This window comes from Haliotis cracherodii, unplaced genomic scaffold, assembly GCF_022045235.1.
Source record: "Haliotis cracherodii isolate W230 unplaced genomic scaffold, xgHalCrac1.p SCAF_14, whole genome shotgun sequence".
Classification (NCBI taxonomy): Eukaryota; Metazoa; Mollusca; class Gastropoda; order Lepetellida; family Haliotidae; genus Haliotis; species Haliotis cracherodii.
In genome coordinates, this window is record NW_027266269.1 from 21,888,559 (window position 1) to 22,017,620 (window position 129,062).

Below are 129,062 nucleotides of genomic sequence, written 5' to 3' on the forward strand. Positions count from 1 at the left end.
CAGTGTAAATGAACAAGAAACATGATATGTGTTGGGGCACCAATCGTTATCCTCTGGTGTACGGTATATCTGCAGTTTATAAATAGCATTTCTCACAATATATACAGATATCAGTGATTTCAACAATGTTTTTCTTCGTTGTGTTCGTCTTGCCTCATCTGGAATCTGGATGACACCGATTGTGTAAAATACCCTGGTAATGGTCAAAAATATTATAAAGTAGTTTCTTGTCGTTTTTTCATTGCCCAGTAGCAATGTATTTTGTCAAAGTCTCACTTGTCCGATGAAGCTCCTCGTGCCGAAGTAACTTGATCCGTGAAACTTGGCGGGTCCCAGTGACCCAGATCCCTGTTGATTGGCATGCCAAGTGTCATTTGCATAAGGCCAGCCATATTTTTTGTATGTGTTTCTCCCCTCAAACGGACAGAGAGCTGGCGGACGAAATAAAATATATGACTTATCAAAAAATGTCTTTCAATAATTGTGTAAGTTATTTTATGACATTTTAAAAAAGGTTCAACACTTGGTACTAGAATCTAGTCTATGAATTAATTTATGATGTAGATCGATTCGCTTTTTTTCGGAAACGATTTTTTTATAAACATGGGAATAAAGATAAAGTTGACCTGGTTCTTTTATGACGGTGCAATTGTAGATCTAGTAGTATTTCTTTTACTAGATCGGTGCGGAATTGTCCACAGCGGCAGCAAAATTGAGACACGAAGACATTATATTATTTCACGTCGGAATGGAGATAAAAATATTCAAATACGGACAGCCTCACAGACTTCGAAACAATGTTCAGATAAATATTTGTTCAAAAATGGGTTTCAACATTACTTTCATCAAGGTTACATTCAGGTCGCTGGCTACTTCGGCAGTAGTGTTTTGTCTCGAAGCTCAAAGCAACAATATTTCTCTCAGATACATTTTTCTCTCCATCCATGACGAACATCTGTCATAATGTCAATGCCTCAACAAATCTTCCTGGACAGTCGAATTCAACAATGTAATACACACGGACTCATTCACGGCGTCATCGCAAAGATTCCTTCCAAATACCCACCACGTGATGAGGGTTACGACCTTGGGATGAATTAATAAGTTATTTTGCATTTTTAGAAAATATTTTTTTCGTGAATATTATTATTAAAAAATATCATGTACATGGTACTTTTTCATTGCACTGGGTATTTCTTTTATTACTTTTTAAACCTTTTTATTTTCGCCTTCTGAACACGCGATCTCCTAGCAACCACGCCCCATGAGCGCATCGAGTTGCTGCTTACAACTGTCAAGAACTTTGCAATTTCGCTTGTCTTCAATATGAGCAACAGAACATTTTCATGTGAGCCTAATTTGACGAAGAATTGTTCGAGATAATCAGGGCGCCTTAGGTCATTTCGATTGTGACATTGGTGACTTTATCGTGGAGAAAGTTCCAGTTCAAGATGACATCATTCCGATTCACAACTCGAATCGACAAGATGGCGCCTCTCTTCCCGCCCTTGCAAGTGCAACAGAAACTTTGATAAATTCAGAGCCGATTCTTGGGATTAGTGAATCAGTGTCACAGCTAGATTTCATTGTGGAACCAGATGAAGCCGAATATGTATGTTCACACTTCTTTTGTGAAACATGCGTGAAACGGCACAGGCAATCGCAGTTAGGGAATGATGCGGCCACCATGTTGCAGAAATTCGTCGATTCGAACACATTGCTTCTGGACTGAGCTAAATAAACGAAGTGTTTGGAGAGATCGTAGATACTTGGACTTGAAGAAACGGAATTAAACGTTGCAGCAAATGAAGGATTGGTGTGGACATTACGGGAAAGTGATCCCAGATTGTATTTTAAAACTTGTGCGCGAAGTGTATCCAAATATCCCGAACAAAAAATACATGGGACAAGCGTGGATCTAATGATCAAACTCAGTTTTGTGTGTGAAAATTCTGTGAAAGAAAAGGAAATTCATAATTAAAGTTGTCTTTATAGCGCAAACGTAAATAAGCTCCGCCCACTGTGATCGATGCAGACGCAAAACACGATCGATTCGATTTTTTAGGATAAAACTACAGAAATATTATTGACTTATATTTTGATATTTGTTGTATCCATGGTTTGTCATTCAAGTTGATACGAAGTTTGACGGTCAATGGTGATCTCGTTCCCGTATGGTTTTCTAAAAACGTCTCCCGATACTCGGTTGTGTTTACATTGTCAGTCATTGTTCGAAACTGAAACACCGCCACGTTGCGGGCTATTTATAGTCAGGGTGGGGCTTTAAGTTAACTTAATTAGCCTACCAGATTGGCCCATGAGCCACCGCTTTCTGGGCGTACGACTCTGGGCATGTGAATGATTTGTCAATCAAAAATTCAGATTTGTTACATGAACAAATGGTCAAGACCTAAAGTATAAAGTAACTTTGAATACAAATTTTGTGCAAATTGAGCAGCCGATTGATAAGACAGGGCCCATCCTACCACCAGTCTAGATGAAGTCAGGGTCGAAGTGGTGTGGCAAAGGAACACTATTCCAGGAACCAGTGCCCTCAACCACCAAACTCCCGCCCTCCGCCGACACAGGGACGCAACCCACGGCAAACGGGCTGCCCAATTGTGTCACCTTGTACCACAAGCATTGGGGTGCTGAGGACACATTCTACCCCGGGTCCACACGGGGGAAGAGCTGTTAGCATTACCCAGCAGTCACCACGGGGAGGTTGCTCTTCACTAGTGCCCGTGAAAGAAAAAGTACAGTGCGTACAACCAAAAACAAAGGCATATGTGAGATTTATGATGATTAATTTATAAACAGAAATCATGTTCCATGAAGTAGAATGAAAATGCATTGTAATGCCAATATTGCATTCTCCGCAATACACAAAGAAAGAGTCAAGGGGTCCAAATTAAAAATTACACAAATCAGAGTTCAATGAAAAAGTGCATGAAGATTCCATTAATGACACAGTAGTCATGTAACACGTCATCAATAGCTAGTGTGACCACCCTGGCCATCAATGCACGCCACACACGCCTCCGTCAGCGTCAGGCGGCGGATAACGTCAACAGGAATCCCGTTCCACAAGTTCAATAGAACGTTAAAGTTCCTGTCGGTTCGCTGGAGGCGGTACATGTTGTCTCAGCTGACGATCAAGATGATCCCAGAGATGTTCAATGCGGTTCATGTCTGGAGAACAAGGTGGCCAGGGCAATACGTTGACGTTAACGTTGTTCAGGTAGTCTTGAACAATCCGGGCAGTGTGAGGCCTTGCGTTGTCTTGTTGCAAAATTAATCCTCTTGGCTGATGTTGAATAAAGGACACCACAACAGGTCTCAACACTTCACACCTGTATCGCTGAGCATTCAGGTTTCCTCGGGTGATAACCAGTCGTGTTGTAATCTGGCCACAAATGCCTTCTCATACCATGACGGCTCCACCTCCAAACGGGTGAACTTCTCTAATGCAGTTTGGCGCCAGTTGCTCTCCCCTTTGTCGTAAAACTCGAACTCTGACATCGTTCATGAACAGACAGAACCGACTTTCATCTGTAAAGAGCACTCTCGCCCAGTCATGTACCTGCCGTACAAAGTCGTCGAAGGACTATTCGTCTGCTGATGGCATGCCCTAGTGCTGTTGCCGACGTTAACGTCGCCGTCACACATCTGTTTCGGAGGTGAATCTGCCGGATGTAGCTGTCTTCGGCCGGTGTTGTCACTCTCGGTCTTCCCGATCTTGGCTGGTCTTGAGTCTATCCTGTCTGTTGGTAGCGGATTGTCAACTTGCTGATGGTGGTCTGGGAGAAGTTGAAGGTTCTGGCTATCTGATGTTGAGTAGCCCCCATATTGGCCATACTGATCGCTCTGTCTCGTTGCGCTTGTGTAAGTCTGGGCATATTCTTGATGTTTTTTTTCTATTACTGAATGCCTGCTCTGTCCAACGTCGGTATTTATGTCACAATCACGCACGTGCACTTGGACCAATGTCTCAAAATCACGTTTTGCACGTTTTCAACAATGCATGATTTGGAAAGCTGCGTTCGAAAATCTGCGTTGTGGTTGTGGTCATGTTGCATTTGGGCGAATGTTTTCTGTTGGGGTTCAAACCTGTACCAGCTTTTTTGCTTTTTATACAACTATTTTTAAAGTGAAAACATTCTTTTGCCCGGTAGTTTATTATGTATATACTTGTTGCCTGTGTTTAAATTGATGTTGCTTAGCTAATCATCATTAAGGCAAAGAAAACATTTGTATGCAATGTTACTAATCTCTTTAAGAGAAAATGACATCGATTATTCATGATCTTTTGTATCTTTTTGTATGAATGCTGTTCTCTTGTTTAACTTGCAAAAGATGTGATCATGATAACTTTGACTTCCTAAATACTTGTAGCATATTTCAGTAAGAGTATATTTTTACAGGTATACATATTGACTGGCCGCTTGAGAATGAGTTTCAGATGTTTTGGTGATGGCAGAAGCGCTTGAAGGTATGTTGTCTTTCCAAAAATAATCGATAAAAATTATTTCTACATACAAACATGTTGAGGAAACGTAATATGTTCGCATAATGCAGATACTGATATTACAATAACAATTTGTTGACGTTTATAATCTCATTTTATCATCACATCAGTTGGTTGAACTACAAAATAAAGATGAATCGCCATTATAAAATAAAATAAAAGCGAGAAAATCCATTCTATCATTATAAAAAAAATAATCTGAAAACAGTTCTATGTTAATGAACTAAATCTTTGAATTAATCATGTATTTTTCAAATAAGGAATGAATATGTCAATAAATGTCACAATAAATGATCATTATGACCTCATCAACCATATGAAGTAAAGAGAATTAATAGATCAACAAGTCATGGAGTGGCTGTAGTCCTAGGAGAAAATACTAACTACAATGTTGTGTGTGTGTTGCCATGACAGTAATTAAAACGACAAAACCCTTTCCAAAATCAGAAAGCATCCAATGTACGATTTCAACTATTTCTTGTTTTTATAGAATCTATAATTTAAGACATATGGTACCGTATTTAGCACACAGGCAATTGTATGCATGTGTACGTCAAAATTGTTAGCTGTATGATATTCCGACAATTCAAGTCAAGCTTAAAGTATCTTCGATATTATATTTTGTCGTATTGGTTGTGCAAGTGACATATTATACGTTTATTATCCCACTTAATATCTTAAAAAGAACATCCAACAATAACTTCATGGATCGGGTTTGCCGTTATATTTACAGAATTTAGTGTCTTTTGTTAAGTGTATATGTGTCGCTTTACCTTTCAGTGTGTCAAACATGTTCAGAAATAAAAAACAAACAGCAAAGAATCTTCTCATGTGAAAGTACATTCCTGTTCCTTCATACAAATTCATCATTTATCAACCTTCCAAATGCAGAGGAAGACAAGAATTCAGTGACGGAAGGGCGTAAGGATTTCGTTTGGAAGTTCAAGAAGTGCATATCAGCTTTACGAAACTCTGTTGGAGGTGCTGTAATTGTACATATTCATGACCTTGACTCTAATGATAATTACCTTGACCACTTCCACGAACTAGTTGATGTTCAACTCAATTCACTTATAGAAGATGGAAGTCTATTTGTTCAAGTGTATCGGAAGAACTGGTTACACACTCTCGCTGACAATACCACTGATGAAGAAGAGTTTGAAAAAGATCCTGATGATGAACCGGAAAAAGCTGGAATTGATTATGACGCTCTCTTCAGGAGTGTAGTTGGAGTAACAGTAACGCCTTCATTTACAGTTGTGACAGTTGACTTCAACACAAAGGTCCCTCTTGATAACAGTGTTGAGGATCCTAAAAACACAGAACTTCAGACGTTTCTAACCAGGAAGATTCTGTTTCGCAACATCAGTACAAGAATTCGTGGTTTGGATTGCCTACAAGAGCATCGAGGCATCCAAGTGAAGCGCTTCAAGGTCACAGACAAAGATCGGGAAAAGGAGCTTCTAAATGACCCACACAAACTTGCAAATTACATTTGGAAACAACTTAAATTAAGATATTATATCAGTGCATTCTCCAAGGTTGAAGGGGGTGGATCATTCTATCTTGGAGTTCTTGAGGAGGAAATTACGTATAGCTCATACACGTCTCACCGATATCAAAAGGAGGGATTCGCCATTTCACTTGTCAACCGTGATTTGCTTAAATCACAAATAAAAGAAAAAATAAGGAACGAAACACTTGTGCTTCCTTATGACAATAACGCTGTTGTCAGCAACCTATCTCCAGATTTAATTGAGATAGAGTTTCATCCATTTGGGAAGTTGTTTATATTAGAAGTTGCAGCACCTGCTGTAAATGGACTTGTATTCTATGACAGAAATGGACCTGAAGCATATGAACTAGATAACCACAATTCGGAGAGGAGGCTGCCAGTTGTAGAGTGGCGTGATCGACTGCTAAGATGTAATATTAACAGTTCTTTCTACCATAGCAACTCATTGTCTACACTGACACTTTGTTATAAAGCTCAAGTCACTTCTCGTCTTCTAATCTATACTGTGTAATATAAAGGCATATTTCGACATGCTTTAGATGATCTGCCACTAGAAACATTATATAATATACTAAACACTTGTCATTTCAGAAAGCAAACATGACTTCTTCAAAACAAAGACATCTTGAGATTGAGGGTAAGTTTGTAATGTAACTTTTCAACAAGACATTTCAACATCTTTAACTACATTGGGTAGTGGATTTATGCGGTGGGGTAACCTAGTGGTAAAAACATTTTCTCATCACAACAAATGCCCGAGTTCGATTTCCCATATCAGTGCAATGTATGAAGCTCATTATTGAGTCTCACTGACCCTAAGTAATTAACTGATTGATCTATCCTGTCACTGGAGTATACAGTATTGTTTTCATATCATCAACATAACTTCCAAATTGGAACTGTTGCTGTAAACTACTACAATGTATTAATATCTAAACTAGGGTTGTATATTGAGATATGCTGCGTCATATGCATATAGCATATAAAAGCGTATGTAGGACTGTGATAAGGTACAATACGTCATGAGCGTTTTGATTAAAGATCAATGATGGTCATTTCTATCATTATTTGAATATTTTGATCCGTTTTAGAAATAGTCAATGCATGCTACAGGGCCTTAAATCACATGCATAAATTTCAGAGCCTGTTCCGAAAGAGCCAATTCATGAAGTGGAGATCACGTCCTTCGATCGTCACCCTCCTCATGTAAGGCAGATAAGGCAATCTATTGATGACATAGAACACCGAGTATTTAATGCAGGTATGTATCTTTAACTATGACCCCTATAACTACAGGCGCTATAGAACTAGAGTTAATGTTTCATTAAAAATGGAGGCAAAAACTAAATAACTACATTATCATCTTTACGCTTCAAAATGTATAAAGCTCTTATAAAGCATAATGTGAAAGGTGAATGCCAGACAATAACCAGTCTATTTGTTATATGGAACATTATTATAAACTATCTATTTGCTTTTTCAGGTGATATGTGTGTATACCCAACGCATCGCGACCCAAATGACGATACTGGGATCTGTAGATTAGTTCACGAAAGAGTTAAAAGCGGTTTATTCCAGTCTGGTGTGGCTTACACAGCAAAACGAATGAATGTGTCTGCAAATATAGATGCAGAACCAAGGCCCACTGAAGCACTCTATGACGCGATACTCTTTGTCCCAGATGAACCACCAACTGTATTTACAGTTATCAGTGACAAAATAACCAGAAGGAAACACTCTGAAGCGCTGCAGTACAACCAATCTATCGCTAAAGGCATAGTAGCAGCGGTTCGAAAGTACACAGATGAACAGTTCAGTGTCGTCTTTGGTCTGTTGCGAGAAGCCGAACTATCAGATGATGACAGGTTCAAAAAGGCCATCGATAGAATACATGCAAAAACGTCTAACTTAGCTGTTCCCTTGGCACTTAGCATGTCTGAAAAGAAATTCAGAAAGGTCCTTCGAGCATTTCTGCTATCGCTTGCTGTTACTGACTGTGTCGGCAGGACGGGCGCAGAGAATTCGTTGTGGGTTCTTACCTTGGAACAGTTCCGTGTGCTAACAGAACATATTGATCATAAACAAGTGACAGTGAATACAAGGCCATCCTGTGGAGGAACTGTTGTGCTACTTGAAGTCGCTAAAAGATTACAAAGGTCTGGTCCCACAATGATTGTGACACAGTCAGATGTCATAGCAGAACAAGCCAGGTATTCATTCTTTATATATTATGTGACAATGCTTTTCTAGAGCTATCAGATATCCGTAGATAACTGTTCATTCCTTCTGCTTCCCCACTGTATGTCCTTCAGTGTGTAAGAATAACAACATGTTTCAATGTGAAGTTGAACCATTTAAAGATGAACATGTATAACTTGACATATCTTTCAAACACAATCGATTTCCTTCAATCCAGGACACTATCAGTTTGTGAATATGTTTTCAATGCTGATCAATTCCAAACGGAAGCTACCCATCGAAAGCCAGACATAGTCAATGTGGTGGCAGACTGCGAAGTGACCAGCTGTTTTGAAGACCAGAGTCGAAAAGGAATGACCTGGCACTTCATCAAAAAAGCTCTGACAGGTAGGACAATATACGCGTAGTGGCAATAAAGAGGATGTCACTTTGTCCACTATTGCTGCTTATGTTATTCGAAAATTTAGAATCTAATCAGGATGTGGTATCATTACGTTATTTTCTGACTAGCTTTTGAAAAGACTGCCAAAATAGAGCTGGAATATTGTGCGGGGTTAAACAGAAAACACATACGCTTTTCATGCAAAAACAGAAGTAGTCCCAATATCACCTGTTTCCTCAATGCCCCCAAAATCATCACACCATGAACCATTTGGATATTACCAAACAAGGTGACGGAGGACCCCAAATACAAGTTATGAGCACTTCTAGTTTAGTGTCATCACTTCCGGTTTGGAAAAAAACCCTTTATATTAGAAAGAACTTTGCATCTACATTAATTTTCAATTTATAAACACTTCCACATACCACATAAAAGGTATCAATTCTGGTTTTGGAGAATATATGCTTGATGCAGAACAAATTTGAAAGAGAAAATTCTATCCCTCTGCTAAATTAAAAAAGCACCTATGAGTACTTCCGGGAGCATGACACTTCCGATATGGGGAAAATATGTCCATTGCAGTACGTAAGTGCCATCTAATAGCTACCTTAATTGGCACTTCCCACGTATTGGAAATTATGCCCACGTGCAGTACAACTTTGAAGCTGTGAGTCCCATGCCTCTAAATTCCGACATAAAACTATTTTAAGCACGCAATCTTAGCTTAGACCATGATATTTGCGTATATATTGTCAATGTCGGTGAAAAATGTTGGATATTATCATACAGTTTCCTGAGAGTTTGATCTCCATTGGCGGGAATTGAGAATCTTCAGTTCATGTTAAAATATAAATAAGTACATTTTACCGGTCTATTCCTTATAAATGTGTTTGTTAAAAAACGGTGTTAACTGTATTTTCATTTTTCATGAATTAATTCAAAATGTGATAGACTTTAAGCCGTATTTCATACTTTGACCTCTAATTATCTTGACATTATAGAGAGGTAACCGTTTCGAGATACAATCGAGACCTGGACCAAGCGATCATATGTATCAAATTCCAATCGTAAATACTCGATGTGTTGCGTACACAAGCTTCAATGATGCGGTGCTTATACCAAATGACCTTGACCTTCAATCATATGTCCTACAATTTACCATGAGCCATATGGAAAGTATATTCCGCAGTACGTTTCACACATCTATCCTAAGGACGTTGTTGAGAAAACAAATTGTCGTGGAGATGGGGCTCAAATTTGAGGAAACACATTATTAGCGGCCGTACACACAAGAATTGGGTTATTGCTATAAAACATATCACTCCTGATGAAGCTGGCAATCATGAACGAATAATGATGGATAACTGAAATCATTGTGACACGTTTTCATACCTTTTGATATACCATTAAATAAATTTCTATTTCAGTTGCAAAAGAAGAAAGAAGTTATGAACAAAATCCGAAATATGCAGAGGACGAAGTGTACCTGAATTCACCCGGTGAATTTGATAACGAAACTTCATATAATTATTTAATATTAGATCGTCGATGTCAAACAAGATCAAACTAGACACAGGTTAAATGTGAATTATTATTTTTTAAAAGGTGCATTTGCGCAGTATAATCACAACGTCTTGATTTTAAAAGTCAGCCATATTTATCAACATCTCGAGGCTAATGAACACAAGCTTAACCACCACCACCCCCCCCCCCCCCCCCCCCCCCCCCCCTCCCCCTCTCTCTCCAATGTGAAGCATCAAAAGACAATAGATTGATGATTGGCTGAAACTATGTGCAAAATAATAAAAGGCAATGTGGTGCAGTTGATATTGTCTTTTTTCACAGATCACCGTTTCAATGTGGCGCAGGAAAATGACACCGTCAATGCCCAGCAATCCAATCTTCAGCGTGAACATCTGTTGAATCCAGTCAGGCGTGTCAGGGGTAAAAACATCAACACCCTAAAGCCTGGTAACAACTACTCTTGGATCTTAAAGTTTTCAAAATTGACTAATTATTAGTGCAATATTCTGATAGGGTACGAGATTGTTATTGGATACGTGTTCCCATGTATACTGTCGATATCGCCTTTTGCTTCAATCATGAAATAACACTGAAATGGCTGATTTTAGCTACATGTCACTCCATGGTATTTGTTATAATTGAATGGACATACATGCACGGATGCTTGTCCTGTGTATCACTAATATGGACAGGTCTAAGGAAAGTATCTATTGAGCAGACTTTAATACTACGTATATTGAGCTCGAAAGAAAAAAGAATGTGTAGTTCAGGATACCTAAAGAATTGAAACAAAAGATAAGGCGATAATGAGATAACAAAATAGCTATTTAAATACTATTTTAGAGATAAAACAATAATCAAAATACAGTTCATCACAAAAATAGCAATGCCATTTTCTGACTATCATTGAGCTAAAAACTATGTTCTGTGAGCAGGAGGGGGCACTGACTGATGGCTAACTGATAAGTGGAACAATATGTGTCATTGCTTGACTCTTCAGAGTGAGTAAGTAGGGTTTAACGCCGCTTTTGACATTATTGCAGTTATATCCCGGCGTGTCAGCTTAATGTGGGAGGAAAGCCCGAAGAGATTGAGGTCTCCCACGAGCACGGGTATTGTGTTTTGTGAAACATAATCGGGGCGAACCACAATCATAGGTTTCTGGCGTGCCCAATGGACGCAACACTGTACAGCCAATTGCGTGTCCTTCTCATCAGAAGCATGCCGACCCGTGAAGATCTGGTGTAGCATAGGTCTTCACCAACCCATGCTTGTTGTAAAAGGTGACTGTGCTTGTCGTAAGAAGCGACTCATGGGATCGGGTGGCCAGGGACTTGGTTGCTGCATGTTTGTTTGTTTGTTGTTTAACTCCGCACTCAGCAATATTCCAGCTTTTTGAGGGCTGATGCGTGGATCGATGCTCATCATGTCAATTACTGGATTGTCTGGTCTAGATTTACAGATCGCCGTCATATAGCTGGAATATTGCGGAAGGCTGCGTTAAAGAACAAACAAAACAAACACAAGCATGTCTCGAAGAATTTGTGCATGCCTGACCTGCAGAGGTCACGTTTGGAGGCCAGATGCAAATTTCGAATTTGACCGCCGACCTCTTTAACGACCTAGTGCGCCACCATCGCATCTTGCATGTACTTATTGCCTACTAATGGCGTCAGATCTTAGTAATGTATGTTGCATTCGATATCCTGCAAAACATGTGTAGTGATCACACTCAACACCCGTGTTATACAATAGCAACAACATCTATATTATTTAAACATTTGGGTTTTGTTGAATTGCTCACAAGTTTAGGAATTAATTGTTTGCAGAAATGGAACAAGATGTGTTTCGTACATCGAGGGAACGAGGAGATGAGCGTGACGAACAACAAAACATTCCTTTTGCCCCAACTTTGGGTGAATCTGCAAGCATATATTGTGCGTTTGTTTGTGGTCTTATACTGTCTCGATTTACTCCAGGGGCGTCTACTGCGGGCGCCATAGGTGGTGCCGTTGTCGTTGTTATCTGTTATCTGTTTACACATATCCTGAGAGCTGTCCAGGAGCTGTCCAGGAAGCAACAAGAAGGCTCAAGGACTCACTTTCCACTGGGACGGACACGGAAGAGGTTACGTGAGGCTGCTATTGGTGTTCCTTACAAGTTTGGGGAAGTGTCTCATGTTGGCTGTGACATATTGAAAAACTAAATTCAGTTCCCTTGCGTTCCTTGTCTCACATCATGAGACTTCATATAAAAGCATTATCACAACTTACTTAATGATTCATGTGAATTGATGTTCACATGGTGCTTCGCCAATGCTCATTGCATAAAAGACTATTTTTTTCTCTGGACATTCCTTGCAGCTCGTCGGATATTATCCAAATGTGTAATATTTTTTTCTGTTATGCGAAGAGAGAAGTGGATCGGTAAGGTGTACAAAGTGTGTAACCATTGAAGTTACCCTTCTCTTGTCCAGATGTTTTGGCCTAATGTTTAACATGTCATATTCCGTAGATTTATGACATTATGTCATGACAAGTTTGTTTAGCCAGTCAACCATCCAAGGCCTGTATGCTGCTATGACATGTCAATCTTTACTTCAAAGGAAGATTTACCGATGTACTTCAAGGTTGTTTTATTGTTTTGTTTTTCTGTATGCAGTTATTACATGTTTACTTTCAACATAACACCTGTATTCAAAGTTTAGATTGATGATTTAACCAGTTTATTTGTAGCGAAAAAGTAGTATTAGTCAATAACACATACCTGACGCACCTTGCACAATAATTGAAAACACAGAAGTCTAAATATCAATTAAAGGCAGTCATCGAACTCTCATTGCAGGCGCTGTTTATGTCCTAAACAAGTACATTATCATGCTGTTTAGGGCGCACATAAGTCCTTAATGTTAGGGTTTTTCCAGCTGATGTCCAGTGCAGCTAGACAAGGAATTCCGATGAGACTTATTTAGGGCAAGTGTTACTTTATACGGTTTCTTTCAGCCTATTGCCAGCTACCAAATCTTGGTGGGAGATGGAATTATGTTTAACGTGTTTTATCCGTTTATTTTAACAACGTGATATATATTGATATTTTCTATGGTTCGAGATAGAGTAGACGCAATTTATGCATAACAACGTCTTTATTTTACTGTAACGGCGACGTTTAGGTATAGGCATAACGTCCAAATCCTCTCCAACAACCTCCATGACTTTACTAAAAGAATTGTGTTTACTTTGTCATTCGTCAACTTCTAAGGAATGCCTATCAAACACATATATTTTTTCAAAAACACTAAGTTCATTCATACTTTCATTTTTCACGTTTTTTAACTGCTGACTATTTATCTGCGTATGATGGACAACTGCACTGTATGGGAAAAATGTTCGTTTTTTATAAATAATGCTTTGCCCAGAAAATTGACCTGACTAAACCTTTGACTTCGACAAACCTCGAAAAGGTTCGAAGTGGTTGGACGAACTATTGGATACTGTTTCACTTCATTGATTAGTCAATTATGTGCTTTCATTGACAGCTGATCGCTGTCACCCGTGATTGTTTGAATGCCATACATGTAATGTTATTCTGATAGCAGCTTTATTGATTCTTGATGCCATTTTTGTGACATTACTTGATTTTTTCTTTTTTGTTTAAAGTGACACACACACAAAACCGCAAATTTAACCTTAAATCAAAATGAATGCCAAGAAAACGTTTTTAGCAGTAAATATTTACTCGCATAACAAACAATGAAGACTAAGTGACAAAGATACTGGTGGTGTGCAGTTTCATGAGCAGCATTGGGCTGAGAGCCAAGCCCCAAGATCGAGAAGTCAGTATTCACCATGAGGAGGCATCGAGTCACAAAGGCTTATTTATGCTTGAAGCTGGGATGTTCCTCACACGTTGTGCCGAATCGAACCCGGGTCTTTGGCGACACGAGCAAACGCTTTAACCACAAGGCTATCCCATCGTCCCTATCGTGCCCCTATCGTGTCAAGAGTCTGCCAATGGCCCAGTTTCCACCCTTGCCGAACTAGGTTGGTATTATGGTGTTGCATTTTGGCTGGACTAACGAGTCTATGCTTAGTCCAATCAAAATCGCGCACCGAAATCGAAATCCGATTAGTAAACTGTCGTGCAGATTTCGGACGATTGCATAATTTGCAAAGCATGTGCACCGCCAACTCGTTGTTGACATATATTTTCCAAATCTTTTCATGTTTTTAATCAAGGTGTTCACGTGATTTGATGCACTTCGCGATCTAAAACCCGTTTTATCACAATATAAATATTGATTATCGGTCAGATAATCTTAACTATCTTATCAATTATCTTAACTCGAATGAGATTCGAACCCAAACGATGACATTGTTCGTCGATGACGATTTTCTTATACCTAATTACACAGAACAAATTATTTTGATTTTATGACCATTTTGCCAATTATTACCAAAAAGTATGCGTTTTTAAAGTGTGTCATTATATCATATGAATGTTGTGACAGTAGTCTTTCTGATTCATCTCGTTTTTAGACTGTTTTTTTATAACTTTTTGTTTCTGTTGCATTTTTACACATGGGCTATACAATGTAATACATAGGCAGTAAACAGAACATGAAAACAGAATTATTTTGTGGGAAACAAAAGATGAAAAGATGACCAAAATTTGTAGACTTTATCGATACTATTACTTATGAGAGCTGTGTATTTTGTGACCATGTAATATTTTTAAATCTCTTTTTTAAAAAACTGGAAGTTCGGTACCTTTTTTGAATATCTATATTAAAAAATTACGAATTTGCAAAGTAAGATTATTACATTTATAAGATCGTTGTGTCGCTGATCAAATCCAAGCAGAATGTTTTTTCTTGTTAATGTGAGCTTAACTTGAATCTCATCTGATAGCCACTCTTCCGGTTTTTGCCATATGGATTTCACTTTGCTACAGTCTGCGAGTGCATGGGAAACAGATTCTATACTATTTGAACAAAAACTACATGTCTCCGAATCAAGTAGTCGCATTTTAAAAAGTCTTCTGTTTGTTGGTAGTATATGATGTAATACTTTATACTGGAACCATTGTTGTTCAGTATCTTTTGTGCTTCGGAATGGTATATGGTTATAAGTATGCCACACGCTTAAAGAGCGTTTTCTAAAATATGGTTCCATTTTGCACAATGTTGGTTATTGACTTCTTTTTTTTCATCAAGGTTCTATGGTATGACTGGCTATTGCCATTCAGTAGTTCAGACAGATATGTAGGTATGAATGGCTTTTGAAAGGTCTGTATGTCCTTAAAGTCGACAAAGTGTATTGAGCAATGCTGTTTTAGTTCGCTTATTATTCCTCTGTATCTAAAAAAAAGTTGGTGTTCACATTGCATTTGTCTTTAAACTGTGTCATCAGCAAACTGATTCAACAGGTATTCAATATTATCTACCTTAACTCATTTACATTTGCATTGTTTCTTACCATAATTGCTAATATTTCCGCACAAAGGATAAACAGATAAGGTGATAAAGGGTCCCCCTGACGACAACCTCTAGAAATGTTAAAGGTAGCTGAGCCAAAACCATTTACGAGAACACTAGATTTAATATCGCTATAAAATACCTTTACCCATTTTTGTATAGATTGTCCAAAGTTAAAAAAAGTTAAAACCTTATGTAGGTAGGGCCATTCAACCGGCTTTCTCAAAGTCTACTGACAAAAGAAGGCCAGGAATTTGGTAGGTATCAGTATATTCTATTAAGTCATATGTTTGTCTTGTAATATCCCCTATGTATCTACCCGACATAAATCCTCTCTGGTCTTCATTTATTAAATGGTCAAGAACCGTTTTAATTCGACGTGATATTGCTAAAGGAGCTATTTTGTAAAATACAGATAGAAACGAAATTGGGCGCCAATTCTTTAAATACTGTTTTGGCTTATTTCCCTTAGGAATACAGGTTATAAGTCCTAATTTTTGAGAAATGGAAAGTTCGCCTTTTTCAAAACCACAGTTAAGTGATCCTACAAGAAATTTTACCAATGTCTTTCCAAAAGAATTTTATAAATTCCGCCGTAAATACGTCAGGGACAGGACTCTTTTCATTCTTAAGATATTTTAGAGCTTTTAGTACTTCAGTTTCTGTTAATTTGCCTTCGAGACAGTTGGAAGTGCTTTCGTCTAGTTTTCGAACGTCATATTCACTAAGAATCTGCCCAAGATTAATTTCAGAGACGTCATGTTTACAGAAAAGTTTGACTTCGCTTTGAATATCAGTAGGATTATCGAGCAAACGCCCATTTGAATCTTCTATTTTAGTCTGATTAATTCAGAAAGTTTCGCGACTCTAGACTCAGAAAATAGGAGGTTTGTTTTTCACCCTTTTCCATACAGGTTGCTTTTGCTCTCATCATTTGCCCTTGAGTTTTTAACCCTTATAATATCTTCTAGTTCTAGTTACAATTTCTTGATTTCCTTCAATAAAGTTTGTTTCATATCTTCCTTTTCACATTCGTCCAATATAATTTCTTTACAATGTAATGTTTCCAATAATTCTTGTTCTTTTTTATTTCTCTTTTTTTTCTTGTATGAAGAGTACTTTATGGTTTCTCCTCTTATCATTAATAACAGAGTTTCAAAGAAAAGTTGGTCATCGATCGAAAATTCATTTGCAGAATCACTATTATTTTTTGTATTGTCGTATAGTTTCAGATATGACATTTCTTATTTTTTTCACATAATCTGGATCTTTCAAAAGCGAATTGTTGAATTTCCAGTACCCTCTCCCCCTTTGCATATCTGACAAAGTGAATGTTATCGATACAGGGGAGTGATCTGACTTGAAACTGGGTTCAATAGATGTATTAGTTATAGATGATAACATCTTGTGGGAAACGAAGAAATAGTCGAGTCAAGCCTGTTTTAGTGGAGTAGGTTGTCGCCAGGTGTACTTTCTGTCTGCATGGTGACTGTATCGCCAAGGGTCAATTAGGCCGAGTTCATCTTTGAACTGCTCAAAACGATCATGCGCATTTGTATTATTCATCTGCTTGTAATTATATGTATCCATAAAGAAATATTGGACTTCATTCCAATCGCCACAAATTACAATGTGATCGCTGCTTTAAGATTTTGTCAACAGGTTCAGTTCTTCATAAAACTTCGGATCATCAGTATTTGGTCCATACAAATTTATCAATCCAAGTTTATATTTATCTATCGTGATTTCAATTATAATCATATTGCCCTTATCACCAGAAAAGATAAGTATTTAGACAAGTTTTTAGACTGTTAATTAGATGTATTTGTATGCAAGTGCTTACTTACACTATTAGCGTTTTTTCACAATAAACATTTTTTCTCGCTCTTCAGGGCGTCTTCATTGCTTGGTTGCAGATGTAGCAGCGCCATGATTAAATGAGGTCACCATCGTCAATACCTCGCGGATTTTTATACACCATACGAGGGCTGGTCAAAACGTTCCAAGCCAAACAAACAAAACAAGCAATTGTTTAATTTTAGTTTTCAACATAATCTCCCTGCTTTTCAGTGCACTATAGATAGTGAAGCTTTTCAGTTCCAGTCAGGAAGAAGTTGTTGTTTTTTGAAGCCAGCCTGAAATACCAATTCACGGTACCTTTGAGGTCATCGTTGCTGTCATAGCACTTTCCACGAAGGTGTTCTTTCAGTTTAGGAAACAGGTGGATATCACTTGGTGCCAGGTCTGGCAAGTATGGAGGGTGAGGAAGCTCTTCCAACCGACATTGTCGCACAGCAGCCTTTGCAAGTCGAGAGGTGTGAGAAGAGGCATTGTCATGAAATAATACAGCTCCAGCGAATTCATATAGTTTGCACGTCGGTTTTTCGATTCATACCTCAATGAACCGAAAAAAATACACAGTCAATCCTTAATTGATTTTCACAAGCAATTCATAAAATCCGCGATCAGGTCCTATGAAATTGAAGAGTGTCATGTACCATCCATTGAAAAAAACAACTTGCGACGAAGCACGGCACACAAAAGCACCAGGGAACAAATTACATCACACATAGGCAACCCACATGGTATAAATACAGACAACAATGTGAGTGAGTGAGTGAGTGAGTGAGTATGGTTTTACGCCGCTTTTAGCAATATCCAAGCAATATCACGGCGGGTGACACAAGAAATGGGCTTCACACATTGTACCAATGTCGGGAATCGAACCCGGGTCTTCGGCGTGACGATCGAACGCTTTAACCAGTAGGCTACCCGACCGCCCCACAGACAACAAAGAGTTATGTCTATCTTTTCAAATATTTTCCACAAAAGTCTAAATATGTTATACTTCGGAGAAAACCCATGCCGCCTCTCCATTATATGTCAGGAATGAACAGATACAGAGACTTTGTCCAAAACATTGATACGACTGATGTTTTCAGTACCCAATATAGTTCCCCATCAACATCGATTATTCACAGGCCACCGTCACATATAGTCCGGCAACCATCATCGCCGTAAGAGGCGACTACCAGGATCGGGTGGTCAGGCTCGCTGGCTTGATTTTACGCATGTCATCGTATCATAATTACGTGGATCGATGCTCGTGATGTCAATCACTGGATTATCTGATCCGGCCTCAATTATTTACAGGCCACCTTCACATAGCCGGAATATTATAGTATTATAATATATTATAGTGCGGTGTTTAACAACAATCAACCGTCGATGCATTCTGCAAGTACACATCATTTGAGATTCAGACTGTATATTTCACAGACGACTGTCAATATCCTATGTTCGTGTTTATATTTACATTTCATTATTTAAACCCACAATAGAGCGTATTCATAAGAGAGACGTTAAATGACGTTAACACATAATCTCACGGTAGACCTGAACTTTAACACAACTCGAGTATCGCTGAAGATTAACAGATGTCATTCCCGGGACTGATCAAGAACTGAGCAAAAAAACTTGATGACAACCTCGCTGTTGTTCAGAGCAATAGGTGACCTCTACTTCATTTCTGCAACGTCACATCCTCTACTTCATTTCTGCAACGTTACATCCTGTAAATCATATTTGTAACGTCACATCCTGTACTTTATTTCTGCAACGTTACATTCTGTACATCATATTTGTAACGTCACATCCAGTACTTCATTTCTGCAAAGTTACATCCTGTACATCACATTTGAAACGTCACATCCTGTACTCCATTTCTGCAAAATACATCCTGTACATCACATTTGAAACGTCACATCCTGTACTCCATTTCTGCAAAATACATCTTGTACATCATATTTGTAACGTCACATCCTGTACTTTATTTCTGCAACGTTACATCCTGTACTTTATTTCTGTAACGTCACATCCTGTACTTTATTTCTGTAACGTCACATCCTGTACTTTATTTCTGCAACGTTACATCTTGTACTTTATTTCTGCAACGTTACATCCTGTAAATCATATTTGTAACGTCACATCCTGTACTTTATTTCTGCAACGTTACATCCTGTACTTCATTTCTGCAACGTTACATCCTGTACTTTATTTCTGTAACGTCACATCCTGTACTTTATTTCTGTAACGTCACATCCTGTACTTTATTTCTATAACGTTACATCCTGTACATCATATTTGTACGTTACATCCTGTACCTTATTTCTGTAACGTCACATCCTGTACTTTATTTCTGTAACGTTACATCCTGTACTTCATTTCTGCAACGTTACATTCTGTACATCATATTTGTAAAGTTACATCCTGTACATCATATTTGTAACGTTACACCCTGTACTTCATTTCTGCAACGTTACATTCTGTACATCATATTTGTAACGTTACACCCTGTACTTCATTTCAGCAACGTTACATTCTGTACATCATATTTGTAACGTCACATCCTGTACTCTATTTGTGCAACGTTACATCTTGTACATCATATTTGTCACGTCACATCATGTACTTCATTTCTGCAACGTTACATCCTGGTCATCATATTTCTAACGTCACATCCTTGGCTTCATTTCTGCAACGTTACACTGATAACTTCTTGATTACATTGTTAACTGCTGTGTATACTTATAGTTTACTTATCTGTGATCAATAGTATGTCATTTTCTTCATACATCTGCAAATAACGTTATTTTATTAACGTTATTGTATCCGCTGCATATTATTATCTACTGCATAGCTTCAATAATGACATAATGGTATAGAAGTATGAACACTACATCGACGGAGCATGCAACAGTTTCTTGGTCATGGTCCTCTTGTGACACGTAATATTCACCCGTGATCCGGGGTAGAATAGGTCTTCAAAACCCGTGCTTGCCGTAAAAGGCGACTTTGCTTGTCATAAAGAGGCGACTAACGGGGTCGTGTGGTCAGGCTCGCTGACTTGGTTAATGCATATCATCGAATCCCGATTGTGTGGATCGATGTTAATGATGACAATCACTGGATTGTCTGGTCAAGACTCGATTATTTACAGAGTGCGGCGTTAAACAACAAACAAAACAAAACAAAGACCATGCAATATTCCAGCAGCTCCACCCTTTTGTGTCTATATTTCTCAACGTTTGAGGTACATTTAGAGATTTCAAAGAACGTCATGAGGCTCTTCCCTGTAAGTTGTGCGACAAGGGGAACAGCACAGCCAGAATACAGAGGCTCGAATGCTGTTTTTCTGGTTAAAGAACTTTCAGTGAAGGGTCCGGTGTGTTTGCAACAGTAACTGTTACTAACATTTTGGTAAGGACAAGTTCTAGTTAGGATTATGTCACTTCCCTGTTTCAGAGAAGACTTACTGTTCTGGAACGTTCAGATCTGCAAGTCCCAAACTGATAATTTCGTTTTAAATAAATCATTGTTAGTTTAAGACCTTAGAGAAATGTTTACCCATTGCCCGAACTGACCAAGTTACAATGTTCATGGTACACGAAGAGAAAATATATATGCAACACCTTCATCAGACCAATGACTCAACCCCCCAAAAAATCAAAAAGCGATAGGCACTAGACAACCCGTTTATGGTATACTATATTTTTCTCGTTTTGAATATCTATATATCCACTGCAGAAGACCTTCACGGCAAGACTTGCCAATGTGAAGACAGTGAATGTTCTTTCCTGAATCCGTGTCGCAGCTTTCAGTGTCTCAAGTGCTGGTAATATGATAATATTACTCGCTCTGTACTCTGAACAATAGTCATCCTTGGTCAAGACATTTATGTAATTACAAACACGGATGGTGTTCAGCCATAAGTTTATTGGATGTTACCTGTTACCTTGGAGAAAGTGAGCTGAATAAGTCAAGGAGGAATGCAATTTCTTGTTTGTTGTTTAACTCCGCACTCAGCAATAGTCCAGCTACATGACGGTAGCCTGTAAATACTCGAGTCTGAACCAGACAATCCCGCGATCCGCAACGTCCGATTAGGGTAAGATAACACAAGTACCCGAGCATAGCGACTCGACCCATCTAGTCGGGTCTTGGAACAACACAATTCCAGCTAATTATCATTGTGACATGTAGCCCGGCCTGTGAGAGTCAAACTCATGTTATAGTTATGATGTATATTTTGAAGAAAAACATTCAGATAACACTCACTATAATCCAACTACATGTGCATATCACGTCGGTCTATAACTAATAAAGTCTGGACCACACAAAGCAGTGGAAGATAGTATGAGCAACAATCCAAGTAATCGATGCACGATCATTCGCAATCATCCACGTCATTTAAGTCGCCTCTTGCGACATGTAATAGCTGGAGGGCTTGGGGTCTTATTTAAACCCGGCTCCCAACTCCTCTCCCCAGACACCGAAGGCCGGTAAATCGGTCAAGCTGTAGTCACGTCAAAATAGTATATAATGTTATAAACCTACCTGTCCTTTCATTCATTTATTAAATCTATCATATTTCACAATGTCTGAATGCGTATTCCATTTCAATTTATTATTTTTGATCGATAGATTACAAAATTATTCACTATTTCCCGCAATGTCATTGAAAATAAAATTCTCGGACACACACTTCGACAACGGGTCACATCGAACGTGTCAAAGAGCAAAAGAGAGACGTTTCAAGCAAATCTTCAAATATAGTATACACAGTAATAAATAAAAGTAAGAAAAATATATCTTAAAGTTGTCAAAATTACAGCTGTTATTATTTCCATCTTTTCGTGCTGTCGCTTGTGATGTTAGTCAAATGACATCCCGGATTTCGTCCCCTCCAATTCTTTACTCGGACACGATGTTTAATGCCAAAATATATGCATGAAAAATCTTTGTCACATGTACAGCTCGTAACCTACAACGATACATCCACGAAGCTCCACATTTTTAATATAGATCGCGATTCCCTGCTTGAAACGGTCAGAATAACACGTAGTAACAAAAATCATACGCGAGGACGGTACCATAGCTGTAATTTGATTGGCTGACTGAGGTCACTTGCACAAGTTTGACCAATCACGAGCCTTGTAGCAGATTACGGCAAGAAAGCGTCAGTCGTTGTTATAGAAAAATGGGTGAAAACAGATACTATTTATACTTCTTTTTTAAATAAGTTTCCATTTACGTAAGCAATGAAAATAAAAAAAAGAAATAGGTAAGTGGATTTTATGAAATTATCTTATATTTGCCGAAAATCGTATAATTCTCGCTTCCTTGGTCCATGTTGGCTTCATATATCACACAAGATAACTGGAAAACTGTTAAAAGCGGCGTTAAACACAACTCACTCACTCAGTCACTCACTCACTCTATCGCTCTAGGAACTCGGTGTCACAGCAGTAAACGCTTCTAGTTGTCTGGTCTTGAAAGAGTTAAAGCAGCGTTAAACCGAACCAACTAACCGTAAATTGTGCACCAATGTAGCAGTTTAAGACAGGGAGGCAACTCGTACCACCTAAGTTTTATAAGCGCACCCGGCGCTACATGTTGTCACTTAACTATTTTAAGCACAATACCTCTCTCTCACACGCTGCACTTTTCTAGGCCAGCATGTACCAGCTATCGCCTCCTTTTTGCTTCACAATACGAAAGACAATTGGTCAGGGTTACTTATGTCGCGGGTCCTTGCCGACGATGAAATTGAGTGGACTGATGCGGTGAAGATGGTTTAAAAGGATTTATTATCTGTTAAAAGTGGCATTTGAAAGTGTCCACGTCACTCCCCAGGTATGTGCACGAGACACTGCTGGTAAGACAACCAGTAGTAAGAGTGGGAGATGAAGCGTACGTACAATACAATAGAGATAACTCTTGGCAACTAACCCTAAATATGTCCGGCGATAAATGTATCAAACGTTGAGGTGAAACTTTATTTAAATATTTGTCTGTCTGTCTGTCTGTCTGTCTGCAGGACAAGTCTCTGTTTCATAAGGTTTAGATGAGCATAAAACAAATCTTAATCAAGTAAAGTCAATTTATTCATGTTCATTCAAATGAAAGTGGATCATATTCATTGCATAGATTGCCAAATGAAAACCTGGCGAGAGCGAATGGTTATCGTACTCCTGTTGATGTAGTTAGTATCATGTATGTAAACAGCGTGCCGACCTGAGTTAATTGTTAGTTAAGTAGAGGGGAATGTCCGAGTAACTCTCCATTCCTTAAAAATAATGGAGCAGAGGCCCCGCAGGGGCCGAGGCCCATTATTTTTAAGGAATGGAGACTTATGAGGATATTCCCCTACTTAAAACTCATCCCAACTTTTACACTTTGACAAAATATTCTGTAGTTGAAAATATTTGAAAAATTCAAATGCTGCTTCAAGATAATGTACAGTTGACAAGCAACCTCCATTCCTGAAAAATAATGGAGCGTTCAAACAATAGAATGACGTCACAGATGTGTTTTAATTGAAGCGTACGCGCGAAGTTTGTGAATTTGGGAACATAGTGACAATGCTATGATGAGAAGTGGCAGTGGGGAGCCTTGCAGTTAAAGAATTCGATAGCAGCGCCTAGAGCAATGTTTGAATCACCACATGGTCCACTGTTTGAAGCCAACGTGATGTTCCTGGAATATTGCTCACTCACTCACTCACTCACTCACTCACCTCAGTAGGTTTGAGCTCAGCACAGAGCTTCAATGAATGTCATTTCATTGGCGTTGATACCTGTGTTGAAACTCGATCATGTCAGCACCATGTTCTTGCTCGTGGGTTTCATCGGTTGGGTAGGATACACTCACCTTTTCGCGTGCACGTGCTCATGATACAGTCGGAATTGAACAATGGTATTGTATTGTCGCTTGTATTGAACGACCCGCGAAACCTTTGGTCTCCTCCAAGATTGAGCTGGCGTGCCTTGGTGTAACTGAAATACTCATTCACTCACTCACTCAATCACTTATCTCAACCATGTTTGTTTACTGCAACTATAGAATCCCTGTCAAGCATCTCTTTCGTATTATATTTTTAATGATTAAAAAGGCAATTTTCCTTTGAATTAACATTTCCATTTCACATCTAATGCTCTTCGTAAAAGGCGACTCATGTGCTCAGGCTCGCTAATACACAACTATCTCTAAATAATCTTATGAGGATTAATTATGCACCACCCGATTCAAATTACGAAAAATACAACCCTGATCTGAACCCAACTGAACGCCTTTGGGATTACCTTGGCCACCAAGTGAAAGCTAGCTGGAAATCCTCCAGTTCCAAACCTGTATCATACCCTGGCACGGCACCATGAATGGCAGAGGATACCAATGTTTAAAGTCAGACCTCTGGCCAGGAGGAGACGCCTCATCCGTGAGGGGGGTGGATACTGCAGATATTGATTGAGTCAGTGATGATTACTGGTGTGGATGGGTGCTGATACTTTTCAGCGTTGTTATAATGAGGGTTTTTAAGACTTGTTCGCATAACACCGATTGCTTGTGTCAGCTTTATTATTTGTGTCATGGTAGTGCCAGGCGTTCTATTTGTCAGTTCATTACCCTTTCTCGTGTTTGAAACAATGAATCACACCAGCCATATTTCAATGTAAACCATAACCGTAAAAAGTGGGTGGTGCTCAATTAATGCTCATGTGTATGATAGAACACTTGCTACACACGCGACGGTACGGTCATTTTGTATGTAAAGGTAAATTGTCATATTCATCACTTACGAAAGCCTAATGTTGCCAAAATGATAGCATAATTTGAACTTTTTAAAATCGAAATTTCTTTTTCAATGACTTGATTATCTTTTCGAAATTTCTAATTTAGTCTCTATTTTTCGATTATGTTTTCGTAATTTCGATTATTTTCTCGAAATTTCGATTTTTCTCTCGTTGTTTTAAATTCATTTCAATTTTTTTTTTAATCGAAAAAAATAAACAAATAATTGAAAACGAGAGATTTCAATTCAGAGAAAATAAAAGTATGTTACAAAAGTTTCAACATTTGGCTTTCGTATTCTCCGTCGCATGTGCAGTAGCATATCTTAATAGTGAGTGAGTTGGGCTTAACGCCGCTTTTAACAGTACTCCAGTCAAATCACGGCGTGTCAGCTTAATGTGGGAGGAAAGCCCGAAGTGATGCAGGTCTCAGACGTTTACCACTTCGGTGAAACCAACGACCACGGGTATGGTGCTGACAAACCTAGAAATATAATCGGGGCGATCATAGGTTTCTGGCGCGCCAAAGGGACGCAACTCTGCACAGCGAATCGCGGCGCCTTAGACGGCCACCCGTGCCACCTTTATGTGGTTGAGAAATAATGAAGGCAGGTGACAAAACATATATGTATGTATAAAAAATTAATAAACAAACACATTTTCATGGTTGTAAGTAACTCAAACAAAAAGTTTTGGGCATATATTTACTTACACTAAACTGGACATCCTAGATATGAAATATACCCATGCTCATAATTATAACCAGTCTATACGTTCGACCTGTTGAACAAAGTTATTCAAAAGAAGCCCCAGTGCGGTACCCATCTTGTGAGCGATATTAGTGGTTATGTTATTCATATTAATTAGCGTCAAATTGCTATATAGACCGTCTGGATTCCTAATGTGCTTACATCAAAACTGGTACTACTTCAATAATTAAACTACTACTACTACTACTATTATTACTAGGACTACGACTACTGCGACGGCTACGGCTACTACGACTACTACTACTATTGTCTCTACGACAACATACTTATACTTTATAACAACATCGCCTAAAAAAGAGTGAGTGAACGAGTTGGGTTTAACGCCCCTTTTAACAGTAGTCCAGTTATATTGCGGCGTTTCAGCTTAATGTGGGAGGAAAACCCGAATTGATGCAGGTCTCAGACGTTTACCACTTCGGTGAAACCCACGAGCACGGTATGACAAACTTAGAAACAAATCGGGGCGAACCGGGATTCGAACCCAAAATCATAGGTTTCTGGCGTGCCCAAGGAACGCAACTCTGCACAGCGCCTTAGACGTCACCCGTGCCCTCCTACTACAAAAGAAACTAATGATCAACAACCATGACAATCAACTACTACTTCTTCAAAAAAGGGTCTACCAGTTAATGTCTACAACTACGACTGCCAATTCTACGACTTCTTCTGTATGTTGAGAGTCAACTTGTCACATCAGTATGGTGTCACGTTTTACGGAAAAAATCTTTTGTCAGCACAAATAATGGTGGTGTTATCACAGGGTGTTGGACACGAATCGACTGAAACGCAACACCTTCCGATTTCATAAAGTAGGCTCTGAATGACTGAAATACAATTTATATCTGAGAGAGAGTCTTTTCAATTACATTTGAAATGGTTCGTCCTTTTGAGGCACCCAGTTTGCTTGCCTAAACAAACTCTCCACAAGACTGTATGACAAGAGGGACGACTTCAGCATTCCAATAGTCAACTTTCATGTTATGTTTCAACAGCTCCAGTCTTTGGCGTTTACATATCACAGCTTTTGAGGTACAATCGAGAATACTCTTTCTACTTCTTTGATAGGCATTTAGAAGTTGGAGTACTAAGTAAGTATAAGAATTTATGGATGAACAACTTCTTTATTACAATTAAGAGCGACGTTTCGGTGTAGGTTCTAACACCGTTATCAAGCAAGTTATTACAGAGTCTGACTGACTGATATAAAAGATTTAACGTGCGCTTTCCGACTACAGCGTATTTCGCACACGGGCCTGGTCGGACCATTTAGTGTATTCCGAGAAGGGTGAAAGTGGTGTGTGCAACCCAAGAGGGGGCTTTTAGGGGTTGCTTATATTGATTTTTTGAAATTTTTAAATTTGGAATAAATGCCGAGGTGGGTGGAGGAGGGAACTAAGGGAGCCGGGTGAGGTGGGTGTTTGTATGTTTATTGGATTTTGGATTGGTAGATTAATTAATTTTTAGATGCGCTTAATTAGGTCTGTTTTGATTAGGAATACGTCTAGGGCCTTGAAGTTTTCTAGTTTATTTTGAGGGTTTAGTATTTCATCTAGAGTAGGAATCTTATTTAGATTGAGGGTGGTTTGTAGTGTGGTTCTGTGTGTTTGATAGTGGGTGCAGTGAATGAGTGCGTGTTCTGTGGTTTCGGGGTTGTTTGCAGTGGGGGCAGTTGCCTGTGGTGTGTCTTTTAAGTTGTTTTAGGTGGTTATTTAGGTTAGTGTGTCCTGTTTGGAGTTTTGTAATTAATCTGTCAATTTTTTTAGAGGGGTGTAGGATTTTAGGTTTGGCTAGTGGTTTTCTGAGCACTTTTTTGATTTGGCTATTTGAGTTTTGATATTGATTATGCCATTTTTTGGTTATTTTTTGTTTGTTTACACTTTTAATTTCTGATTTTGAGATGGGTAGGTTTAGGCTTATTTCTGGTATTTTGAGAGATAATTTAGCTGCTTTATCGGCGCTTTCATTGCCGTAAATTCCTACGTGGGCGGGGATCCACAAGAAGGTTATTTGTTTGCCTGCTTTTGTTAGGTCGTTGGAGCTTTTAAGTATTTGGTTTATTAATTTAGGTCGTTTTTTGGTATTTTTGTTTTGGAGGGCTTGTAGTCCACTAAGGGAGTCAGTGAGAATTAGGATTTTTTTGTTTGTTTTTAGATTGTTGGTTATGCAGGGCTGAGGCCATGCCCATAAGTTCGGCCGTGAATATAGATTGGTTGTTAGGGAGTCGGTAAGATTGTGTGGATATAACTGGTTGTGTGGTATGGACTTCGAAGCCTGTGTGGTTGGAGATCGGGTCTGAAGATCCGTCAGTGTATATGTGACACCAATTTGGCCAATTTTCGTGTATGTATGCAAGTGTGGTGGTTTTAGCTATGTTTGGGTCGGTTTAATTGTTTATTTATTTGGTTAGCTAGCGTTGTGTCTATTTGGGGTATTTTGAGTTTAGGGGTGAAGATATTTGATTTTTTGCAGTTTTGTTTAAGATTTTGAGTTTGGTGTTCATTGAGGTAGTTAGTTATTCTTTGGGATATTGGGGTGAGTAAGGGGTGTTTGCGAGCTAGAGCTTGGTTTCTTGGGCTAATGTTTTGGTTAATTAGGTTTTGGATGAGAGGGTTTGTTTGGGACGCGGCCCAGAAATTAAGGCTTAGATGTTCCCTGCGTAGATTTAGTGGCATTTCTCCTGTAAGGGCCTGAAGTGAGGTGTAGGAGGTGCCATGTTGGGTGCGTGTAATTAGTTTGAGAGCCTGATATTGTACTGAGTCAAGTTTTTTAGAAAGAGAGTTGTTTAGGGTATTGTATATGGCACAGCCGTAGTCTAGTTTTGATCTAATTAGTGTTGTATATAGTGAGAGGAGGGTATCTTTGGAGGCTCCCCAGTTAGAGCCGGTGAGACATCTTAATGTGTTAAGGTCTTTGCTGCATCTAGTTTTTAGGTTTTGGACGTGAGCCTCCCAGGTGAGGTGTTGATCGAAAATGAGTCCTAAGAATTTTGTTTGTTTTTGGAATTTGATTGTTTGGTTGTTTAGCTGGAGGATTGGGTAGGCAGGTTTCATGTTTTTATGTTTGAATACTACTCCTGTTGTTTTATCTGAGTTAAGGGAGAAGCCCCATTTGTCTGCCCATTGTTGTATTTTATTTAGAGATTTTTGGATTAAGTTTTCTGCCATTTTAATGCTTTTAGTGCGGATCCATAGGGCTCCGTCATCCGCGAATTTTGAAGTGTTTAGTTTAGGGGATAATCCCTCGAATAGATCATTTATCATTATATTGAAGAGGGTTGGGCTGAGGATGCTGCCCTGGGGAGTGCCATTTTCTAGGGGACACTGGTCCGATAGTGTATGGTCTATATCCACGGTAACTTTGCGATTGTTTAGGAAATCTTGGATGAAGTTTATTATTTGACCTTTTAGTCCTATTTTTTTTAGTTTTTGTATTAGCCCGTGATGCCATACCATATCGAAAGCTTTAGAGAAGTCGAGGAATATGCCTATGGTGTATTGCTTGTTTAGCTGTCCTGTTTTTATATCCTGTTCTAGTCGGGCAAGGTTATCGAGAGTTGATCGGCCAGGAGTGAAGCCGCTTTGGTCAGGATTTATGATGTTGTTTTGGTCTAGGTAGTGCTGTAGCCTATTTTTAGTCATAAGTTCCATTATTTTGCAGAGATTTGAGGTTAAGGAGATGGGCCTATAGGAGTTAGCCTGATCTGCTGGTTTATTTGGTTTAGGTATTGGGATTACTAGAGCTTCCTTCCATGAGGATGGGACCTGTCCGTTTAGGTAGACTAGGTTGTATAGTTTAAGTAAAGTTTGGAGTAGTTTGGTAGGTAAGTGTTTGATTATTTGGTAAGAGGTGAGGTCTAGACCAGGGGCTGTTCCTTTTTTTCTATTGTTTAGTACGTGATTTAGTTCTTCTATGGTGTAAGGTTGATTTATTTCTAGGTTGTCTTGTCTGTTTTCTTTGGAGAATTTGGTTTTTTTATTTAGTTTATCTTGGAATTTCTTACTGAAGTTACTGTTGCTGCTAACTTTAGAGAAGTGTTCGGCTAGGTTGTTGGCCTTTTGGGTGGGGTTAGTTGAGTTGTTTATATTGGGGCTTTTTTTGTGCCGTTTGATGCCTCTGATGGCGTGAATTTTGCGCCACACCTTCCTAGCGTCGGTGTGGTGATTTAGCTCCTCACAGAATTTTTTCCAGTTTTTGGTTTTAGCAGTTTTAACTAGGTTTTGCACTTGGTGGTTAAGTTCATGAGCTGTTTTGAGATGAGAGGGGTCTCGTTTAGCTCTGTTGAAAGCTGATTTGCGTTTTAGTCTAGTTAGCTCTATTTCCTCATTCCACCAAGGAACAGTGGGTTTTCCTGGGTTGGATGATTTGAAGGGGATTGCGGATTTGGCTGCGTTGATTATGAAGTTAGTTAGGTTTTGACAGAATGTTTCGGGGTCTGTTGTTTCTAAATCGTTTAGATTAGCTTCGTTGCATAATTCTTGGAATTGGTCCCAGTTGGCGTTTTTGTACTGAAATTTAGGTTCCTGTTTAGGGGTTTGATTTGGTATTTTTATATTTCCTAGGGTTATATTTATGGGAAAGTGGTCGCTGCCTAGAGGTACTGGGTGGACGTCCCACATCAGACTTTGTGCTAAGTCTGGCGTACATATTGTTAAGTCGATAGCCGACATGGTGTGGTGGGTTTTGTCGTATCTAGTTGGTTGGTTATTGTTTAATAGTATTAGGTCATTTTTTTCGATCCACTCTGATATTAGTTGTCCATGGTTGTCTAGTTTATCTGCAATGCCCCAGGTAGGATGATGGGCATTGAAGTCTCCTAGGAAGATGGTTGATTTATTTCCTAATTGGTAAAGGACATCTAGGTCTGTATCTTTAATTGGTTTTAGTGTTGAGTGATAGATGTTAATGATTTTTATTTTTTGGTTATTGATGGTGACTTGGATTCCATTAGCTTCTAGATTAGGAGTGTTTACTTTAACTTCCTCGTAGTTAATATCCTCTCTAACGTAGATGATTAGACCTCCTCCTGTTCTGCCTGGCATGGTTTTGGACCTGTCGGTTCTCACTGCGTTATAATTTGGTAGGTTGAATTTAGTTTTATGTGAGAATTTGGTTTCTTGAATACAAGCTACATGGGGACCTTTATCTATTTTGAATTTAGCTTTGAGTTCAGAACCATGGCCGGCGAGGCCATTGGCATTCCATTGAAAAATGTTTAGGCCTTCCATTGGGAAACTGGGTGGATTTATGTTTGGTTTAGGCTTGGTTTAGGTATTTACTTTAGTAGGTTATTAAGGTTGCTGCTGAAACGGTCGAAAGAGGTGGTGACGAGTTTTAGTTTATGTGCTACACCAAAGAAGGCTTTGGAGCTGGCTTCTGGATTAGACTGCTTTAACACGTAAGCTAGTAGGAGGACTAAGTTGTTTAGATTTTTGCTTGCTACGTTTTGGGTGAGTTTTTTTCTATAGCTTTTGGTTTTTGGGGCTGACAAGGTAAGCTCGTTTATTTCCTCTGAGGATGTGTACTCGTCCTCTTCGGTTAAGTTGTCTTTAGTTTGGTCAATCTGTTCGGTGGTGGGTTGCATGCTGGGTTTGGGTGCGAGTGTCTGAGTGGTTTCTGTAGTTTCCCTGTTGACTGGGTGTTCGGGGGTTCCCTGTAGGTTTGGGAGTGTTGTTGCCCTTGTGGCTGTGATGGCTTGTGTTGGTGCTGGTTGTGTGGTGGTCGTTGTGCGTTGGGTTTTGCTTGCGGGTGTAGATGTGGTAATTGTAGGGTGAGAGGCGGGGAGGGTGAGAGTGTGAGTTTGTGGGATGTGTGGGGTGTTTGTTTCATTTGCGATGTATGCGTCTCGCTGATTTTGGTCCCATACGGAGACTGGGTATACTGTTTTGCGTGCGTGAGTGTTGTTGTTTGAGGGTGGTGTTGGTAGTAGTGGTTTGTATGCTTGCGGTGTGGGTTTTTTGGTTTGGATTTTGGCCGTGTTTATGTCTATATGTTTGTTGGCCTGTTGGGTGAGTGATAGTCTGTGGGGGCATTGGTTCGAGAGTGATGAGTGTTTTATGGATTTGCAGTGGATGCACCAGGCTGTGCATATGCCTGGGCAGTCCGTTTGAGCACAGTTTTGGCATTTAGTTTTTTTGAAAGTACATTGGTTAGAGGTGTGATTATATTGTAGGCAATTTGAACATTGCTTTACTTGCTTGATGTATGGTTTGACCTCTAAGTTATGGTTAGCGCCGAAAGTGATATGTTTGGGGGCTTCAGGGTGTTTAGCTGTTTTTTTGAAGTTTATTATTACAATAGGTGTGGGGGTGGTTTTCCCGTTTCTGTTTGATTTAATCCTGCGGAGGCTAGTTATTTGTGGTTGGGTTTGGATAGTGTTAGCTTCTTTGGCGTATATGTCGAGGTCCTCGTCGGTTTCCCTTGGGTGCACTCGAATAACTCCCCTAGTGTATATTTGCCAGTTAGGTTTAGAGCTATTTACGGTGAATTGGAATATTTGTTTAATTTTAGTTGCTGCTATGTAGGATTCTTGATTTGGGAAGATTATCTGATATCCTTTGAAACTACGTTTGATGTTTAGGTAATTGATTTTTTGTTGCCTTAGCCACATGCCTATTTTATTTATGGTCAGTGTTGGAGCTAGTTGTACTGAGGGGGTGGCCGAAAAAAAGTAGAGGGCCCATGTGGTGATGAGGGCTGCGGGTGAGAGGGTGTGTGAGGTAGGTGATGCCGATGCGTCTAGTTTGCGTTTTTTTGAGTTGCATGCTTGGGGAGGTGGGGTGCTGGGTTGAGTTTCCATGTAGGAGGCTTGAGGGTCTTCATCGCCGTAGCCTGCGGGAATGAGTGAGGGTGTTGCCCTGTCGGAGGTGTTGTGCGCCTCCGCAGGTGTAGGGGATGTAATGCCAGATATTTCGCATATCTCGATTTGTCTTTGGTCTGTCATGCTGGGATTGGGTGTATAGGATGTGTGTGTGAGTTTGGGTGTTTGAGGTGAGGGGTTGTGGATGGAGTGTTTTGGAAGGGGTGAGTAGTGTTTGCGGTGTTTTGGTTGTTTTGGGTTTGTGAGTTGTTTAAAGCTTTAAGAGATTAATTGGAGGGCTTGTGTTTTAATTTGAAGTGTTTGAGTTTGTTTAGGTGGGCTTTGTGAGTGTAGTTTTAGGTTTGGGCTTGGGTGTGAGCGTTGATTAGGAGGTGTAGGTTGTTGTGAATGGATGGGTGAGTGGTTATATAATTACCTTTGAAGTTCTCCCTGTGTTTGCTATCAGCGGTGCTGTGCGTGGGCTTGAGGAGGCTCTGGAGGCTTGGAGAGGTGTTGCTCGCTTGGAGTACAAACTGCAACTGTACAAAGTGACTGACTGACTGATATAAAAGATTTAACGTGCGCTTTCCGACTACAGCGTATTTCGCACACGGGCCTGGTCGGACCATTTAGTGTATTCCGAGAAGGGTGAAAGTGGTGTGTGCAACCCAAGAGGGGGCTTTTAGGGGTTGCTTATATTGATTTTTTGAAATTTTTAAATTTGGAATAAATGCCGAGGTGGGTGGAGGAGGGAACTAAGGGAGCCGGGTGTTTGTATGTTTATTGGATTTTGAATTGGTAGATTAATTAATTTTTAGATGCGCTTAATTAGGTCTGTTTTGATTAGGAATACGCCTAGGGCCTTGAAGTTTTCTAGTTTATTTTGAGGGTTTAGTATTTCATCTAGAGTAGGAACTTTATTTAGATTGAGGGCGGTTTGTAGTGTGGTTCTGTGTGTTTGATAGTGGGTGCAGTGAATGAGTGCGTGTTCTGTGGTTTCGGGTTGTTTGCAGTGGGGGCAGTTGCCTGTGGTGTGCAGTACAAAGTGCAGTAAGCAAGTATATATACACGTAGGAGGCAATGTTTATACATTAAAATCAGATCTTAGTTCTCGCTATCGCCAAACAAAGACCTGAGGACATACCATTACGGGTCACGTCAGAACGACCTTTCGCGAACTTTGAGCGACCACTGAAATGACTAAGAAGAAGTCGACATCAGGCAATTAGAAAGCAGCTTTCTCGAGCTTTACGACACTTGTTTCCACCTGGCGACTTCCATGACAGACTACGCTTGAAAAATATGTTGACACAGTTCTCGATTAAAATTTTGAAAACTGAACAAACGAACATTCCGGGATGTCTAATATGTGGTTGAGATTGTATGGCAGTGCTTCCCACGTACTGTGCAACGCCTCCTCCGTTCAAATTTTTATCCCACGGAAGCGAGAGATATACCATAATTTTGAAGGAATCAGTGGCACGGGCCGTAACTGTCTTTCGGAATACCCCGTGTTAACGTTTTCGAGGTTGCATGATGAGAAATTCCGACTGTCACTTTCATGATCTGGTAAGCGACGCATTGATTGGTTTGATGAAAGGTCATTCTGACGTGACCCGTAATGGGATGTCCTCATATCTTTGTTAAGCGGCACCGAGAACTCAGATCTGATTTTAATGAGATTGATGATATAGTAGGAATCGTACAATGGACTCTGCTTTTAACAGATATTTCTTTTTATGAATATGGAAAGGGTTTTTTCGCTTTTATTTCTATACTCCACCTAACAGTAAAAACACACATCAGGATTCCTCAACACTGCGCGCATACAGAAAGACATGTGTATTGAAATTTAAATAGACTTATTTTAAGCAAAACATCAGAAAAATCAGAAAAAACACGTCCTGCGAATGAACACTTAATAAATGTAATTTGTAAACGCACTGATTTCATCAGGCCGAACAGCTCTAATTTCGGAATAAGGGGAAATTCAGAAATTAAGTTTGGGCGGTGGTGTAAAATCATCACTGTACTGTGTGTGAGTTGGGCTTTAACAGTATTCCAGTTATATAGCGGCGTGTCAGTTTAAGTGGGAGGAAAGCCCGAAGTGATGCAGGTCTCAGACGTTTACCACCTCGGTGAACCCCATGAAAACGGGTATAGTGCTAACAAATTTAAACCTAGAAACATAGTTGGGTTTTCACAGTATTCCAGTTATATCGAGGCGTGTCAGCTTAATGTGGGAGGAAAGCCCGAAGTGATGCAGGTCTCAGACGTTTACCACTTCGGTGAAACTCACGAGCACGGGTATGGTGCTGACAAACCTGGAAACATTATCGGGGCGAACCGGGATTCGAACCCACAATCATAGGTTTCTGGCGTGCTCAAGGGACGCAACTCCGCACAGCGAATCGCTGCGCCTTAGGCGACTGCTCCCCCCCCCCCCCCCCCCCCCCCCCCCCCCCCTCACCCACCCCCCATCACTGCACCGGAATGGGTATTGAGAAGGAGATGTCTGCTGAAAGCGCCAGGAGTACTACCCCTTTGTCAGTTGAGACTTACAGCCTTGTGAACCCCATTTCGTTTTGGTTAACGTTGTGTTGTACAACTATTTTACACTACTATATCGATATATTCTTATATAGTTTAGCTTTCCACGGATAATGGCACGTGTGTATAATCACTGATAAATGAATATAAATGTACCCATTGAAACAAAATTATATTTATTTTAAAGTCAGAATATGAACACGTCTTATTTTCAAGCACACCTTATAAAATGTATAAACGAAAACAATCATTTAATTCATGAACATTTATTAAGGCCACAGAGAGGTTATTCATATCATTTTAAACCGTACACAATTCCCATCCCAGTGTCCGCCCTTATAACAAACACGCCGGACGAGGGTAAATACTATGAATGCTCTTATCTTTTAACGTGTTTTTATGCACCAGGACACATAATTGTCAAGGATTGAGTACTATCTTAAAATAAATAGATATGTATGTCAAATGCGTTGTGACAGGCTCTTATGTCCAGTGCATAGAGGGTCTCCTCAGAGAGTGGCAGGTGTATTGGTCGATTCCTGCCGCATCATACAATAACACGTTAAACAATGGTAGTTGTGGCCGTCCTGCTTGACCATCGGTATTTGGGGTAAAACAAATACTGCTTGCCTCGTCGTCAGTATAATGTGTCCGAGTAGGGTGTGCTTGTTGATCTGCGGAACGGTACTTCGGTTGGATAACCCTAAATGAAGCGGCATTAGTCCGGACTAACACATACACACACACGGTATATATAAATGCAATAATCTTGAACGCAACGTTAATGTTTTGGTGTTTTGGTGTTAACGTGTGTAATATGTTCTTGTTTATGACATGTTCGGTTCTGCATAACAATCGATCGCGTCCGTTAGTGAGAAATTATCCTCGTGTTATGATTATGAGGAAAGGTTCAAGTATTTCAAAACCGGGTTAGGAGTACTTCCTCGTTCTCAATACAACCCAGACATAAGGTAATAGAAACATTTCGAAAGCAATTGTTGCTGCTGTTTACTTCTCGGGTAAATGCTGTTAATCAAACGTTATCATAGTATTGTACTGAAAAGCTGAAATATGTTATTGACGGGGATCCTTTTGTTATAGTGCAAACCATTTCAATACTTTTATGTTACATTTCATTTATCTAAATACCTAACTGGTTCAATATGTTTCCAAGTGCACCGAATTCTATGCCCTTTATCTGTTTAATATATTCAGCAAACATTCGACGTATCCCCTCTTATCATAAGCCCCTCCGGGCAGGACCCTTAATCTCCAGGGCTGTCTATAAATTTCAATTAACACCTCCTAACGTCGCCGGATCTTACGTCTATACATACACGTGGGACAATGACCTTGCCACACGTTATGTAATACCTCGCTCTACAAAACCCGACTGACATGGTCAGTCAGGGAGACAGCCTAGAGAACAGCCAGAAGGTAAGTGACAGAACGGTTCTCCCACCCGGGAAGATTGGCCACTCGGTCCAGGTGTGCGTTCTGTCACGTTATTATCAACATGTACCTTTTCGACTCATTTCAACCATCAACAATAAATATGGCTGCTGTCGTCTAAACTTCACCCCTGAGTTTTGTATTCCGTCATCACCCTGAGCTACCACCCGAGGGCCGCAACGTACGCCCTTGGACACTTTTATAAATATTGCACATGTTGACTGACGTTATCAGTGTTAAGGTGCGGGATGTATCGCTACGTTTTCATATATATGTAGAAAGGCAACTGTTAACATTTTGCCGATAAACTATAGGAAAAACTCACTTCACCTCACCTCGTCTCACCTCACCTCGACTCACCTCACCTCACCTCACCTCTACTCGCCTCGACTCGCCTCGCCTCGCCTCGCCTCGCCTCGCCTCGCCTCGCCTCGCCTTGCGTCTAATATGTTGTCAAAAAGCTGAGCTTCATTTGAACATACCAAAAAAGTAACAAAAGGCTCTCTTGTTGAAACCCCTCGTTTTTGTATCAGCCAGACACTGCACACACGCCGGTACTACGATTCCACATGTCACACTGACACTGTCACGTATATATTACAGCAACATTACGGTCGCACTTGACTCGTTTTATTTGCAGAAACGTTTTGCAAAGTATTGAGTTTAAGCAGCACAATGACAATATAGAATTTCTGTGAATTATCGATTCAAATACTTTCAGTGTAAAAACGGTTAGGTGTGATAGAAAGAATCTGATGGTGTGTTCTAGTATATATTTTTATCAGCCTGCCTGTCAGTCTGCCTGTCTATTTAAGATCATGAGGCTTCATTAAAAGACGCGAGGTTTATTATTCACTTACTACACAAAATGTGAATAGGTGCATCACAGAACAACATATATTCACATGCACCTTGTTTGTCTGACTGAAACCTTTGTGACCTAGTTCATCTACATGTACGAAATCTTCAGAACATTACTGCTATTGTTGTTTGAATGTGGCCATTATGTCAAAACAGGACAAAAATTAGTTTGTTTCTAAAAAGAATTCGTTAAGGGTTCCACTTGCTTAAAATACCGTCCTTGTATCAGAGAGGTGACACCTGTATACATATATGTGCGCATGCATATTAATTTACGAATAATTGCGTGCGTGCGTGCGTGCGTGCGTGCGTGCGTGCGTGCGTGCGTGTGTGTGGCTGCTTGTACCAGTCCGGACTGATGCCGATTTATAGTGCTAGCCCACTGAGATACCATGCCGCAGTTTAACATGGATACCCCACTCAGATACGGTATATTGGCCCCGAGCCGACCAGTCCTTGTTTTAACCCATTAATGCAGAGCACCATCTTTTAACGTCTTTTGGTATGACGCGACTGGGGATCCAACTCCGGACCTTTCGCTCTCCGGGCGGACGCTCTACCATTAGACCACGGAGGCCGTACAGTAAATATCGGCACCATTCGACTTGGCCATGCATGCTTGCTTTAGCATAATGACTAAATATAACGGAGATAGACAGGTCACAGTGATTGTTGATTTCCTAGAATAGCCACACCACTGATCGTGTTTTACTCGGTATTGTACCCACCTTTCCAGGAAGGAGTGACAGTAATGTTGTTATGACGTCTCGACAGTGGTCACCAAAGGGATTGTGAATTACTTACACAGTATGTATCATTTATTTGTTTTCAATATCTCAGTTGACAGTTGGGTTTAATATCTAAGCAGAAAATGTATTTCTGTTATTTGGTTTAGAGGTTTATGTTTAAACTGACATTGGCAAAGGGGCATTTGTCACTAAACATGGTGACCATAGATAGAGTTACAAAGAAGTAGGTAATGTTGTGACATGTCTCGACAATGGTTATCGATAGAATTTAGAATTACTGACACAATATGTATCATTTATTTGTTTTAATATTTCATTTGGCAGTTGTTTTGTTGATATCTACGCAGAAAATGTATCATTTGTTTGTTTCCATTTTCTTTTCCCATTCACAACAGTTATACACATGTTAAAAAATGACAATTATTTTTATCACAGTATCTATATGTACAAAAAAGAGTACTTAAAAACGACGTAACATCTCTTTATAATTGGAACTCTCCAATATACACATCTTTCTTCAGAGATTCAGGATACTTTGTCAAAATGAAAGCAAATAACAGCTGAAATTTACTGAGAAAAAACTATGTGAAATGCTGGACTTAGAATAGAATATATCTATGTGAAAGTAAGGCAAGAAGTGGGCACCCCAATGGGCGCCAATTGTGCTTTCCTCCTTGCGAATCTGTCTCGTTATGCATTTGAATCGAAATTTCTGCTCTGACTAGCAAACTCAAACAAAAAACATTTGGCCAAGAAGTTAAACCTAAGCTTCAGGATATCGATGGTTTGATGAGAACCTTAAGAGCCTTAGGACAATCATACATATACACAGGGCAACAAAATGAGTAGGCACGTTATATTAAGGACCCCTCTGCGCAGCTTTCAAATGTTATTGACAATGCCATTCAAATGCATATACATGTTTGCAGTTGGGTAATGGGAATCAATGCTGAAGTAATAAATTAAGGTAACTTAATCCCTCCAAAAAATATCACAATAACGGACGGTAGAATACACACACTAATCCATTCTCATAAGTAATAGACAAGATATTGATAGTAGAAACACAATGCGCAATAGATTATTTGAATGTTGTCGTTTTGGGAGAGAGATAACATCAGCTGACTTGTGCAATTGCGTTCAACTTGACTGTCGTGCGTTATCAGTTACACCCGTGATCGAAACCAGGCCACTAACAATCTTGTGTTGGGTCGATAAACACGCCTTACTACGATAATATTTCATGTCACGCTGACCCAGTAGTACAATGTATACCATCGTAATTTAAGTAAAAGACACGAAGTGTTGCATTTGAAGAGTTTGCATACAAGTAAGATAGGTATTGTTGTCCATATCTATCGAACACCAAGAGTTTGTATGCATAGTGTTATGGGCTTCACAATTGTAACCATGTCGGGTGTGACGAGCGAAAGCTTTCACCTCCAGGCTACCCCACCTCCCCGCTGTGCCGTGTGACGTTGTTTGATATGCAGACAATCGTTGGGAAGGGCTACCGCATTGGGTCAGTTGTTATATGACGACAATGCAGGACTGTTGCTAAAACTATAAAGAGTCATTCTTTAATTGCATAGTGAAAAGCCTACGCAATATATTACTATTGTCTTTTTTGTCTGTCTGTTTGTTTGTTGTTTAACGCCACACTCAGGCAACATTCCAGCTATATGACGGCGGTCTGTAAATAATTGAATCTGGACCATACAATCCAGTGATTGACATGACCATCGATCCACGCAATTGGGATACGATGACATGCATCAACCAAGTCAGTGAGTCTGACCACCCGATCCCGTTAGTCACCTCTTACGCCTAGCATAGTCGCCTTTTACGGCATGCATGGGTTGACATTTTCTAACCCGGATCTTCTTGTATTTAAATGATGTAGTAATGTTTTGTTTATTGTTTTGTTTATTGTCTAGAGCTAGGAATATTCACTTACCATTAGAGTGCATGATGATTGCTTTTGATCACATGGTAACCCCCATTATGAAGTCTTGGGATTTTGTGATTCCACCTGTTTTGAAAAAGTACATAACTTATTCCTCAAATTAGCTTTGCAGCTTAGGAAATAAGGACATTAGGATACCCATATAAAATTATAAACACAATGAATTAAGTCCACATGTTCACTTGAATGTACAAGGCAGTTCAATGGGTAGCTCGGCACGATACTGTTCACACATTCCGATCAAACCCCCAGATACATAGCCTGAGAACACATTGTCAGTTCCTTTGAGATGGGGTTTAACGTCGCGTCCAAGATTATTGCACTTATATAGCGACGTTAATGCACGCGTATGTGTGTGTGGCTGCTTGTACTAGTCCGGACTGATGCCGATTGATAGTGCTAGCACACTGAGATACCATGCCGCAGTTTAACATGAATACCCCACTCAGATACAGTATACTGACTCCGAGCCGTCAGTCCTTGTTTTAGCCCCTTAATGCCGAACGCCAGACAGGGTAACAACAAGTACCATCTTTTAACGTCTTTTGGTATGATGCATCTGGGGATCGAACCCCGGACCTTCCGCTCTCCGGGCGGACACTCTACCATTAGACCACGGAGGCGGTCTACATAAATAAAGAGGAGAATAAACATGTCAATATCACATAGCTCTAAAGTACTGTCGCTTCTCCAGCCGCAATCGATGTGTATTATTGATTCTCCTGAATATATAACAACGCTCATACATCCAGAAAGATATCAACAACTGTGAAAATTCCCAATCGAGACACTGACCAGACACAATAGATTTGTAATGATGACGCTGTCATTACTTATACATTGTACTTATTGACGTTATGGAATTACAGTACACAATGCACATACAAACATCGCTTGTCACGTTTCATGGTTAGCCTATCACATTAAACTACTTATGTATTTCTTTCTGTGTTGACATGAGCGAATTCGAGTCACGTGGTCTCATTTCCTAGAAAAGCCACGCCTCACAGCCACTGCGCCGATTGAATGACAGCGACTGTATGATTAAGACATACTCGACGTTGTATCAACTGTACCTGGGATCGGTTGCTGCAACGTTGTTGTGGCATGTATCGACAGTGGTCATCGATAGAATTGTGAATTTCTGACACAGTATTTACGATTTGTTTTTTTTCGAATTTACAGTTTTACATTTATGTTACCCAGAGATTTAAGTGGTGTCTACGCCGAAGACCCGGGTTCGATTCCTCACATGGGTACAATATGTGAAGTCCATTTCTGTTGTCCCCCGCCGAGATATTGCTTGAATATTGCAGTAATAGAACTGCTAAACGCGGCGTAAAACACTACTCAATCACTCAAATGGTGTGAGACAGATGATAATATTTGTTATCACATTTTGTACATGTACAACAAATGGTACTTAAAAACGACGTTTGATCTATTTTCGTTACTCAAACAAAACCAGAATTATTTTTGACAATTGTTTTGGGTTTTTTATCGACGCAGCAATTTTATTAATATCTTTCTTTTATTCCATTTAGGGGTTTACGTTTAAACACAATTTGTATCTAAACGTGGTAACTGTAGATATATATTCATATATTATCTTCACAGATTCAGGACACATCTGACATTTACTGAGAAAACAATATGTGAAATCAGGTCTTTGAAAGGCATTTAAAAGTTATTCACATAAGGAAGAGAATATATGGATGTCTACTGGGGAAGTTGACATCAGTATATTCTGTTCCCAAATATGGGAAATGCGTGACTTCCACGTCAATAGCACCTGTGGGAAATGTAGGAATCTTAGGATTTTAGAAATGTGATAGGGACTTCATGGCCAAAAGGTAGCCATCTCCATACAGAAATGAAATCCTTTCCTTATATCCAAGGTAACTAAATCATCATGACTTAACAAATGTTTATGTTGTCATTCTGAAATGTTTTAATGTCACAGTATGTATTGATTTCATGCAGGTCCACAGTTTGTCTAAGTTTTGTAATCTTTTTAGGGACCGCTGCAAAGCCGAAACACAAATTGTGGCATCGTCTAGCGTGTACAATTCTTGAGAACACCTCTTTGAACTAATTCCTTAATTTCTGATTTTATTAAATCCTGTTCAGAATAGGATCGATTTTCAAAGCGAAATGTTGGCGAATCCTATGTAAATTGCATCTTCAACCCTGGTTGTATTCAGTAATGTATATAAACATTATGGAGGTTAACGATGTGCCATGAAGTAATGTTATTGAAACACCTGTGGCCATAAAACATCTTGACCCCCTGGAACGTCCCGAAAACCAAATTCCCGCCCTCGTGAACTTCCTAAATGCTTTCTAGCCCCCGCTAGTTCTGCATCATTTCTCAGTGTTGCAGGTGCATTTAAGTTTTGCCCAGAAGTTATTTTCTGAAAACATCGAAGCAATCAATAGGCCAGTTATCCTGTATCCTTGTACAATTAATGCAGCATAGTCATTCTGTATAAATCCCAAGTGTGCTACTGAACCGTACACAGCGTTGCTAGTTGTTCACGAGACACATATTTCTCATGTAGACTTTCTGGTAACATTCTGCTTCCTATCTAATTTATCTCCCAGGTTCAACTCCGGGGATCTTTAGGGCCATGGGATAACATCAACGTTGTTGTTGTGTAGACAGGTTCGTGTGATCTGTGCTGTATGCGGTCGAGCGTTGTCTTGCTGGAATACACCGTTGCCGTTGGCTGCAATTGGGAGGACGTGTGGTTGGAGAATTTCATTGTTTATCGTTGAGCCGTAAGATTGCCCTGGATATGGACCAAACTTGTCCTGCCATGATGAGAGTAAGTCGCTCACCCCCACCAAACCTGTCCACTTCCTGTACGCAGTGTCCGGCATGACATTCTTCCTGACGTCTGTAGATCCGTCCTCTTCCATTCCCTCGACGTGGGAGAAAGACTGCTCTCCATCGCAGTTGAGGCCATACCCTATGTTGGTGACACGATTGCAGTCATTGTTGACGACTCAGTGCACGTGTGGCGCGTCAAACAGGACGTCTTGCTCGTAGGCCTGCTGCTCTTAATCGGTTTGAAACGCTCTGGTTGGAGAGTCTGCGCAGTTGGGGTATTTTGGATGCGGTTGGGGTGGTTGTGGTCGTCCATTCACGTAGTGGGCACAGTCGGATGTAGCGATCTTGGGAGGGTGTGGTTACTCTTGGTCGTCCCGTCCTTGGTCGATCCCTGTTGACCCATGCTGTTAAAACCGATCACATAGCCTTGTGATGGTGGGCTACATTGAAAACCCTTGCTACAGCTGATTGGGATTCACCTGCCTGCAAGCGGCCAATGACGTTGTTTCTCGTGCACTTCTGTTAATTTTGGCATGTTGTTGAACTGTCACAGTTCGATTGACGCAGATGCCAGGCAATAAAAAAACCTGCACTTTAATAACGTTTATAGTGCTGCTGCACGTGCAGTACGTGCAGCTCCAGGGCCCTTTTGTTAATGCACTGGGTGCGTTTTTCCGAATCGTACGTGTTTCCCGACTAATGGTTTGCATGTCCTTGTTGTGATAATGTTGATCCAGGACACTATAACACATTAAACCTTTTCATTTTGCACCTCTTGGTCCGCTAATTTTGCTTTTATGGCCAAAATTATCCGTTTTGCGTTTCTTTTTTGAAGAGTATACGTGTTTAAAGCCGAAGTCAGAAATAGTCAATTTCAGCTTATTCGCAAATCTACAACCGTAGATATATAATGTATAATGTCACTGTATAATCGCGTACTTTAATTTGCCATGCTGCAGTCTTCCTCACTGCACTCCACCATTCCATCGCGATTATCTAGACTTACCGCAGAATAGTATCAGTATCATACAACCTCTAATCTCGGTACTTATGGGCGGCCATTCGGTCAGAAAATTCAATGTTGAAATAAAGGACAAAAGTACACAATAATAGTTCAAAGTTATGAATAGAGTATTAAATGTTACGAAAAGTCGTCACATGAAAAGAAAGAACAATGTGTACTAAAGAACACCAGGGCGCACAAAAGGTGAGCAATTGACTTCCCTTATGTGTTTGTGACGGGTGCCACCGGTTGGGCAGGATACGCTCATCTTTTCGCGAACACCTGGTAGCAGGATTATTTGATAGTGATTCCTAAACACTTGCTCATGATATGGTCAGAATCTTGCACATTTTCGGTTCTACTGAGCTTCGTTCTAAGTCACTTGCAGTTGACCACGGCGTCTCAGCTACACTGAAGATGAGCTAGTGAGTTTGGGTTTACCACTGCTTCGAACAGTATTGCAGTTTCGCGAAAAGCCCACATGAATGCAGTTTATAGACGTTTACCTCTTCAGTGAAGCCCACAAGCACATATATGGTACTCAAAGATGAATTGGAGGATCATACGATTGTGTATATGCGATTGCGACCACATATTGTGCGAATCTTGGACCAGCGGATCCAGGACACGGCCAAAAGATGCTGCTCTGCTGAGGAAATCCCGGCGCATGAGACCACTGTGCCACTGGTACCCTTCCTTATCGACGATTCGATAACGTCGTTTGTGTAGTTACACAAGCCTTTTGTGCTCTATTATCTCACACCCCTCCTACAATAAGAACCATTAAGCGCTTACCCTTTCAGGTTACAGAAAGATGATTCATGTAATTTTAAACAGCACACAATTCCTATCCCAGTGTTCGCCCTTTTATCAAACACCTGAATACCCTTCTGTTTTCAAGTGTTTGTTGTATGAATGGTTATCACGGTGAGTGTTGTATTCAGGGTTTACAGGTCAGAGTGACCGGAAAAAGTGGTCGATTTAAAAGATTATTGCGGAAGTAAACATTTTCACAATCAGGGTATTCGCCTCTGACGGGTTTTCCACCTGGTTTTATCAATATTTATAGAAATCTTTATTTATTTGTTCAATAAACAACCCGCACGTTTTTATGTTTTCCTTTTCCGCTTTTACACCCGTTGGACGAGTTTAAGCATCTGCTTCGTCAGAACAGTTTTTCAGGGATAGAGTACCAATTTAAAATTTAAATAAATATATTTATCCAACGCGTTACAACAGCCTTCTTGGTCCACTGCATAGAGCGTTTCCCAGAGAACATCCACAAGACTTTAGCATGTGGCGGGGGATCTGTCATGATATGGGGTTGTGTTTCCTTCGGCTGCAATCTTCCGCTGGTGACAATTCGTGGAAACCTGAATGGCCAACAATACCAAGATGCCGTTCTTCGTCCATTGTTAGTCCCTCATTTTGACAACCATCCTCTTCAGACAAGACCTGTTTACATGGACGACAATGCTAGACCAAACAGATCTCGGGCAGTTTTGGCTTATTTGTGTCAAGAAGCTATTGCCACTCTTCCTTGGCCGGCCTGTAGTCCGGATCTTAATCCGACTAAGCATCTCTGGGACATTCTTGGCCGAAAAATCAGACATCGTGATCCCCCAGTTCACAATCTTGCTGGACTTGAAGCCGCACTTCATGAAGAATGGATCCGTTTGCCTCAGAGAAGCATTCAACGTCTTGTAATGAGTATGAGGCGTAGGGTTGAAGCTGTGGTCAATGTCCGTGGATCATACACATGTTACTGACGTTTCTGTCTTGCAATAGACTCTGCACTCCCTAGGGTGTCTATGTGACACCTGATATGGTCTGCTGATATCATGACAGTTACATGACAAAAAAGGTTTTTCAGTGTTTTCTAATCCTTCAATTTCTGGTCTTCGGTTAAAATTCCTTTCTGCTCATATTCTTTTGGAACACAAGATAAACTTACGTTGAGACAACTTTTGCATCCCATGAGGTTTATATATACGGCTTATAACAATCGTACATCTCGTTATGATAGTCATCATTAAGTGCCAAAAGTAACAGCTCACAAATATGGTGGGTGGCGCTAAACTTTTTTTCATCTTTATATTATGTAAGCTGTAGATGTGCGATATGGACGCCATGTTTTCTTTCTTTGTTAGGCGATTTTTAAGCGCTCACACGGCTCAGTCAAACTGAAATTATTATTGTTAACCTTACCACCAAAAAGAAGCTTCTGAAACAGTTTTAATAAACGCGACAAGACCTGTTCCATATTCATATGAAATATCTTCCAAAAGTAGAGCTGACAGTACGATTCCGACAATATAAAGAGCATGTGTTTGTGAATCACTATCAAATAGTGTTCATGGTGATACCAGGTGTTCACTAAAAGGTGAGCGTATCCTGGCACCAATCACAACAACATGCAAAGGCAAGGCAATTGTTCACTGACAAAAACACAGGAATATATGCCAAAAGCCAAAATAGTAAATTGCATCGGACAATGCGTATAAGTCGGAAATGCCCTCGACCTATCTACCATAAAACTTGAAACTTTACCGATTGTATTCTACTGGTTGTGAAGTTTAGAAACCAAAGGCTCGGGATGCTCGACATGAAGGGAAAGATGACTATTGGAGAGTCATCATTCTTGTCTTGTGGGGAGCGTTGTGTCACGCCGAACCTTTATGCATAGATATAAATAAGAAACGCATGGGGCGGTCTGTCTTGTCTCCTTTCTTTCTAGTTCGGGTGGGTGAGTCAGTGGAAGGGAGTTTGCTATTTGATGGTTATTGAACCACACCAGATGATCGATATATCTGGATCTTTAGATAAACCTGTTGACCAAATTTCCTTGTTTTGCCTTTGCCAATCCGAGCAGAAGTTACGATTCATATGCATTTATTTTCTAGAATCGGAATATGTGCATCACGGTACAAGATATATTCACATGCACCTTTTTTATCAGACTGAAACATTTGTGACACACTAACTCATTTCGCGAAACCTGGTGTCATTACTAATTTTTAGTGATCCATTTATTTAGATTTTACCGCTATTTTGTCTTTTAAGCTGCATGAAATCTATTTCTGTGGATAATAGAGATTAGTAATTCTCTGGTGTTGACTTTATATATTTACATGTATAGATCAACTTATATATTTCACAAGTTGTTGGTGTTAACCATCACTTGTTTAGGCGACTGAAGATAATGCCTTTCTCCCTTTTCTAGTTCTCTTTTGCTCGAAACTGTTTTTTACATTATCTATATTATGACAATATTTTTGCATTCGTGATTGAAATCATCCCTAAATATGGTCACATCCATCGAAATAGAGCAAATGAAATAAGAAAAATGATGTTATAGAATTTAAATCTAGTGAATAAGGTTTGTTCAAAGCCGCCTTGAACAGTATTTCTGTAACATCAACTTAATGTAAGTAAAAAACACAAAAGTAATGCAGCTCTTAGACGTTTGCCAATTAGAGAACGGATATGGTGCTCACAAACCAAGAATCATAATCAGGGAGAATATGACATGAAGTCACACCAGTGAGGAGTCATACATCCAGAAGTATATCAACAACTGTGAAAATTCCCCATTGAGTCAAAGTACGTTTGTAAGGATGAGGTCGTCATTTAATATACATTGTACTTGTAAAAAATATTATCAAACAAAATACCTTATTGACGTTATGAAATTACAATACACAATACAAATACAAACATCGCTTGTCAAGTTTCATGGTTAGCCTATCACATTAAGCTATTTATGTATTTCTTTTTTTGTTGACATGTGCGAATTCGAGTCACGTTGTCTCATTTCCTAGAAAAGCCACGCATCACGGCCATTGCGCCGATTGAATGACAGCGACTGTATGATTAAGACGTACTCGACGTTGTATCAACTTGCGTTACTGCAATGTTGTGACATGTATCACAATAGACAAATTGTGAATTTCTGACAGTATGTACGATTTGCTTGTTTAGAATTTACACTTTAACATTTATGCAACCAAGAGTTTTAAATGGTGTGTAGGGCGGTGGGGTAGCCGAGTGGTTAAAGTGTTCATTCGTTACGCCGAAGACCCAGGTTCGATTCCTCACAGGGGTACAATGTGTGAAGTCCATTTCTGTTGTCCCCCCACGAGATATTGCTTGAATATTGCAGTAATAGAACTGCTAAACGCGGCGTAAAAACAATACTCACTAACCAAAATGGTGTGCGAGACAGATGCTAATATATGATAATATCTATTATCACATTTTGTAAATGTACAACATATGGTTCATTGACAATTGTTTTGTTTTTTATCGCGCAGCAATTTTATGAATGTCTTTCTGTTATTCCATTTGGGGGTTTACGGTTAAACGGAATTTGTCTCTAAACGGGGTGACTGTAGATATATTTACATGTCTTATCTTCACAGATTCAGGACACTCTGTCAAAATGAAAGCAAATGTCATCTGAAATTTAAATTTACTGAGAAAACAACATTTGAAATGCATGACTTCCTCATAAATAACACCTGTGGGAAATTTAGGAATTTTATGATTTTAGCAATGTGACAGGGTCACAAGGTAGCAAACTCCTTACAGCAATCCTTTCCTTATATCGAAGGTACCCAAATCATCATAGCTCATGGCTTAACAAATGTATATGTTGTCATGCTGTAATGATTTAATGTCAGAGTATGCATTGATTTCATGCAGGTCCACAGTTTGTCTAAGTTATGTAATCTTTTTAGGGACTGCTCCAAAAGCCGAAACACAAATTGTGGCATTGTCTAGCTTGTACAGTTCTTGAGAACACCTCTTTGAACTAATTCCTTAATTTCTGATTTTATTAAATCCTGTTCAGAATAGGATCGATTTTCAAAGCGAAATGTGGGCGAGTCCTATGTAAATTGCATCTTCATCCCTGGTTGTATCCAGTTATGTAAATATACATTATGTAGGTTAATGATGTGCCATGAAGTAATGTTATTGAAACACTTATGGACATAAAACATCTTGACTCCCTGGAACGTCCCGAAAACTAAATCCTCACCCACGTGAACTTCCTGTATGCTTTCTAGTCCCCGCCACTTCTTCATCATTTCTCAGTGTTGCAGTTACATTTAGGTTTTGTCCAGAAGTTATTTTCAGGAAACAACGAAGCAATCAATCGCCCAGGTTTCCTTATTAAACGCACCTTGTACAATTAATGCTGCATAGTCATTCTGTATAAATCTCAAGTGTGCTACTGAACCGTACACAGCGTGGCTGGTTGTTCAAGAGACACATATTTCTCATGTAGACTTTCTGGTAACTTTGACGTAGTTTCCACATAGCATGCAGATTTAGTAGGGGTATTGAATGTTGTATTATTACCCAATTAAATGACAGTTCCAGATCTCAAGTCTGAGGGTAATCACATACTCTTTCATTGATTGGAATTGGCTGTGGCTGTTTTCCTCCTCAACTTGTGCAACCATCGTGTTGCTAGGGATAAAGGCCTCAGCACCGAGGATTATCCTCAAATTGTGGGCTTCTGCAGCCGGCGTGTCATGTCAATCATATCGCACCAGCTTTGCTCTCCCACACGCACCCGGTACGCATTAATAACTGCACAAGTCACTGATGTTATTTCCAACCGAATCAACGAGGCTTTGCCTTCAGTCTCCAAATTGTCAAGGACAACACCTCAGGGCAGGATTTAGAAGAGGCCATATGGTTCCCACCGCAGTTTGCTCACTTCACATTCGTCCTGCAGTCAGTGCTCTCGTGCTTGTCACAGCAGCGGTAACACACACCGGAGGCATGGACTTGGATCTATGTCCAAACGCTTGGCAAGTGTTGCTCCGGAGTGGACTGGGGATGTACACCTTCACTTCGATGAAACAAAAATCAGCTTTGATGGATTGAGGGATAGACGTTCAGGCGAAAGTGAACAGATAGGCGTTGGTCAGTTCGACCACAACATCCTTCTTTACTGAAAATCGTTTGACAGCTGTGGGTCAAGTTCCTTGGTTATCTCATCTTCAGTCATGCCAGACATATAGCGACCTCTGTCACTAACAATGCCCTTACATGAGCTCAGTGTCTTGTGCACGGAGACAGCAATCTTGATATTGACAAGCTCTTTTAATTTGAGCAGATTGACAGAATGACAGATTGTTTTTTCTCCCTGCACATTCTACAAGGAGAGAGACTGATCGAAGCTTTGTGACATTTGTAACCTCTCCGCAGATACCAATGATACCATTTGAGATTGCAGATGGATTCAATTTGTTGGGTTCTTTGTCAAAAGCTTCAATTACCAAGAAACGTGGCCAATAGTCTGATCGAGTGGGTGTAGTAGTCTCATCAGATTCTACATATCGTCTTTTTTTACTCCAGCAAATTTGACACGAAAAGCTATAGCTGTCTACCAAATTCAAGGTCAGGCTGGTTCGGCCCATGACAATTAATTGGAGACGTACAGAATTCGGAGGTCAGCATCACCAGATTGATCCATGAGCCACCGCCTTCTCTACATAGGACTCTTAGCTAGTTTATGGAAAGATACAAATGAACATTTAGACATTTAGACAATAGACATTTAGAAATGTGCGAAAAAGTGCATGCACAGGTCATGACATGACCAGCCGATTGATAGAATCGGGCCCATTCTACAGCCACTTCAAGGTAAAGTTAGGGGGGTCAAAGTGGTGTGTTTGACTATATTGGACACACTATTCCCGGCTCTGGCGCCCTCAACCACCAGACTCCCTTCCTCTGCCGACACAGGGAGTCTGTCCAATTCGGTCGCCTCTTACGACCAGCAATGCTGGGAACACATTCTACCCCGGGTTCCCGCGAGGGGAAGTTCTGGAAGCTCTTTGGACTATATAAGTGGGACAAGAACGTGCCCGTCTCATCTCTCACATTTCATTACATCAAGAACAGCTTTCGTGTGAAGATCACTTATCACCCCGGATTCCAAGCCTTGGAAGCTTGATCACCTACTAATGCTATCACAACTGTTTTTGGTATTTGATTCTGACCAATTCCTTCTCAATTTTACACATGTTTTCTGGCAGGCTGTCATCGTATTTTCCAAATACATTGGTGTATAAAGGCTTCAATGTTTGATATCATCTGCGATCGTTGATGTTTATGTATGTTGATGTCTGCCAACTGTCAGATTTGCTTTCAGTTCTCGACGTTATGCTTCTTTCAACAAACTCGTGCCATGGTTCAACGATTTCCAGTGGGAATTTTTAACACCAAACTGTTAATCTGAGGTTCCTTGTCCTGGTCAATATCTTCCACCTCTCATCAGAAAACATGTCAACAATACAGGGTCGGTTCGGTTTTCGCTGACCCTTTTTATGAACCTGAACGAGCTAAATATCAGTCACATATTTGAGTTCTCGCTTGACAAAATCTTTAAGCTTCAGCTCTTCACCAGGCATTTCAGGTGGCGATTTAACGAAAGATTGCCCTTCATAGATCTCCCTTTGAGATCTATCACAGCCTCCTTTGGCTCACTTTGCTGATGAAATAATGAATCAACGCTATAAAACGTATCCTCAATGTCTTGGCAAAAATGAGCTGACGTCTTCATGTTTTGAAAACCGTGTTTGCTCTTGATTACCCAAAGATTGCGAAGTTCCTTATGCTAGCTACCTGGTTACCATTACGATTGATAACCGCTATTTTCAAGTAGTAACCAGATCTATTTTGGATGATGTTTTCAAAAGTAAGGTTTCTACTTGTTATCCCCCGCCCAACAAAGTTGGCGGGGGATATAGAAACGGGCTCCGTCCGTCCGTCACGTTTTGTTTCCGGAGCATAACTCAGAAACCGTTCACTATTTTTTCATGAAATTTTGCAGGTCTGTTAAGTACATGCTGAATTGTTTTTTTTACAATCCCCATTACAAAGTCCACCTTTGTTAAAAAAGGTTAGGGTTTGTTTAGACATTCAGTTGAAAATAGCTTAAGGCTATGCTTACACAGTACTCACCTGCTCATGAATTCTGACAAAATAATCTAACATGTTATGAATAGTTCAAACATAAAATATGCCTAGGGTCCTTTGTCAGAAGGCGGTGACTCATGGGTCAATCTGGCTTCATGAACCTCAAGGCTCTGTTTGTCATCAGTTTATAGTCGAGAGGCAAACCAGGGTGACTTTACATAAATAGCTGCCTGTGTTTATCTTGCTTGAGTAACATATCGCACCCATGTGGCCCTGGTGCATCAGACTTGCTTCCTCTGCTCACTGTCCTTGTTGACACTCAGGATGCTGAATCATAAAGTAACACTATGCCGCAAAACAAATCATCTTCTTTCAAAACAAATAAACGTCATCATGCGTCGTCATGCGTCGACATGCGACGTCATGGTCGAAGCATCACCTCAGATTTCGGACTCTTGGCCACGATTCATTGTCACCACATCTGCTGATGGTAACCCTCTTAAATTAAATCCTATTCCTGTATCGAGAGGCACTCATATTGTCTTTTGAGACAACAATGTGTCAATATGCTAGGTCTACACCCAGGTTTTTTGGATTCGGTGAACAGGTCACTGAATTCTATCAGAGGCATTGTCAGAGATCGCGCTCGCTGTCTGTCTGACATGACAGCAGAAGAGATTGCAGCTGAATTGAAACATCAAGGGGTCACTGCTGTAAAGCGATTTATTAAAAAAATCAGAAGATTGAGACATTATCCAAACCAATACCTATCTTTTCACTCTTTTTCCTGCCAATATTCCAAAGTCTATCAAAGATGGTCACTTAGACATTGGAGTGGAGGTTTATGTTCCAAATCCACTCCGGTATCAAAAGTGCCAAACGTTACAAAGTGCTTCCATTGCAGTGGAACTCATGAGAGTGCACAAATGAGATCAACTTGAATCCTATATCGACCCAAATGGGGTATCTTACTTCATAGCGAATGAAATACATGACTTGCTATGATTCGAACGTGTCTGAACCAAAATAGATGACCTTTCCACCTGAGATACCCGACTGACCCAAACTAAAGTACCCTTACCATTCCTGGGTAAGTAAATATACTGCCTGAAATTACACTTGTGAGGACCGAGTAACCATCATATTTCAGTAATGCTGCAAAAAATAACCTAAGCAATTAAAATTAGATCTGAAACGGTGGACATTGTTTCTGACGCTGGTGGCTAGCTGCAGCGCATGCTACCTTCGACAGAGGTAAGTATCAGTAAAGATGGCACTGAGAGGAGTTTGCAATACTAACCATGAATATTCGGCGCATCGTGAAGTTTCTTCGATCAAGGAGAACTCAAAATCTTGGAATGGTGACTGGGATATGCATGATTAAAAAGTATATAGAGCAGTTCAAATAGATATTATCACAGTTAACAAGTAAAAATATGAGCAATATCCCATCAATAACATCAGCGAGGTGTAATTCCTAATTGACGAAGCCCCTTGTTAATTACTAAGGACGTGTGTTTTTTGTAAACACAGAAAATCTATGTTTGCATTCCACAGTAGAGTTAAATTTGTTATAACTGCTATCGCTCTTGTTTTAACAGGTGCTTATATTATAACAGATGAAAGTATTTGGAACAAGTACCGGATCTTTTCTGCAGTTATCGAAAACTAACATTCAAATTTGATTCGACACCAGTCAGTTGTGGAACATACAATAACACACATTTTGAGTTTTTTAAATCATACATCATTAATGAAGTGAACGATCTCCTTTGCTTGGAAAGCACTATGAACACAAACGCTGTTGAGAACTATGACGTCCCATTATGGCGCCATTGTATCGTCCCATAGCATCTCTTCATTCCATCGCTTCATCACTCCATCGTACCTCACCATTGTATCACCCAATTGTTTAATTCATCGCTCCATACGTTAAATATGTATATGTATATTGTTTGTACTCACCTAATAATGAGGACATGTCGAGTTCCAAAGTGAAACAATAACTTATCTCAGAAATCTGTACGCAAAAGAATTTAGTGTGAAACCAACAAATGGTATACAATTAACAAATGTATCATAATATAATTCGGTTGGTCTGGATGTAATGTGAGATGTAATGTGGATTACTAAATGGACGGTCAAATACCATCATATAACTATCGCAGGTGCAGGCCAGTTGACAAACAGGATGCCTTGTATGTGTTGGAATGATGGCAGAGGGAGGAGCAGGCTCTGAACAGATCGAATATAGCGTACATGTATATCAAGGTACAATATACATATGTACATATATGTTGAACAAGGATCGTATTTAAAGTCACTCCAGTCTCCTCACTGCTCAAACTATTTATTACACATGTATCTGAATTAATTAATACAATTTGTATCCAAAGCAGCGTATTCGTTAAAAAGTTGTTGATAACTTATTAAGTACATTGTTGCAAATATAAGATAAAATAGAATTGTAACAAAATAAGTATGCATGTAGTCTAGATATACAACTTCCTCTGTTTCAGGTTTAGACTGTCAGCAGTGCTCAAGTGTAAGACAAATTGATCCTCTAGCTTTTCCTTTACTGGAAAGTAGATATCTACCACTCCATGTGAGCATCTCTCTTATCAACCCACCAATTAAACAACGTGCGAATGACGAACGAAAATCGGAGAGATCAGCATTTTTAAATGAACTTGTGACAAAAACGTCGGCACTTCGGAATAGTAGAGGAGGAGCAATATTAATACATTTGGATGGTATTGCAGAGAATGATAGATGTCTTGAATACTTAAATGAACTTGTTGATGTCAAACTTAATTCACTGATAGAAGATGGAAAGCTGTTTGATAGAGTTTACAAAAAATGTTGGTTAGCTGAAAAAGAGACAAGCTATAAAGGTTGTGTTGCAGTCATTGTTCTGCCATCTCCCACAGTTGTTACTGCAGACTTTAATACAAAAATACCCTTGGACAACAGCATTGTAGATCCTTCAAACACTACAATTGTAAGGTTTCTCAAAGATAAATACAAATTTCAAGATACAGAAGCCAAAGTAAGAGGAATATCAGCTGAAAATCTACAAGAGAGTCGTTGTGTCCAAGTTAAGGGGTTTACACATCAAAACCCATCTCTCAAAAAAAGGTTATTGGCAGACAATAATCAATTATGTGACTATATCTGGAATGATTTAAAGTTAGGAGAGTACATAAGTGCTTTTTCAAAAATAGATGGGGGAGGTTCGTATTTCTTTGGTATTGCAGAAGAGATCACTGAGCAAGGTTTGTATGTGAGCAAAATTTTGAGCAAAGATGGCATTCAACTTCCAAGTGAAAAACATGTAGCTGTGAAGAATACCCTCCTGACATTAATAGCCAAGGGACTATTGATACTGTCATACGACAATCAAGTAATTCCCTTGACACTGACGTCAGTGACAGAACTGATACAAATTGCCTTTCATAAAACTGAACGTGACGGTTATTTTGTTTTAGAAATTGCTATTGCAGCAGTGAATGGACTCGTTTTTTATGACAATCAAGGACCAATATCATATGAAATGTGCAATTCCAGTACCTTGACACCATTACATGTTAATGAGTGGTATTTGCGCCTCATGAGAGAAGCCTAGATCTCCCGAGAATCAGGTCAGTATGATGTTGTTTCTTCCAAGTATAATATTTTCTTGACTTCTGAATTGATAGGAAAACGTATGTAAATGAAAGTATGTTTGACATAAGCAGTGGTTTGTGACATATGAATCATACCATTTAAATAATAAACATCCAAACCGCCGACATTACGTCCTTGTTTGTGAATCATAATATTTCTTGAATTCAGATGACTATTTGGTGATGGAACCTTCAAGCTATGGTATGACATACACTGGGGATCAGTTTTTTCATAAACGTTTAAGCAACAATACGGAAATAATCTTATCAAAAGCAAAAATATGTATATGCGTTACTTTTGAAAAGGACCCTTAATACGTATGCTGAGTTCCGTGAATTATGAAGTGATATCAAAACGTTTGTAAATGCAAAGTGTGTTTGACATTGACAGTGGTTTGTGGCATATGAATCATACATCCATATCACTGACATAACGCCCTTGTTTGGTGGTCATAATATGTCTTTATGTCACAATTTTTTAAGACAATAATGGTTATTGAGGCTATTACATTGTATGTACATGTATTACAGTTACTGTGAGAAAGGACAAAGCCTCAGTGCTTCATATAAAGTCTTTTGACCATCGACTGCCTCCTGTAAAAGTGGTTGATGACAGTTTTGACAGAATGCAAAGTCATGTCTTCAAAGAAGGTTTGTTTAAATCCTACAGTTCTGTATTCATATAAGTCAGAGAAATGAAACAGGAATAATAATTACCAAGTAAACTAAGCGGGAAAAGAAAGTATAGGTTGGAAATTTGTAATTTTCCTAAAAACAGCGATAACTAGTGGAAAGTGGGTATTGGGAATATGACTGCCCAGGAACAGGTACCAAAAAAACACCTCACCCGAACGCGCCACCTTTGACGGCGCTCGTGCGGTGACCAAAAAATGGTGAAACAGGTTTCCCGCCTATGGCATAAACTGCACGTGCATGTTAGCTGTATAAATGAGTTCGTCTGCAGGGTATAACCACACGTGATGAAAGCACACAAAAGAAATGCCACGACTGTCACAGGAGCAGAGAGAGAGAGCCATCGGTATGGCCGAAATGGGGGCAACACAGGTCCAAATTGTCAGAAGGTTTGGTTGTACACCATTGACAGTAGCCAGGCTGATTAAACGGTACAGGCAGACAGGTAGGACACAGGGCAGGCCTAGAACCGGACGACCCCGAGTGACAACACCACTGGAAGACGGTCAGATACGGCGCATTCACTTGCGAAACAGATTCGTAACGGCGACAGCGATGGCGACGGCGACGGCGACGGCGATGGCGACGGCGACAGCAGCAACAGCTTTGGGACACCCCATCAGCCAACGTACAGTACTATGACGACTTCGTACTGCTGGAATCCGAGCGTATCGTCCTTTCCGAGGAATGGTACTGACTGCTCATCATCGACGCCTGAGACTGTGATGGGCGTGGCAGGTTCGACGCTGGAAAGTGAGAAATTGGCGTCGAGTGCTGTTCTTGTTTCGAAATGATGGCAGAGAACGAGTTTATCGACGCAGAGGGGAACGTTTCGCTCCGGCGTGTATTCGAGAGGTCCATCCATTCGGCGAAGGAGGGGACATTGTGTGAGGCAGTATTTGTGGTGATCAGAAGACTGATTTGGTGATTATACAGGGAAAACTGAACACTGTGCAGTACAGAGAACAAGTGTTGCAGCCAGTTGTGCTTCCGTTCTTACAAAACCAACAGCAGGGGACATTGTTTCAACACGACAATGCCAGGCCCCCATACAGCAAGACCGGCTCGGAACTTACTAAACCAGCATAACGTTGACGTTTTGCCCTGGCCTGTCCACTCACCCGATATGAATCCTATTGAACATCTGTGGGACCATCTTGCCAGACAGATTAGAGCACGCCATCAGCCTCCCGACAACAGACAAGAATTGCAGCAGGCCCTGAGAGACGAGTGACAACGGATTCCAGTCCACGTCATCAGAAGACTGACGTCGTCGATGAGGCGGCGTATCACAGCATGCATTGAGGCAGCTAGAGGTCATACACGCTATTGAAGGCAACTGTGTCGACAATGAACTTGTCGTGTGTCTGACAATTTTTGGTGACATTTCAGACTTTTGAAAATGAAATTTCTTACCCCACCATTGTTTACCTTGAGCTTACATTACATGTGATTGCATAATTTCATTCAAACTGTGGTTGATCAATCATTAATTTTGTTACCCCTCCCTAGATTATACTATAATTCACAACAAAACCTCTTCTTGTTATTTTTTTATCAATCTTGGAACTCGACCTATACTTTCTTTTGCCGCCCAGTTCATTAACATCATAACGCCATATCTGTTTCAGACACGCTTGCTCTCTACCCGACAGTGGCAGAGATACATGACCTAACATGTCTTCTCAAACTTCGCCTAGCTGCCACTCATACTGCTGGCCTGGCATATATTGCGAAAAATCTTGCCATATCCACCAACCTGGTTGCAAAGCCCAAACCTGATAATGTACTATTCGACATATGTTTGATTACTCAAACAAAACCAACTGTTATTCTTAGTGTTGTGAAAGATCCTAATGCAGATTTAACAGCATCAAGACGATATAACCTATCACTTGCTAAAGCAGTGACTGATACCATAAGAAGGTTTACTGATGAACAATTCTGTTCTATGTATGGGTTAATCAATGAATCAACACTGGCAGATCAACGTTCCTTTGATGAAGCTCTACTGAAGATAAAGGACGAAGTATCAAGAATATGTGTACCTGATTCATTGTCCATGTCGATACAGAAATATGAAAAGGTTAGGCAAGCTTTCCTTATGTCGATGGCTGTTACAAGGTTTGTTACAGATGAAACCGGTGAAATATCCAAAGCCTTGTGGCTTCTTACTTTTGACCAGTTCTGTTTCCTTACGGAAAACATTGACAGAAACGAGGTGCATGTGCCCGCAAAGTATCATTCTGGTATCCATGTACTGATGAGAGAAGTCGCATCTCGACTAGAAAAAGGCGCGTCAACGCTTTTGTTGCATTCGAGTAACGAGAATGTTGAATTGGCGAGGTAAATTGGTTTATTTGTATTTATCATTTTGCTATCTGCGTTGGTTTGGTAATCTAAGTTGACATTGATTAGATCTGTTTACTTCGGGACATTCTTTATATTTTGTTTACTTATTTGCATTTAGTAACAAATATTATGTTTGAGATAACACTTTCTTCGTAAAGTACAGATTCTCGTATTTTGGGGGGTTGAGCCCCATCCGAGTTTCAAACCCACACTGCCAGAATGAGGCACCTAATCAGCAGCACACAAAGTCAGCGATCTAACCCACTCAGCCACCGAGACTTCCACAAAAAATGAAAGCCCGACAACTGGTAGTCTGGATCACATACATTGTACCCCTCTGACATGTGTAAACTGGCACGGCTCCCATGGCCGAAAGCTATGAACACACAAATGCCATTTAGAAAGTGGTCAAATGTAACAAATGTTATAGTTATAGTAAAGTACGAGAAACTGTACTTTACTAAGAAAGTGTTATCCCAAATTCAACATTTGTTACATCTGACTTTCTAAATGACATTTGTGTTCATATTTTCATTATATTGTTGTTGTTTTCCAGACGAATGTCCGTTTGCTCTTACACGTGTGACCTTGATGAATTCCAACAAGATCGCAACAAACAAATTCATGTTCCTCTGAATGTGGACAACATCGTGACGGATTGCACACAAAGGGACATTGCACCGCTGATGACACATAATCCAAATATATGGTATTTTGAGGATGAAGGTGAACAACTAACAGATTAGTATACATTCTAATATTTTGCATAGTATTGAACCAGTATGCATTGAACATTGTCTGTTTGAACAAACTTCTTAAATACTCACATAAAGTATCGGGTATAACTATAACTTTCTTATATTTCTTCTTAACTTATTTTTCTCCTGACATTTTTTGACACCTTAAAGAATACTTCATCTATTATTCTAATACGTCTAGAGGTTGTGATGTTGTAATAGGTACTGAGTAATCTGAGCTTGCGACAAAATGGATTAGGCTAGGTGATCTGGGTGATTGTATGCCATCGTGCCTATTATTTATAATGTAAGAGCTCTACTTGAGTATACCCTACATTTATCCTGTAATGGTAACACTATTTAAGGGAAGACCTATCATTTGTAGGTCACTGTTGATATGACCAATAATCCATATGTAACCTTCCTGGTATAACCGTCTCTGTATCGCCATCGTGTTAGCGGTGAAACAGTAGCCTCAACACACAATAACTCCGCATGACATTACGTTAATATGACAAAATAGCACGAAACAAATCTGGTAAATCGAAAAGTGTAATTTTGCGAAAAGGGGGTCGTTACTATTAAACTGATGACGTCCCTTTGACCCCTGACACATTGAGAACTTAGCACTCACACATCGTTTTCAGCTGCAGAACTGAAGAATGATGTCAGAATAAGACTTTCAACGTCTGTCAAAAACCCTGATGTTATTACAGGCGATATTGACGTAATACATTGTTTCCTAGTTAATTGAGATTCTGCTTGCAATTCATGTATAGCAGGTAATGTGTTTCGCATAGACGTAGTGATACCTACAATGACAACACTACCCAGGAATTGCGAGCATATTTGGAGCAACGTTATGCTTTACAAGAGGAATAGGGTGGCACTCACAGGGAGATAATTCAATGTTTAATCTCCAGCATGCCCCGTGGGTGGCGTGCTTAAAGTGCTCTTCACATGAGAGCGTATAGTGAAAGTTAAATTATATAAACAGAATTGAACCAGTTAACTAAACTACTTAACTTGAACAACATATTCTAATGAACCTATGGTTAACCTCATATTAAATAAAGGCGATTCCACTCTAATGGCAACGTGTGTATGTGTGTGTGTTTGAGTGTGAGGGTGTTATTATTATCTGTCGACATTCGTCATCACACTCAATAAGTGTTTTGTACAATAGCAACACTGTCTATATACTCTTTCAACATGCAGTTTTAGTGTTTTTGCTCACATGCAATAAAGTGGTTTAATTGTTTGCAGAAACGGACAGCCTGAAACAAGAGGAGCTGGACGTACATAAAATGCGTATCCTCACAAACGGCGTTTTATATGTTGTGGCCATTATTGGTGGGCTAATATTGGATACAGTTACTGAAAAAGCGTCTCTCACTTACGCTCTGGTTCGTGGAGTTGTCAGTAAATTTTTAGGTGTGAAAGATACAGTAAAAGATACAGATCTCAACGGTAAGAAACAGAAAGTTGAGCAGGAAGCAGTAAGAACGATCAACGCCTCATATTCCTCATGTACAAAGAAGACTAGTCTTGATGGGAAATCGGACGGGTTCTCTGCTGCCGCTAATGGCGTAACGAAAAAGTAGGATCTGCTTGCGCCTGTCCTCACTTACCTTAGCATTACAGAAAGTGTATACTACAGCATTAGGATTGACAAGAAACCCTCTTGACAAGTTGCTGCACAGATGAGGGCAGTGAGACCAAAAGTACGCAGTCAAAAAAAAAGTTTTAGTTATGGTTTTGACCCCAAAAGGCTTTCGTACAAAAGGGATTTGTCAGTTTAAAAGTGAGAGAAATAAATGTGGGTAAATGATATTTCACATTGCAGCATGCTGATTAGCGCGTTTGCCAAATTGTTCCATTGCTTGCCTTGTTTGCGAAGCGGACCATAGCTACGGAACGTCATGTAAAAGCATTCTCGCATATAATTCAATTATTCATGTGAATTAATGTTAAAAGTGCCTCGCCATTGCACAGAACATCCAAATTTAATTCACTCGGGCAGATGAACCGTAATTCGTCATAGCTCGCAGGTTGTTCTGTAACAATGTAATATTTGTTCTGATACAAAGTTCATGCACAGAGAGAAAGTGGTCGTCAAGAATGTATAACCATTGCGGTAAACTTTCTCTTGTCCAAAAAAATTTGGCCTCTCGTTTTACTTGTTAAATTCCATAGATTTGTGACATTATGTCATGACAGGTTTAGACCTACCAACATGTATGCAGCTATGACATGTCCATTTTTACTATAAAGGTAGATTTACTGCTGTTTATTCCTTCAGTAAATATTTAATGTTGATGCTATAAATGATATGAAAATGGTAAATCCCCTGGTTATAGTGGAATACCGATAGAATAATTTTAAAATGCCCCTTCCATATGTATTGAAATGTTACTTTCACTTTTTAATCTCATTTTAAATACTGGTGTTTATCCTAAAGCCTGGTCATTAGGTGTAATTATGCCTATATTCAAAAAGGCAGTAGAAACAACCCTTCTGATTATAGACCCATCTTTTTACTTGAGTGTTCAGGAAAAATATTTGCTAAGATAATGTGTAAACTTTTAAACGATTAGGCAGATCAAGATTGTTTTTTAGTACCTGAGCAGGCTGGGTTTAGAAAAGGATTTAGTAAATCTGATAATGTGACTGTTATCAATGCTTTGATTGAAAAATATCTATTGTTACATAAAAGTAGATTCTATTGTGCGTTCATAGATCTTAAGTCAGCGTTCGATTCAGTGTGTAGCACAAGTTTATTTTACAAACTCTGGAAAGGTAATGTTAATAGTAAAATATTTAGAATACTTAAACATATGTATGAAAACGTTAAGTCTTGTATATTTGTTAATGGTGGCTACACAGACTTTTTCCATTGCCAGTCAGGTGTACGAAAGGGGTGTGAGTTATCTCCCTTTCTGGTTTAAGTTTTTGTTAATGATATTGTTGATTTTCTTAATTCAGACGGGCAACGTAATATTCAATTTGAAATGATTGAACTTTTTATTCTAATGTTTGCAGATGATATGGACTTATTCGATAGTAGTGGGGTGGCAAAGACGCCTCGACAAAATGAAGATTTATTGTCATAAATGGAAACTGTCTATCAATATAAGCAAAAGTAAAATTATTGTATTTAGACGTAGTGGTCGTCTTAGAAGATATGAAAAGTTTTGTTTTGGCACTGACATTATAGAAATTTCCTACTTATAAATATTTAAGTGTTCATCTTTCATCATCTGGTCGTTGGTACTTTACACAGAAGACACTAGCTCTACAAGCGACGAAATATCTTCTCGCTTTAAAATCAGGCTCAAGGGATTTTATGAAACTTCCTCATAACGTACTTTTACAGATATTTGATGTAAAAATACTACCTGTTCTTCTCTACTGCTCAGAGATACGGGGCTTTCATCCGTCTCAGGATGTCATCAATGTACATGATAGATTCTGTGAGAATATTTTACAATATGGGAGATTTGTCCCCAATATAGTTGCTCGTGGTGAGCTTGGACGTTATTCACTTAAAGTCAATCAACATGTTCGTATTGTCAAATATTGGCTCCGACTTGTTTCTCAAAAAACTAATATAATCCTTAGCCATGCTTATTCATATCAGTACAAAGGAATACATTGCTGGGCACTAAAAGTAAAACAACTTCTTTATTCATATGGTTTTGGCCATGTTGAGAAAAGTCAAGGAGTAAATCATATTGGTTTTATTGATAACTTTAAAACAAGATGTATTGATATAGATAACCAACAATAGTCTAGGAATTTAAGAACTTACTCAAAACTTTCTTTTTATTCTTGTATTAAGCAATATAATGTATTTGAAAATTATTTAGATTGCATTCCAGTAAGTGCCTATCGTATTGCTTTGAGTAAATTTAGATATTCTGGTCATACTTTGCTAACTGAAAATGGACGGAAGTACAATATGCCTAGAGCTGAGAGACTATGTCCATTTTGCGTAACATCTGAAGTGGAATCTGAATATATCATTTTTGTTTACAATGTCCATACTATGACAGTTTGAGACGTAAGATTCTACCTTATTATTTTTACACAAATAGAACTTTTGATAAATTTGTAACACTCTGTACAGCAAAAACCCCATGCATAGTTAATGCTTTAGCTAAATTTATATTTCTTGCTTTTAAAAAGCGTAATAACTTTCTCATTGGCGCTGAAATTGTCTAACTCTGATATCATGTATTGTATAATGGGCCGGTGGCCCCTTTACTGAAATAAATCTCTCTCTCTCACTCCACCTCTTCTATTGGTATAGAAAATGTTCCCTAAAGAATCCATGCAGTAGTTTTCAGACACAAGGTCGCACAAAAAAAGGAAGGACAGAATTCCTTCCTACAACTACATACACCAGTGCCTTTAGGTCGGGGGTATAATAACAGTCTGAACCAGATTATCCAGTGATTGATATCAGGAGCATCGATCCACGCAATTGGGATTCAAATTTAGTGTTATAATTCAAAGACAACTGTCAATATTATTCAGAGCTCCAGATAAGCTGCGTATCTGCGTGAAATACGCATCAGAAATGCAGAAATACGCAGTAAAATATAATCCAAGCGTATCAAATACGCAACAAACATTACAGATACGCTACAAAAATAAAACTTGTGCGTATCATCAAAATATTGCGAAGTAACCCTGCGTATTCGATTAACAAATGAGCAACTTATTTTGAAATTATAAGTTGGCATTCCGTCAACCTTGCCAAACTCCACGATGACAGTCAGATCATGATCATTTGCCATCACACTTTCTTGTGGAAGTATCGTGGTATTTTTGAGTCCTATAAAGCTCTCGAACCCACACGACACCAATTTGCAGGGACAAGATGAATAGTGATTTTAAATATTTAACTTAAATACCCACATGTGTAAAAACTAGTGGGTAACAGAAATTTGAATACGCAGATAGAATTACTGATACCCAATGATTTTAAAATGCATGGGTAAAATACCCACAACACCAAAAGTTTATCTGGAGCTCTGATATTATATTGTGTTTATATTCATATTTCATTATCTAAACCCATAATATAGCCAGAGCTCCAGATAAACTTTTGGAGTATTTTATTATAAAGACAATACTGCATAGGTTTCATTCATTCGTTTCATATAAACATACGTCTGTATTCTGTACATGAACATGAACTTACTAATCAATGATATACAAAATCATTATATTAACCCTATAATGAACAAACAATTCATCAAGGGCGATAACTCGATCCCGACATCACTCATAAGATACAATATAAACCTGGTCCATGTTGTAAAACACACTTAACATTATAAATACAATTACCATTTTCTTGAAACTGCTGTATTTATTCAGTAACTCACATATATTTGGCACGATACACTATTTACAATTCATATTTTGAGACACGACAAACATGTAAATTACCCATACCCAGTGGGTGACACTGGGATGTTTATCGTCTTCATGCAACCGCCTTTTCAACGAATATGAGTTTCTGTATAGAGCCAGCTGACGGTCACTTCCCTCTCACAATTAACGTCATCAAACTCTCTGCGGTATTAAATTACATGATCACAATCAAATCATCAGAAATGAGGTCATGATTAATCGTATAATACACCCCGCTTCGTTCTTCAATGAGTTTAGCGATTAAACGTGTAGTCATCTATAGAGTAAGTGAGAGAGTTGGATTTAACACCGCTTTAAACAGTATTCCAGTTACATCACAACGTGTCAGCTTAATATGAGAGGAAAGCCCGAAGTGATGCAGGTCTCAGACGTTTACCTCTTCGAAGAAGCCCACGAGAACGGCGAACCGGGATTCGAACCCACAATCATAGGTTCCGGGCGTGCCCAACTGACGCAACTCTGCACAGAGAATCGCGGCGCCTCAGACGACTGGGCCACCCTAACGAGTGTTGATATATTTGATGTCAGACCGCCGTAATATAGCTGGAATATTGCTGAGTGCGGCGTTAACAACAAACAAACAAACAAAATCTTTCTGACAAATACCTTTAGGCATCCATGTTGGTTATTTGACTGTTAGTTGTTAGACAATATTTGTCAAATTCAGTCAGTTCACAGGCAAGAAACGGAGAGTGTTCTTGACTTTATTATGTTACCATAAAATTTCTACATAAAATTTCTGTATAATCAAAAGAACATTTGCATTCTGACATTGTCAAAAGTCACGTGATTTTGAGCAGCCATTTTGAAATAAACTTCATTAATTTGCAAAGCAGAAATTTGTATGAACGTTGTTGTTCATCCCGTCGTTTTGATGTTAAAAGACACGAGCGTGAGATTTTATTCATCATCCAACATCATTCTTCCAAGTTTTTCAGTTTGCAGACAGTGATAAGATGTTGGATACAATGGTTCGTGCGCACCTCAGTTCACGCCGCTGCACGCGAGTTTACCGTGAGTCAGTGAGTTTGGTTTTACGCCGCTTTTAGCAATATTCCACCAATATCACGGTGGGGGACACTAGAAATGGGCTTCAAACATTGTTCCCATGTAGGGAATCGAAACCGGGTCTTCGGCGTGACGTGCGAATGCTTTAACCACTCGGCTACCCGACTGCCCCGAGTTTACCGTGACGAATTACCTTACCAAATAGTTACATTTAACTGTATAGACAATTAGCACAAAAACACGAGAACGCGAGATTGCGACACTTGACCAATGTCGCAATCTCGCGTTCTCGCGTTCTCGTGTTTTTGTGCTAATTGCCTATACAGTTATATGTAACTATTTTCAAAAACACGAGAACGCGAGATCGCGACACTTGACCAATGTCGCAATCTCGCGTTCTCGCGTTCTCGTGTTTTTGTGCTAAATGCCTATACAGTTATATGTAACTATTTTCAAAAACACAAGAACGCGAGAACGCGAGATCGCGACACTTGACCAATGTCGCAATCTCGCGTTCTCGCGTTCCCGCGTTCTCGTGTTTTTGTGCTAAATGCCTATACAGTTATATGTAACTATTTTCAAAAACACGAGAACGCGAGAACGCGAGATCGCGACACTTGACCAATGTCGCAATCTCGCGTTCTCGCGTTCTTGTGTTTTTGTGCTAAATGCCTATACAGTTATATGTAACTATTTTCAAAAACGCGAGAACGCGAGATCGCGACACTTGACCAATGTCGCAATCTCGTGTTCTCGCGTTCTCGTGTTTTTGTGCTAATTGCCTATACAGTTATATGTAACTATTTTCAAAAACACGAGAACGCGAGAACCCGAGATTGCGACATTGGTCAAGTGTCGCGATCTCGCGTTCTCGTGTTTTTGTTCCTGTTTGCCTGTACAGACATCTTGTGGCTCAGTCGTCTGAGTTGTCGCAATTCGTTGTGTAGGTTTGCGTCCCTTGGATGTGCCAGAAACCTACAATGGTAGGGGCATTGCCTAAAAGTCGGGCCGGGCCGGGCCAAGGCGGGCCAAAGTGTTACTGGCTAATTACTTCATTATAGGCGATCATACCTACATATAATTGATGAAACATACAGACATGACATTAATGAACAATCACCAAACAAAAAAGTGCACCATAAATAAGTAATTCGGAGTAAATCACTTGAAAACCAGAAAGTGGAGCTGTGTGTAAGCGTCGCTGATCTTGGTAACATGTAAAAGAGCAATCGTTAAACGAAATAAGATTTGAAACGTATCAAATACTTCTAGCTATCGTGATACAAATTTCCATCTGTGAGCATAGCGTTTATATTTATAGGAACGTACTATATATAAGTAAATACCACTTTATGATGTCACTGATCGTCGTATTTAAAGCAGACACGTTGGTTCTCCCTATACTCTCAACAGCCACACAAGTGTTCGGTCCGACTTGGCCCGGGCTGTCAAAATCAACTTTAAACTCACATATGTATCATCAAATGGATTCACATCTATAAACTAGTATAATATCTACCTAAATACCACTTTATAGTGTCTCAGATCGCTGTACTTCGCTGAAGGGAAAAGGGCTTCACTTTTGAGCACCTTGTTTGCTAGTGCAATATGAGACACTAAAGTGTAATATAGGTAGATATAATATTAGTCTATAGATGTTAAGTATGTGTTGTAACTTTAGAAGCGCTTTGACAGTTATTAACACGTGTCGTGTCAGTCCTATGACATTCGCGAATATCCACTTGCAGAAAACATCCTGTGTTGGTTTTACACGAATTAGTGCCAAACACGTTAATTAATGAAAGAAGAGTAGTCAAAACACTGTCATTTCGAATTCCTGCCCAGGACATCACACCCCTGCACGCTAAGGTCGGTGAGAAACCTTCTCATCAAAGTAAAGACACAGTCAAGACACTGACTTTTCGGTATGGACTCTCGGTATGTAGCTATAATTATCATTTTATTACATTGCTGAAGATCTATTTTGATACAAACTCAATTAAATGAGCAAAACTATACGTTTCTGGACATTTCAGATCTGCCTAGATGTGCACGTTTCGTTTTATTATTCTGCAATCCATTTTTAGTATTACCCGCTGGCCCGGCCCGCCCCGACTTTTCTTGGCCCGACTTTTAGGCAATCCCAATGGTAGGTTTCCTCCCATTTAAAAGGGGCACTGATCTACAGCAATGCCCCGAGACTGGTTGTTGTCTTTGTTATTGTTTTCCCCCGTGAGTATCCGGATGATATAGCAGATGTCAAGACTTGTCGCGACCTGTGCTGCGCCATTCGTAAGCGCATGTATCGCTTTTATTAATAGTATTTCATTGTGGGTATATTGTTTAGACAAAATGTATAAAGTTTCACGAATGCGATTTTTGCAACGAATAAATATTCAGTTATTTTACAAATTGACTGAAAATCGGTCAATTTATGTTATTGTTATTACGAATTCCAAACATTTTTATGTTTTAATTTCATCACCCAGTGACTGAAAATGATAGGATTAAATTAAAGAAAACGAAATTCAAAGTATGTTTCTATAGTTTTGGCTTCTAATACTAGCGGGGCGGTCGGGTAGCCTAGTGGTTATTGCTGAAATAGTGCTAAAAGCGGGGTAAAATCAAACACACTCACTCACTCTAATACTAGGATAAATAGTCTATTTTTAAGCCCTTTTGAACCTCTTAAAAGTTGTTAGTCAATCTGGACTTGGATTCAGTCAATTTCTATATTACTGATATATTTAGACATTTTATAAATTGCCTGAGTGAATCACATTTTACACATTGAGTGTAACATACATGTATGCACGCCTACAGGTACAAGAGGAACAAAAATGATTTTGTCCAATGCAACAGCAAATGAATGAAAACAAAATGCAAATATCATAATAACGACCCACCGAAGTTTTATGTATACATTTGGGCAGCTTCCTTGTTCGAGGAATGTATCCGTGAACATTCACAAATAGGAACAATATCCCATACGTCTGCAGCTGTACAAATAAATTTATTCGACTTCACATGGCTCTGTTACATTCAAATGTTTTAAAATATATACAAAGGTGTCTAGTCTCATCGGTCAGCTGAGATAGCACGTGTGACAATTATGTTCATGATGTCCATGGTGCTTTATAAATATCCATGGAGTTAGAAAGCAATGAACAATCAATAAACGTATTATCGGCTAATCCTTTGAACCAAGTATGTTGTTTTTACATCGGCACTTCACGTCATGATATGAGTGTATTCCGTCTGCTTTAGTAAACCTACACATGTAAACACTTACAAACCCACTGTGCAAGATAACAGTGATTAATCAATGAACGTATTTTCTGTGGAACTTTTGATGGCGAGGAATGATCCGTTTACAAAAAAGTAAATGAACTGATCACTCCTCTTGCTGGGCTGCGACGTGAATATTACATAACATAAATTTCACCTCACTTCAAACCTGGATTCAGATGAAATAATTTCCCCTGACACAAGACACAACAGCCAAATGGGAACCGTTGTCAGGTAATCTGAGTAGTGCTAACACTAACTATACCTGTAATAGGTTCATTAACTGAGCAAAGACACAGGTGTAGGGTTATGCCAGAAAACGTGGATAACAACAAGAGATAGCAATCGTATCATCCGCGCAATCCAAAATCCGAAAATGCTTTCACTGCTGGGATACCATTTTTTAAACTATAAAAATAAACTGACGGCCAAAAGAAACGTTACCAACGATATTTCTATGATAAAATATGACCAACACAAATTGAAGCAGCAATAACAATTAACACGACCCATTTTAATTCTGGAATCCCTAAAGGCCAGAAACTCTACGGTCTTTTCCCAGTGTCGGTCAAAGGTATTTACAAAAATAAGCATGCTGTTTTCATGGGAACATACTAAGGGAGAAAAAATGAAAAAAAAGAGTTCAAAAACTCAATATTTACACCATCTCGCCCATGGGCCAATTATTGCATTGTAGAAATTCATCATTCAGAACCGTAAAATTGCTAATTCAACAACAAAGTCCTTGACCTCCAACAGGGACATTTCTTGACAAGGGGTCATTCGTCCAGTATTCGATCAACAACATTGGTTACAACTTTAAGGTGACGACGGCCCAGACCGTTCAAAACGGGATATGACCTCCATGAGCGGCAATGCATCTTCGAATGCGGCGTCGAACTGAGTAGACAAGCGTCCTCACATCGACCGTAGGTATCCGATTCCATTCCTCATGGAGGGCAACGATCAACGGTTGTCTCGTGAAGGGAGGATGTTGACGTTTCCGAAGACGACGCCCCAGCTGGTCCGAGATGTTCTGTGGGTGACAGATCTGGTGATCGAGCTGGCCACGGCAGGACAGTCACGCTGTTGGCGTTGAGGAAGTCTCTAGTAATACGGGCTGTATGGGGTGTGGCGTTATCTTGTTGGAACACCGTCCGTTGTTGACGCTGGATGAAAGGAAGAACCACTGGCCGTACGATATTGTCAATGTAGCGTTGTGCTGTCAGATTGCCTTCGATGATGAGAAGTTCCGTCTTCTCGTCCCCGCTAACGCCGCCCCAGACCATCACACTTCCGCCCCCGTAAGGTTCAACCTCCTGGACACAACAAGGAGCCGTACGTTCACCACGTCGTCGATAAACTCGCGTCCGCCCATCAGGTTTGAAGAGTTGGAACCTGCTCTCGTCACTTAACAGCACTCGCCGCCAATCCCTTTGTTGCCATCGCTGAGTTTGCCTGCACCACGTCAATCTGGCACGTCGAAGTTGACGGGTCAAGGTCATGCCCTTGAAAGGGCGATAAGCCCGGAGACCATAATGTCGTAGTCGTCTGGTCACTGTTTGTCTGCTGACCGGATGTCCTAAGCTGTTGGCAGCTGATGACGTCACAGTAAGAAATCTGTTCCTCGGATGAAGTACCCGTAAAAGGCGGTCATCCTGTGGGGTCGTGACCTTTGGTCTTCCACTCCGTGGTCTGTCTGCGGTTCTGCCAGTCTGTCGGAGACGTGCGACCAGTCTGGAGCAGTTCATGTTAATGGCAACCGCTCTCTGTGTCGCTCCAGAATACATATGGCTCTCTCCCTCTGGACAGGAGGTGGGGCGGTCAGGTAGCCTAGTGGTTGAAGCGTTCGCTCGTCACGCCGAAGACCCCGGTTCGATTCCCGACATGGGTACAATGTGTGAAGCCCATTTCTGGTGTCCCCCGCCGTCATATTGCTGGAATATTGCAAAAAGCGGCGTAAAACCAAACACACTCACTCACTCACTCACTCTGGACAGCGGTCAGTCTTGGCATGTTCGTTGGTGTTAATCATCGCAACCATTGATAGGGAACAGATCCGTGCGTAATTTATACCCGGGATTGCACGATAATTTGGGAAAGAATGTTTTATAAAAATGCTGAAAAACACCAATATTTCCCAAAATCCGTAAAGCACGTTTAAAGAACGACAGAGAACATGAAGGCTGTATTCGTGAAATAACCATCTGGGGTATTTCCAAATAATGACATCCGATGAGCTTCCATCGTTGTTTTTGTCCGTTTGTTTAGGCTGACGAAATTAATTAACATGCGCCCTGTGTCTGAAATTCAGAGATTACAGGTAACCAATCAGTGTTCTTGAACACAGTAGTCCAGTCTCTTGTCACACTCAGTTGCGTCAGCGAGCAAATCGGCAGATAGTGAACCCCAGCTGGCAGTGTTAGACAGACGAGAAGAAGATTAGAGCCCCTTTAAACCTACAAGCCGGGATATAACTGAAATATAAATACTGTTCAAAGCAGTGTTAAGCCAAACTCACTCACTTATTCAGAGCCATGCCGGTCCCCCAGGCTTGATATTGGGGGTACTTTTCCAGTATAAGCATGCCTGTCATTTGGATGTTATGGCCGCAATAAATTAATAGTTACAGTTTGATTGATTTTTTTAAAAACATGGGAGACAGGAGACATTTAAATTCAACGTTTTATTTTGTTCTTATCGACCTACTTTAGGCATATGTGTACAATTGCTGTCGACGGATGCGATTCACATGCATCATGGGTGTTCAGTAGGGCTACGTGTTGCGGGGTATTTTAACAGGTAAAGAAAGTAGAAACACTCATATTAACGATACTTTTATTTCTAGGAATTTGAGGGCATTAAAATAATGTAAGGCAGGATGTTTTGTTGTCAGGCGGGCGCGGATGAACATCAATTTATTAAAGTAGCGAATATGGTATCGTATAAAAACAAAACAAAAAAACCATCGGACAATATCATTTTATCCGAATGCTACAATTTGGTCTGTGAGAATTTTCTTTTAATGAATATTCTAGCCGTGTATAAAATTGCCTCATGGAGAAACTCACTGGCCTGTGATTATTTCTGTAACTGTAGAACTGCTGATGCGACTTTAAGCAATATTACTCACTCACTGACGGTAATAGTTTTGTTTCCAGCTTTCAGACACATTAATATTTTCACTATCATTGGACATTCATGCACACAATTTCTTTTGTAAAATATATTGAGCATGTTGAGGGTTTTATCATAAAGTACATAGAAAACTGTAACAACGGGAGATGACTCAGACTTTGTGTATGTAAATTACATAGCATTTCCAAGCTCAAGTCATAAGTTTGCTAAATGCTACTTGGAGAATGAAGAGCATGAAAGACGCATGACCAAAGGATTACTAACGTGCGCATGGGCCTTGACCTTATGATATTACGCATGCGCACGGACAGCGTCTAAAACGCGAGAACACGAGAACGCGAGATCGCGAGAAAATGAAATGTCGCATTCTCGCGTTCTCGCGATTTCGTGTTTTTGTGGCCTAATTTGACAAGTCGAGATTGCGAGATTGCGAGATTTTGCATCATGTTCAAATGTCGCATTCTCGCGTTGTCGACTTTTGACAAAAATGGCTATGTACCAAAAACACGAGAATGCGAGATCGCGAGAACGCGAGATTTTGGCCAAATCCCGCGTTCTCACGATCTCGCATTCTCGTGTTTTTGGCATATTTACCTCGTTTCCAAAGGTCGAGATCGCGAGAATGCGAGAACGCGAGAATGTCCCTTACAGTATTCCATACAAAACAGTCAGTGTAAAGCCTCTATGGCTATGCACCTATAGTCACAGAAATTAAACAAGTTAAAGTCAAATAATATTCCAGACAATTAGTACATATGGTGCAAAATCATGGTCCTACCAAGGTGGTCGACGTCGTGTTGAGGTTAAAGATGACTGTTGATTTTCATGTACTCTCTCAAACTGATCAGCTGCATTTGATAATATTATTTTCAATCTCAGCTCCCTTGGGAGTATACAACTGTCAACAAGGTCTCTGTGATTCATATATTCTCCTTAATAACTCACAGAACATAACGGTTCTAACATTGTTTGGATGCCGAAGCAAGCTTATAATTGTATATGTATGGCATAAGAGTGCTAAGGGCGCTAATAAGTAACGTAACTCAATTGTTACAAGATTATTAGGAGGTGGCTGTCCTCCCTTGTGTATCGCATACATATAAATGCCTTCTGATAGTTTCGTCAGTCTTGTTTGTTTGTGGTTAAAGGTTGAAAGGGAATGAACTATGTGGCATGCGGACAGAATCCGGAGGGTAGATTGAATTGGGAACTAAATTAAAAGAAGTGAGTAAGTTTGATTTAATGCCTTTTTGAACAGAATTCCAGTTGAAGCACAGCTCAGTGTGGGAGGAAAACCTTTAAGCTTTGTTCCACATCTGCCTCAATCTGACTGTTAGAAGGATCAGAACAAGATACAAACCTTTCTTGAAATATAACCATAAATATATTATTCAGTTCAGAGACCAGTATTATTTAATCTATGATTTTTTAACCGTTTGACACAGTAACATTGGTTATTCATGCATACAGGAGGGTCAGATTCCTCAGAAATATCTTTCTTAAACTCAATAGTACAGTAGAGGGGGAAATGGTTTGAAACGTCTATCTCATAAACACCAAAAGCACTGAAGTGTGGGAATATACCAGTGCTTGCGAAAACTAGTCCGACACGCTGCCACAATGATGAGTTCTAGAAGTGAATTCCCCATCTTTACAATCCCATTGTGAGCAGGTAATCCATAGATACAAAATATTTTTGCGAGAGTCAATCCCTAATTGTTCTAATATATAATTGGTAATCATGATCCCTTATGGTGCTCTATTCCAAGATAGAATTGTAACCAATGTTTGTCGTAGAGGAGACGTAGTGGTTCGGTGTCAGGTTTGGTAGTTTGGAACGTTGCTCATTATATCAACCACTGATTTGTCTGGTCCAGATTCGATTATTTACAGGCCACTGTCGTATGGCTGGACTATTGTTGAGTGGGGCGTTTAACAACAAACAAACAACACACTTTTGACACTTCAGATCCGCTTTATCTTTTTTCTCAGGGGTCGCTATATGGCTGAAATAATGCCGATGCGACCTTAAATTTTAACTCACTCACTCTTTCTCAGGGATAGGCACAGTCGCTGTGTAGAGTTGTGTCACTTGGGCACGCCAGAAACTTAAGATCGTGGGTTCGAATCCCTGTTTGCTCCGATTATGTTTCTATATTTGTCAGCAACATACCCGTGCTCCGAGGTTTCACCTAAGTGGTTAGAATTGCACCACTTTGGGTATTCCTCCAACGTTGAGCTGTGCTTCAACTGGAATTCTGTTCAAAGAGGCATTAAACCAAACTTACTCACTTCTTTTAATTTAGTCCCCAATTCAAACTACCCTCCGGATTCTGTCCGCATGCCACATAGTTCATTCCCTTTCAACCTTTAACCACAAACAAACAAGACTGACGAAACTATCAGGAGGCATTTATATGTATGCGATACACAAGGGAGGACAGCCACCTCCTAATAATCTTGTAACAATTGAGTTACGTTACTTATTAGCGCCCTTAGCACTCTTATGCCATACATATACAATTATAAGCTTGCTTCGGCATCCAAACAATGTTAGAACCGTTATGTTCTGTGAGTTATTAAGGAGAATATATGAATCACAGAGACCTTGTTGACAGTTGTATACTCCCAAGGGAGCTGAGATTGAAAATTGAGCGCACACTGAGCCATTAACCGGGGTAATAATAGTGCACGCTAAGAGGAAACACGGGAATTGGGTAAAGGGCTTTTTGAGACTCCTCATTATTAAAAATAATATCATTATTATATTTAAATTTATTATTTATTGTAAGATTGAGACCGGCAAGACAATGTTACTCAACATGGTTCAGAATGCCACAGCACTCTTCTGGTTTCCTATCCAACTTTTGTACTCTCACCTACACACTACCTTTCTGGTATATACACTGAACGAAAAGGTATGTTTGCCATTATCGAAACAGAATTGGAAACGTAGTGAGAGTTTGTAGTTTAAAATGGATGATGCCCACATGTGTTAATCTTGGCCTTGAGTGAAGAAGACCCATGCGTACTTTATAATGTAGGGTTGGCGCTGCAATTAATTTAAAGAAAATGAATTTTATTGCTCGCGTAGATCTAATTACGGCAATAAGTTACATTAAAGTAAAATCGAATTGATAACATGTCCACTACCTCGAATATCTTTGTCATAAAGAAACAAGTTTTACACACACGTTGTTATGTATATTTATTGTACATATTTCAAAGTAAGGTTGATTTTAAAGTATACAATACACAATGTACATAATCTCGACGTATATTGTAAAATATTCCCTTTGCAATTCATAAATATCGATGATTTATTATGGCACACCTTACATGTTTTATGTCATAGAGATGACTATGCTTCTGTTGAATCCTGTTCCTATCGTATATATTTGGACTCTTAACATCACATATTTCGGCCCCAACATATTGGACATAACATCTGTATGTATTTTGCAGGGAGGTAACGTAGCTTTGTTTTGCATACATCTGTAGTTTTGCATACATTAGTACTGTCTACACATAATCGAGTCATGGGCACTTCGATTCATATCTACTTTGATTCAACAGAGCACATGTTCAATCAGTTCCATCGTTGATGTCATCAATGACAGGTGTTCCAAAGTTCATAAGCGTATGACATTCGTGTCATTACGAACAAACGCCTACAGTGTAACGATCTACCAGACACAATTCACGCCAATGTAATATCCTCCACGCTAGCGCATTAACCGCACACTAATGTTCATGTTGTGCATATGATTCATGTCTGAATCATATGGTGATTCATGTCTGAGTGAAATGGTTACCCTCGATGCCATCAAGCTGCTGCAGTTGCAGCTTTTGTGGTGGGCTGGGCAGCGTTGATGTGTTCAAGGATCTCAGTCGTGTCCAAAATCTCTCCAGGTTCCAGCACATTCTTTGTAGCGTCATCTATACAGTAGCAAGTGCACATAGTGAACTCGCACCTGTTGCCTGTACAGGAATGACCGCAGTATTGCTTTAGCTCCATGGCGTTTTGGAATTCCCATTTCTCCCCTGGGTAAATTGCCGGTGGGCTAGGGTCTCCAGAAGATGACTGGCACCATGTGTTCCTCCTTGTGGGAGGACAGTTGGGGATTAAAGGATTCTGAAAAAAGGACACACATTATTTTGAGAGCACAATCGGGAAGATATTTAATTTCTGTTGGCATTTTCGTATGTCATAAAGACACAACAAACAACTGTGGCACCTACATTGTTACATTAATTTTGATTCCCAATATATGAAGTTGACGGTAGCCTCGGGACAATTTGGATCAATCCAGTGGGTTCCACTGTCGCACCGTAGACACGTTCATCCCGCATGGTTGTGATAGAGAACTTCTTAAAACACCCTCGTAAACCATAATTCACTCTGTCAAAATCGGTCATTGGAGTTGTTTTGTGCCACAATCAGCGCTATTGCAGTATGTGATGCTGACATTGAACAATGAATAGATTCTGGACCAGAGAGATACGTGTTTCATGTCAAGAGCAACGATCTCATGGGGCACCAGAAATTTGAAAAAAATGAAAAAGTAAAATATTACAATTTACACTATTGGGCCAATGGACTAGTCATGAACAATACAACGAATTGCACCTCCTTATATCACACTCCAAAAATATCAAACACACACGAGTCATAAATGAGTGAGTGAGTAAGGTTGTACGCCGCATTTAGCAATATTCCAGCAACATCACGGCGGGGGACACAACAAATGAGGCTCGAACATCGAGTCTCCAGGTGGAGAATGGAACCCGGAACTTCGGCATGACCTGAGAACGCTTTAAAGGGGAAGTGTACACGCAAAAATCACTTTACAAAAGTAGGATACGAAACTTAATATACACTAATTGTTTTTCACAGTGAAAGTTGGAAGCTCACAATAGTGTGAAAGTGATATGCCCTTATGAGGCCTTCGTTTAACGAGCGAAATAGGCCTGAGTTATCCCCCTTAGATTATGACGTAATTGGTGCCAATTCAACTGGGTCCCTGTCTATTCTCAACGCAAAAGATGTCAAGGACCAGTTTGCGGTAAAACAACATGGTCAACGACACACTCCGGCGCAGTGGTGACTCAGCATAACACAATTCTGGCTGGCATCTGAGATGCTAGAATCACAAAACTGTACCTACACCACGTGAAGCGGCTCTAACAAAGCATGATGACGTCATAATGTTTATCAATTGGCACCAATGACGTCATATTGCAAGGGGCATAAGCCATGGTGTTTTTGTTATGGAAATAGAACACTTGGTAAATGTGAAAAATATAAATCGTTTTAGTGCAAAAAATATGTTAATTAAATATGATGTTTTTATATTTTTGTCTATGACACTTCTATGTTAACACATTTGATGTGGAAAAAGTACAAGAAAAAATGGTTCATTTCCGTGTGAACTTGCCCTTTAACCACTTAGCTACCCAACCGCCCTCAACAACTGAAACTGCCATCCATAAAGCTTACAAAAGAAGTGACACTTACGACTGTAGTAGTGGTCGGTGCTTGGGTAGTCGTGAAAGGCACCGGAATGTTCCTGCTGATGACGTCAGCCAGAGGTGACTGGAGCAGCTGCTGAGCCCGCGACCCCCCAAGGGAGACCACTTGACGATACAGACTGATCAGCTTGTTGATGGTGGCCGCCAGAAGGTTGTCATGAGTCTGGTGAAGCTGCTGTGGCTGGTGGGCATGGACGTTGTACACAGGAAGCGGCTGGATTGCTGGAGACGGCGCTGAACCTGTGTAAGGACAGAATGGCATCACCGTTGTGCTGAAGATTTTCACCGTATTTTGATGGTTAACTATATCCTTCTACAGAATATTCACTTTTTGTGTAAGTTAATTGAAACATTCTACTGAGTATTCACGTCATACAGTAGGTTATCTGTAACATTTTGTTGAGTATTACGGTATTGCAATGGTAAACTGTAACATTCTACAAGGAATTCACCGTATTGTGAAGGTTAACTGTATCCTTCTACAGAATATTCACTTTTTGTGTAAGTTAATAGAAACATTCTACAGAGTATTCACGTCATACAGTAGGTTCCCTGTGACATTTTGTTGAGTATTACGGTATTGCAATGGTAAACTGTAACATTCTACAAAGTATTCACCGTATTGTGAAGGTTAAATACCCTTCTACAGAATATTCACTTTTTGTGTAAGTTAATAGAAACATTCTACATAGTATTCACGTCATACAGTAGGTTATCTGTAACATTTTGTAGAGTATTACGGTATTGCAATGGTAAACTGTAACATTCTACAAAGTATTCACCGTATTGTGAAGGTTAAATACCCTTCTACAGAATATTCACTTTTTGTGTAAGTTAATAGAAACATTCTACATAGTATTCACGTCATAGAGTAGGTTATCTGTAACATTTTGTAGAGTATTTACAGTATTACAATGGTAAACTGTAACATTCTACAACGTATTCACCGTATTGGGAAGGTTAACTATCCTTCTACAGAATATTCACTTTTTGTGTAAGTTAATAGAAACATTCTATTTACGTCATACAGTAGGTTATCTGTAACGTTTTGTGGAGTATTACGGTATTGCAATGATAAACTGTAACATTCTACAAAGTATTCACAATATTGTGTAGGTTAACGATACTATCTGTAGGTATTCACAGTATCATGTGGTCTAACAGTAACACATTGCACATTGTTTGGTTGTACTTCAATGGAGTATTCATCAATATTTGATTCTGTCACTTTGAATTTGGCTGCTGATTGGGCGACATTTCTATTTTATTATTTCATGGCGAGATTGTCTAGAAACAACTGCTCATATTCATAAGAAATGTATGTTGTTTTAATTTTTCAAGTTTAAGTGTGAGAATAAGAGGAGGTAGTAATGTCTAGGTTGCATTGTGGTTATGACTTTAATGTCGTGTCAATCTCATTGTGTTGATCCTGTAAATACTACTACAGCTTTTGTAAATAACTTTATGGACCTGTGGAGATCCGGGGTAGAATAGGTCTTCAGTTACCCATGCTTGCCGTAAAAGGCGACTATGCTTGTCGTAAAAGGCGACTAACGGGATCGGTAGTCAGGATCGCTGACTTGGTCGATGAATGTCATCGTATCCCAATTGCGTGGATCGATGCTGATGATGTAATTCACTAGATTGTCTGGTCAAGACTCGATCATTTACAGACCGCCGTCATATGGCTGGAATATTGCCGAGTGCGACGTTAAACCACCAACAAACAAACAAAGAATTTTATGACATGTCATCGTCAAACCATTGACAGCCAGTGTTTGGTAAGAGACTTGCGCCCAAGATTGTTAAAAATAACATTTGTACCAAAAAGATACGAGAAACAAATTTGCCTCCGGTTTTACTCAAAAGAATAGTTATTCGCTAGAAATGTCTGATGGTCTGAAAAAATATGCTGTTAAGTTTTTTTAAATAGAATTGAAGCAGTAACGAAAATCATTTTCTGACTCCCCCAGAATATGTAGTCCCATACTAATTGTTGAAGCTGTGTTTTGCTTTACGGTTGTACACTTTGTAACAATGACTACACAATTAATATGAATGAAGTAGCATTCCACTTTCGAACAGAGACACTCGCATTTAGTACTTACCACCCTGTTGGCTCACTGAAGGGCTGTCCTGCTGAATGGGGGCCATGTACTGGCCGACACTTGTAGAAAGACTGGATGGGTACTGACTTCTTGGATACTGGTGGTTGAACTGGGTAAAACGTGTACCGGTCACTCCAGACTGAGAGACACGTTGGGTAGGATTAGGATAGCTTGCTGTAAACTGTTGGGTAGATGCTCCAGTTTGTTGGACAGTGTTGGCGTAGCTTCCCGTGTTGGACGGGATAGACGCAGTTGCTCCAGTCTGTTGGGCAGTGTTGATGTAGCTTCCCCTGTTGGACGGCACAGACGCAGCTGCTCCAGTCTGTTGGGCAGTGTTGATGTAGCTTCCCGCGTTGGACGGCACAGACGCAGTTGCTCCAGTCTGTTGGGCAGTGTTGATGTAGCTTCCCGTGTTGGACGGGATAGACGCAGTTGCTCCAGTCTGTTGGACATAGTTGGTGTAGCTTCCCGTGTTGGACGGCACAGATGCAGTTGCTCCAGTCTGTTGGGCAGTGTTGGTGTAGCTTCCCGTGTTGGACGGGACATACACAGTTGCTCCAGTCTGTTGGGCAGTGTTGGTGTAGCTTCCCGTGTTGGACGGGACAGACGCAGTTGCTCCAGTCTGTTGGGCAGTGTTGGTGTAGCTTCCCGTGTTGGACGGCACAGACGCAGTTGCTCCAGTCTGTTGGGCAGTGTTGGTGTAGCTTCCCCTGTTGGACAGGACCGGCGCAGTTGCTCCAGTCTGTTGGGCACTGTTGGTGTAGCTTCCCGTGTTGGACGGGACAGACGAAGTTGCTCCAGTCTGTTGGTCAGTGTTGGCGTAGCTTCCCGTGTTGGACGGGACATACACAGTTGCTCCAGTCTGTTGGGCACTGTTGGTGTAGCTTCCCGTGTTGGACGGGACAGACGCAGTTGCTCCAGTCTGTTGGGCAGTGTTGGTGTAGCTTCCCGTGTTGGACGGCACAGACGCCGTTGCCCCGGTCTGTTGGACCGTGTTGGTGTAACTTCCCGTGTTGGACGGGACAGACGAAGTTGCTCCAGTCTGTTGGGCACTGTTGGTGTAGCTTCCCGTGTTGGACAGGACAGGCGCAGTTGCTCCAGTCTGTTGGGCAGTGTTGGTGTAGCTTCCCGTGTTGGACGGGACAGACGAAGTTGCTCCAGTCTGTGGGTCAGTGTTGGCGTAGCTTCCCGTGTTGGACGGGACATACACAGTTGCTCCAGTCTGTTGGGCACTGTTGGTGTAGCTTCCCGTGTTGGACGGGACAGACGCAGTTGCTCCAGTCTGTTGGACAGTGTTGGTGTAACTTCCCGTGTTGGACGGCACAGACGCAGTTGCTCCAGTCTGTTGGACAGTGTTGGTGTAGCTTCCCGTGTTGGACGGCACAGACGCAGTTGCCCCGGTCTTTTGGGCAGTGTTGGTGTAACTTCCCGTGTTGGACGGGACAGACGAAGTTGCTCCAGTCTGTTGGGCAGTGTTGGTGTAGCTTCCCGTGTTGGACGGGACAGACGAAGTTGCTCCAGTCTGTTGGGCAGTGTTGGTGTAGCTTCCCGTGTTGGACGGGACAGACGCAGTTGCTCCAGTCTGTTGGGCAGTGTTGGTGTAGCTTCCCGTGTTGGACGGGACAGACGCAGTTGCTCCAGTCTGTTGGGCAGTGTTGGTGTAGCTTCCCGTGTTGGACGGGACAGATGCAGTTGCTCCAGTCTGTTGGGCAGTGTTAATGTAGCTTCCCGTGTTGGACGGCACAGATACAGTTGCCCCGGTCTGTTGGTCAGTGTTGGTGTAGCTTCCCGTGTTGGACGGGACAGACGCAGTTGCTCCAGTCTGTTGGACAGTGTTGGTGTAACTTCCCGTGTTGGACGGCACAGACACAGTTGCTCCAGTCTGTTGGGCAGTGTTGGTGTAGCTTCCCGTGTTGGACGGCACAGACGCAGCTGCTCCAGTCTGTTGGGCAGTGTTGGTGTAGCTTCCCGTGTTGGACGGGACAGACGCAGTTGCTCCAGTCTGTTGGACAGTGTTGGTGTAACTTCCCGTGTTGGACGGCACAGACACAGCTGCTCCAGTCTGTTGGGCAGTGTTGGTGTAGCTTCCCGTGTTGGACGGGACGGACGAAGTTGCTCCAGTCTGTTGGGCAGTGTTGATGTAGCTTCCCGTGTTGGACGGGACAGACGCAGTTGCCCCGGTCTGTTGGGCAGTGTTGATGTAGCTTCCCGTGTTGGACGGCACGGACGCAGTTGCTCCAGTCTGTTGGACAGTGTTGGTGTAGCTTTCCGTGTTGGACGGCACAGACGCAGCTGCTCCAGTCTGTTCGGCAGTGTTGATGTAGCTTCCCGTGTTTGACGGCACAGACACAGTTGCTCCAGTCTGTTGGGCAGTGTTGGTGTAGCTTCCCGTGTTTGACGGCACAGATGCAGTAGCTCCAGTCTGTTGGACATAGTTGGTGTAGCTTCCCGTGTTGGATGCAGCAGTTTCAGGTGCGGAGGTTGGACCATTATTTCCAGGAGCAATTACAGTGGCTGCCACATAAGGTGTAATATTTACACTTGCAGTAGAAGCAATTTCAGGTTCGGCAGTTGGCCCTGTACTTCCAGATCCGCCAACATTGGTTGCCGTAACTGTTACAGAAGGTGTAGACTCAGCAGTAGGAGTGGTTTCAGGTTCGGCAGTTGGCCCTGCACTTCCGGATCCACCAACATTGGTTGCCGTAACAGCCTCAGAAGCTGTAGTCTTGGCACTTGCAGCAGAAGCAGTTTCAGGTTCGGCAGATGGCCCTGTATTTCCAGATCCGCCAACATTGGTTGCCGTAGCTGCTACAGAAGGTGTAGTCTCAGCAGTAGAAGCAATTTCAGGTTCGGCAGTTGGCCCTGCACTTCCGGATCCGCCAACATTGGTTGCCGTAACTACTACAGTAGGTGTAGTCTCAGCAGTAGGAGTGGTTTCAGGTTCGGTAATTGGTCCGCCAACATTACTTGCAGTACCTGTCAATGCAGATGTAGAAGCTGTTCCAGGTGCGGACGTTGGAGCTAAGCTTCCAGTGGCACCAACATTGGTTGCAAGGACTACAGCATCAGACGCAGTGTAACCAGAATTGTTATTTGTGGTTCCCGAAGATGATGTTCCAATAGTATTTGTTAGAGAACCCTCATGCCCAGTATAGCCTATCAGTGTGTTAGAATTGACTCCTGAGACTGAATTACCCATACTATTAGCTGAAGCACCTGCTTCGGGTGGAGAGGTGGTGTCCCTGGTAGCCGTCACGCCAATATTAAAGACAGAGTTTGAACCTGATGTTGCTTGCTGGCCAGTGAAGGGAATAGCATTAGCATCAAGAACAATCTTCATTGTGTTCGAAACTGGAACCTCCACGTTAGAACCAGGAGCCCCTGGGTAGTAAACAGATTCAGCGTTGTTGGGAACAGGTGCCGAACTAGAAATAGGGGCTTCTCCAGACACTTTCGAAGCGGACTCTATATTACCAGACTGTGTGTTAGTGCCTGTGGAAGTTGAACTGGCTCCATTTGTTGTAGTAATAGCGTTTGCTGTTTGTGTGTTTGAGACCGTGCCTCCACTAATTGCAGCAATATTACTGGTGTCAGCATTAACATTATTTACACCATCGAAAGTTGTTGGCGTGTTTGACCCACTGTTAGCTGTTCCCTCTCGTGTTGACTGAATGTAGAGAGAGTAAGCGGTTGAGCCAGTTGGAGATGCTGCACCCGTAATTGTATTCCCAAACAAGACAGAACTGGTGGGGCCTGTGGCGTCATTACTGTTTGTAGCTGCTGGTTGCGTGGCAGCATTGATCGTTGTCGCAGCTTGTTGCGTGGCAGCTTGTTGTGTCGCAGCTTGTTGCGTGGCAGCTTGTTGTGTGGCAGCTTGTTGCGTGGAAGCATTGTTGGTTATTGCAGCTTGTTGCGTGGCAGCTTGTTGCGTGGCAGCTTGTTGCGTGGCAGCATTATTGGTTGTTGCAGCTTGTTGAGTGGCGTCATAACTGCCTGTGGCAGCTTGTTGCGTGGCAACATAGTTGGTTGTTGTAGCTTGTTGCGTGGCGTCATAACTGCCTGTGGCAGCTGGTTTAGTAGCAGCATTGTTGGTTATGGCAGCTGGTTGTGAGGCAGCGAAGTTGGTTGTTGCGGCTTGTTGCGTGGCAGCTTGTTGCGTGGCAGCATTATTGGTTGTCGCAGCTTGTTGTGTGGGGTCATAACTGCCTGTGGCAGCTTGTTGCATAGCGTCATTACTACCTATGGCAGCTTGTTGCGTGGCAACATAGTTGGTTGCTGCAGCTTGTTGAGTGGCGTCATAACTGCCTGTGGCAGCTGGTTGTGTGGTAGCATTGTTGGTTGTGGCAGCTGGTTGTGAGACAGCGATGTTGGTTGTTGCGGCTGGTTGTGTGGCAGCATAGTTTGTTGTTGCGGCTTGTTGCGTGGCAGCTTGTTGCGTGGCAGCATTATTGATTGTCGCAGCTTGTTGTGTGGGGTCATAACTGCCTGTGGCAGCTTGTTGCATAGCGTCATTACTACCTATGGCAGCTTGCTGCGTGGCAACATAGTTGGTTGCAGCTTGTTGTGTGGCGTCATAACTGCCTGTGGCACCTGGTTGTGTGGCAGTTTGTTGCGTGGCAGCATAGTTGGTTGTTGCAGCTTGTTGCGAGGCGTCACTACCTGTGGCAGCTTGCTGCGTGGCAGCATAGTTGGTTGTGGCAGCTTTTTGCGTGGCGTCATTACTACCTATGGCAGCTTGTTGCGTGGAAACAAAGTTGGTTGTTGCAGCTTTTTGGGTGGCGTCATAACTGCCTGTGGCAGCTTGTTGCGTGGCGTCATTACTACCTGTGGCAGCTTGTTGCGCGGCAACATATTTGGTTGTTGCAGCTTGTTTCGTGGCGTCATAACTGCCTGTGGCAGCTGGTTGTGTGGCAGCATTGTTGGTTGTTGCAGCTGACTGGGTTGTGTCATAACTGCTAGTGACAGCCGATCCGGTGACGTCACTGACAGTGACAACCGGTTGTGTGGCAGTGTTGATTGTTTGCCCTGGCGCCACAGTAGATAAAGAAGGATGAACAGTTGAATCAGTCAGTGGCAGGGAAGCTGCACTTGAATGAAGTAAACTCGAAATATGACTTGGGGATGCATAAACTACCTCTGGACTACCTTGAGATTGTGAAGTGAAGGCACGTGTCGCTTCCGTGGCATGCGTTGTTACTAATATTTCGCCGGAAGGTAGAGGAGCATTTGCAGTGTTTCCTGCCATCGCTGTATGCGTTACTGTCACAGACCCTGAGCCCGATTCAAAGGTAGGTGTCTGGGTGATCTTAGATGCATCGGAGGCAGCAGCAGCTGTTGGTGGTTGGTTTGATGTGAAGAAACTACTGGATCCTGACTTGCTTAAATCGGTACGCGATGCTATTGTTTGGGAATTTGAACTTGACGTATCCACACCTGTGGATGTCGCCATTGAAGTTTTTTCATAGTGTCCTGGCTTAACGTCCTTGGAGACGATTCCTGGGAAGATTACATTATCGGCATTGGCGCCGGAGACATCTTTGAGATAGGTGTTTTTGTCTGGTTTTGATGGCTGCACGTACACAAATTGTTCAGTGTTGGACAGGGATAACTTCTGTGATGTTTCCTTCAAGCTACTTCCAACTGAAGATGAAGATGACGGTGTTAAACCACTCTGTGATGATGTACCGCTCTTTGATGACATTGAACCACTCTGTGATGACGCTGTTCCACTTTGTGATGATGTTGAACCACTCTGTGGTGACGTCGAACCACTCTGTGATGACGCTGTTCCACTTTGTGATGATGTCATACCACTCTGTGATGACGCTGTTCCACTTTTGGATGATGTTGAACCACTCTGTGATGACGCTGTCCCACTTTGTGATGACACTGTTCCACTTGGTGATGATGCCATACCATTCTGTGATGATGCATCACTTTGTGATGATGTCTTACCACTCTGTGATGACGCTGTTCCATTTTGTGATGATGTCATACCACTCTGTGATGACGCTGTTCCACTTTTGGATGATGTTGAACCACTCTGTGATGATGTTGAACCACTCTGTGATGATGTCATACCACTCTGTGATGACGCTGTTCCACTTTTGGATGATGTTGAACCACTCTGTGATGACGCTGTTCCACTTTGTGATGACACTGTTCCACTTTGTGATGATGCCATACCATTCTGTGATGATGCATCACTTTGTGATGATGTCATACCACTCTGTGATGACGCTGTTCCACTTTGTGATGATGCCATACCACTCTGTGATGACGCTGTTCCACTTTGTGATGATGTCATACCACTCTGTGATGACGCTGTTCCACTTTGTGATGATGTCATACCACTCTGTGATGACGCTGTTCCACTTTGTGATGATGTCATACCACTCTGTGATGACGCTGTTCCACTTTGTGATGACGCTGAACCGCTCTGTGATGTAGATGCACTTGCTGGTACAGATTCAGTCAGATGTGTTGATGACCCAGAGTTTTTATTTGTAGAACCACCCACATGTGCCGTTTGGAAAGAGGAAGTCATCTGACTTGCAGTTGAATGGATTGATGTCCGCTGATTTGATGCAGATGTTGCTGGAGACAATGATTGCTGGTTATAAGCAGGGTCTTTATTGACGTTTGGCATCATGGATAACCTGTCTGCTGTTGGGACAACGGGTACATAAGGCATTCCGGATCCTGACACTGTAAGGTGTGTTGGGTTTGTCATACTATTCAGTTGGGCAAAACCTTGTTCTGATACTGTATTGGCCACTATTGTGTTGGCAGCACTCTGTGTGTCTGGAACGGGGACGTTGCTTATTTCGTTGGATAAGGCTAAGGCAACAGAGTTGTCGTGACGTCCTGCGATAATAGGCATGAACCCGAAAACGGAGTTTTGGTTACTCCAAGGTGAGTTTACTGGAACGTTGCTTGCACTGGATCCAGTAGTTGTGGACCCTGAACCGCTAATGGTGCCTGAACCACCAGTAGAGCTTGTCCCGCTCAAACCTGAACCGCTTGTACTGCCTGAACTGCTTATTGAACCTAAACCGGTGGTGGAGCCTGACCCGGTTGTGGAGCTTGATCCGCTAGTGGAGCCTGAAAGACTGGAAGACCCTAATCCGCTGGTAGAGCTTGATCCGGTTGTGGAACTTGATCCACTGACAGAGCCTGAATTGCTGGTAGAGCCGGAACCTGCGATGGAGCCTGAACCTATGGTGGAGCTTGATCCGGTCGTGGAGCCTGATCCGGTCGTGGAGCCTGATGTGGTTGTCGAGGCTGAACCGCTCGTAGAGCCTGAACCTATGGTGGAGCCTGATCCGGTCGTGGAGCCTGATCCGGTTGTCGAGGCTGAACCGCTCGTAGAGCCTGAACCTATGGTAGAACCTGATCCGACTGTGGAACTTGATCCACTGACAGAGCCTGAACCGCTCGTAGAGCCTGAACCTATGGTGGAGCCTGATCCGGTCGTGGAGCCTGATCCGGTTGTCGAGGCTGAACCGCTCGTAGAGCCTGAACCTATGGTAGAGCCTGATCCGGTCGTGGAGCCTGATCCAGTTGTCGAGGCTGAACCGCTCGTAGAGCCTGAACCTATGGTGGAGCCTGATCCGGTCGTGGAGCCTGATCCGGTTGTCGAGGCTGAACCGCTCGTAGAGCCTGAACCTATGGTGGAGCCTGATCCGGTCGTGGAGCCTGATCCAGTTGTCGGGGCTGAACCGCTCGTAGAGCCTGAACCTATGGTGGAGCTTGATCCGGTCGTGGAGCCTGATCCGGTTGTCGAGGCTGAACCGCTCGTAGAGCCTGAACCTATGGTAGAACCTGATCCGACTGTGGAGCTTGATCCGACTGTGGAGCTTGATCCGACTGTGGAGCTTGATCCGATTGTGGGGCCTGATCCGGTTGTCGAGGCTGAACCGCTAGTAGAGCTTGATCCACTGACAGAGCCTGATGCGTTAGTAGAGCTAGTTCCGCTGGTAGCGCTTGTTCCGCTGGTAGAGCCTGTTCCGATGGTAGAGCCAGTTCCGATGGTAGAGCTTGAGCCGATTGTGAAGCCTGATCCGGTTGTCGAGGCTGAACCGCTGGTAGTGCTTGTTCCGATAGTAGAGCTGGATCCGGTTGTGGAACTTGACCCACTGACAGAGCCTGATCCGCTAGTAGAGCCTGTTCCGATAGTAGAGCTGGATCCGGTTGTGGAACTTGACCCACTGACAGAGTCTGATCCGCTAGTAGAGCCTGTTCCGATAGTAGAGCTGGATCCGGTTGTGGAATTTGATCCACTGACAGAGCCTGATGCGATCAGAGAGCCTGAGCCGCTGGCCGAACTTGTTCCGATGGTAGAACTAGATCCGGTTCCGATTGTTGTGCCTGAACCGCCCGTATTGCTTGATCCACTGACAGAGCCTGATGCAATCGTAGAGCCTGAGCCGCTGGTCATGCTTGTTCCGCTGGTAGCGCTTGTTCCGCTGGCCGTACTTGTTCCAATGGCAGCGATTGTTCCGGTGGTAGAACTAGATCCGGTTGCGATTGTTGTGCCTGAACCGTTAGTAGAGCTTGATCCAGTTGTGGAACTTGATCCAGTTGTGGAACTTGATCCACTGACAGAATCTGATCCGCTAGTAGAACCTGTTCCGATGGTCGTGCTTGTTCCGCTGGTAGCGCTTGTTCCGCTGGTAGAGCCTGTTCCGCTCGTAGCGCTTGTTCCGATGGTCGTGCTTGTTCCGCTAGCAGAGTCTGTTCCGCTAGTGGAACCTGTTCCTATGGTCGTGCTTGAACCGGTTGTGGAACTTGATCCGCTGGCAGAGCCTGAACCGCTGCTGGTGCTTGAAGTCTTGGAAGTGGTTGAACTTGACCCAGTTGTAACAGAACCGACGGTTGAGCCTGACGCAGCTGTTGTGCCTGAACCTGTAGGGAGGCTTGATGCGAGTGTTGTGCTTGAACCACCGATAGAGGTTGATGCTGAGGCAGATTTTGACCCAGTTGTTGAACCTGAACCGACAACAGTGACCGAACCGCCTGTGGGACTTGGTGCGGATGCTTGTCCACCAACAACATACTTGTCTGAAGAGACTTCATTGTGGGTTAAATGTGATGGCAAGGGGGCCTGTGCTACCTGGACAGGGATACTTGCAGATGTTGAAAATACATTGCCAGTATTGTGTGCCGTTTCCACAGAATTGGTCTGTGTGTGAGAGTGGATGAGGGTGTGGACATGTGAATCTCTAATGATACCGGTGGTGGATGCGTGCCAGTCATTCGGACTCCAGACAACATGGTTCTGGCCCGATAGATCAGTCACAACAGATTCTACACCTGTCTTCGTGTTTCCAGGTTTGTACATGGTTCCAGCATCGATCGCATTGTCAGCATTGAAACCAGATACGTCCTTTACAATGCTTGTCTTATCCGGCACTGCGTTTTTATTGGGGGACATTGCGTAAACTACGTTCGAGTCAGACGGTAATTCCGTTGCACCGTTGGTCGTTGCAGAGGATCCTGTTTGAACAGTTGTCGAACTGGTATGACCTGTCGAAACCGCATTGTTTGTCGTTGTTCCAAGTGTGCCTGTCTGGATTGATCCGGTTCCCGATTGCTGTGTTGAACCGGTATGGTCTGTCGAAACCGCATGGCCTGTGGTTGAACCAATTTGGCCTGTCTGGATGGATCCGGTTCCCGATTGGTGTGTGGAACTGGCATGACCTGTCGAAACCGCATGGCCTGTTGTTGAACCAATCGGGCCTGTCTGGATTGAATCGGTTGTAGACTGTTCTGTGGAACTGGTATGAAGAGTTGAACCTGTCAGTATAGTGGTAGGACCTGATGAGCCTAGGGTTACAGCATTTGAAGTGAGACCAGTTTGTGATGATCCGGTTGTGAACGTAGTACCAGTTACCTATAAGTAAAGAGAGAAATGTTTTATGGGCGGATTTATTTTTAAAAATGAACATCAAATGCAAAATGAGTGTTTAAGCACCGTACAATTAGTTTTAATCAATTTCAACATATACCTCTATGATATATATCATGGTATTATCCCAATTTAACATTGCTACTAAATATTAGTCTTGATCCTCAATGCTTTCCAAAAATGAATAAAAACGAAAGTAAAAGATATAGGCAAACTCCATTTCATAAAATCACCAATGCATCACATATTTTCACAAAACAAAGTGACATTAATCAGTATCAGAATGAGGCGGTGATGATAAACAAGCTATTATCTACTTTTCAATTGTAAACCGATTTGATCAGGTCTTGGGATGGAACCAACTGTGCCTGCCTGAAATTATATGTTCCCATAGTAGTGATTACTGTTATGGTAAACGGCTTATGTATCTACTAGTCAGTGTTAAATCCGCATCATTTGCCAGTATTGTGTAGTGTACATATAGTATTACACGAAGCTATCTATGACCATGAACGGTGCAGTACACTACAATGCAATAAACATGTAAGCCAAGTATTCACATCAAACAATCAAGCAATTTGATAGCAAATGTTCACTGTTCAAATGTGCCTAGGTGACAAAACATACATTGAACATATACACATGTTCCATACCTACCTTTGGTGATTCAAGTCTATGACATACACACAATGATATGTGACATATGGTAATTTAGCCATGCGTGCAGGTATATACTACTCAAAACAGGTTCAAGAACACCCACAGTTGAAAGGCTGTGTGTTGCAATAGTCACCAGCCACCAGAATGTTCTTTAACTTCTTTTGTTTAATATATACAACGCACAACATATAACCATACAACAGTCTAGCGATATGGGACATTGACAATTGAGTCATGCGTGCAGACATATACATGTATAACAGATATGACTATACCACAGTATAGCGACATATGGCATTGACAATTGACTCATACGTGTCTACATATATAACACATGTGACTATACTACAATATAAGCGTCTATATAGCAACATGTGACAGTTGATACAAGAGTCATACAGATGTATAACATTTGGCACTAAATAATGGTATACCACAGGATAGGATGGTATATGCAAACTAAGAAGAAAACTAAAGCATACAAAGACATATTTATAACACTGGACGATAAGCATAAACAACATTATACAACATACAGATACAGGTAACTCTTCTGCTGAACACAATGACATGAAGACTAATACCAATAGGCGCAAGCCACTTGTTTCATACCATCTGTTAATCCAGCTTTCACTCACAAATGCACATGAAGTCATTCTCGAAGACGCAATTTACCATTGCATGAGGGTCGCTTGACCATGGATCCTTATCTTAAAGAAGCATTACTATATTATCTGTCTTCCCAACAAACATTCCAAGCATATCCTGACTTTAGAATAGGGCACATTGACATAAAGCAAGCGTTTGTGAAGCAATAGCGTGTCAGAGCAACTATAAACGACGTACAAGTCCAGATGCTTCAGTTGTTGTAATAATGTTGGCTGAAGTTGTCGCTGCGGGCGTTGATGTTGTGGTAGTCTCTGTGATAGTCCCCTCCTTCATGGCACTGCTGTTGGCACTACTTGGGGATTCCTTCTCAGTTGACGTTGCTATCGCGTTGGTTGTTTCAGTGCTGAAACTGCCGGAGGTTTGGGATGAATTTGTTGATCCTGATGCTGTGTTTATATTAGATGATATCCCGGGTACCTTGGTGGTTGCAGCCGTAGGAAGCTGTGTTGAGAGTCCACTGGTACTTGACTGTTTCGCTGAAGTTGAGAATTGGCCTTCATGTGGAATTGTCGTGCCCGTTATTTCAACTTGCGGTATAGAAGGTGCGTCAGTTCTTTCGCCTTGGGAAGTGGTTGTTGTGGCTGACTGCGAAAATGCCTTCGAAGGAAAGGGGTGGGAAGGCGCAATGGTTGTGCCTGACACTTCGCCTTGAGCTGAAATGGTTGTGCTAGACGTTCCGCCTTGGGAAGCAGCGGTTGTGTCCGGTTGCGAAGATGTCATTGTCACTGATGTCTCAGATGGAAGGGGATGGGAGGCTGTAATGGTTGGTTTCGATGTCTCGCCTACATCAGCAGTGGTTGTGCCCGGTGGTGAAGCTGCCATTGTTACTGATGGCTCGGAAGAAATAGGATTGGAAGTTGCAATGGTTGTGCTCGATGTTTCTCCTTGAGAAGCAGTGGTTATGCCTGGTGCTGAAGAAGTCAATTGCATTGTTACAGGCGGAAGGGTATGGGATGTCGCATTGGTTGTGCCTGACGTTTCGCCTTGAGCTGCAACGGTTGCAGTTGTAGGAATATGTGTTGAGGGTCCACTTGTATTTGTCTGTCTCGATGAAGCTTTATATTCGTCCAGTTTCAAAACAGCAAGGACTAACTCGTATGGACAAGTTTTTACACTACCTGCCAATACAGCCCGAGCTCTTTCTACAGTCATGTTTTGAACCGTAGTTGCTTTGTTGACATTGGACGGGCTAACCATTGAGGCCGATGAAGCGGGTAGATTAGGGATGTGGACATGTGAGGCAGTAGTGACTGTGGTTTGGTTCTGGGTTGCAGATGTTGTGCCCGCTGTATGGCTTTCGGCTATATATGTTGTGCCTGTGGTTTCGCTTCCACTTACTGTTTTTGATGCGGCTGTTGTTTCTACTTCAGGTACAGTTGGTGCATAAGTTGTGACGCCTTGAGTTGAAGTTGGTGCTGCTGTTGTTTGACCTGGAGTTGCAGTGGGTGTGCCAGTGGTTTCTCCTTCAGGGCCAGTGATCTTGACTGTTGTTACTCTTTGTGCAGTGGGCCTGGTTGTTGTATCTCCTTGGATAGCTACGCCTGTGTCTGGCGTTGAAGATGGCATTGTTACTAATGTCCCAGACGGAAGTGGATGGGAAGCTATCTCCTGTCTCTGATCTTTTATTGCAGTGTTTGTTTCTCCTTGGAATACAACGGTGGCATTTGTTTGGTCTTGAGCTGTAATGGTTTTTCCTGATGTTTCGTTTTGAGCAGCAAGGGTTGTCCCTGACGTTTCGCCTTTAGCTGCAATGGTTGTGCCGGACGTTTCGCCTTGAGCTGCAATGGTTGTGCCGGACGTTTCGCCTTGAGCTGCAATGGTTGTGCCTGATGTTTTGCCTTGAACTGCAATGGTTGTGCCTGACTTTTCACCTCGAAATGCAACGGTTGTGACTGATGTTTTGCCTTGAGTTGCAGATAAAGTTGTTTCCGGGTACTCAGATGAAATTGGTTGGGAAGCGGCCTTGGGTGCAACGGTTGCTCGTGTTGTTCCAGTTATCACTAAGGCAGCTGTGCGTGCACCTGGGGCTATGGTACTAGCGAGACTCTTCACGGTGACTGGGGCCTTAGCTGAGCCCAGACCTGTCAGGTTGTATGATCCTTCTGATACTGCGTTAACGCTTTCTTGAGCAGCCCCAACAATGTTTTCATAAATAAACAAGTCACTAATCAATTGCTTTTTACTGTTTTTCAGTGAATCAGTGTTGCTTGCATAGATGTGGTTTGATGTTAAATCAAGTGATGTTTTATCATGGAGAGTGTTTTTACTCAAATCCCGCGATGCTTGATCCTTCGGAGGGACAACTTTCTGCTGAATTGGTGTCGTTTGTCCCTGTGGTCCTACAGTCGATATAGGTGTGATTGTCATCTCAGTTGGAATTGGGTTGAGTGTCGACTGTTCCTGAGTAAAGGTTGACTCGGATGCCGCTGTCATCACATCTGTATTTAAAGCCTCTGGCATAAAAGAAACTAATTGCTGATTTGTCAGAAACCTTGTTGTATCAGTGACATTGTTTGTCCTGTCTTGATTACTCGATACAGTTGTAGATGTATGTTCAACAGTTTCATTCCCTGGCCCCATGACGACAGGAAGTGTTGATGGACTTTGAGAAACATTCTGAGATGTCCCTGTTGATGACGTTGCTGAAGTTTCTGAATATGCTAACGTAGTAGCTGTCTGATTTGATGGAACTGGACTCGACGAAGTACCTGCATTAGTATTCTCGGGAACATGTTCTCCAGATTGCTGTGCCATCAAAGTTGTGTACTGCACTGTATGCTCACTTGGTGCCCTGTGTCCAGTACCGACTACAGAGGTTGCTTCTATTGCATGAGGCTCCTGTATTGTAGATGGTTCTGTTGCACGGGTCTCCTGTATTGTAGATGGTTCTGGGGTAGTTTCTTGGCATGGTTTCAATCCAGCTTCCAGTAACAAGCGCGCCAACTGCGGTGTTAAGTTGGGAAATCTTGGAAACCGAACTGTAGCTTGATTTAGATCCTACAGTGGCGATAAAATGGCGATAGTTACACTTGTATAAAATATGAATGAAGTCAGAGTTGACTTTTGGGTTTTCAGTTCTTAATTCTTTCATTGCGATGTCTCGGCACATATGCTGGTACCTTCATCAAGCTTACATTTTCAAAGCGATGTCTCGGCACATATGCTGGTACCTTCATCAAGCTTACATTTTCAAAGCGATGTATCGGCACAAATGCTGATACCTTCATCAAGCTTACATTTTCAAAGCGATGTATCGGGACATATGCTGGTACCTTCATCAAGCTTACATTTTCAAAGCGATGTATCGGCACATATGCTGGTACCTTCATCAAGCTTACATTTTCAAAGCGATGTATCGGCACATATGCTGGTATCTTCATCAAGCTTACATTTTCAAAGCGATGTATCGGCACATATGCTGGTACCTTCATCAAGCTTACATTTTCAAAGTGATGTCTCGGCACATATGCTGGTACCTTCATCAAGCTTACATTTTCAAAGCGACGTATCGGCACATATGCTGGTACCTTCATCAAGCTTACATTTTCAAAGCGATGTATCGGCACATATGCTGGTACCTTCATCAAGCTTACATTTTCAAAGCGACGTATCGGAACATATGCTGGTACCTTCATCAAGCTTACATTTTCAAAGCGATGTATCGGCACAAATGCTGGTACCTTCATCAAGCTTACATTTTCAAAGCGATGTATCGGGACATATGCTGGTACCTTCATCAAGCTTACATTTTCAAAGCGACGTATCGGCACATATGCTGGTACCTTCATCAAGCTTACATTTTCAAAGCGATGTATCGGCACATATGCTGGTACCTTCATCAAGCTTACATTTTCAAAGCGACGTATCGGAACATATGCTGGTACCTTCATCAAGCTTACATTTTCAAAGCGATGTATCGGCACAAATGCTGGTACCTTCATCAAGCTTACATTTTCAAAGCGATGTATCGGGACATATGCTGGTACCTTCATCAAGCTTACATTTTCAAAGCGATGTCTCGGCACATATGCTGGTACCTTCATCAAGCTTACATTTTCAAAGCGATGTCTCGGCACATATGCTGGTACCTTCATCAAGCTTACATTTTCAAAGCGATGTATCGGCACAAATGCTGGTACCTTCATCAAGCTTACATTTTCAAAGCGATGTATCGGGACATATGCTGGTACCTTCATCAAGCTTACATTTTCAAAGCGATGTATCGGCACATGTATCAAGCAAGTGATAAACGTCACATTGAGAGAGAAAAGAAGTTGACATCCATAACACATCTCTGTCTTAATTCATTCTACAGCTTCTACATGTCATAATGTATGTTACCTGAAATAAAATGTTTTCGTCTGTGCACATTCGTTTGTACACATTATAATTAACGTTCCAACACACCGTACACATCAAACAAGGTTAAACACCGTGGTATGTTTTCACGCCATCAGTTTCAGTATTAAAATCAATACAAAGTTCGAGAAAAAAATCCCATTTCACTCAAATAGAAAATATGCAAACAAAACATACAGAAAACAATAAATCTTCACAAGCCTGAAATAGGAAGGTTTTACATCGTCATGTGGTGAACAAAAGGAATACAGCCATGCTAAATCAAGCATCTTTGTTAATGGCAATGTTATAGCTACCGCCATCTTTCTATGGTAGGCAAAGGTAGTGAAGGAGGGGCAGGGGTAGGCAGAAGACATATATTTATATTTTAAGCATCTCGTGTAAGTTTATAGTTTTAAGCTACACTTATATGATACATTGTGGTAATACACGATGATAGTGGCCGAACGTGCATCACACATCGTGGTAACGTAAGTTCTTTGTTAGGTTCCTTTCTGGAAAATAAAACGTGACGCCAAGATATTTGTTAGAATATAAATTGGTCTGTGAATATACCTTGATTTTGAAGAGTCGGAGTTTCTTGTAAAGTTGAAAATAGGAAGTCTCGTTCTGACGTTTCCATTCCGTTTTAGAAGGTTAACTTCTGAGATATATTTCAAAATACATTAACATTGTACAACAAATGTTTAGTTATGCAATGTGGAAGCATAAGTTTAAACTTTTCTTTAAAATACATTATGGTAAATTTATAGTTTGAAACTAAGCTTCTATAATACATTGTTGTAATGTCATTCTATAAGCAAATCTTATATCTATATACAATGAGGTAATATAAGTTTACACTGCAAAGCTGAGGGTTCAATAATACAATTTGGTAACATAAGTTTATATTTTGCATTAATAATACTTGTGGTAATGTAAGATTATAGTTTGAAGCTAAGTTTTAATAATACTTTGTGGTAATTTAAGTTTATAGTTTGGAGCTAAGCATTTATAATACACTGCACCAATACAATTTCTTGTTCCAAGCTAATGTAAGCGTTAGGCTTTCATACAGTGAAACAGTAGAAAGTCCCTATCAGACGTTTTCATTCCGTATTAAGACACAGGAAATTTAGGTATATGTATTTTCAAAGTGTTCTTGGGGCGGTGGGGCAGCCTCGCGATTAAAGAGTTTGCTCGTCCTGCCGAAGGCCCAGGTTCGATTCCGCACATGGATACCATGTTTGAAGCTCATTTTTGGTGTCCCCCGCCATGATATTGCTGGAATATTACCAAACGTGGCGTAACGCCGAACTCACTCACTCACTCACACAAGACGTCTTACTATACTTCAAAGTTTATACATTATGTGCTTGTTTGTTCAGTTTAAACATATTTTCGTCACACGATCAGAATTGGGCAGGGGATATCATAATTTAGATCGCCCTCCCATAGGTTTACAAGCATGCTTATGTACAATTAATATATTTAGTGACATAGAAGAAAGAAGAGAAATAGAGAGACGTATATACATCAACATTGCTCGTTCAAACCTCAACTAGCGTGATTTCGATAGTAAAATAACAGGTATCTTTACCATTTAAGAATAATCAGTGTATTATTTCGTGTGTAACTAATTTGAAAAATAGACATTTAATGAAAATATAATATGGTTAAAAATGACAAGCAGGGGAAAATAGGGATCTCTTCTGACCCGGGAACACCATCGCATGTACATAAGGCAGGGGTAAAAGCAACAAAGTAATGCAATACAAATTGTTACGACACAAGCGCAGGGGGGCTATATACCCAAAACCAGTTGCATGGAACCGCCATCTAGAAGTCTTTCACCAGGGGTCAAAGCATGTCCTCTACATTTCAAGATAGCCCAAGACATTCCTGAAAGCAACCATATTACAATTAATGTTAGATATCCTGTGCGGGGTATACATGTTAAATTGCGGCATGGTATGTCAGTGGGATAGCACTAAAACAATAGTCCGGACTAGTACAAGCAGCCATACACACACACGCGCACGCATTCACGCACTCACGCATGCACGCACACACACACACACGTGCATGAACGTCGCTAATTAAATTATTGGACGCGACGTTAAACCCCATTTCACCTCACCTCACCTCACCTCACCTCAACCGTAGTTGCTGGCTAAGTAAACGGTAGGCTTCCCATTGGCCAACTGAGAGCGTAACAATTTAACGACAAATCTAGCAAATTGAGATGGACATCGACACGATTGATTGACCGACAGGCACGCTATTTCTCCGTCCCCAGTCAACAGCATGAACCATCCCCAGGACCGACCAGGGGTGGGGGTGGGGGTGGAAATAGATCATGCGTTCTGATAAACAGCGGAAATATATTTTGCATACTGTACTCACTATACTGTAAAACAATAGGTGCTTTACTAAAATAATTCAATGAAAGTTCGACCGCGATTTAATTGATACATCGTTCAAGGCGATACATCTTAAAGGTCCGGTCGAATCCTGATCAACGCTCAGGTCTAATGTCAGTAATCCAGTATTGATAACCCAAAGTTCTTTGGTCCCCGGGTTCCGCTTAAACAAAGCTAACTTCGCGCTAAGACTACTGTAAGTCTATAGTAAAGTATGGGGGTCTTAGTGCTGAGATCTTTTGATGCGCCCATGGCCCCTTTCCACAAAACGATCTTACGATTGTCGTAAGTCTATGTGAAAATATTTCAGCTAAGATCGTCTTAGCACTGATAACGCTTTGTGGAACGGGGACCGGGTCTTCGAGCTAATGAGGTTCCAACGTTCAAATTTCTGAATTACAGTAAACTACGGTTGTAACGAACACGCTTATAACGAACTGACGGATATAACGAACTTACTTTTTAGTCCCGACTATTTACTGTAGTTATGCTGAATATATATATACTTATAAAGAACTACGGTTATAACGAACTAAACATAGTAGTCCCTTTGAGTTCGTTATAACCGTAGTTTACTGTAGTTGTATTCTTATGTTAAATACTACTCAGAAAGCCCCTTCAGTTAATCAGCAACAGCAGATTATGATCACTACATTCCTTTGTAAAACAACGTATTCTATTCTGGGATGAGGTCGAGGGATGCAAACAGTACCAGCGTACGATAATAAATCCAGCGTCATTCTTCCTGAGATTCATAAATATAAGACAGGATAAAAACATATTTCGCGAGTGGGTTGGGTTTCATACCGAAGTTCGCACTGTTGACGCCATATCACGGCCGTGTAGAACAAGAGTAGGCTTCTGGAACTAAACCCATTGTTTTAATTAAACCCGAATCTTTGGCGTGACGAGCCACCGGTTTAACCACACGAGTGAGTGAGTGAGTGAGTTGGGTTCAACGCCGCTTTGAACAGTATTTCAGTTATATCCCCGTGTGTCAGCTTAATGTTGGATAAAAACTCGAAGTGATGCAAAGTTTAGACGTTTACCCCTTTGGTGAAACTCACCAGTACATGTATAATGCATTATCAAGGCGAACAGGGATTCGAACCCACGATCATAGGTTTCTGGCACACCTAAGGGGCGCAACTCCAGCGAATTGCCACGACTTTGGCGGCTTTGCCACCTGTACAATCCCTCCTCCCAGCTAAATACACAAGCATCATTGTATAGTATATCGCTCAAGGACAGTCAGGACAGTTTACTACCATGTGTATAATATATAGAACTGAAAAACAGTTAAGTAACACCCGTTTCTTATATAACAGTAGTTAATGGGTCATGCCTTGCCAGATTATATATTGTAGTATGAAAGACTCGTATGCTCCAGAACGTCTTTGGTAGCATATACAATATAGTCAAGATAATGTTTGTTCTAATGCAACCCGATGCCAATTCAAGATGTAATACTTACAGTCTGTGGTGCTTGTGATGCGGGTGAGGCAGCGTTGGTAGATTCATTTGGAGGTGCACCTGTGGACTGAACCGTAGCAGCAGCCGGTTGAGCCGTAGCAGCGTCAGATGGTCGACCCGTATTAGCTTCATTTGGCAAACGAACTGTGTCAGCAGGGACCGGAGCAGCAGCAGGAGCTGTTGGCTGGGTAAATGATGGGGACTTCCCATCTAGAGTCGATGCTGGATCTGTTGTCTCGGCGGGCAACGTTGTACCATCTGTAAATGTGGCTACAGTAGAAGCCGATTTCTGTGATGTGGTGGTACCTGCAGCCTGTGCTATGGTGGTACCAGCTGCCTGTAATGTGGTGGTACCAGCTGCCTGTGATATGATGGTACCTGCTGCCTTTGATGTGGTAGTACCCTCAGTTTGTGCTGTGGTGGTACCTGCTGCCTGTGCCGTGGTAGTACCTTCAGCCTGTAATGTGGTGGTACCTGCTGCCTGTGCCGTGGTAGTACCTGCATCCTGTGATGTGGTGGTACCTGCTGCCTGTGCCGTGGTAGTACCTGCATCCTGTGATGTGGTGGTACCTGCTGCCTGTGCCGTGGTAGTCCCTGCAGCCTGTGCCGTGGTGGTACCTGCAGCCTGTAATGTGGTGGTACCTGCAGCCTGTGATGTGGTGGTACCTGCAGCCTGTGATGTGGTGGTACCTGCAGCCTGTGATGTGGTGGTACCTGCAGCCTGTGATGTGGTGGTACCTGCTGCCTGTGATGTGGTGGTACCTGCATCCTGTGATGTGGTAGTACCTGCAGCCTGTGATGTGGTGGCACCTGCTGCCTGTGATGTGGTGGTACCTGCAGCCTGTGCCGTGGTGGTACCTGCAGCCTGTGCAGTGGTGGTACCTGCCGCCTGTGCCGTGGTGGTACCTGCAGCCTGTGATGTGGTGGTACCTGCAGCCTGTGATGTGGTGGTACCTGCAGCCTCTGCCGTGGTGGTACCTGCATCCTGTGATGTGGTGGTACCTGCAGCCTGTGCCGTGGTGGTACCTGCTGCCTGTGATGTGGTAGTACCTGCAGCCTGTGATGTGGTGGTACCTGCTGCCTCTGCTGTGGTGGTACCTGCTGCCTGTGCCGTGGTGGTACCTGCTGCCTGTGCTGTGGTGGTACCTGCAGCCTGTGATGTGGTGGTACCTGCTGCCTGTGCCGTGGTGGTACCTGACGCCTGTGCTGTCCCTGCTGCGGTTGTGCCGGCTGCTTGAACAGTGGAAGTTCCCTCTTTGTCTGCACCAGGGGTATCAGAAGCATGTACAGTGGTGGTCTGACCTACTGTGGTTGTTTGTATTCCACTAGCTTGAACATCAGTGGCTGGCAAAGGATGTGAAGCAGCTTGAACAGTGGAAGTACCCTCTATTTCTGCACCGTTGGCGCCAGAAGTCTGTGTGGTCCCTGCCGCGGTTGTGCCGGCTGCTTGAACAGTGGAAGTACCCTCTATTTCTGCACCGTTGGCGCCAGAAGTCTGTGTTGTCCCTGCTGTGGTTGTGCCGACAACTTGAACAGTGGAAGTACCCTCTATTTCTGCACCGTTGGCGCCAGAAGTATGTGTGGTCCCTGCTGTGGTTGTGCCGGCAGCTTGAACAGTGGAAGTACCCTCTATTTCTGCACCGTTGGCACCAGAAGTATGTGTGGTCCCTGCTGTGGTTGTGCCGGCTGCTTGAACAGTGGAAGTACCCTCTATTTCTGCACCGTTGGCGCCAGAAGTCTGTGTGGTCCCTGCTGTGGTTGTGCCGGCTGCTTGAACAGTGGAAGTACCCTCTATTTCTGCACCGTTGGCACCAGAGGTATGTGTGGTCCCTGCTGCGGTTGTGCCGACAGCTTGAACAGTGGAAGTACCCTCTATTTCTGCACCGTTGGCACCAGAGGTATGTGTGGTCCCTGCTGCGGTTGTGCCGACAGTTTGAACAGTGGAAGTACCCTCTATTTCTGCACCGTTGGCACCAGAAGTCTGTGTTGTCCCTGCTGTGGTTGTGCCGACAACTTGAACAGTGGAAGTACCCTCTATTTCTGCACCGTTGGCGCCAGAAGTATGTGTGGTCCCTGCTGTGGTTGTGCCGGCAGCTTGAACAGTGGAAGTACCCTCTATTTCTGCACCGTTGGCGCCAGAAGTCTGTGCTGTCCCTGCTGCGGTTGTGCCGGCTGCTTGAACAGTGGAAGTACCCTCTATTTCTGCACCGTTGGCGCCAGAAGTCTGTGCTGTCCCTGCTGCGGTTGTGCCGGCTGCTTGAACAGTGGTAGTACCCTCTATTTCTGCACCGTTGGCGCCAGAAGTCTGTGTTGTCCCTGCTGTGGTTGTGCCGGGGGCTTGAACAGTGGAAGTACCCTCTATTTCTGCACCGTTGGCACCAGAGGTATGTGTGGTCCCTGCTGCTGTTTTGCCGACAGTTTGAACAGTGGAAGTACCCTCTATTTCTGCACCGTTGGCACCAGAAGTCTGTGTTGTCCCTGCTGTGGTTGTGCCGACAACTTGAACAGTGGAAGTACCCTCTATTTCTGCACCGTTGGCGCCAGAAGTATGTGTGGTCCCTGCTGTGGTTGTGCCGGCAGCTTGAACAGTGGAAGTACCCTCTATTTCTGCACCGTTGGCGCCAGAAGTCTGTGCTGTCCCTGCTGCGGTTGTGCCGGCTGCTTGAACAGTGGAAGTACCCTCTATTTCTGCACCGTTGGCGCCAGAAGTCTGTGCTGTCCCTGATGCGGTTGTGCCGGCTGCTTGAACAGTGGTAGTACCCTCTATTTCTGCACCGTTGGCGCCAGAAGTCTGTGTTGTCCCTGCTGTGGTTGTGCCGGGGGCTTGAACAGTGGAAGTACCCTCTATTTCTGCACCGTTGGTACCAGAAGTCTGTGCTGTCCCTGCTGCGGATATGCCGGCTCCTTGAACAGTGGTAGTACCCTCTATTTCTGCACCGTTGGTACCAGAAGTCTGTGCTGTCCCTGCTGCGGATATGCCGGCTCCTTGAACAGTGGTGGTACCCTCTTTTTCTGCACCGGTGGCACCAGACGTATGTGCTGTCCCTACTGCGGCTGTGCTGGCTCCTTGAACGGTTGTGCCGGCTGCTTGAACAGTGGAAGTACCCTTTGTGTCTGCACCGGTGGCACCAGAAGTCTGTACGATGGTCTGACCTTCTGCAGTTGTTTGTATTCCAACATCAGTAGCCGGCAAAGGGTGAGAGGATGCTGCATGCTTGACTGATGAGGATGATCCTGAGTTTGAGGATACCTGAGGAACAGAAACCTGTGGGACGTTAGCACCATGTAACTGGGAGTGTATGTTTGATTCACTGACGGTGTGTACACTCGACGTCATCTGCCCGGTTGCATCTGATGTGTGACTGGAAGCAGCTCCGGTGTGACCAAACATTTCAGGACAGGGTTGAAGACCGGCCGCCAGCAACAATCGAGCTAGCTCTGGTGTCAGTTTGGATACATGCGGAACCTCGGCACTCAGAGGCTTATCAGCTTCCTGGATGGGTAGAACGTGTGTTCCAGCACTTGCAAGACTGGTCGCCGATTGTTGAGATGTTACAGTATTTTGTGTTTTTACCTGAGCCCCTGTTAAATCAGCGGGTTTATCGATCATGTTAGCTGCAGAAGCATCAACTGCGCTTAGACCAACTGTTAATGCAGCAGCTGTTGTATCAGCGGCTACTGTTGGGGCAGTCGTAGTTTTATCAGCTGCTGTTGGTGCTGCTGTGGTATCGGCGGCTACTGTTGCTGCTGCTGTTACATCGGCGGCTACTGTCGGGGCAGTCGTAGTTTTATCAGCTGCTGTTGGTGCTGCTGTGGTATCGGCGGCTACTGTTGGTGCTGCTGTTGTATCGGCGGCTACTGTTGCTGCTGCTGTGTCGGCGGCTACTGTTGCTGCTGTTGTGTCGGCATCTGCCGTAGGTGCTGCGGTAACATCAACTACTGGGTCTGGAAGGGGAGCCGAATTTGGCCGTGGTGCCGTCGCTTCAACTGAAGCGTCAACAGTAGACGCAGCGACTACTGTAGTTTTAGCTGTGGTATCGGCTACTACTGCTGTTGTTGTTGTTGCTGCTGCTGTGGTATCGGCGGCTACAGTTGTTGTTGCTGCTACTGTGGTATCGGCGGCTACCGTTGCTGCTGTTGTTGTATCGGCGGCTACCGTTGCTGCTGCTGTTGTATCTGCGGCTACAGTTGGGGCTGCTGTTGTGTCGGCGGTTACAGTTGCTGCTGTGGTATCGGCGGCTACAGTTGCTGCTACTGTGGTATCGGCTTCTACTGGTGTTGTTGCTGCTGCTGTAGTATCGGCGGCTACCGTTGCTGCAACTGTGGTATCGGCGGCTACAGTTGCTGCTGTTGTTGTATCGGCGGCTACCGTTGCTGCTGCTGTGGTATCGGCGGCTACAGTTGCTGCTACTGTGGTATCGGCTTCTACTGGTGTTGTTGCTGCTGCTGTAGTATCGGCGGCTACCGTTGCTGCTACTGTGGTATCGGCGGCTACAGTTGCTGCTGTTGTTGTATCGGCGGCTACAGTTGCTGCTACTGTGGTATCGGCTTCTACTGGTGTTGTTGCTGCTGCTGTAGTATCGGCGGCTACCGTTGCTGCTACTGTGGTATCGGCGGCTACAGTTGCTGCTGTTGTTGTATCGGCGGCTACCGTTGCTGCTACTGTGGTATCGGCGGCTACAGTTGCTGCTGCTGTGGTATCGGCGGCTACAGTTGGGGCTGCTGTTGTGTCGGCGGCTACAGTTGCTGCTGCTGTGGTTTCAGCGGCGACAGTTGGTGCTGCTGTTGTATCGGCGGCTACCGTTGGTGCTGCTGTTGTAACGGCAGCTACTGTTGGTGCTGCTGTGGTTTTGGCGGTTACAGTTGCTGCTGTGGTATCGGCGGCGACAGTTGCTGCTGCTGTTGTATCGGCGGCTACTGTTGGTGCTGCCGTGGTATCGGCGGCTACTGTTGCTGCTGTTGTGTCGGCATCTGCCGTAGGTGCTGCGGTAATATCAACTACTTGGTCTGGAAGGGGAGCCGAATTTGGCCGTGGTGCCGACGCTTCAACTGAAACGTCAACTGTAGACGCAGCGACTACTGTGGTATCGGTTACTACTGTTGTTGTTGCTGCTGCTACTGTGGTATTGGCGGCTACAGTTGCTGCTACTGTGGTATCGGCGGCTACAGTTGGTGCTGCTGTTGAATCGGCGGCTACAGTTGGTGCTGCTGTTGTGTCGGTGGCTACAGTTGGTGCTGCTGTTGTATCGGCAGCTGCAGTTGCTGCTGCTGTTGTATCGGCAGCTACAGTTGCTGCTACTGTAGTATCGGCGGCTACAGTTGGTGCTGCTGTTGTATCGGCGGCTACAGTTGCTGCTGCTGTAGTATCGGCGGCTACTGTTGCTGCTGCTGTTGTATCGGCAGCTGCAGTTGGTGCTGCTGTGGTATCGGCGGCTACAGTTAGTGCTACTGTTGTATCGGCGGCTACTGTTGCTGCTGCTGTTGTATCGGCGGCTACAGTTGCTGCTGCTGTAGTATCGGCAGCTGCAGTTGGTGCTGCTGTGGTATCGGCGGCTACCGTTGGTGCTGCTGTTGTATCGGCGGCTACGGTTGTGTCAATAACTGGATCCGGAAGAGGAGCTGAATTTGTTCTGGGTAATGAGGCTTCAGCTGAAACCTGACTGAGGGTGTTGTCTGTGACGACACCAGTGCCAGCTGTGGCCAAGCTGACGCTGCCACCTTGACTGTCCACACTGATGGGCACTGACACGTCCGCTCCTGTGGCTGGGACTGATGTACCAGCTGTAGCAAGCATGCCTTGACCAGATGTAGCTTCCGTGTCATTGTTACCTGGGAAACAGAAGATTGATGGTGATGCAATTACTTCGGCGAATTACCCGACATTCATAATCACAATACTGTTCAAATGAAATAAGATACGATGCACACAAAAATTATTTTTCCTTTTATGCACATTATACAACACTACATTTTTCACTTATCACCTCCCTTAGCGAGAACAACAACAAAGACTCATCCCATAATCACGGAAGTTACGATTCCCACTGTAGCATGAGCATGTGTTCATTGGAATCACCATCAAATAATGACACAAGGTGATCGCGAACAACATCTTGTCAATATCGAATAGCAATAACCCTAAATCGCCCTCACATACCAAAGATGTTTATTGTGATGACTAAGCAAAAATTTAAATAACTCGTTACGTGTTACTTTAATTATTATTTATTATTTTAAGAGCCTCGTGTGCAGTGTAAGATCTTATGCATAGTTTTTGACCAGTCCTTGTGTTTTCCCATTAATGTCAAGCGCCAGCAGGGTATAACACGACCGGGGATCGAACCAACGACCTTCCGCGCTCCGGGCAGACGCTCTATCCACTAGACCGCAAATATGACGAATCCAGCTTAGCAAATACAACATACATGTACATTGTAACAATAACAAGAGTGCTCTGAGAGCACAACATCCCCCGCATGAATTTTTTTAACGAGTTTATATTTTCTTTGTATTTTATGAAATAACAACAGTAGATGGCACTGCATTTGAAACAAATTGTGCAGAACATTTTGTTGGGAGTAATCCAGTCTAAATGCTAATGCCATAAGGATGTAGCTCACCCACAAAAGCCTTATACAAGGAAACTAACTATAGTTATAGTTATGGTTAGATATTGTGATATTCTCTGGAAACTGGAGGAGTAGATTTCATGAAGCTCCGTAAAACAGGGGCAGTAACTCTGTCAAAATGTGTCGAAATGAAACGGGACTACGATATGCGTATCATCAACATGTCGACATCTTGTGTGTAGAGTGTCAGGGATATTCTCTGGAAACTGTAGGAGGAGTTGATTTCACAAGCTGATTACCCTCCGTGGGACGGACAGACAGACGGACAGACGGGCGGACTGCGCCACGACATAATCCCCTTCGGCCATTCTGGCCCGGACGGGGATAATAAGTAAAATCTGTTATCCATTTTTGGTATGGCGAGGCAAGGGGAATGAACCACCGACCTGTACGCTCTCAGGGCAGACGCTCCAGCCACTACACTACGGAGGGGTCGGGCATGGACGTAAAGCCCTTGAAGACCCGGGGTAGAATAGGCCTTCAGCAACCCATGCTTGCCGTAAAAGGCGACTATGCTTGTCGTAAGAGGCTACTAACGGGATCGGGTGTTCATGCTCGCTGACTTGGCTGATGCAAGTCATCGTATCCCAATTGCGTGGATCGATGCTCATGATGTCAATCACTGGATTGCCTTGACCAGACTCGATTATTTACAGACCGTCGTCATATAACTGGAATATTGCTGAGTGCGGCGTTAAACAACAAACAAACAAACAAACGATGCCACTATTCGATTGTGTGCACCAATCGAGCACGAGCAAATAGTCTACAATTTTTCACAAAGTTAATTAATACCCGAATATGGATGCGTCTGGGCCAGACAACCAAGTGATTGGACATCAGTAACACTGAATATTGCTGAGTGCGGCGTTAAACAAAAAAAAAATTAAAAAACATTTATCCACGTCTCCTGGGACAGATGACACGAAATCAACCAAGTCAGCGAGACGGATCACATTAATACGTTATACATTAAGTCGCCTCTTACGACCAGCATTGGATGCTTAGGATAGCTTCTATGCTTCTATGCTTCTATGCTCACCTTTTCGCGAACGAGACCGCCTCCGTGGTCTAGTGGTAGAGCGTCCGCCCGGAGAGCGGAAGGTCCGGGGTTCGATCCCCGACCGCGTCATACCAAAATACTTTAAAAGATGGTACTTGTTGTAACCCTGTCTGGCGCTCAGCATTAAAGGGATAAAACAAGGACTGGTCGGCTCGGAGCCAGTATACTGTGTCTGAGTGGAATATTCATTTTAAACTGCGGCATGGTATCTCAGTGAGCTAGCACTATAAATCGGCATTAGTCCGGACTAGTACAAGCAGCCACACACACACACACGTGCATGCACGTCGCTATAAAAGTGCAATAACCTTGGACGCGACGTTAAACCCCATTTCACCTCACCTCACCTTTTCGCGAACGCCAGGTATCATCTGATTCACAACACCATGCTTATGATGTAGTCGGAATCGTACAATGGACTCTGCCTTTCGCAGAGATTTCTTATGATCATGGAAATGTTTAGCCGGTTATGTTTAACATACCTTGTGCAGCTGTTTGTGGCGTAGATGATCCACCCGTCGTCGTGGAAGCCGTTCCCGAAACTCCACCGATGTTCTGTAGAAAACGATAACCTCAAAATACATCATGGATCAAACATTCAAATGGGTCATTATACAATCACATGGCATCAGTGTTATTATCATTGCTTTAAATAGTTATGTAAAAAAGCCAAATGCTCTATTTTGAAATCGTTTTCAAACAATATACAAATTAATATATTTTTGATGCATGCATGTTTTAAACAGATATATTTACCTTGAAGCCATTTGTTCTCACTATCAGGGTGTCCTTGTAAATATTTGTCAAATCTTCCAATAATATTCCGACTTAGAGCATTGTAATACAAGCATGACTTTAACTAACACAAACGGTAGAGCACATACGCAAAGACGTGCGTCGATTATAAATGTAAGGGACCTTTAAGCGTATATCTTAATTATTTACTTTTTATTTATTAGAATTTAGAAATAATAAGAAAGTTAAAGAACAACAAGATATTATATGTCCAAATCGGTTGATATATGGGTGAAAATTACCCACGTGTCGAAAACACTTCCGAAAAGACGATGCGTCAAATATATGCCATGAATTGAACTCGTAATCATAATTGTCATAAAATGAAACTTGTAAATATCATAATTAGTCTTAGGTTGTTATGTAAAAGCATATGCATACTTTCCTTCATCCATGGCCTTTGTTGATACTGAGTGTATTATGCAATTCAATGATTGCGCTTTATAAGTAATCTTTTTGACAACATATTCATCTACGAATTTATCAATTATCAATGTATCATTTAATTCAATTTGAAGTAAAAGTGAAATATCTCAAAGTCGAAAACATTTGATTAACAAATCAAACGGTTAGTCATACGTTGCGCATCTCCTGAGAAGACACGAAGGTATTTCAAAAAAATTAAACCTTAGACTTGACAAGGGTAAATCTATAAAACTCTTTCTCCGCATAAAAAGAATTCATTAATCACGTTATTACTTTCTGTTTCCGTTTGATAAATGATGCACCCGTGAAGAACGTAACACTGTATTCATTGTTCTGAGATGCAATGCATTAGTCACGGAAGTATATTTACAGAACTACAAGACAGGCGTCTTGACAGATGACGGATAAGCCGAGGCTGTGTAGATTCCAGTGTTCCGCTTTTAAATCGGTTCATCACGATCTAAGCGACTACGATTTTTACACAAAAAAAATATTTGTTATGCTTCTATAATACATAGAGTCATAAAGTCACATGGTTGGGTGAAACACCAGAAGTTAGCTTTAGGGTTATCTGCATTAGATATATTTGAATCTTGTTACTTATAACATTGTTTAAGAGGGCTTACATGGCTAGTATGACACACCAGATAAAAAAATATACCGGGCTAGGAGAAAAATAAGCAAAAGCAAGATGAATGTTTTCTGTTTTATTTAATCACACACGAAATGTACATATCCATAGATGTATACAATGTCACATGTTTTTTAACAAGTTCGGGCAGTAATGTATAAACAACAATACGATGAACACGTGTTTGATGTTGTTTATTTTTTAGAAATATGAGTAAACAAAATTATTTGACATGAATCAAATAAATCGATGCCCTTGAAGTCTGTTATTGGTGACGATTCGGTGACAACAGTATCTTCAAACATCAATATAGAAACATATAAATAAATAAACAAACAAATACTGAGACAAAAGGCGATATAAATAATAGTGCTGGGTAAAAAACATTCGCACTGTTATTCCTGTTCCATAAGATCAGAACCGTTTATCCAGACGAAATGTTCGGATAAGCGAGTCCCGCTATTCACGCACATCCTTTTAAAAAGCAATATGCTCGCCATTGTTACAAATACATTATAAGTTGGCAATAATTAGGTCACATGACGTACATCTTTTAACGAGACATACATAGAGGGTCTACATATATTTCTTGGTTGACTGAAACTGGATTAAAATACAAATACCAGACTAAAAGCCTAATGTCTATGGACAGACTTTTTAGAATCTATTCCTGTTATTAAATAATTGCCTAAAAGGAATATGTTTTTATTCGACGTGTAAAAGCAGTATTTGTTTTGATATTTACAACTGTTCAACATTTATGGTCAGTAAACCAAGAAATCAATAATGACTGAAATCAATAATGACTGAAATCAAGAATGACTGAAAACAATAATGACTGAAATCAAGAATGACTGAAATCAATAATGACTGAAATCAATAATGAAGTTGAACAACATGATGGGTGCTGTGTTGAAATAAAGAGTTCTGTCTCCCACAACCGCGTGACATATTAACACAACCCGGACTCCTCACATAGATATTGACGTACCTTGGCTGCCATCGAGCTTAGCACAGGTGACAAGGGGTGCCCTTCTCCACGTGGAGTATAGTTCCAGGAAGACTGTATAGCGTCTGAAGCTTGAGCCGTCCTTGAGTTGTGCCTGGTTGGCATTGTAGATACATCGCTATGCTGATACTGCATTGCAGATTGTGAGGCTCCTGTAGGTGTAGCTGAGGGTTGATCTACCTTCGAGTTGTTTACGGGTGGCATTGTGTACCCGTCTCTATATTGGTACTGCATTGCAGATTGTGATGCTCCTGAAGATTGAACAGGTGGTTGATGTGCCATCGAGTTGTGCACGGGTGGCATTGTATACACGTCGCTATATTGATGATGCATTGCAGATCCCGTGGCTCCTGAAGGTTGAGGTGAATGTTGATCTGCCATGGAGTTGTATGTGGCAGATTGGGAGGCTTCTGAAGGTTGTCCTGAAGGTTGATCTGCCATCGAGTTGTGCACGGGGGGCATTGTGTACAAGTCGCTGTTTTGGTGATGCATGGCAGCTTGTGAGGCTTCTGTTTGTTGGGCTGAGGGTTGATCTGCCATGGAGTTGTGCACAGGTGGCATTGTATACACGTCGCTATATTGGTGCTGCATTGCAGGTTTGGAGGCTTCTGAAAGTTGAGGTGAATGTGGATCTGCCATCGAGTTGTGCACGGGGGGCATTGTGTACACGTCGCTGTATTGGTGATGCATGGCAGCTTGTGAGGCTTCTGTTTGTTGGGCTGAGGGTTGATCTGCCATGGAGTTGTGCACAGGTGGCATTGTATACACGTCGCTATATTGGTGATGCATTGCAGATCCCGTGGCTCCTGAAGGTTGAGGTGAATGTTGATCTGCCATGGAGTTGTATGTGGCAGATTGGGAGGCTTCTGAAGGTTGAGGTGAATGTTGATCTGCCATCGAGTTGTGCACGGGGGGCATTGTATACACGTCGCTGTTTTGGGGATGCAGGGCAGGTTGTGATGCTTCTGAAAGTTGAGGTGAATGTTGATCTGCCATCGAGTTGTGCACGGGGGGCACTGTGAACACGTCGCCGTTTTGGAGATGCATGGCAGCTTGTGAGGGTTCTGAAGGTTGAGGTGAATGTTGATCTGCCATCGAGTTGTGCACGGGGGGCATTGTGTACACGTCGCTGTTTTGGGGATACATGGCAGCTTGTGAGGCTTCTGAAGATTGAGCTAAAGGTTGATCTGCCATGGAGTTGTGCACTGGTGGAATTGTATGCACATCGCTATATTGGTGGTGCCTGGCAGGTTGTGATGCTTCTGAAGATTGAGCAGGTGGTTGATCTGCAATCGAGTTGTGCACGGCGGGCACTGTATACACGTCGCTATAGTGATGATCCATTGCAGATTGTGAGGCTTCTGAAGGTTGAGCTGCCATGGATGGCATTTGAGATACATCTCTATATTGATAATAGTCTATTGCAGAGCGTGCAGCTTCTGTAGGCTGATTGGCATTAGAGTTCATTATGTGTGGCATTTGGGATCCTTCTCCATGTTGATAATGCATTGCCGAGCGTGTGGCTTCTCTAGGGTATTGTGCATTTGGATTCATCATGGGGGGCATTTCAGAAGCTTCTCTATATTGATAATAGTCCATTGCAGAGCGTGTGGCTTCTGTAGGTTGTTCTGCATTTGAGTTTGTCACATGTGACATTGGATATCCTTCTCCATATTGAAAGTGCATTGCAGAGTGTGTTGCTTCTGTTGGGTATTCTGCATTTGAGTTTGTCACATGTGACATTGGATATCCTTCTCCATATTGAAAGTGCATTGCAGAGTGTGTTGCTTCTGTTGGGTATTCTGCATTTGAGTTTGTCACATGTGACATTGGATATCCTTCTCCATATTGATAGTGCATTGCAGAGTGTGTTGCTTCTGTTGGGTATTCTGCATTTGAGTTTGTCACATGTGACATTGGATATCCTTCTCCATATTGATAGTGCATTGCAGAGCGTGTTGCTTCTGTTGGGTATTCTGCATTTGAGTTTGTCACATGTGACATTGGATATCCTTCTCCATATTGATCGTGCATTGCAGAGTGTGTTGCTTCTGTTGGGTATTCTGCATTTGAGTTTGTCACATGTGACATTGGATATCCTTCTCCATATTGAAAGTGCATTGCAGAGTGTGTTGCTTCTGTTGGGTATTCTGCATTTGTGTCTATCGCACGTGGCATTTGAGAGCCTTCTCTATATTGATAATACTCCATTGCAGAGCGTGTGGCTTCTGTAGGACGATATGCCGCTGAGTTTAACACGGGTGACTTGGGATATGTGTCTCTTCGTGGCTCATAATTCCATGCAGATTGTGCAGCTCCTGAAGGTTGAGTGAGCTGGGCTGAAGGATACATGTGAGTGTTGGTGTAGTGTTGCTGCTGTTGAGGATAAAGAGCCGGAGAGAGTCTCTGTAACAAGTAGTACGCCAGCGGGAGGTCCATATCTAAAAGAAACTCAGGGGCTTCAGCCGCTTCAACAGCAGGGGGAGGCTCTGTTGGTGCTGGAGTTGTTGTTCCTGCTGTTGTTGTTGTTGCTGCTGCTGTTGTTGTTGCTGGAGTTGTTTTCCCTGTTCCCATTGCTGCGGCCGTTAATGTTGCTGATGTTGTTGGCTCTGCTGTTTGTGGTGTGGGAGTTGTTGTCCCTATTGTGGATGTTGCAGCTGTTGGTGACGCAACTGATATTGTTGTTGTTGCTGATGTTGTAGTTTTGGAGAGGGAGTTGGTTCCATTATCCAGGGGTGACCTCTGAGTGCCGATTACATACAGTGAGGTACCGGGCTCTATGGACTGAGCAAGCTTAACGGATGCTCCAACGTGATCTCGTCGGCCTGTTTGATCGGCGACAGATTCCACTGTCACTATGCTGGATGCGTCTGGATATGCATGATGAGATTCAGGCTGCCCAGAAAGCCCAAGGGTAGCCTGTTCATTTGAACGAGTGGTGACTTCAACAATTGATTCTGCACTCTGGTATCTAGCCATAGGAAGAGATGTGATCTGAACATGCATCTGAGGCACCTTACTACTTGCAACAAATTGATGTGTAGAAGAAGCTGGTGGAGCCTCGTGATTGGCGACTGGTAGGGGAGTGACTCCACCAGGAGCGTGTAGAACCTGGTTACTGCCGGCTTCAAAAGGTGCTTGCGCGGCCTCGTGACTGGTGACTTGAAGAGGCGTAACTTCAACAGGTCTTTGCACACCTTCGAGACTGGCAGGTAGTGATGGCACATTAACATGAGACTGTACACCTTCGTGTCTGACAGGTAGTGATGATACTTCAGCAGGTGCGTGTCCAGCGTCCTGGAAAGTGACGGGTAGTGATGCCACATTAACATGAGACTGTACACCTTCGTTTCTGGTGACAGGTAGTGATGATACTTCAGCAGGTGCGTGTCCAGCCTCTTGACTGACAGTGACAGGTAGTGATGATACTTCAACATGAGACTGTACACCTTCGTGTCTGGTGACAGGTAGTGATGATACTTCAGCAGGTGCGTGTCCAGCCTCTTGACTGACAGTGACGAGTAGTGATGATACTTCAACATGAGACTGTACACCTTCGTGTCTGACAGGTAGTGATGGTACTTCAGCAGGTGCGTGTCCAGCCTCCTGACTGACAGTGACAGGTAGTGATGATACTTCAACATGAGACTGTACACCTTCGTGTCTGACAGGTAGTGATGATACTTCAACATGAGATTGTACACCTTCGTGTCTGGTGACAGGTAGTGATGATACTTCAACATAAGATTGTACAATTTCGTGTCTGGTGACAGGTAGTGATGATACTTTAGCAGGTGCGTGTCCAGCCTCCTGACTGAAAGTGACGGGTAGTGATGCCACATTAACATGAGACTGTACACCTTCGTGTCTGGTGACAGGTAGTGATGATACTTCAGCAGGTGCGTGTCCAGCCTCCTGACTGAAAGTGACGGGTAGTGATGCCACATTAACATGAGACTGTACACCTTCGTGTCTGGTGACAGGTAGTGATGATACTTCAGCAGGTGCGTGTCCAGCCTCCTGACCGACAGTGACAGGTAGTGATGGCACATTAACATGAGATTGTACACCTTCGTGTCTGACAGTTAGTGGTGATATTTCAGCAGGTGCGTGTCCAGCCTCCTGACTGAAAGTGACAGGGAGTGATGATACTTCAACATGAGACTGTACACCTTCGTGTCTGATAGGTAGTGATGGTACTTCAGCAGGTGCGTGTCCATCCACCTGACTGACAGTGACAGGTAGTGGTGATATTTCAGCAGGTGCGTGTCCAGCCTCCTGACTGAAAGTGACAGGGAGTGATGATACTTCAACATGAGACTGTACACCTTCGTGTCTGGTGGCAGGTAGTGATGATACTTCAGCAGGTGCGTGTCCAGCCTCCTGACTGAAAGTGACAGGTAGTGATGATACATCAACACCAGACTGTACATCTTCGTATCTGGTGACAGGTAGTGATGATACTTCGGCAGGTGCGTGTACAGCCTCCTGACTGACAGTGACGGGAAATGATGGCACATTAACATGAGACTGTACACCTTCGTGTCTGGTGACACGTAGTGATGATACTTCAGCAGGTGCGTGTCCAGCCTCCTGACTGACAGTGACGAGTAGTGATGGTACTTCAACATGAGACTGTACACCTTCGTGTCTGGTGGCAGGTAGTGATAATACTTCAGCAGGTGCGTGTCCAGCCTCCTGACTGAAAGTGACAGGTAGTGATGGCACATTAACATGAGATTGTTCACCTTCGTGTCTGGCAGGTAGTGGGGGCACTTCGGCAGCCTCGTGACGGACTGTGGCGGGTAGTGTTGTTACTTCGACAGGTGCGTCTACGACGTAATGACTCTCCGCCGGTATTGATGGTATTTCAGCAGGTACATGTCCAACCTTCTGATTGGCGAAAGGTAGAGATGATGCTTCAACAGGAGCGTGTACAACGTAGTGACTCTGGACAGGTGTTGATGGTATTTCAGCAGGGGCGTGTACAACGTTCTGATTGGCGAAAGGTAGAGATGATGCTTCAACAGGAGCGTGTACAACGTAGTGACTCTGGACAGGTGTTGATGGTATTTCAGCAGGGGCGTGTACAACGTTCTGATTGGCGAAAGGTAGAGATGATGCTTCAACAGGAGCGTGTACAACGTAGTGATTCTGGACAGGTGTTGATGGTATTTCAGCCGGGACGTGTACAACGTTCTGATTGGCGAAAGGTAGAGATGATGCTTCAACAGGAGCGTGTACAACATAGTGACTGCTGGCATGTGTTGACGGTATTTCAGCCAGTGGGTGTACAACGTTCTGACTAGCGACATACACAGATGGTACTTCAACAGGTGCGTATACAATCTTTTGACTGGCAACAGGCGGTGACAATATTTCAGCAGGTGCGTGTACAATCTTTTGACTGGCGACAGATACAGATGGTACTTCAACAGGCGCTAGTATAAAGTTTTGACTAGCAACAGCTGGTGACGATACTTCAGCAGGCGCATGTGCAATCGTTTGAATGGCAACAGGTGTTGATGATACTTCAACAGGCGCGTCTGCAACGTTCTGACTGACGACAGATACAGATGGTACTTCAACAGTTCCGTGTACAATCTTTTGACTTGTGACAGGTGGTGACGACACTTCAACAGTTCCGTGTACAATCTTTTGACTTGCGACAGATGGTGACGCTATTTCAGCAGGTGTGTGTACAATCTTTTGACTTGCGACAGGTGGTGACGACACTTCAAAAGGTCCGTGTACAATCATTTGACTTGCGACAGGTGGTGACGCTATTTCAGCAGGTGCGTGTACAGTCTTTTGACTAGCCATGGGTGGTGACGACACTTCAGCTGGTGTGTGTACAATCTTTTGACTTGCGACAGGTGGTGACGAGACTTCAGCAGGTACTTGTACAATGTTGTCATTGGCGAGAGTCGGAGACGATCCCTCAGCATGTTCGTGTCCAACGTTGTGACTGGCGACAGGTGGTGACGATACTTCAGCAGGTGCATGTACAATCTTTTGACTTGCGACAGGTAGTGACGATACTTCAGCAGGTTCGTGTCCAACGTAATGACTGGCGACAGGTGGTGACGATACTTCAGCAGGTTCGTGTCCAACGTTATGACTGGCGACAGGTGGTGACGATACTTCAGCAGGTTCGTGTCCAACGTTATGACTGGCGACAGGTGGTGACGATGCTTCAGCAGGTTCGTGTCCAACGTTATGACTGGCGACAGGTGGTGACGATACTTCAGCAGGTGCGTGTACAATCTTTTGACTTGCGACAGGTAGTGACGATACTTCAGCAGGTTCGTGTCCATCGTAATGACTGGCGACAGGTGGTGACGATACTTCAGCAGGTGCATGTACAATCTTTTGACTAGCAACAGGCACAAATGGCACTTCCGCAGTTACCTGTACAATGTTGTCCTTGGCGACAGTAGGAGACGATACCTCAGCAGGTGTGTGTACAATCATTTGACTTGCGACAGGTGGTGACGGCACTTCAACAGGTGCGTGTACAATCTTTTGACTTGCGACAGGTGGATACGATACTTCAGCAGGTGCGTGAACAATCTTTTGACCTTCGACAGGTGGCGACGATACTTCAGCAGGTGTGTGTACAATCGTTTGACTTGCGAAAGGTGGTGACGACACTTCAGCAGGTGCGTGTACAATCTTTTGACTTGCGATTGGTGGATACGATACTTCAGCAGGTGCGTGTACAATCGTTTGACTTGCGACAGGTGGTGACGATACTTCTACAGGTGCGTGTACAATCTTTTGACTTGCGACAGGTGGTGACGATACTTCAGCAGGTGCGTGAACAATCTTTTGACTTGCGACAGGTAGTGACGATACTTCAGCAGGTTCTTGTCCAACGTTATGACTGGCGACAGGTGGTGACGATACTTCAGCAGGTGCATGTACAATCTTTTGACTAGCAACCGGCACAAATGGCACTTCAGCAGGTGCATGTACAATGTTGTCCTTGGCGACCGTCGGAGAAGATACCTCAGTAGGTGTGTGTACAATCATTTGACTTGCGACAGTCGGTGACGGCACTTCAACAGGTGCATGTACAATCTTTTCACTTGCGACAGGCGATGACGCTATTTCAACAGGTGCGTGTACAATCTTTTGATTTGCGACATGTGGTGACGATACTTCAGCAGGTGCGTGTACAATCGTTTGACTTGCGAAAGGTGGTGACGACACTTCAACAGGTGCGTGTACAATCGTTTGACTTGCGAAAGGTGGTGACGATACTTCAGCAGGTGCATGTACAATCTTTTGACTAGCAACAGGCACAAATGGCACTTCAGCAGGTACCTGTACAATGTTGTCCTTGGCGACAGTCGGAGAAGATACCTCAGCAGGTGTGTGTATAATCATTTGACTTGCGACAGGTGGTGAAGACACTTCAACAGGTGCGTGTACAATCTTTTGACTTGCGATTGGTGGATACGATACTTCAGCAGGTGCGTGAACAATATTTTGACTTGCGACAGGTGGTGACGATACTTCTACAGGTGCGTGTACAATCTTTTGACTTGCGACAGGTGGATACGATACTTCAGCAGGTGCGTGAACAATCTTTTGACTTGCGACAGGTGGATACGATACTTCTACAGGTGCGTGAACAATCTTTTGACTTGCGACAGGTGGATACGATACTTCAGCAGGTGCGTGTACAATCTTTTGACTTGTGACAGGTGGTGACGATACTTCAGCAGGTGCGTGAACAATCTTTTGACTTGCGACAGGCGATGACGCTATTTCAGCAGGTGCGTGAACAATCTTTTGACTTGCGACAGGTAGCGACGATATTTCAGCAGGTGTGTGTACAATCTTTTGACTTGCGATAGGTGGATACGATACTTCAGCAGGTGCGTGTACAATCATTTGACTTGCGACAGGTGGTGAAGACACTTCAACAGGTGCGTGTACAATCTTTTGACTTGCGATTGGTGGATACGATACTTCAGCAGGTGCGTGTACAATCATTTGACTTGCGACAGGTGGTGAAGACACTTCAACAGGTGCGTGTACAATCTTTTGACTTGCGACAGGTGGATACGATACTTCAGCAGGTGCGTGAACAATATTTTGACTTGCGACAGGTGGTGACGATACTTCTACAGGTGCGTGTACAATCTTTTGACTTGGGAAAGGTGGTGACGATACTTCTACAGGTGCGTGTACAATCTTTTGACTTGCGACAGGTGGAGACGATACTTCAGCAGGTGCGTGTACAATCGTTTGACTTGCGAAAGGTGGTGACGATACTTCAGCAGGTGCGTGAACAATATTTTGACTTGCAACAGGTAGTGACGATACTTCAGCAGGTGCGTGAACAATCGTTTGACTTGCGACAGGTGGTGACGATACTTCTACCGGTGCGTGTACAATCGTTTGACTTGCGACAGGCGATGACGCTATTTCAGCAGGTGTGTGTACAATCGTTTGACTAGCGACAGGTAGCGACGATACTTCAGCAGGTCCGTGTACAATCTTTTGATTTGCGACAGGTAGTGACGATACTTCAGCAGGTTCGTGTCCAACGTTGTGACTGGCGACAGGTGGTGACGATACTTCAGCAGGTGCATGTACAATCGTTTGACTAACAACAGGCACAAATGGCACTTCAGTAGGTACTTGTACAATGTTGTCATTGGCGACAGGTGGAAACGATACTTCAGCAGGTGCGTGTACAATCGTTTGACTAGCGACAGGTAGAGACGATACTTCAGTAGGTGCGTTTACAATCGTTTGAATAGGGACAGGTAGCGACGATACTTCAGAAGGTGCGTATACAATCGTTTGACCTGCGACGGGTGGTGACGATGCTTCAGCAGGTGTGTGAACAACGTTGTGGCTAGCGACAGGTGGTGACGATGCTTCAGCAGGTGTGTGAACAACGTTGTGGCTAGCGACAGGTGGTGACGATGCTTCAGCAGGTGTGTGTACAACCTTGTGACTTGCGACAGGTGGTGTCGATACTTCAGCAGATGTGTGTACAACCTTGTGGCTAGCGACAGGTGGTGACGACACTTCAGCAGATATGTATACAACCTTGTGGCTAGCGACAGGTGGTGACGACACTTCAGCAGATATGTGTACAACCTTGTGGCTAGCGACAGGTGGTGACGATACTTCAGCAGGTGTGTGTACAACGTTGTGACTAGCGACTGATGGTGACGATGCTTCAGCAGATGTGTGTACAACGTTGTGACTAGCGACTGATGGTGACGATGCTTCAGCAGATGTGTGTACAACCTTGTGGCTAGCGACAGGTGGTGACGATACTTCAGCAGGTGTGTGAACAACCTTGTAACTAGCGACAGGTGGTGTAGATACTTCAGCAGGTGTGTTTTCAACCTTGTGACTGGCGACAGGCGGTAGTGGTACTTCAATAGTTGCTTGTAGGTCTTGTTGACTGGTCGTAGGAAGAGGTTGTACGGCAGGCGAGTGTTTAACAGATTGTTGAAGTCCCTGAATATTGTCGACAGGTAGAGATGTAACCCCAGCTCTGGTCTGGGATCCCATGTGGCTGACTGGGAGGTCTGTGACTCCCACCTGGGATTGTATTGGTTGTAGACGTTGATGACCTTCCTGGTTTAATGTAGTCTCTGATTTGATGCTGGATGCAGGATGCACAGGAACAGTCTCAGGTATTGGTGTCGTGTTGGCACTTTGGGGCTCTGGTTGTATCTGTGTCGTCCCTGGAGGCACTTGAGGCGGCCTGGCGTTGTTGTCAGACATGGCGTGAGTATGAGGCAGAGATTGGAGGCCACTTGGCGGCTGGGAGTCAGTATATGGATCGCTGGGTCCTAGAGGTATGCTTGTTACTGCCTTACTTGGCATTGGTGTCGTGTTGGCACTTTGGGGCTCTGGTTGTGTCCCTGGAGACACTGGTGGCGGCCTGGCGTTGTTGTCAGACTTGGCGTGTGTATGAGACAGAGATTGGAGGTCACTTGGCGGCTGGGAGTCAGTATATGGATCGCTGGGTCCTAGGGGTATGCTTGTTACTACCTTACTAGGCATTGGTGTCATGTTTGCACTTAGGGGCTCCGGTTGTGTCCCTGGAGGCACTGGTGGCGGCCTGGCGTTGTTGTCAGACTTGGCGTGAGTATGAGACAGAGATTGGAGGCCACGTAGCGGCTGGGAGTCAGTATATGGATCGCTGGGTCCTAGAGGTATGCTTGTTACTACCTTACTTGGCATTGGTGTCGTGTTGGCACTTTGGGGCTCTGGTTGTGTCCCTGGAGGCACTGGTGGCGGCCTGGCGTTGTGGTCAGACTTGGCGTGAGTATGAGACAGAGATTGGAGGCCACTTAGCGGCTGGGAGTCAGTATATGGATCGCTGGGTCCTAGAGGTATGCTTGGTACTGCCTTACTAGGCATTGATGTCGTGTTGGCACTTTGGGGCTCTGGTTGTGTCTGTGTCGTCCCCGGGTGCACTTGAGGCGGTCTGGCGTTGTGGTCAGACTTGGCGTGAGTATGAGACAGAGATTGGAGGCCACTTGGCGGCTGGAAGTTAGTATAAGGATCGCTGGGTCCTAGAGGCACTGGCATGCTAGTTACTGCCTTACTAGGCATTGGTAGCACCGGTGATTGAGGAGGCACATGTGATTGTAACATAGGGGAAGGTGCTGCCGTTGTTCTAGAAGACTGACTAGATAGGCTAGTGATTGGAGAAGCTGGAGGCGTAATTCGGTTTTCAGTACTTCCTAGTGTCACTCCAGAATCAGATGCAGCGTTCAATGACGGGGTGGCAGTATCCACGGGCACAAATGCTGTTTCGGGAGTAGTACTAGGAATGATAGGTACCGCTGACGTAAAACCTGGGTTGAGATTTAAGGAAGCACCAATGTGTGTTTCGGCCTGATCTACAGGGGTAACTGCTGCACTGACACCGGGTATCGTGGTACCCTTTGGAGTGGGGTTCTCTCCAGGTATTTTAAGTCCAAGTCCTTTCGAGGATTTGCGAGCAGCAGCTTTAGTAGACAGATAATGCAAACTTCGTACAATGGATTTGATTGCAGCTGGCGAAGCATTTGGAAATTTAACAGACACTTGTTGAAATATGCGTTGAATTTGTCCAGAAAGAGGGGCAACTTTGGAGCTTGTGACAATCCTTCTAGTATTACCCCTATTCTCAGCAACAGCCAATTGTTTTGATGGAGCTTGCACATAATTATCAACCCTTTTGGGTGTTGGTGGTTCTGATGGCGTTTGCACATTATTATACGTCCTTGTAAATGTCGATTGCTTCGATGGAGCTTGCACATACATGTCCGTCGTTTTAGGTGGCCCTGTCTCTGATGGAGCTTGCACATAAGGGTACGCCATTTTTGGTGTCAATGGCTCTGATGGCGTTTGCACATAACCATTCGTCCTTGTTGTTGTCGATAGCTTTGATGGAACTTGTACATAACTGTCCGTCATTTTTGGTGTCGATGGCTCTGTTTGAGCTTGCACATAAGTGTTCATCCTTTTAGGTGTCGATGGTTTTGATTGTGCTTGAGCGTAATTATTAATCGTGTTTGGTGTAATTGGGATTGACGGAGCTTTCACATAATTATTAATCCTATTTCGTGTCGACATAGTCCTAGACATATCACCAGGTAGTTTTCTGCTTCTCTTTGTAGATAATGGGTTAACTGAATTCTCATTCGAGTTTGAAAACGCCTGTTCAGCAAACATGTTTCGTCCATTGCCATGGAAGTCGATATCTCCAAGTTGCGTTGCCAATGTTTCACTTTGTATCCCATTCCGTCGTCTTGTGGCTACCTTCTGTCTATTCAAGTTCATAGCTTTTGACTTTGCCTGTGGAGGGACCTGGGTTCCTAAACGCACTGGTCTGGTATTAGCACGTGAATTGGGAGATGGTAGCCTTGTTGAAGCGGATGATAGTCCACGTTGTGATGGAATCTTGATAGATGAAGGGTTCCCAACCAGCGCAGGTCTCCGAGCTCTCCCAGCTGGTTGGGAAACATCAGATCTCCCCTTAAAACCATTTGCATTCTTACGTTGTTCAGGAGTGGCATTTGTCCTTGGTCTTATGAAACCCGAATTAGCATTAGCCCTACTTGGGAACCGAAAACGCCGTGGAGACTTTATCTCAGTACCATTTGGAGACGGCTCTTTGTGTTCAGGTTCTGAAACTTGCGGACGCATTTTGTTGACTGACTGTCTGGTGTTAGTCCTTCTTGCTGAGGGCCTAACATTTCTGAGAGGAACTTGTGTCTTCTTACCTTGTTGCCTCCTCAGCTGACTACTTCTCAACATGGCCCTCCTCCGCGTCTCCCGTACAGCCTGTCTACGCCTTGAGGCGACATCGTTAACAACACGTCCACGTACAACTGGTCTTGATGTCAAGCGACTGCTTGTTCTTTGGGCTGTTCTTGTGGCTGTTCTTGTGGCTGTTCTTGTGGCTGTTCTTGGGGATGTTCTTTGGGCTGTTCTTGGGGCTGTTCTTGGGGCTGTTCTTGGGCCTGTTCTAGTGTTGACTCCACTAACGAAATTTTCTCTTCGGCGTCGTTGATCAATTCGTTGCTGTGACGACCGCATATGTTGACCAGCCCTTTGTTTCGAGGCGCTTCTGATTTCTGAATCAACATCTTCATTCCGAGTTTGGCCAGTCTCAGTTTTTCCCTTTTCTGCGGTGAATCTACTCGGTGTACCTTGGGGTGGATTAAATCTTGCGGTAACAGATCCGGGTCCAAATGCACTGTTTGACCTTTCTGTGCCTGGCCATCTTCGCCCAGGGTATTGGGCGTAGCACGCGCGTAGCACGAGCAGAACGCATGCGACAGCGCCCAGCACATGCATATTTGCGCTGGTTCCCGAATCGGTGGTATATTTCAGTAGATATTTTGTGCTCGGGAAATACAGTGTGCACTTGACCACTAACTCAGGAGAAAACAAAGTGACCAATGTAAACAACACTATAAATACTATACCTCACAAGACCATCAATCATGCTCACGTTGCAAAGACGCAATCAATAATACATGTTAGGGGAAAGAAACAATGAAACGTAAGCCCCGAACATGAATGACGAATCTCACCATTGTGACGTCATGTGATTGTGCAAGAGTTCATAATGGTTATAAACACGTACATTGCACCTTTTGGGCAGATTGGGGATGTCTTACTAGTGCTTATAATTTATAGTCGTTAGTAGCGAAATGTCAGTAATCTGACACCTTATTCATGACGGTAACATGAGTTTTGGAGGGCGTTTATGGGGAGGGGATGTGCTCACGTATTGTCACGTACATTTCAGGTTAAAATAAACATCACAAATTTTCAGCTCGTAATTTATCAGCATCAAATTTGTAGTAGTATACTAGTAAATGAACTAAATAAATCTTATAACGACTGAATTAGAATCATTTAATTGCTCATATTACATATAAGGGAAAATTTAAAAGCATAAATATATGCAGTTTGCTCGAAGAAGATTTTCTCATACATACATACGTATACTGGTTCGCCTATTTTGGATATCTCATAAATCTACGAAATCGCTTTATTAAACCGCTTTAATGAATTTGAAAACAAATTCACTCAGTTAGTCCCGATAATAAGCATCATAAAAATACAGCTATGACGTCACTCTATTGTTTCTACTGAAGATTATCTGTAAAGATCTGACAGTATACTGACCTACTTTCTGCAATGCACATTCTAAAATCACGCTCTATTTCTTAGCACGCGCAGTACGAATGTACTGGCTACAACGTTCAAATCGCACGGTATGCACGTGCAGTACGAATAATCGGGACAGTTCAAATGCGGCACGGATACCGAAGCACGAAATTGAGGATTCTCGTGTATTACGAATGTACTGCATAAAATGTGCGTGAATAATATTTGTGTTGGATTTATTTTTATTTATTTCATGGTTTATTGATTTATTTTAACTCTCAAGCCGTATATGAAATCTGATCAATGAGTATTTTGTTGATTTGATGATGTATTTTAAGTCTCAGTGAACGCAAGCGTAACTAAACATTCGTTACAAATGACGATAGCTTCATATTTGGAGCGGTGAGCCATGAGGTAGCCTAGTGGTTAAGCGTTCGCTCGTCACGCCGAATGCCCGGGTTCGATTTCCCATATCGCTTGAGTATATCCAAATTAGGAACAGATCAATTTACAGTTCCACCTTATTTCTCATATAGTCTCATAAAATTGAACATTATATATAAAACATTAAGACATGGTGATAGCACAATTTTAAAACTATAAATTTTGAAAAGTTTTATCTCGAGTATCTAAACTGCCGACAGGAAAACTCATATCATTCTTCATTGAAAGTACATTTTTTAATGTCAAGGTGGAAGCGAATTGGTCGATCTCTGTTGATAATTTGGAAGGATACTTGCGATGCTGATATTGACTTGATGTCAGTTGGAAATGAATCTTACTTAACCGTGTCAACGAAAACATCTTTATAAATATATCTTCGTATAGAAAGAACAAAAATGTTTGAGTCTCCCGAATCCTTTTCATGTGGATCATTATTATTATTATTATTATTATTATTGTTGTTGTTGTTGTTGTTGTTGTTGTGGATTTTACTGTTTCTGTGGTATGGTACCACGACAGAGTGAATTGGTGCTCATGTTATCGTAAAGCGGTCGAATATATACAGCCTAAATAAATCAACATTCTTTACCTCACTCACTCAAGCACTAGCATCCAACGACCATGTCGAAGACGTCATTTTCATTTTAGAAACAAACCCATTGTTATTGATGTGGTTGTGTTAATTTGTTACTATCAGTCATAACGATACACAGTGTCTATTACGAACTACCAAGACTGTCTCTTGAACGAAATATATTCATAATAGATCATATATGCGCCCTTTTATAATGATAAAGTAGTATATTTTAGCATGGGAGATCCCCAAACACGCCTTTCTTTGGTGATGAAGTGGATTGTGTTGGAATGCCTTAAGTACAATCCAGCAAAGAAACCGAAAACCATAAATGATCCAGTAGAATTGTTAGTATACTTTTAATATCAACAAGACAACAAATCATCCAATATTAACACATACTCGATGTGGGCTCAGAAGGCTGCACGATAGTCCCTGGTGCCCAAATCGGGCATATAAACAAGCGATTAAGACTGATGGGCGGGACATCTACAGGTGTCATTATCGTGTAGCGCCCGTCAATCACACACGTCACAATTACTGTTAACATGCTATACGGGCGTATTTGGGACCATTTTAGACAGTGGCACTGTCACATATTCCTAATTTAGCTTTATATTTCCGAATCATGTGTTTATATCACGGAGGAAGAATATACACCGCCTGGCAAAGGAAGTATACACTTGAAATTTGACCCAAAAATTACAAAGGTTATCAAAACGTAACTCGGCCGAGAACAGTCGCCTAGACATGGCAAAATTACGGTTCAAAACACAATATAATACCCTTCTCAATTACATCCCCACTGAAATAGCTATTTCATGTTTGTTTCATTTTTTAGTCACCTTTGCCTGGTACTTTAGTTTCAGACACTGCTTCAAGACATTTTGTGCATGCTTTGAAAGGTCGAGCAAACAAACTGGGGGGAACTCACAATATATTTCTTTGTGACAAACATTAAGTCTAAATTTTGACTTCTACCGCATGTTCTCGTGCTTTTCTCGTGTTCTCAAACTGATTCACACACTGATTCACAAACAGACGCTGATATAGATTGAGGGAACTTATTTTTTACGTAATTTAAAGAGGTGAGGTGAATGGGGTTTAACGTCGTTATTGCACTTACATTGCGACAAGCATGCACGTGTGTGTGTGTTGCTGGTTGTACTTGTCGGGAGTAATGCTAACCAACTTAGACACGAAACCGCAGTTTAACACGGATACCCCACTCAGACACAGTATACTGACTCCGAGCCGACCAGTCCTTGTTTTAGCCCCTAAATGTTGGGGGGTTCGATCCCCGGCCGCGTCAAATCAAAAGAGGTTCAAAAATGGTTCTTGTTGTTACCCTGCCTGGCGCTCGGATTCAACGGGCTAACACAAGGTCGGCTCGGAGTCAGTATACTATGTCTGAGTGGGGTATTTATGTTAAACTTAATGGGATAGCACTATAAAACCAGCTTAAGTCCGGACTAGTACAAGCACACACACACACACACACACACACACACACACACACACATACACACACACACACACACACACATGAGCATGAACGTCGCTTAATACAGGCAATAATCGTAAACGCGACGTTTAATGCCATTTCACCACCCAGTTCAGGCTTTCGTCCACGTTAAGCTGACATGATATAACTGGAATACTGCTCAAATCGGCGTTAAATCCAACAAATGCACTCACTCACTTACTCGCTCATATTCACCACGAGTAATTTTAAGCTGAGTGCTGCGGGCGTGGCATGCTTCGGGAAATACTGTATTAATAGTATTTTGGGTTTGGGGATGCTACAAGGAAGCCTTCTTCACGATGGGCTATTATGTTGATGGACGGGAGCTTACGCTGTACGGTGATGATACTTAGTCGTTACCGAAAATCCAGTAAAATAAAAAAACATGTTCTCATTTATGTTTTTCTGCAAGTTGGTGTTCGAAATATTGATGGGTTTGTCAGCACCATACACCTGCTCTTGGAAAACGACCTGCATCATTGAGCTTTCCTCCCACGTGAAGCACAAACGCCGTTATATAATTGGAATATGGTTCAAAACGACGTTAAATCCCAGTCAGTCAGTCAGTCAGTCAATCAGTCAGTCGGTCAGTCGGTCAGTCAGTCGGTCGGTCGGTCGGTCGGTCGGTCGGTCGGTCACTCGGTCAGTCAGTCAGTCAGTCAGTCAGTCTCAGTCAGTCAGTCTCAGTCAGTCAGTCAGTCAGTCTCAGTCAGTCAGTCAGTCAGTCAGTCAGTCTCAGTCGGTCAGTAAATTATTGAGTCTTGACAAGACAATCCAGTGATTAACCTCATGAGCATACATCTACGCAAATGGGATACGATAACATGCATCAACCAAGTCATCGAGTCAGACCACCCGATCACGCTAATCGTCTCTTACGACAAGATGGGTTGCTGAAGACCTACATGTATTCTAACCCGGATCTTCACGACTTCGACCACCTTGTAACATCACCAGTTCATAGAGTTTTATTACACATACCTATGACATACACTGACGGGCAAAAGAAATTACACACTTGAAAACTGGATTTGAAACGAAAAATATCCACAAGCGTTATCACAAAAACTAGGCTAAAAACACAACAAACGTGAGATCCAAAACACAACTGTGATAGCCACAAACACATCACCATCGAATTACCAAATATTTTTTTGTTTCATTTTTAGCCATCATCAAACATGATTGTACACTTTTTTTACCCGTCAGTTTAGTAAGAATCGTACAATGGATTTGTCTTAGAAATAAATATCTTATGGAATTTTTTTGTTGTTTATATTCTTAAAAACATAAACCTCATGATGACATTAATTCATTATGATTTGGCGATATGAGATCTCTGGAATTCTTTTTGTTCGATGTCATGTTTAAATAAATAACATGTCGTGTTCTTGCAGGTGGAATCAAACATAAGTGTGGAGCATCTTGTAATCGCGTATGTCATAGCGCTGAAGGCGACTTAAGACGCCAACATGATGAGCATTATCTGTGCTCTGTTTTTAGCCTGGAGGTATGGGAGATATTGACGTATTACACCGTTCCTTGACAATGGCAGCTGTCACGGGACAGCGTGATTTATCACATGACCTTAAGCCATAATTGACGGGATAGGTTCAATGATATTTATACGTTATACAATGTTGGCACAATTTTACACGTGTTGGTAAAAAAATAATTGGTGAAGAAAACTCATGTATAGCGTTAATTACATTTTTAAAATGCCGCAGATTGATTTAAATGATATATAATAACCAGATTGATGCACACCACAAGTGATGAGGTTTGAAAATTGTTTGAAATCAGGTTTACCATAAACTGTTTGACTTTAGTTGAACATTCATTACTGACTTTAATATTATATTATAAGTAAGTAATTATTACTTATTTGTTTACTAGAATAAAATAAGATCTTAATATTTCTATGTGCCGTTGTACTTCGTTTACTATAACGTATTTTATTATACATTTTACCTTCTAGGATTTATTTTTCAAAATGGCATTATTCATAATGCTCTTACACTTAACGTCTATCTATTCACATAAAAATATGCTTCACATAACTTATATTTATGTTATGGTATATCTTACAGTGAGGTTTAAGTATTTCACTATTTAGTGTCCATAACTATGGGATACTAACTATTTACTGTATCCGTACGCCGTTTATAATTACAATGTATGTACATTCAAACACCATTGTGTCGAAGTTAAAGGGATCAACGTAAATACTCCGAGTTATCCGAGGTTCGACTTAACCGAAAATGACGATTAAAGAAGGAATACGCAGGAACAAAGCTTTTACTTCGAGACAACCATATGTTCAACACATCAAATTACGACACAAAGGTGTTTGACTTATTTACATACAAGTAAATTGTGTAGCCTACAGATGTACCTTTTAGTCGCTTGTTTCGGATGTTGGAGACTTAAGTTATATATATAACGGATGCGTACTTAATGATTACACATATATGGCAATAAATCCCAAACACAACGATGCTGAATGCAGCTGTGAACGGCGATTCTGTAATTATGCAAACCATGTTAGTATTATAACAATTGTCAAAATAAAACTTTAGCAGACGTTTTTCGTGACTATCAGTTTGTAATAGTTCCCAGTTAGACTAATGAAGTTGAATTAAATGTCAACTTTGTTGCCATGCCGTGTCCTACCGTGAAGTTGGGAGTCGCCCCTCCAACAG

The 129,062-nt window shown here is 42.2% G+C and overlaps 8 protein-coding genes and 1 long non-coding RNA gene across 9 annotated transcripts; 3 read left to right on the top strand and 6 right to left on the bottom strand.

Annotated features, from left to right (window-relative positions):
- Positions 1-6,644: 6,644 nt before the first annotated feature.
- LOC139460287 (uncharacterized) lies at positions 6,645-8,650 on the top strand. The gene is made up of 4 exons (XM_071241782.1): positions 6,645-6,681; positions 7,186-7,305; positions 7,528-8,254; positions 8,461-8,650. Exons 1-4 carry the CDS (start codon positions 6,645-6,647, stop codon positions 8,648-8,650), a joined length of 1,074 nt encoding a protein of 357 aa, XP_071097883.1.
- Positions 8,651-38,412: 29,762 nt separating this feature from the next.
- LOC139461100 (uncharacterized) lies at positions 38,413-56,059 on the top strand. Its single transcript, XR_011652875.1, has 4 exons — positions 38,413-38,487; positions 54,338-54,440; positions 54,689-55,810; positions 56,004-56,059. It is a non-coding gene; the product is annotated as an uncharacterized lncRNA (long non-coding RNA).
- A 1,261-nt stretch (positions 56,060-57,320) lies between these two features.
- On the top strand, positions 57,321-61,220 carry LOC139460288 (uncharacterized). Its single transcript, XM_071241783.1, has 4 exons — positions 57,321-57,414; positions 58,159-58,873; positions 59,436-59,605; positions 60,883-61,220. The coding sequence occupies exons 1-4, from the start codon at positions 57,321-57,323 to the stop codon at positions 61,218-61,220; spliced, it is 1,317 nt and encodes a 438-aa protein (XP_071097884.1).
- A 19,044-nt stretch (positions 61,221-80,264) lies between these two features.
- Positions 80,265-82,568, bottom strand: LOC139460290 (uncharacterized). Its single transcript, XM_071241785.1, has one exon. The coding sequence runs from the start codon at positions 82,566-82,568 to the stop codon at positions 80,265-80,267; it is 2,304 nt and encodes a 767-aa protein (XP_071097886.1).
- Positions 82,569-82,640: 72 nt separating this feature from the next.
- On the bottom strand, positions 82,641-89,571 carry LOC139460291 (pneumococcal serine-rich repeat protein-like). Its single transcript, XM_071241786.1, has 2 exons — positions 82,756-89,571; positions 82,641-82,649 (listed from the first exon to the last, which is right to left on the bottom strand). The coding sequence occupies exons 1-2, from the start codon at positions 89,569-89,571 to the stop codon at positions 82,641-82,643; spliced, it is 6,825 nt and encodes a 2,274-aa protein (XP_071097887.1).
- A 1,965-nt stretch (positions 89,572-91,536) lies between these two features.
- Positions 91,537-93,807, bottom strand: LOC139460292 (mucin-22-like). The gene has a single exon (XM_071241787.1). It carries the CDS (start codon positions 93,805-93,807, stop codon positions 91,537-91,539), a length of 2,271 nt encoding a protein of 756 aa, XP_071097888.1.
- Positions 93,808-99,591: 5,784 nt separating this feature from the next.
- On the bottom strand, positions 99,592-105,402 carry LOC139460293 (pneumococcal serine-rich repeat protein-like). The gene has a single exon (XM_071241789.1). The coding sequence runs from the start codon at positions 105,400-105,402 to the stop codon at positions 99,592-99,594; it is 5,811 nt and encodes a 1,936-aa protein (XP_071097890.1).
- Positions 105,403-109,417: 4,015 nt separating this feature from the next.
- LOC139461084 (uncharacterized) lies at positions 109,418-111,550 on the bottom strand. The gene is made up of 2 exons (XM_071242612.1): positions 110,144-111,550; positions 109,418-109,447 (listed from the first exon to the last, which is right to left on the bottom strand). Exons 1-2 carry the CDS (start codon positions 111,548-111,550, stop codon positions 109,418-109,420), a joined length of 1,437 nt encoding a protein of 478 aa, XP_071098713.1.
- A 1,081-nt stretch (positions 111,551-112,631) lies between these two features.
- LOC139460294 (uncharacterized) lies at positions 112,632-121,513 on the bottom strand. The gene is made up of 5 exons (XM_071241790.1): positions 118,987-121,513; positions 114,910-117,222; positions 114,314-114,863; positions 113,177-114,181; positions 112,632-112,818 (listed from the first exon to the last, which is right to left on the bottom strand). Exons 1-5 carry the CDS (start codon positions 121,511-121,513, stop codon positions 112,632-112,634), a joined length of 6,582 nt encoding a protein of 2,193 aa, XP_071097891.1.
- Positions 121,514-129,062: the final 7,549 nt, after the last annotated feature.

Bases quoted from the DNA above. Each gene is read 5' to 3' on its own strand.
- LOC139460287 (XM_071241782.1), top strand. From the start codon at position 6,645: ATGACTTCTTCAAAACAAAGACATCTTGAGATTGAGG. The intron at 6,682-7,185 runs GTAAGTTTGTAA...CATAAATTTCAG, and splicing joins AAGACATCTTGAGATTGAGG to AGCCTGTTCCGAAAGAGCCA. The intron at 8,255-8,460 runs GTATTCATTCTT...CCTTCAATCCAG, and splicing joins GTCATAGCAGAACAAGCCAG to GACACTATCAGTTTGTGAAT.
- LOC139460288 (XM_071241783.1), top strand. From the start codon at position 57,321: ATGGCAGAGAACGAGTTTATCGACGCAGAGGGGAACGTTTCGCTCCGG. The intron at 57,415-58,158 runs GTGAGGCAGTAT...TATCTGTTTCAG, and splicing joins GGCGAAGGAGGGGACATTGT to ACACGCTTGCTCTCTACCCG. The intron at 59,606-60,882 runs GTGAACAACTAA...AATTGTTTGCAG, and splicing joins ATGGTATTTTGAGGATGAAG to AAACGGACAGCCTGAAACAA.
- LOC139460290 (XM_071241785.1), bottom strand. From the start codon at position 82,568: ATGTCCAACAGACTGGAGCTACTGCATCTGTGCCGTCAAACACGGGAA.
- LOC139460291 (XM_071241786.1), bottom strand. From the start codon at position 89,571: ATGTCCCCCAATAAAAACGCAGTGCCGGATAAGACAAGCATTGTAAAG.
- LOC139460292 (XM_071241787.1), bottom strand. From the start codon at position 93,807: ATGACAGCGGCATCCGAGTCAACCTTTACTCAGGAACAGTCGACACTC.
- LOC139460293 (XM_071241789.1), bottom strand. From the start codon at position 105,402: ATGCTTGCTACAGCTGGTACATCAGTCCCAGCCACAGGAGCGGACGTG.
- LOC139461084 (XM_071242612.1), bottom strand. From the start codon at position 111,550: ATGCCATCCATGGCAGCTCAACCTTCAGAAGCCTCACAATCTGCAATG. The intron at 109,448-110,143 runs GTACGTCAATAT...TGATGTTTGAAG, and splicing joins TAAGCTCGATGGCAGCCAAG to ATACTGTTGTCACCGAATCG.
- LOC139460294 (XM_071241790.1), bottom strand. From the start codon at position 121,513: ATGGCGTACCCTTATGTGCAAGCTCCATCAGAGACAGGGCCACCTAAA. The intron at 114,864-114,909 runs GTGAACAATCTC...TGTCACTTTCAG, and splicing joins ACTACCTGCCAGACACGAAG to TCAGGAGGCTGGACACGCAC. The intron at 112,819-113,176 runs GTGCCTCAGATG...CGTCACCAACAG, and splicing joins AATTTGTTGCAAGTAGTAAG to CTGCAACATCCACAATAGGG.